At 44.7% G+C, this 144,179-nt stretch overlaps 1 protein-coding gene across 2 annotated transcripts; it reads right to left on the bottom strand.

The window, feature by feature from the left end:
- Positions 1–24,609: 24,609 nt before the first annotated feature.
- On the bottom strand, positions 24,610–85,243 carry dag1 (dystroglycan 1). Of its 2 annotated transcripts, none has more exons than XM_075460111.1 (4): positions 84,754–85,243; positions 49,659–50,324; positions 30,135–30,599; positions 24,610–29,604 (listed from the first exon to the last, which is right to left on the bottom strand). In XM_075460111.1, the coding sequence occupies exons 2-4, from the start codon at positions 50,085–50,087 to the stop codon at positions 27,778–27,780; spliced, it is 2,721 nt and encodes a 906-aa protein (XP_075316226.1). In that variant the 5' UTR covers positions 50,088–50,324; positions 84,754–85,243; the 3' UTR covers positions 24,610–27,777. The 2 variants fall into 2 exon arrangements, with proteins under 2 accessions (XP_075316226.1, XP_075316227.1); XM_075460112.1 differs by lacking the exon at positions 84,754–85,243 and adding an exon at positions 54,420–54,677.
- Positions 85,244–144,179: the final 58,936 nt, after the last annotated feature.

Raw genomic sequence — 144,179 nt, 5'->3', positions numbered from 1 at the left:
CCTTCTCCATGTTTGGTGGATCCGCCGATTACTTTCTTTTCCTGTTCCACAGCAGCAGACTTTTACAAAATAAAAGCCTGTGAGCAACAGACTTTTACAAAATAAAATAAATAATAAAACAGGGGCGGTCTGTGGCGTAGTGGGCTGAGCAGGCGCCCCATGTTCAGAGGCTATAGTCCTCGCTGCAGCTGGCCCCGGTTCGAGTCCCGCATCGGACGGCCCTGTGCTGCGTGTTGTTCCCCCTCTCTCTGCTTCCTGTCTGTCTGAGCTTTCTTATCCATTAAAGGCACAAAAGCCCCCCCTCAATTTAAATAAAAAAAAATAAAAAATGTTTTAAACAAAAAAAATAAAACCTGCGTTAATGCGCGATAAAATATTTTTCGGCGTTAAATAATTTATGCGTCAACACGATAATAACGAGTTAACTCGCCCGGGCTAATGTTAATTAATGGTGATAATTGTTTTATGTGCATTAAAGATACGTCTAACACATTTCATCTAAACAGTCTTAATAAATGAAAGTAAATGACAGCATTGAGTCAGAGCCACACATCAAACCCTGGGTTATAGGAAGGGAACAGGGATACTGCATTTCATCTGCCTGTTATGATTAAATGCAGAATATCCAGAACATCATAAAAGAATCATTCATAATCAGTCTGTTTGTCCTTGAATAAATGTCCGGTGCTCTTTCCTGTGCTGCTCCAGGTCAGAATTACCGACGGTTTTCTGCCATTTCCAAATGGATCACCCATCAAGTTAAGTGACAGCGGTTAGAAAAGGAGCTTCTATTTTCACTGCCTCCAGGTGGAAAGCCGCACACTGCAGCAGTCGGGAGAAGAGTGCCGCGCTTCCCTCCGGTTATTCAAACTGAGGATATATGTGAAGGCGTCTTCGCTGACAAACACCTTAATGCGCTGCTAATGAAACTCCAGAAGAAGAAGAAACTCCGGGCTGATGGAGCTGCAGCAGCTCCAGCTAATGAGTCGAGTCGAGCCCACCGGAGTCTGCCGGCTCTCCCCAGGCAGCTGTGCTTCTATGTAATCTCACCGTAAACATCTCCCCATCTTCCCCTGACCTTTAACACTCCAGCTGGGAGGAAGAAAACGCTGCCAAAGAAAAACTGTCAGCCTGCCAACTGCAGTGAATTCTGGCCTAAACAACCATTAATATTTGAATTATTCTGGTGAAACTACACTTTCTTTTGCTTGTTGAGTTGCTAAACGAGAGCCTGACACTGTTGAATTATGAATATTCCCTCATTTATTTCTCAACTGAGAGCTGCTGTTAACCGGGAGGGGCTTGCTTGTCCGTAGACATGGGTTCAGTTGACAGAACAGTGCCCATGAATTATTATAACTTTTATCTAACCAGGGAGAATCTCAGTTACCTGAGTTGGTTCAGTTAAGAACCGGTAAAAAAACAGTGATTTTCCACAATCATCATGTTTGAACCTCCGTCTCCTCACAGAGAGACGGTTTATATCCACAGATCACAGAGTCCATCTCATTTTACCCGCAAACTGATGCTTTAGCGCCACAGGTTTGGTTAATAAATACAGTTTTAAACAGAAGTTTGTGTTTCTGAGCGCCAAGCAGCGTAGACTGCTACGAACAGATCAGCGTTAACCAATAATTATCAACCAATAAGACCTTGAAAACATAAAAAAAGCATCTGAAACCCCCGACTTCCTGTCTGGATATTTTACCAACAATCTTTTAAAAAAAAAAGTAGGATTTCTTACCTTCAGACCTCCTGGATGTTGTTAACACGTCTATTCTTTCAGGTGTTTTTTCCACGGGCTTACCATTACCATTAAAAAGAACAATTTGGACTCATTCAATCAGGCTTTAGGCCCCACCACAGCACTGAGACAACTCTGATCAAGGTGACGATATCAAAGTCTCAGTCTTAGTTCTGCTGGACCTGAGTACTGCCTTTGACACAGTTGACCATGCGATCTTATTACAGAGGTTAGAAGACTGGGTGGGAATCTCTGGTCGTGCTTTAAACTGGTTCAAGTCCCATCTGGAGGACAGGAAATATTTTGTTGAAATCGGTAACTGTCTCAGACCAAATGGCTATGACCTGTGGGGTTCCCCATGGGTCAATCCTGGGACCCGTATTGTTCAATCTGTACATGCTTCCACTAGGCCAGCTAATACGCAGCTATAATGTGTCCTACCACAACTATGCAGATGACACTCAGATCTACGTGTCACTGACGGCAGGAGAACACGGTCCTGTAGATACACTGTGTCGCTGCATCGAACAGATCAGTGTGTGGATGCAAAACAATTTTCTCCAGCTAAACTCAGACAAAACTGAAATCATTGTCTGTGGCCCACAGAAACCAAGAGAAAGTGTTATCAGTCACCTTGAGACTCTCTCTCTAAAACCTAACTATCAAGTTGGAAATCTCGGGGTAATATTGGACTCAGACCTGAACTTTAACAGCCACATTAAATCTGTAACATCAGCAGCTTTTTACCATCTAAAAAAACATTGCCAGAATCAAAGGAATAGTGTCTAAACCAGACATAGAAAGACTGATCCATGCGTTTGTCTCCAGCAGGTTAGACTGCTGTAACGGCCTGCTCACTGGGCTCTAAACGGGTGGTAAGACAGCTGTTTTGTTTTTTGTCTATTTTTTGTTTTATGGAATGATTTTATTGCCTTCTTGTGATTTTATGTAGCTGTAAAGCACTTTGAATTGTGCTCTACAAATAAAATCGCCTTGCTTATGAACGGGTTTGGGCTGTTTTCATCAGGATCTCTAAACGCCAGCTGGCGACTCGACAAAGTTTTTAAATGCAGCTGCAAACGCCGCCCCCGGCCCCCCAAATAAACCGCATACTACATACTGCATACTTCCATACTGCATACTACATACTGCACACTACACACTGCATACTACATACTGATCGATCAGACAGTATGCAGAGCGTTTACCCACAATGCATTTTGCTCCTGCCCGAGCCGAAATCCGCCGGCCTGAAGCTGATTTCTCTTAAGCTCTAAACTCTATAAACTTTAGCAACATTTGAAACATTTTCAGGTGAGAAAGTAGTCGTGTTTTGTTAGTAGTAGTAGTTTTGTTCCCACGAATTCGGCGCTACTAAAGCTAGCCGTAGTGAGCAACGCATTTCCGGTTGTTTTCACAAAATAAAATACCCGTTGCCTTTTATCATAGGGAAAGCCATTACGATACAATTGGTGCTTTTGTTTTGAAAACAGGAAGTGAACCTACCCTCGTTGTAGCTAGCTTGAAACTGCCGTTTTGACAGGAAATGACGATCGGCGACGTCACGTTACGTTGCATCGTGGGTAGTTTGAGTATGAGTAGTAACCTCATGATGCATACCCAACATTTAGGAGAATCTAGTATGCATCCGGGAACTTCTCGCTCACTCAAACTCGCATACTAACTCAGAAAGTTAGTAGGAGTAGTAGGAGAAGTATGCGGTTTGGAACACAGCCAAAGTCTACGGTGGATAATTCTGACCATCCAGCACTAACACGCTGCAGTAAGAGATTCAGAGTCGAAATAAACGGAGGACTGGCCATCATCAGTAACAGCTGGGCTGATGTTCAGTTCTTTGAGATCTTTAAGGTATGATGGAGTTCGGTCATTAAGAGCTTTATGTTTGAGGAGTTTAACAGGGAGCCAATGAGGAGAAGCTGAAACTGGAGTATCTGTTTCCCGTTTCTTTCCTCTGCACCAATCCCCCTCCATCCTCTGATTTCTCGAGCAGCGAAAGTTCAATAAAACATTGAAACAGTTCTGAATGACACCATCACTCTTCTTTTATGTCTTGGCTGGGATTCATTTTTGCTTTTCTGACATTAGTTTCCGGTCCGTTTGTCCTCCGCAGCCCTATCCTTCCTTCTCTTTATCACCTCTGCTTCGCTGCAGTGCAGCCACATTTGTCCCCCTGAATAGGCGCTCCTCTCTGGGCGCCTCGTCCCGGCTCGACCCCTCTGATCCGGCAGCCATAGAGGGCCAACGCAACCTTTGAAATCAGCAGTTTGACATGACTCTGGAGGAATAACTGTTGGAGAGTGGAGAGGAAGAGGAGCGTCGGTTATTTATCTTGATCCGATATCTGTGCTGAAGGCAGGAAATGCAGCAATATGACACATAGGTTACAGTTCTGATGGGTCCAGATCAGAAGGAAAGGACAGAATGAGGCAATATTTTTCCTCAAACATCAGATTTGACTAAAAGTCTGTAAATAGACTCCAAATCAAACATCAAATTATCACGGATTGGTGTGGACGTGAGGAAGAAGGACCCAGGTGCAGATGCTGGGCAGGAACCAGCGGGTAACTTAGAAAAATACATGGATTGTGACACAAATGATGATACTTAATCATTTATTCATTGAAGAGTACGACCCAGTATCATATATCTGTGAGAGGTAAGAGGAGGTGAATTTGGACTCCTTCAGTCAGGTGTTTGGTGTAAAAGACTCAAAGAACCAAAGTTTTCTTCTGTACCGGCTCACAGTCTCCAGTTAGTTTTACTGTTCAAATCAAATGAAATTTATTTGTAGCACATTTCATGTACAAACAATTCAAAGTGCTTCACATAAAATAAAAGCATTGCAGCAGGGAGTGTAAGAAGCATTAAAAATACATAGAAACAGAGAAACAAATAAAATCATTTAAATGAATTTAAAAACAGGCAACAGTCCAGATAAGTTCAAAGATATCATGCAGATTTCATGCATAGACACATGAGAACAGAAATGTTTTTAACCTGGATTTAAAAATGTCTCCATTTGGTGAAAGTTTAATCTCCACTGGCAGTTTGTTCCACTTGTTTGCAGCATAACAGCTAAATGCTGCTTCTCCATGTTTAGTCTGGACTCTGGACTGGACCAGCTGACCTGAGTCCTTGGATCTAAGAGCTCTGCTGGCTTTATATTCTCTGAACAGATCACAGATTGTAAACCATCAGCAGGCTTTTAAAATCTATTCTGTGACTGACTGGAAGCCAGAGTAAAGATTTTAAAGCTGCTGTGATGTGTTCAGATCTCTTAGTCCGGGTTAAAACTCCGGCAGCAGCGTTCTGGGTGAGCTGCAGATGTTTAATGCTCTTTTTGGGAAGTCCAGTTAAAAGAGCGTCACAGTGATGGAGTCTGCTGTCATTTAAAGGTATTTTCTGCACTGTGAGAGCAGCGGCTGAGCTGAATTTAAATTGTACAGCTTCCATGGACCCTTAGTAACTGTTAGCTTTAGCAGCGTTCAGCTCCAGCAGCACACTGACCTGTTTACAGGCAACATGGTGCCGGTCGTGGGACTGCGGGGGAGTGGCAGACTAAAAAAAGACTTGATTCAACCTGATTTTATGACAGAACATCAAATTGCTTTATTGGTCCTCTGCACGTCATGTTGTCGTAAAAAAAAAAAAGCACAGTAAACAGCTTTTCCCTTCAGCTGTTCCCGACACAGATGCAGCTGAATTCATCAGCTTTATGTCTACCTACATCTTCCTACGTCACAACATCCACCTTCAGCTAATGTCTCCTAAGGAGGAAGGAGGGGATGGCTGAGGGATGAGTTTACCTCCGTCAACTGTGACATACATGCTTGTAAATGTTTAAAGGTGAATCTGGACTGCCCGAATTCTGCAAATGTTTGTATCTTCAGCACAACGCTAACTTTATTTAGTTAGCATTTTAATGGAAATCAGTGGACTTGTTAGCTGAGAAGGACGCTAGCAGAGAATAGAAGGAAGCTAAAGGAGAACAGAAGAACGCTAGCGGAGAACAGATGGAAGCTAGGAGAGAACAGAAGGAAGCTAGCAGAGAACAGAAGGACGTTAGCGGAGAACAGAAGGACGCTAGCGGAGAACAGAAGGACGCTAGCAGAGAACAGAAGGAAGCTAACGGAGAACAGAAGAACGCTAGCGGAGAACAGAAGAACGCTAGCGGAGAACAGAAGAACGCTAGCGGAGAACAGATGGAAGCTAGTAGAGAACAGAAGGAAGCTAGCGGAGAACAGAAGGATGCTAGCAGAGAACAGGAGGATGCTAGCAGAGAACAGAAGGACGCTAGCGGAGAACAGAAGGAAGCTAACGGAGAACAGAAGAACGCTAGCGGAGAACAGATGGAAGCTAGTAGAGAACAGAAGGAAGCTAGCGGAGAACAGAAGGATGCTAGCAGAGAACAGGAGGATGCTAGCAGAGAACAGAAGGAATCCAGCAGAGAACAGAAGGAAGCTAGCAGAGAACAGAAGGACGCTGAGGCTTGGGATGGGCCGTAGAGATAGTTTTTCATTTTTGTCCCGTATTTTGTCCAAAAAGCAACTTGTTATTTAATCTAATTTCTATTGAAATGTCACCAGAACTACCTCAATCAGAGCAGCTTCAGCCTGGAAGCTGTTAATGTGAAGTAATATTCCGAGTCACATCAAAGTCCAACCAAAATAAAAACAGCTCATTTTATCAGACCATGTTGTATCTGTAACATCAGAGGCTGCTGGTTAAGGTGTCGTGTGTAAAACTGAGTCACTGTGTAAAACAGGAAATAAGAGGCTTTATTAGGATTTCAGCTGGATTAAAATACAGTTTATGAAAGCAGAGACAGGAGAGAAGCTAACAGATGTTAACACAGCTGGATGTTAGCTAGAAAGCTAATACCTGCTGTTCTATTGTCCTGTTATCAATATCAGGAGGAGGAATGTTTGGAGATAAATATGTTTTTAGCCTTATCACCTTATCAGCTCTGATTGTAGCTAAAAGCTAATTCATCATATACATTTTTACGTATTTCTTATCCCATTACTTGATTAATATTTGATAGCTAATTAATTGTTTGCTGTAGCTCCAGGTGCTACTTTGCTGCTTCAGTTTTCTCACTGTTATAGTGTTGATATTGTTGTCATACATCATCACACATCTGAGTAACATTAATTATCTCTGGAGATATTTATTATTATTTAATTATATCCATCATTCTGTCAGCTGCCTGTGTAAAAGGTTGTATCAGGTTAACCGCGTACATGCGTGCCGAACGGTTCTGTTTCAGGTGGAAACGCCGTAGAAATGAGTGGTTGATGGATTTCAGCACTTTATCTCAGGAGGATTGTCACTGAGCGACAGCAGGGTTAAACTATCAGGCAGTTCTTTTTGTAAAGATGCCAAAAACTTATGAGAAGGTAGAGTGACTCTGCTCAGTGGGAGAATTACAAACAGGACACGTTTCAAAAGGTCAGCGTTACCTGATAACACAATTACTTTGATTACGTAAGCCAGCAGACGTGTCAATGTCAGAGTCACACGTCTGTCCTTGGCTTCAGAAGACAGATTTTTACCTCTTATATTACCACTCTGGATACTCAGTGAGAATGGCTTTCAGACGTTCACAGCTCATGTAATCACTGAAAATTCTTCAGTGATAGAACAGGAAAGAGCACGATATTTCAGTTTAAGAGTAGGAGTTCCGCAGGGGCCTGAAAGGGGCCCACCACCAGATTCAGTTTATCCAATATGAGGTTCTTTAGCACAATTTCTCTGCTCAACGTTTCAGTCAACCTGCCGTCACATGACTCCTGCTGAGCTCCTGTCAGACGCCGGCGTTAACGTCTCATTTCCGGGCAAACATCAGCCTGATTCCTCACAAACAGGAGAGGAAATAAAACTACAGTTCACCAGAGGTGGGTAGAGCAGCCAAAAATTGTACTCAAGTAAAAGTGCTGTTACGTCAGAATAATATGACTCAAGTAAAAGTAAAAAGTAGTCATCCAAATAATTACTTGAGTAAGAGTAAAAAAGTGCTTGGTGAAAAAACTACTCAAGTACTGAGTAACTGTTGAGTAACGTCTGATTTATTTGTTAACACAAGCATTCAATCAGACAGACAAAAATACTAAATAATCATCTTTAGGCAAATTAGAGTTCATCCAAATGATAAAATAAATTAAAATGAATTCATTAATTACAAAATAGCTTAAATTAAAATAATCCAGGTAAATTCAAGTACTTCAATAAAAAATGAAAGAGACTTAGGAAATGTTTAAAACATATGTAACCCATATGTAAGCTAAAAAACAAACATTCACCTATCCATGGGGGAAAAAAAAGAGTTTAGGAAACTTACCGCTACATGTTTCCTCAAGTTAGATGTTGAGTTTCTGCTGAAATGTGCGTTTGTTTTGGTTGACACAGAAGACACATAATGTAGCTGCGACTTCAATCGACTTCATCAGTTACCGGCTGAGGGGACCAGGCCGTCTCCATGGTTACTGAATGATGGTGCCGTTATCGTTATCTCAAGAAAACGAAATGCTTGTCACACCAGCGGGATTTGCTTTGTGCATTTTCACAGCAGAATTGTTACACAAACGCTTCACATTCCATGTTTGATTCATAGGCTACTTTATTCAGTTTTCAATGAAAGGGGGGTAAACATGGGTACACCTTTGCCAGAAATACATATAAACACATATGAACAGGGGTGGACTGGGGAGAAAAAGTGGCCTCGAAAACCATCGGTAAATTATCTCGTTATCTCGAGAAAACCATCAAAAAAAAGTTTATACGTACCACGTCCGCTCTGGGCTTCCGTATATAGAAGTATAATGTTTTCAAAAACTTACAAAAACTCGTTACTACCCACCTCTGCAGCTCACGCAAGGAAATGTAGGACACACAAACACACATTTCTGTCTTTACTGATACCTGCAACACGAACCGTTAACGTCTCACAAACACACATCTCAGCCCGGCTGGCAGAGCCGTGTTTTGCTTGGCATTCTGTAAATGTCAGAAGGATAGCGTGCACACAAGCAGCCGTGCACCTGGGGATTACATTTATATCAACATACAAATGAGAGCTGCATCATACTAAACTGGGCTCTGTGACAGAATACTAACCACAGCTGAGATGATGGCTGTGACACTGAAATGTGGTGTGCATTCCAGCATCTTACTGTGCATGTTCGCCTTCTTTGTGTAGATCTGTGTGCACCTCTGCTGTGTGCGTGCACGTGTGTGCGTGCACGTGTGTGCGTGCACGTGTGTGCGTGCACGTGTGTGCGTGCACGTGTGTGCGTGCACGTGTGTGCGTGCACGTGTGTGCGTGCACGTGTGTGCGTGCACGTGTGTGAGTGCAGTAATAAACTAGGAGCGCTGTGGGGTGGGTGTTTGTTGCCTGCAGTGTCTCTACAGCAGAATCTGAAAGGAGAATAATCACATATGGGGACGTTGACGCCCAACAGAATGAATTCTATCTGCGGTCCAGAGACTCGAGATTAGACTCAAATGGCTGTAGGACAAACGCATGATATCAACCTAACCGTGACAAGTGAGATGCAGGAAATATCCGGCTTCAACAACGTGTGGGATGCTGCTCTGTGGGAAGAAGAAATGCATTTATTGAATATTTAATAAAAAAAACTCACGTTGATGTGATTGCAAGGATCTTTGTGCTCGTGAATACTTTTTATATCCCGGAATTTATCTATTAGAAATCTGAACAAATAGAGCAGGAGGAAAAGAAGAAGGATGTGTCACGGTTAGGGCTGAGTAACCCGAACTCTCTCACCCTAACTAAGGGCTGAGTAACCCTAACCCTAACTAAGGGCTGATTAACCTTAACCCCTAACTAAGGGCTTAGTAACCCTAACTGAGGGCTGATTAACCCTAACCCTGACTAAGGGCTGAGTAACCCTAACCCTAACTAAGGGCTTAGTAACCCTAACTAAGGGCTGATTAACCCTAACCCTAACTAAGGGCTGAGTAACCCTAACCCTAACTAAGGGCTGAGTAACCCTAACCCTAACTAAGGGCTTAGTAACCCTAACTAAGGGCTGATTAACCCTAACCCTAACTAAGGGCTGATTAACCATAACTAAGGGCTGAGTAACCCTAACTAAGGGCTGATTAACCTTAACCCCTAACTAAGGGCTTACCCAGCCAGCATGTCCATGTGGGGCCCATAAGGTTTAAATTTGGGCTGCAGATAAGGGTCCCAAGTGGGTTTGTCCGCAGTTCCCACGGTGGCCTCACCTGTGTTTGCCCATATGGGTTTCAAAATGCAACTTGAAGGGTTAAAGGTTAGGGTTACCCTAAGCCTTAAATTATTCCAAAGGCAATACAGATAAACACATCACACAAAGTAAAAGAATATTCACATTCAAATTGGCTAAATGCAAAGTCCAACTAAAGCCACACAGCAACTTGAAACCTATATGGGCAAACAGAGATGGGGCCACCGTGGAAACTGCGGACAAACCCACTTGGGACCCATATCTGCAGCCCAAATTTAAACCTTATGGGCCCCACATGGACATGCTGGCTGGGTAGTAACCCTAACTAAGGGCTGATTAACCCTAACCCTAACTAAGGGCTGATTAACCCTAACCCTAACTAAGGGCTGATTAACCCTAACTAAGGGCTGATTAACCCTAACTAAGGGCTGAGTAACCCTAACTAAGGGCTGATTAACCCTAACTAAGGGCTGATTAACCCTAACCCTAACTAAGGGCTTAGTAACCTTAACCCCTAACTAAGGGCTTAGTAACCCTAACCCCTAACTAAGGGCTTAGTAACCCTAACCCCTAACTAAGGGCTTAGTAACCCTAACCCCTAACTAAGGGCTTAGTAACCTTAACCCCTAACTAAGGGCTTAGTAACCTTAACCCCTAACTAAGGGCTTAGTAACCCTAACCCCTAACTAAGGGCTTAGTAACCCTAACCCCTAACTAAGGGCTTAGTAACCCTAACCCCTAACTAAGGGCTTAGTAACCTTAACCCCTAACTAAGGGCTTAGTAACCCTAACCCCTAACTAAGGGCTTAGTAACCTTAACCCCTAACTAAGGGCTTAGTAACCCTAACTAAGGGCTGATTAACCTGAACCCCTAACTAAGGGCTTAGTAACCTTAACCCCTAACTAAGGGCTTAGTAACCCTAACTAAGGGCTGATTAACCTGAACCCCTAACTAAGGGCTTAGTAACCCTAAGGGCTGAGTAACCCTAACTAAGGGCTGAGTAACCCTAACCCTAACTAAGGGCTGATTAACCCTAACCCAAACTAAGGGCTGATTAACCTTAACCCCTAACTAAGGGCTTAGTAACCCTATCTAAGGGCTGAGTAACCCTAACTAAGGGCTGAGTAACCCTAACTAAGGGCTTAGTAACCCTAACTAAGGGCTGAGTAACCCTAACTAAGGGCTGATTAACCTTAACCCCTAACTAAGGGCTTAGTAACCCTAACTAAGGGCTGAGTAACCCTAACCCCTAACTAAGGGCTTAGTAACCCTAACTAAGGGCTGAGTAACCCTAACTAAGGGCTGATTAACCTTAACCCCTAACTAAGGGCTTAGTAACCCTAACTAAGGGCTGAGTAACCCTAACTAAGGGCTGATTAACCTTAACCCCTAACTAAGGGCTTAGTAACCCTAACTAAAGGCTGATTAACCTTAACCCCTAACTAAGGGCTTAGTAACCCTAACTAAGGGCTGAGTAACCTTAACCCCTAACTAAGGGCTTAGTAACCCTAACTAAGGGCTTTGTAACCCTAACCCTAACTAAGGGCTGAGTAACCCTAACTAAGGGCTGATTAACCTTAACCCCTAACTAAGGGCTTAGTAACCCTAACTAAGGGCTGATTAACCCTAACCCTAACTAAGGGCTTAGTAACCCTAACGAAGGGCTGATTAACCTTAACCCCTAACTAAGGGCTGAGTAACCCTAACTAAGGGCTGATTAACCTTAACCCCTAACTAAGGGCTGAGTAACCCTAACTAAGGGCTGATTAACCTTAACCCCTAACTAAGGGCTTAGTAACCCTAACTAAGGGCTGATTAACCCTAACCCTAACTAAGGGCTTAGTAACCCTAACTAAGGGCTTAGTAACCCTAACTAAGGGCTGATTAACCTTAACCCCTAACTAAGGGCTTAGTAACCCTAACCCCTAACTAAGGGCTGAGTAACCCTAACTAAGGGCTGATTAACCTTAACCCCTAACTAAGGGCTTAGTAACCTTAACCCCTAACTAAGGGCTTAGTAACCCTAACTAAGGGCTGATTAACCCTAACCCCTAACTAAGGGTTTAGTAACCCTAACCCCTAACTAAGGGTTTAGTAACCCTAACCCCTAACTAAGGGCTGAGTAACCCTAACCCCTAACTAAGGGCTGAGTAACCCTAACTAAGGGCTGATTAACCCTAACCCCTAACTAAGGGTTTAGTAACCCTAATCCCTAACTAAGGGCTGAGTAACCCTAACCCCTAACTAAGGGCTTAGTAACCCTAACTAAGGGCTGATTAACCCTAACCCCTAACTAAGGGTTTAGTAACCCTAACCCCTAACTAAGGGCTGAGTAACCCTAACCCCTAACTAAGGGCTGAGTAACCCTAACCCCTAACTAAGGGCTGAGTAACCCTAACCCCTAACTAAGGGCTGAGTAACCCTAACCCCTAACTAAGGGCTGAGTAACCATAAACCCTAACTAAGGGCTTAGTAACCCTAACTAAGGGCTGAGTAACCTTAACCCCTAACTAAGGGCTTAGTAACCCTAACTAAGGGCTGAGTAACCATAAACCCTAACTAAGGGCTTAGTAACCCTAACTAAGGGCTGAGTAACCTTAACCCCTAACTAAGGGCTTAGTAACCCTAACTAAGGGCTGAGTAACCTTAACCCCTAACTAAGGGCTTGGTAACCCTAACTAAGGGCTGAGTAACCCTAACTAAGGGCTGAGTAAGTTAAGGATATTAAATAAAATGACTTTCATGTAATAACCACTGTGTTGCTCTACTTTTGGAGAATCATCGCACGCGTTGTATGTGTGAGGGGGTACTCGTGGTGTGACAAGAAGGCTCAGGGGGTACTCAGGCCAAAAAAGGTTGGGAAACACTACCCTAGACGACCCAATCTTGCGACGTCTATGGTGAAAGTGATTGATTGATTGTTCACCTTCCGGCTCCGTTCCACTCCTCACAGTGAACGATGGCGACCGAGAGAGAAAGACTGTTGTTGGAGTTGGAGCTCGTTGATGTTGAAATGCAAATAACTTTGACCAAATGTTGACCGGCACACAGTAAACTCTTTCAAAAATGGCGGCGTTGTTGTTCTGAGAGGAAGGAGTTAAAAGTGATTCCGGAAATGATGTTGTTAGCAGACCGATCACAACCCTTGTGGTCTCTGCGAGTCTCTGTCGCCTTGACGGATAGATAGAAAGGAATGTTGGCCATAAATCAGACTTTAATAAGACCACCATACTTTTCTTTTTTATACCTTCCCCAGCCACCTGCCCTAACCCTAAGTCCACCTTCCCCATACCACTTCTTTGAAACTAAAAATTAATCTTAATAACTTTATACGGCCCTCATCTCATATTTTACCCTCCTCCTTAAAATGATGTAAGTGTATCGTATCGTATTGAATCGCATCTAATCGTATTGTGAGATTCGTGTATCGCTACAGCCCTACCAACGACGCCAACAGGGCGTCCAATCAAACCGCCAATACAGGGCGATGTCCACATCATTCCCAAGTGTTTCCTCCACGAGAAAATTTATAAAAAATGTATTATATGCTATTACATGCTTGAAGCTTTTTTTTAATGTTGAGTCATAAGTTAATTATTACCTCAAGAAAACAAAGCTAAAAAATAGTGATAACAGGTTAATTTTGTCATTATCTCAAGATAACAAGGACTGCCGTGTCATGATAACCAGTTGGTATATTTTGGTAATTAGGCTTCTGGCTGTTAGTGTTCACACATGAGCACTCAGCATATGTGTATTTGTGTCAGTGAGGAACACGTTTATTTCTGGTGTCTTTGTATCGGTTTGGTTTTACATTAAATGTCCCAGTTTCCTCCTAAAAGGAGCCGAAACAGCTGTGATTGGTCCACCTGGCAGGCTGTCACACGGCGTTGGCTTTACTCAAACATGGCACCACTGAGGACCGAGAGTATAAAACCTAAGAGACTGTGATAAAACTGTTCATCGTGAACACAAACACGGCCAAACTCAACGGACCACGTTTCATTATTCATCGGGACGCCAGCCTGAAATATTTAACCAAAGCAATCAGAGAGCTTTCAGGACCGACAGCTGGAAGATCTCCGACTTGCTGAGCCTCCGTCCAGCTGAGCTGCAGCCTGTTTTACACTCCATAAAATACACAAACAATACGTGTACATAATGCAGAACACATACTGTACACACACCAAGACAAAGATTAAAGAAGAAAGATGAAGAACTCCATCACTGCGTCTTCTGTCGTCTCATCTTTGCCATCAAGTGACTCAAGAGGCTTCGTATGTGCCCGTGATACTTTGCATATTGATGGGAAAATAAATAGCCCAACCAAACACATACATATAGATGTATATTTGAAGTGTGGTGATAGAGGCGAACAAATCACACACCCGATAAAAGGCTCCAGCGGATCTCACCATGAATAGTTCATCATTTTCATGAGCTGCTCAGGATCCAAACCTGGTGTTCGAATAGTGTCTTAAACACATTAAACCTGGATAAATAAGAAGTTAATGATTTACGTTCGGCCTTTAAAGTCCTGGAACAATGTTTTTATCCTCAGCTTTTGTCTTAGACAATAATCAGGTTTGAAAATTAGGGCTGGGCAACGATTAAAATGTTTAATCTAATTAATCACATGATTTCCCTGATTAATCGCGATTAATCGCATTTATACGCAGAATCCAAAAATGAATCCAAAAGTAGTGTATAGCTTTTAGCATTTAGCTTTATTTTAAATGTGCTGCCATATGAATGAAAGTGCCATAACATTTGTTGTGCAAACACACTTTTAACATCAGCATCTTTCTGTAGTTTTTATGTAGAAGCCTCGCTCCACTGTCTGTTTCCTTGAATGACTTGCTGCTATCAGTTGTGTGTTTTGCCTTTAAGTGATATTTTAGACTGGAACTACTACGCTGAGAAGACAATTCAACTTGGCAGTGTTTACAGATGACTTTGGTTCTGTCGACTCCGCCGTCTGGAAGAACTTTAAAATGAAAATGGCCGAGTAAAAGTTCCGTACCCTTCTCCATGTTTGGTGGATCCGCCGATTACTTTCTTTTCCGGTTCCACAGCAGACAGCAACAGACTTTTACAAAATAAAAGCCTGTGAGCAACAGACTTTTACAATAATAAAATAAATAATAAAACAGGGGTGGTCCGTGGCGTAGTGGGTTGAGCAGGCGCCCCATGTACAGAGGCTATAGTCCTCGATGGTCTATATAGCTCTGGGCGGCCCTGTGCTACATGTTGTTCCCCCTCTCTCTGCCCCCTGCTTTCTGTCTCTCTGAACTTTCCTTTCCATTAAAAGCCCTAAAAAACTGCGCTAATACGTGATAAAATATTTATCGGCGTTAAATAATTAACGAGTTAACTCGCCCAGTCCTACATTTTACACAGCATCCCAACTTGTATGGAGTTGGACTTCATGTTCGGTCGTACGCATTCTTTTTCCTTCATTTTCACCCCATCAGGTCACCAACCTGTTTCCCCTTTTCTTCGCTTCATACTGCCAAACTTTTACACTTCAGTTTGAAAGGCAATGACGGCCGAGCATTGTTGGCTATTCTTACTGCGACTGCATCACTTTCAGCTCGGGATACCAGCAACTGAGAAAAGTGGAGAAAAAGACGTTTCTAAAGACCGACAAAAAGGAGTGGTGGGTTTGAGGAGGACAGGCGGAGCCAAAATGAGGGCAGTAGAAGTGACAGCACTTCAGTAAAAAGCAGACAGGAACGCATTGTGTGGCTCACAAAAGTAAGAGAGGGGTAAGTGTGAGGGAGAGGAGGATGAAGAAGCAGTAAGGGGGATAGAAAGGATGGAGAGTCTATTGTCACCCCTCTGTTGGAAGATGCCAGGTCAGAAACACTCAGCGTGACAAGATGAGTGATTGGAGAGGAGCCGAAAGCAGAATCTGTTCCATTAAAACGGCTGAGAATCAGACAAGTGTGGCGCCTTGGAGTGCGTCTGTCCACACGGAGACGGACGGATCTGGATCACGGGACAACTTTCTCCCAGTCTCAGCAGAGCTGAGCACAAGCTATTTCATACGAGCGCTCACAGAGCTTTTCCAAAGTCTACAGCTCAGCCTGACAAATGATCCCAGCCAGTCTGAGTATGATGTGCATCTCCTGACATCTGATGTCTGAAAGGATGCAGATATAATGAAGCCTGGTGGGGGAGGAGGGGGGGTGTAGGCCTCATATTGAAATGTTCTCACCATCAAAACCAATTTACAACGACACATGCTGTCAGAGGAGGAGAATAACAGTTTATATTTCGGGCTGTACGGTCTGTCGGACAGCGTTCACATCACATAAATCCTCCTTGTGTTGAACAGCACAAAATATCACACATACAGTTCCTCGTGGAAAGGATTGTGGTGAAGAATAAATGCAGCTCTGCCTGGATCTAATTCAATGGACAACAAACCACTGAAATCATTTGTTATGCGCCATGAAACCAACGAGGGACGCTCATTCACATCGGGATTGAAAAGGAAAAGCAAAGGTTGCAGCATATCTGAGGTGGCTCCAGCTCTCCTGAGCCAAGTCTTTCACCATCAGGGAGGTCGTGATGGCGGGTTGATGAACCTCGCTGTGGGGGGTTGGGTCATTGTTCTCCGTCTCTTCACGTGATTCCAAACTAACTCCAAGGCTCTTTGTTGTGATTTATTCTAGGGCTGGGCAACGATTCAAATGTTTAATCTAATTAATCACATGATTTCCCTGATTAATCGCGATTAATCGCATTTGTACGCAGAATCCAAAAATGAATCCAAAAGTAGTGTATAGCTTTTAGCATTTAGCTTTATTTTAAATGTGCTGCCATATGAATGAAAGTGCCATAACATTTGTTGTGCAAACACACTTTTAACATCAGCATCTTTCTGTAGTTTTTATGTAGAAGCCTCGCTCCACTGTCTGTTTCCTTGAATGACTTGCTGCTATCAGTTGTGTGTTTTGCCTTTAAGTGATATTTTAGACTGGAACTACTACGCTGAGAAGACAATTCAACTTGGCAGAGTTTACAGATGACTTTGGTTCTGTCGACTCCGCCGTCTGGAAGAACTTTAAAATGAAAATGGCCGAGTAAAAGTTCCGTACCCTTCTCCATGTTTGGTGGATCCGCCGATTACTTTCTTTTCCTGTTCCACAGCAGACAGCAGCAGACTTTTACAAAATAAAAGCCTGTGAGCGACAGACTTTTAAAATAATAAAACCTGCGTTAATGCAAGATAAAATATTTATCGCTGTTAAATAATTAACGCATTAACAGTGTCTAAAGTGTCTAACTCCCGCCGGCGGGATTTTTGACACATCTCCAAAAACACATCTGTAACTCTGTGAGTTTTTGTCATTCAAACATATAAGTGACACCATTAAAAACCTTGAAACTTCTACTTTTCAAATATATATATATATTAAAATAAATTATATAGCTGGCCCTTTTTAAAGAGAGTGAACAGAAATCTTTGGATTTTCTGTACTGTCTGACTGCAGCAGCCTCTTAGGCCACACCTATCGCTATTCACATGTATAGTACCAGGTGATTGAGTGGCTATTCACAGGTGAGAACACGCCCCATTCAGCCAGCATGTGGGGGAAGGCAGCAATGTCCTGCCAGTGACAGACATTTATCACATGGAGAGTGACAGAGGGGTGGGGGGAATCAGGGGTGTTACACACCCATCTAATTAGTATTCAACTCTCAGAGACAATGCCTGGAGTTACTTTTTTACAGTTTGTGTGAAAACAAAAAAACATTTCTGACTGCACTTTTTACTTTTATGCAGCCAACACTTTTGTTTACAAGGTTCAACCTTCAAAAGTCTTGGCTAGATACATTTATAGTGTGTTTTCTTGCACTGTTTGAAGACCTCTAAAACCTGTTTTTTGCACAGTTGTGTTTCCCCTCAATTTAAATAAAACTTATTTGTATTACATTCACTTCACTCTCATATTATTTTTTGTTAGGCTTTTCAGAATACAACCATATGCGTCACTTTTGCATAGATGTTTACAGTTAGTTGAAATACTTGAAAATGTCAAGGTGTTGCAAACTGCCTCAAAGTCTCTGAAAGGCCTTAGACTCCAGAGGGTTAACGCGATAATAACGAGTTAGCTCACCCGGCTCTAATAAAAAGCAATTAGAATGCGTACTTTTCAAGCAGCCTGTCCTGACGTGCCGCTCCGTCCAGCGATGACGCCGACCCCTTACAAAATCGCCATAACGACATTTCGTGGCGGCGTCCCGTTCTTAATGGTTGAAATTAGGGATGCAGCGAGACCACTTTTTTTTCAAACCGATACGGTACTTGCCGATACTTCTACCACAAAAAAAATGAAATGAATTGGAAGACAGGTTTCAGTCTCACTAGCCTAACCACACTGTTACTGATTAGCTCGACATCTCCCCGAACCGTCACTCTAAAAAAAATACAACAAAAATGACAAGCCACCCTCTGATTGCGGTCTTCATGGAATAAATTAGTATCGGTTAACTTTAACGAGTACCAGTATATTAGAATATTATCGGCCCGATACCCAATACCAGTATCGGTGCATCCCTAGTTGAAATGAACACGCTGCCTCCTGTTGACAAGCCAGTTAGCAACAGGTCAGCATCACTCAGGGAATAATGGACGAGGAGAAGCTGATCTTTACCATGGAACAGCACCCAATTGTCACGCCCACGGGACTTAGTTTTATGTTTTGGTTTTCAGTTCATGTCTTGGTTTTGAGTCCTTGTTTTTAGTCTTGTCATTGTTTTTCCCTTCACTTCCCATGCTTGTTCATTAGCTTTACTCACTTCACCTGTGTTTTCCCCATCAGCTGCACTCATTCACAGTCACCCAGTTCCCTATTTAGTTTAGTTTAGTCTCCCCTGTCCTTTTGTCAGATCCTACTCCGTCTACACCCCTCATGCCTCGCTATGCCTTCTTGCTCAAGTTAAGTATTTATTCCATGCCATGCCTAGTTGTTTCTTTTGTTTTTCCATCGTCATGTTTTTGTTAACCACGTTTTGTTTTGGAATTATAAATCTCAGTTTTTACTTAACATCTTTTGGAGTCCGCATCCGTGTCCTTCCTCTCCTGCCCCAAACCTGACACCAATGGTTTATGACCCCAAACACCCGTACCACAAAGATCTGAACCGAAGGGAGGCCGCATGGGCGGCGATCGCCAGAGAACTCAGTCTTTCAAGTGAGTACTTTCTGAACCAATAGAATCACTCCCGCTGTGTATCAGGAAATTTCGTGGCCGTATCGTGTCAGTTTCGCTCGCTTTCAGTCAGGATCAGGTGTAACTCCAAGACTCTTTGTTGTGATTTATTCAAATCATTTTCAGAGTTCTTACCCTGCCGTCTCTTTGTGAAAATTGAGGATTTTCAAAACTGTCCTGAAAAAAAGACCCCGTGGGTCATACTTTAAAGACGTGTGGTCATGAGAACAACTGCAAGGAGTCAAAATGGTCCATGACACCGTATATTTGAACCCTAACCAAGTAGTCAAAGCCTTAACCCAATCAGGAGGTGAGTAAACAGTTCTGGGCGTAACACAGAGGTGAAAAACATCTGTCCTAACCTTCAGCAGGTTGAAGTGTTAAAGTGTATTCGCTCACTAACTTCTCCTTCCTGCTTAAGAAGACTTTTAAACACTTGAGAATGATGTTTGCTCCGATGTGGAAGCGCTCGGGAGTCATTTGTTGCTCCTGCTACCTGTAGAGGTGTTGCTTTAAAAAACAGCCCAGCAGGTCATATTCAAGTGTTTGGAAAAAAAACAACACACCTTTGATTCTTTCGGTGGATTACAACAGTAATAAACTGTCAATAAAGGGTACAGTAAGTATGCTGTAAATAAATGGTAAATTGCTGGCAACCCAGCTGCCAGTAACCTATTATAACTGCAAGCAAATACAGTAATACGCTGTAATTCATTGACATATCCCAGACCATAATTATCTCTACTCAATAATTCCACTTTGCATTTCATATTTTGAAAATATTGGCACCTAAAGGCTTAAAATTTGGGCTAAAAAGTTCAAATTGGCATCTAAAGGGTTAATTTTTGGAAAATAATTGAAAACTTGGTAGTTATGATCAGAACGGAATTGGAATAAAATATTTATGAAATCAAAGTGGAAAAAAATATTAATATATGATGTTTTTAGGTAGTTTTAGGTTGTTTTTTTTTTAAATCAGACATAGCAAAATAATTTTAAATCCCTAAAAATCAATGTGGTTGCTGATCATTGACATATCCCAGACCATAATTATCCCCGCTCAACAATTCCATTTTGCATTTTATAAATTGAAAATCTAGCAGTTTTTGTGTTTGTTTTTTTTTTTTTTAATTTTTTAAAATTTTTTTGAAATTGGCGTTTATATCATATAACCCAGTATTTAAAGGGTTACATTTTTTTAAAATAATTGAAAATTGGGAGTTATGATCAGAACTGAAGTGGAATAAAAGATCTATGAAAAAAAAGCGGGAAAAAATATTAACATATAACGTTTTTAAGTTGTTTTAAAAGGGGACAAACATGTCCCCTTTCAGAAATTAAGTTGCGTTTTAAATCAGGTATAAGGGTTAAACAGTAACATACTGTAAATATGATAACAGTAAGAGTACCTTAAAATAACAGTAAATTGCTGCCAGTAATTTACTGTAAATATACAAGACAATTTGTTACAGTGTGGAGGACTCGATGTCTTTAAAGCACACGAGTGGAAACCAGGCAGGTCTGAAGGAGTGTCTCCCTGTGCTGCAACAGCTGGGCTGCAGGACACCAACTCTTTTGTCATCTGAATGACTTTTCTGTGGATGGATAGACAATTTATTTCCAATTTAAAGTCCCGACCCCCCCCTCAACTTTGATTCTTTTTTACAGCGCTCGATGCGCTCAGCTGTATTCTGTTTGTGTCGACATCGGAGGTTTTTAATCAACCTTCCCCCCGAACAGAACTGTAACAGCGAAGCCCTTGTGACCGTGACACTTCCTCAAACAAAGAGCTGAACAAACATCAAATGGTACAATTTGGTGCCTTTCACTGGGTTGTTCAATTACCTTAAAAAAAGCGATTCAGTCAGCTGAAATTACGTCTCATAAAGTCTGTCACAACTCCAGAGAGAAGTAATCATCTATCAGAGGGCTGACTCAAGCAAAATGGCTCTTTTTCTTCCCTCTGTTTGTACCTGGTTTCCATTGTGTGAAATTCCCCCTGTGATGTTGAAAGGCCCTTTCAAACCAACAGTATGATGACATTTATGGTCTTTATATTGTAAAATGAATATGAAACGTATCAAACAGTTCCTGTTTAACTCATCACAGTTACAGAATCTTCTCAGATTTTCCTTTTTCTTGGTATCCAGTTAATTTTCTGACATTTATGTTCAGACAGTCATTTCAATCTGTATTACATTTTCTTCTGATATACGACTATTGAATCCATAGATTCTCACATAAAAAGGAGGTAAACCGTAGAGATATCAATGAGAATCGGCATCAAATTCAAGCTACTTTTTTAAATGAAAGACTTCAATGTGCTTACACGTCTTTAATTATGGATGCCAATTTCGTCATGAATTTCGGTCTAGCAGCGATGGTCCGACCGACATAAAAAGCACACCGCTGCGTGCGCAACAACCTCGATCGGTGTGCAATGACGTTTGGCTCTCATTAGTCGATAGGAATTCTGGCAAAGTGGGAAAATTGTGGATGGGAAAATGCATTGAAAATTCAAAAATAGGGCAGTTAAAGCTGTATAATGTGTCTAGAGGCCCAAAATTCAATGGGAAAATCGATTGAAAAGCACTTAACGAGCCCCAAAATCCATTTTGAAAATGCCATAAAAGCTGTATTTTAAACAGGACCTTGATAAAAATGACATAACTGTCTCCAGCCTCTGCAAGGCCCAAAATTCAATGGGAAAATCGATTGAAAAGCACTTAAATAACCAAAAATGCCAAAAACTGCCCTATTTTGGAGGTCTCATAACTCAGCCATACGACATCACAGAGACCTCATTCAAAGTTTATATGTGACAGGAAACTCAAGTTCAACTAAACTAAAGGGTTTCTTGATAGAGCGGGCAGTAGATTGGCACCCATCAAAATTTCTTCAGAAATTTTCTAGTTTTTCATTTTCTTTTGCTAAAAACAGGATCAGGTTGGTCGAGCTTGTGTGAGGATCGTTTAAGCTGATTCAGGATTTTCCTTTCCTCGAAAGCTGCTGTAATCTCAGAACAGGAACATTAAGAACCTGATAAAACATGTGAAACTCAGTGTTAAGTTACAGTGCGCTACAATAACAAAGATCTGTGGGATCTATCAGGGAAAAAAAGATCATACTGATAGAAAGCTACGTTTCTATTACCATCTCATTACTTTGCTGAATTATTTGTCATGTTTCTATAATCTTAGAACAAATAACGCCGTGCAGCATGTTCCTGGAATAAAAGGTGCGTAACAGCGTGCTGTCGGGACTGATGAGGGCAGAAAAAAGAATGAACCTCGTGGTATTTTAATTAGGGCTGTGCGAGTTAACTCATTATCGCGTTAACTCGTTAATTATTTAACGCCGATAAATATTTGATCGCGCATTAACGCAGGTTTTATTTATTAATTTTAATTAAAAAAAATTTGGGGGGCTTTTGTGCCTTTAATGGAAAGTTCAGAGAGAGAGGAAGCAGGGGGCAGAGAGAGGGGGAACAACATGCAGCACAGGGCCGTCTGATGCGGGACTCGAACCGAGGCCAGCTGCAGCGAGGACTATAGCCTCTGTACATGGGGCGCCTGCTCAGCCCACTACGCCACGGACCACCCCTGTTTTATTATTTATTTTATTTTGTAAAAGTCTGTTGCTCACAGGCTTTTATTTTGTAAAAGTCTGCTGCTGTCTGCTGTGGAACAGGAAAAGAAAGTAATCGGCGGATCCACCAAACCTGGAGAAGGGTACGGAACTTTTACTCGGCCATTTTCATTTTAAAGTTCTTCCAGACGGCGGAGTCGACAGAACCAAAGTCATCTGTAAACACTGCCAAGTTGAATTGTCTTCTCAGCGTAGTAGTTCCAGTCTAAAATATCACTTAAAGGCAAAACACACAACTGATAGCAGCAAGTCATTCAAGGAAACAGACAGTGGAGCGAGGCTTCTACATAAAAACTACAGAAAGATGCTGATGTTAAAAGTGTGTTTGCACAACAAATGTTATGGCACTTTCATTCATATGGCAGCACATTTAAAATAAAACTAAAAGCGATACACTACTTTTGGATTCATTTTTGGATTTTGCGTACAAATGCGATTAATCGTGATTAATCAGGGAAATCATGCGATTAATTAGATTAAAAGTTTTAATCGTTGCCCAGCCCTATTTATTAGCTTTTAGATAGAGATGTAATGTAAGATGTCTGCAGTCTCCAACTTGACCAGTAGATGGCAGTAACTGCGACACACTTTAAATATGCAGTCAGATGGGGAGTAACTGGGCACAGACTGGGGTTTCTGTTCTGAGAAAAGTTCTTATTTTAGAGAGTTATAAGGCGTAATTCTGGTGTAAAACCAACCCTGACGTCTTATCACATGTTTTTCTTCTATAAATCTGTCAATTTAAACTCAACTGGCAGCAGGACAGGATTTAGGATCAGCTTCATCTTCAAATATTTCCAACTTTACAGAGCAAGGAGTCTCTGTGGAGCATCATTTTATCAACCCGTCTTTGATAGATTGATCCTTAGCAGGTGATTGATTAGAGCCTGTAAAATGCAACCTCAGGACATGTGGAATCTTTCCAGGTCTTACATCAGATTTTTCCACCTGCTTAAGACGAGAATTTCTAACTGCAATATTCTGCCTGAAGCCCAGCGCAGTTACAGAATGTTCTGGTTTGCTTGAATTCAATCCAGTCTAATACTTTTTTCCTATAATTGGTTTTCCTGAAGAAAGCAGATAGAGACGAGTCGATTGGACCACCCTTACCTGTCAACTAAGCATTATGCTGATTTATTTTGACAACCGGGAGCCTGGTCACATTAAGCCACCTCACAAGTTGCCTCAATCAAACCCAGATCAATCCTCCATTAATCTTTGTCATCGCTACGATCCGCTTCGGCATTTTAGCAACCGGGAATGTCTTGGGGAATTCATTCATCATCACCCCCCCACCTCCAAATTAAACTCTGCCATGAATTGTCAGAGAGTTGCAACAGAGCTGCCAAACGGTTTGCATCTAATCAATATTCTACGTAATCAATCCAGGTCATTTGTATGCAATGTGTGGAGAGACTGTTGTCACACGTTGCCTTTTTAATGGGCCGAGCTTTCAAACCGAATTGTCTTTCTGGTCATTCAGAGGCAGAATAATGCGGCGGCAAAGGGCGGCAGTACAACCCCAAAAACACTTAGAAAGCTGCCAGGCAGCAAGCCGTCCAGGAGGGGAAAACCTCCTGTGGACTTCAGGCTGATTTATCAATTCAAGGCGAGGTGAAAAGCTGCACTGCACATCAGGGTTTGATCGAGGACCGCTAGACATTTTCATGGACAGAAAACTCCCAACAGAACCTGCAAGGACAGACGAGAGTCGGAATCAAGAATGACCAAGAGGTGATGGTTTTGTTTAAGGTACCAGTTGGTTTTATTATTACAATGCACACTTGATAAGCAAAAAAGCCTTGGCATCCCGTGAAAACCAACAAATCGTGACAATACGAGTCAGTCGCGTGAGCCTGCATCGACCAGTCACCGAGCCGCCGTACTTTATTATTGCAAAGGGTCACTCTCAGTTGAAACTCATCATCAAACATATAAGGATGTAAAAATAAAATTTGTGATTACATAAAATATGGGTCATTCCATCTTTGTGGGAGATACATCTTGAAATGCAAACACACACACTAAATAAAAGCCAAGTGTGACCCATGACAAGGAAAGAAAAAGTGTACGTAACTCAATCATAACTCAACTTCTAGGCTAAAATTTTACAAATCACCGAAGACTAATCATTAATTGTGTTTCCTTTAAAAGTCAAACCCTTCCAGGCTGCATTAAAAACTTTGTGATCATATTTAAAAAACACTTTAGGAGATTTTCATCGACTGTTTCTCAGTGAGCTCATTACTGGAAATTCAAGGTTCTTCCTTCCTCGTGAATCTCAGCCACAATCGCTGGTGTCCCCTAAAATACGAACATCTTTACAGTTCCCACTGGGACGTTCTCTAAAGACCGGAGAGAAGAACGAACATCTTTACAGTTCCCACTGGGACGTTCTCTAAAGACCGGAGAGAAGAACGAACATCTTTACAGTTCCCACTGGGACGTTCTCTAAAGACCGGAGAGAAGAACGAACATCTCTACAGTTGCCACTGGGATGTTCTCTAAAGACCGGAAAGAAAAACGGACATCTCTACAGTTCCTACTGGGACGTTCTCTAAAGACCGGAGAGAAGAACGGACATCTCTACAGTTCCCACTGGGACGTTCTCTAAAGACCGGAGAGAAGAATGGACATCTCTACAGTTCCCACTGGGACGTTCTCAAGAGACCGGAGAGAAAAACGGACATCTCTACAGTTCCCACTGGGACGTTCTCAAGAGACCGGAGAGAAGAACGGACATCTCTACAGTTCCCACTGGGACGTTCTATAAAGACCGGAGAGAAGAACGGACATCTCTACAGTTCCCACTGGGACGTTCTATAAAGACCGGAGAGAAGAACGGACATCTCTACAGTTCCCACTGGGACGTTCTATAAAGACCGGAAAGAAGAACGAACATCTCTACAGTTCCCACTGGGACGTTCTCTAAAGACCGGAGAGAAGAACGGACATCTCTACAGTTCCCACTGGGACGTTCTCAAGAGACCGGAGAGAAGAACGGACATCTCTACAGTTCCCACTGGGACGTTCTATAAAGACCGGAGAGAAGAACGGACATCTCTACAGTTCCCACTGGGACGTTCTATAAAGACCGGAGAGAAGAACGGACATCTCTACAGTTCCCACTGGGACGTTCTATAAAGACCGGAAAGAAGAACGAACATCTCTACAGTTCCCACTGGGACGTTCTCTAAAGACCGGAGAGAAGAACGGACATCTCTACAGTTCCCACTGGGACGTTCTCAAGAGACCGGAGAGAAGAACGGACATCTCTACAGTTCCCACTGGGACGTTCTCTAAAGACCGGAGAGAAAAACGGACATCTTCACAGTTCCCACTGGGACGTTCTCAAGAGACCGGAGAGAACTGCCTCGTTACATAAAAGAATAATTATCCTTCGTCCAAAATAAAACGCAGAGGTGTAGAACACCGTGTGGAGAAATGACAGAGCCTGTATACTGTGGAATGCCACTTTACACAATAAATGTAATTAAATAGATTTATGTAATGAATGAACCTACGTATGAATAAATAAATATAAATATAGATGAGTTAGAGATGGAAAAAACTACCCGAAAAAGCAAAATTTTCTTCTGAAAATACTGTTTTAAAAAACATTTACATTTATATTTACTTCATTCTTTTCTGTAACAGGATTTATTTCGCAGCCATAGTTTTATAAAACACCCATAACCGCGCAGTTTATCCTCAGGATGATTAAAATGGCATTCCACAGTATTACACACGTTATGTTAACTTCAAGTTACTAAACTGAAAAACACAAAATTATAAACGTTTAAATCAAATGTTGACATGTAAATGATTGATGAACGATGAAGTCTCCTCGCGTCAGCCTTACTGAGCCTCCAAAGATTTCTCCTGATGGGACCTGGGAGGGAGGCGGAGCTATCATCCAACTGAGATACTGGTGTCATACAAAAAACACGAATAAAAATCTCCTGCAGGTTATTTTAGGGAGGACACTCCCCCCTTTTATCCCATTTTCTTCCACCACCAGAAAAATATAACAATCTATCAGAAATCCTTCCAGATATACAGTGAGTTTTAAAACAAACAAATTATTTATTACTCATTTCTAAATCTTTTTTTTTAGGCTACCTTGTTATTCTCAGCTTTACTAGACATTGTGAATAAGGATAGAAACAGACAACTAGTGTTAAAAGGCAAACCGTATTGAATCTGAATAAACACACGCACTTGTTCACACACACACACACACACACATCTCAGCCTCCGATTCTCGTGTCGTCTGCAGGGCTGATCTGAAATCCTTGTGGCAGCTTTTCTTGTACTCGGAATCTCACTCCCCGCTTTAAAAACACGAGTCGTTGCTTCCAGTGGGTCTGATGACAGTTCACCGTCTTCTTCTCGTGTCGTTTAAAAGCAAGATAGAAGAAGGGTTGTTAGGCAAACGCTTCGAGTCCAGAGAAAAATAAACGAGTCTCGGGTTAAAAAGGAAGAAAAAAAAGAACGTAGAATTCAGTATCCAAATCTGAGAAAAAAACTAAATCCTGGGAAAAGGAGAGCATTTCCTCCCGATTGTTGCTTCTGACCAACTGGTCAAACCAAAAGCCCAGTGTGACAACAATTTGTTTGTCTTAGGCCACCGTAGTAGCTGGGCTACCACTAAAAACAGTAGTCCCTCCCAGCTGTTTCGACCAACCACCCCATCTGCCCCCTGTAAAGCCCCACCCAACCCACTTCTCCCCCTCCCAAACCAGAGTCCCAAACCAAAGTCCCCTGTAGCTGTTGTGTACTTTAGCACCTCTTGTCATCTCTCCCTGTAAATGTCCAGACAGACAAACACCAGAATGGAAACCATCACAGTTCCTCAGACTACCCCCCTCCCCAACACACACCCTTTCAGGGGAGGGTCGAACAAGTCTTAGGGTGGCACATAAGGGGGTGGAGATCTGTAGGGGGTCATGTTCTTGGGACGGGAGCCCTTGCCCTCCATGGGAGTGGTGAAGGGAGGTGGCGGCTGATAGGGAGGCGCATTGGGGTCCTCGTCTCGCAAAGCGGTGTACTCCCCCAACAGCTCCTGGTTGAGGGGGGTGGTCTCTGGTGTGGCCATGTTGGGGTACTCAGGGGGAGGGAGAGGGGGCTTCTCCTCCTGGAGAATCAAGGGCATACTGGAGGATGGAGGAGGCTTGGAGTCATCGAGTTCATCTGCAAAGATGATGGGCACACCCTTTTTGATGAAGGTGGCCTGGTCCTCGATGGTGAGCTTGCCCTTTCTCTTCTTCCTGTAGCAGATCATGGCGATGATTCCAGCTATCAACAAAATCGCCGCCACCACCACCGCAGGGATGACTGTGTGAAGGTAGACGTCGTCTGTGCTATGTCGGCTGGATCCCAGACCAGGCGTGACTGCTGGAGGTTCTGGGATTTCGATCTCTGCTGGTGGGATGAAAGAATACGTCCGGCAGCTCGCTCTTCCCTTCACCTTGACTTCCAGTGGTCTGAATTCAGGCTCCATGGCATACCGAAAGGTCTGTGAGGGTCTTCCATTAGCATCGGCAAGGGTCCTGCTCATCACAGCGAGCTGTTCCTTTGGACACGGGTGCTGCGGGAGGCTGGTGTTCGTCCACTCTACCACGATAGACCCTTTGGTGATATTCCTTAAGCTCACTGTGCTGCTGTTGCGGTCCCCGAGTGCATAGGCCAGCTTCTTAACCAAAAGGATCTTCTTGTGGAGGTCATTTGTTATCGATCGAGGCTCTCCGTCGAGGCGGACCGTGAAAACTACGGGGGTTTTGTCATTGGAAGGCCAGCGGTTCACACGGACCACAATAGCATCAATCGCACTGAGGCCACCTTTGTCTGTGGCCTGCATGAAGTATTCGTGTTTACCCACATTCTGAACGTCCGGCAGGCCGTAGAGGAGTTGGCTGGTGGTATTGAACTGGATCCAGGATCCCTCTCCAACCACTTCATTGTGGTTTTGTCTCAAAGTGAGTCGCAGCTTGTCTGTTGTTCCATCCTCTTTATCAAAGAATGTATCAGAGGGGATCTTAACTTCAAAATAGGTGCCCACCAATGCACTGACCAGGTCAATTTGGTTCCTCAAGACAGGCTTTTCATTGTATGGATCCGGAATGACACCAGATGATGGAGTGGTGCGCCCAGGTGGCTTGGCTGTGGAGGTTCTGGATGGCTCTCTGGGCACCGGAGTGGTTTTAGGTTTCTTCCTCTTTGGGGGTTTTGTGGTAGTTGTAGACGGTGTGGCAGTGGCTTCCACGTAAGTAGGTCTGGTCATGGTTGGCTGGATGGGAATGGTGCTACTGGTCTCCATCACTCTTGTTGGCTGAGGAGGTCCCATCGTTGGGGTGTGGGCGATAGGGTCGCGGATTCTGATTGTAGGCTTTCCGGGAAGGGGAACTGGGCCTCTCACTGGGGGAGCAGAGCTTTCAGTTGGTGCAGCCAGAGAGGGGGAGGAGAGGGTGGGGATAATCCTCACTGGTGGCTCTATTATCGTCGTTGGAGGAGGCAGCGTCAGGACAGGTGTCGGAGTGTTGTTCAGCTGCCGCCTCACCCGCTTAGGGATATGGGGCTTCTTGTTGGCAATGTGCCACCCCACCACAGGGTATCCCAGCTTCGCGGACATGGTGCCTTCTTTTGCAGGACCCTGGACACTGTTTATATTAGGAACTGTGCTCTGATCGAGCGAACAGCCAAGCTTCCATGACAATAGAGCGCCATTCTCCACCACCTGAGAAGATAAACAACATTCTTCATGAGATTATACCTCCACAGTTAGACAATTCACTGAAATTCATCCACTAATACTCACTCACACTGGAAAAAATCTAAGTTTTACCAAGTATATTTTTCTCATTTCTAGTCAAAATATCTCATTACACTTAATATAAGACACAACTACCTAACAAGTACTATTTCAGCCAGATATAGGGACGTGTTTGAAGACAATACATCTGGAATATCTTGTTAAATGAAAAAGTCTTGAAAACAAATTGTTTTGAGTCACATATCATATGAAACAAGTTTTTTTTTTACATTTGAAGAGGTTTTTAAGCTAATTTCAAGATCACTTTTATCTCAAAAGTCCCAAATATCACATCTTATTTCAAGAAATCTTGACAAGCCGATTTTCACTAGTTCCATTGGCAGATTGTTTTGCTTATTTCAAGCAAAAACTTCTTTTATTTGTTGTTTTTTTACTTATTTTTGGAGGGGCATTTTTTCCAGTGCATACCCATTACCCATTTATACTTTACTCACCTTTTTGGCATTTCCAGGCCCAGCCATGAACGCTGACATGTCAAACAGCCTATTGTTGACCACGGGGAGCATTTTCATATGCTGGAGTCCCACCCCAGAGAAGCTCCTCATGCTATCCAGGAGCTCCACCCTCTGCTCCGAGCTCATCTTAGTCAAATCGGCATCGAGGATCACAGTCAGCACCGTGACCGGCTCCTCGTTGCCGCACATCAGCGGCTGGACCTCCACCTCAGCGGAAGCTTGGTTGGACAGCAGCTGGGCAGAATCTGTATCCAAGTGGTCTTCAGGGTGGACCTCAATGGAGAACACCTCTGAAGAAGAGGAGGAGGCTTTTGTGTGGTTGGCGACGGATACGGAGATGTAGTGGACTCCTTTATCCTCCTCCAAAGGTAGACCCTGCAGGATTCTGCTGCTGGCATCCCAGTGCAGCCAGGCCGGGAGGGAATCCTTCCCCATCTCTGCGATCTGAGTGATAAATAACAGACAGCTGGTCAACAGATGTTCCAATAGACAGAGCTCTGAGATGCACAACTGGTAGAGACTTTAGAGATGATTGTTAAACAATTTATCAGATTCAAGAGCAAAAACCAGACGATTGGTCACTTATGGCCCCTTACAGGGATGCATCTGCTTATAAAGCTCTGATGCTGGTCTATAAAGCTCTGAATCGTCCAGGACCAGAATACATCAGTGACCTCCTGACCCAGTATGAACCTTCCAGACCCCTCAGGTCATCTGGATCTGGTCTTCTATCAGTTCCCAGAGTCAGAACCAGACATGGAGGAGCTGCATTCAGCTTCTATGCTCCACATGTCTGGAACAAACTCCCAGAAAGCCTCAGATCAGCTGAAACACTCAGTGTGTTTAATCTGAAGCTTGAGTTTCAAAACTTAATCACATTTTAACTCCTGATTTTATCTGATTTTATCTGTTGTTCTTATTTTTCTTTTTTGTTTAAAATTTAAATCATGCTTTTTATTTCTACTGTTTTAATGTCTCTGTAAAGCACTTTGAATCACCTTGTTGTCGGATTGTGCCATACAGATAAACTTGTCAACACCGTACTCTTCCCCTTTGCACACTTAAAAGCAGCGCTTTGAATTGTAATTTAACCAAAGCTCCATTAAAATGATTCTGCCAGTTATTCAGCTGGGGGACGTCCCCCTGGCGGGAGGTCGATGGGGAGAAAGGGATCGCAGGGGAGTAACAGCGCACAAATAAATAAAAAAACTAGAACAACCCCCCCAACCACCCCCACAAGTTCATTCAGCGGCAAATAAATCCTGGTTCATAAATTATGCAGCAGCAGTGTTCCCTGGACACGTCATTAATGCTATAACCAGCCAACAGGCTCCATCAGGAGAACACACTCTGAAGCATTCAGACACAAAGGAAGGACGCACAGGTCCAGACATGCAAAGCTGAGTTTCCACCAGACACAGCAGACACGAGGCCGCCCACACATCACCGAGAGCTTCCCCGGCAACAGTCGACCGCTCCACACCTGCAGAGGTGAGCGTCTTCTAGTGAATACTGGGATCTCTTTCCAGAGTCCTGGGGAAACGCTTTCCAGAGCCCTGGGGAAACGCTTTCCAGAGTCCCGGGGAAACGCTTTCCAGAGCCCCGGGGAAACGCTTTCCAGAGTCCCGGGGAAACGCTTTCCAGAGTCCCGGGGAAACGCTTTCCAGAGCCCCGGGGAAACGCTTTCCAGAGCCCCGGGGAAACGCTTTCCAGAGTCCCGGGGAAACGCTTTCCAGAGTCCCGGGGAAACGCTTTCCAGAGTCCCGGGGAAACGCTTTCCAGAGTCCCGGGGAAACGCTTTCCAGAGTCCCGGGGAAACGCTTTCCAGAGTCCCGGGGAAACGCTTTCCAGAGTCCCAGGGAAACGCTTTCCAGAGTCCCAGGGAAACGCTTTCCAGAGTCCCAGGAAACGCTTTCCAGAGCCCCGGGGAAACGCTTTCCAGAGTCCCGGGGAAACGCTTTCCAGAGTCCCGGGGAAACGCTTTCCAGAGCCCCGGGGAAACGCTTTCCAGAGCCCCGGGGAAACGCGTTCCAGAGGCCCGGGGAAACGCTTTCCAGAGTCCCAGCTTTGTTCCATGAACATTATGAAGGTCCACTTGAAAAGGGATGAGGCACTCAGTGTGCAGCACAAAAGTAAAAAAATAACAGTTAATAACTGTAACTTCTGAAGGAAAGATTGAACCGTTTAACAGCACTTTGAGGTCCACCCGAAATGGGTTACAGTGGAAAAGATATTTTTTTGGGATGAAGCACTCAGTGTGCAGGATAAAAGTGAAAAATAACAGTAAATAACCGTTTAACAGCAGTTTGAGATGCTCTCTGACTTCCTTCCTTCGCTGTATGGCTGCAGTTTGTTACCTCTGCTTATTATAAAGACGTTACATTCTGTTCATCTCGAGTCCTGGTTACAGGAAACATGCAGGACTGCTGCAGTTAGCACTCATCACTGGTTAACTGACAGAGATGATGGCAAACATCTGGCTGTAAAAAGAAAAGAATCCGTCTTCTGCATTTGAAGCTTTGCCGCGATGAAGGACGGGCGAGCTGCTCTGTAAATGACTACATCTGCACCCTCAGAGGACACTAATGATCGTTTCATAACTCAGGTCCCACATTAGAGAAGGCAAACACATCACAAGCTTTAACTAAATGAAATGAATCATCTGGAAATGGGAGTTTCCAGTGATGGGACCAGTGTCTGCAGACACTGCTGGCTCAGAAAAGGGTGAAATAAAAACACAACACAGCCTTTTACAGTCCTACAGGAGCCCAACACTGCTCCCCCCGCCCTAAAAGAGCAGGAAAAATACCTGGCCCATCTTTATTTCAGTGCACAGGAGTTAAAGGTCACCCTTTGCTCTCAAGCTCCCCCCCCCCCCAAACAGCCGGGGAACGGCCGCCCTTCTGGAGCCTTTCCTGCAGGGGTGGGCGGCAAGAACGAACGGGACTAAACTACTTTCTGGGAAGCTGTTAGGGTGGTGGCAAGGGCAATTTAGGGAAGAAAAAAATCAACAATCAAAGTCAATTTATTCCGAGCTGTGTGATAATGTCTCAGAGCTCCAGTTAAATTCCTTTTCAGGAACTTTACGACAGGGAAATCACGTCCTGTTCACCTCCAAAACGCACTGAAACCCCGGCTCCCCTTTCAGGGGGAGGACGGTCACTGCAGCTGGCGTTCATGCTGACGGCAGAGAGAGACGGAGGCTTTATGAAGCAGCCCCCCTTCTGTTTCAACCCCACTTCAAAGACTGTTAATTAAAAGGAAATGAATGATAATCTCATCAAAGTTTGGGTTTCTTTCATCATCTTTTTTTCCTCCGTGACACGTCAGCCACAAAGCCACCATGACTATCGGCGCTATAAGCCGCACTGACGGGCAGCAAATTGCAGCGGAAACCTATTTTTGAAGTCCGCATGAGCGACAGGCATGAAACACTTGGAGACGTTATCGCGTATCACTGGCATCGCCCTCGTTTCACTCTGCATGGCTGCCCTAACCCCGCTGCCTCCTCAGCTGCTTAAAGTTACAGCGTTACAGAGTTACATCCCCCTTGGATATATCCTTGGATATATGGCGGTGAATGAATGGGATCAGAGGCACAAAGCGTGTCATACCCCGGTATGATAGGTGGCGCTGTACCCATTCCAACTGTTGCTAATAGAGCCACTTCCTGTTGACCTCTTCACCACCAACAACAACAACAAACTCAGGCGTTGGAGAAAGATGGAGAACGCAGAGCCAGATGAAGCTACGTCCCTCTACATTTGCTCTGTGATGAGCTGCTTGTTGCACAAACTCGATGCCCAACGGAGCATTCTCCATCGCGTTGTTTGTTTCTTTCTGACGGCGACAACAACAGGAATATCGTCTCCTTTGACTTCCGGGTCACGACCCCGGGAAAACATCTGGAGCATGCGCAGAACGCAAAGTCTGATTCACCACGTGCTTCAGCGTCTACAAGCAGGTTTAAAGTGACTTTCAACCCAGTTATCTCGGGGTCTGAATCCCATCCGATCCAATTCTTAGTCAGATTAAGGTGTCTACATGCACTTAATAACTCAGTCTGATTGTAATTTAGCAAATTATCTGATCCTTTCAGTGCCATGTGACCCCACTGAGTGATGGAGTGGCGACCATTCCAGGTGAACCCCGCCTCTCGCCCAATGACCACTGGGACAGGCTCCACTAAGTTGGACTAAGCGGGTATAAAAGATGGACGGATGGAATTGCTCATATTTGTAGAAGAGTGTTTCACCATCCTTAAGTTTTGTGAATTTTTCCATTCAGGTCCTTTGAGCTCTTAAGAATTAATTTGGTTAAAAGAGGGAGCGTGTCATCTGATGAACTAATGATGCAGTATGGTTCATACCAAAGAAGCAGGACTCCTAACAAACAGAGGTTTCAAGAGAAAAGTCAGCCGGACGAGGGAAGGAGACGAAGAGTGAAGGAAAAGATGAGCGCCCCCTGAACAGAGATGTTAAGAAGAAGGCGTGAAGTCTGTTGGTGGTGAGAGAAGGCAGCTCATTGTTGCTGCAAAAGAACAGGGAGAAAGGAGGCCATTGTTAGCAGGACAGATCAGGCGAGGAGAGACGAGTAGGTGCATCAGGAGAGAAAGAGGGATGGGATGATGGAGGAGGACAAGGAGAAAACAAGAGGGGAGTGATGAGCATGTGAGAAGTGACATGAAGAGCTGGCATGGCCGAGTGTTTCCAGAGGAAACAGTGAGAATGGACGGACAGACAGGTGGAGGAGCTACAGAAAGAGAGGCTCTTTGGGATGTTTACGAGTGGAAATCCATTTTTTTCCCAGCAGGCACGTTCACACGGCTGCAGTCCAGGAGAGAAGAAGAAGAGACGCTCAGAAAGCCGTTTCATTTCCACCAAACTAAACCCGAAGTTTGAGTCCAGCAAAGACGGCACAAAGTAAACGCGTCGATACATCCGGTGTGAACAGGGTTCGGGTCGGGAGTTTCAAATGGAAAGCCTCCCTGTGGGTCAAACTGAGTAATGGCTCATCCAGACTGAAGCCTCCTTAAACTGGCCCCTGGAAGAGGTCATTCTGCTTTACAGGCCCAGATACATCTGAGGGGGAGGTCATAGAAAGAGAAGAGCTGTGTGGAAACAATAAGAAGAGGAGTGAAGGCCTAAAGGACCGGCCCACAGGACCGGCCCACAAGGACCGGCCCACAAGGACCGGCCCTCAAAGACCGGCCCACAAGGACCGGCCCACAAGGACCGGCCCACAAGGACCGGCCCACAGGACCGGCCCACAGGACCGGCCCACAGGACCGGCCCACAGGACCGGCCCACAGGACCGGCCTGGGACTTCACTGTGCTGCCATCCACAGAGTCAGAGCCGAGAACCGTCCCACCTCCAGGCCAAACAAAAGATTTTCACTGGATATATAACGCAGCTGAATGGGAGATCCCAGAGATGGAGAACGTTCCAGGAAAAACGGGCCGTTTCTATAAATGGCTCCATTGTGGGAAGGTGAAATGTCAAAGAGCCACGGTTCCAGAAAGAAGGCGCGCTGGGCTGCTGCTGGCTTCCCAACAACGGTGTCACAACCGAAGCCTCATTAAAGCATGAAGGTGGAGAGCAGCTCAGTTGCACCGCCCGCAGGGCGGTGCACCGTCACCCGGCCCGCAGGGTGGTGCACCGTCACCCGGCCCGCAGGGAGGTGCACCGTCACCCGGCCCGCAGGGTGGTGCACCGTCACCCGGCCTGCATCAACACTCCTAAAGCTCAGAGTTTACAGCCACTCAGCGGTAGGGGTGGGCGATATGGGCAAAAAAAAAATATCTCGATATTTTTAAGGATTTTCACGATAAAGATATTTTGACGATATTTAAAAAAAAAATTAAAACTTGCGTTAAGATCACAATAAAATGAACACAAGCATGCAAGTCTAAGCACACACGGCCGGTACAGTGAAACTGCGAATGGCTCATTAAATCAGTTATGGTTCCTTTGATCACTCTACCGTTACTTGGATAACTGTGGCAATTCTAGAGCGAATACATGCAAAACGAGCGCTGACCTTCGGGGATGCGTGCATTTATTAGACCTAAAACCCATGCGGGGTGCCTCTCGGGGTGCCCCGGCCGCTTTGGTGACTGATAACCTCGAGCCGTTTCTCAGGCTACTTCTCCCTCCGGAGAGGGAGCCTGAGAAACGGCTACCACATCCAAGGAAGGCAGCAGGCGCGCAAATTACCCGACTCGGGGAGGTAGTGACGAAAAATAACAATACAGGACACTTTAAATCCTTTAACGAGGATCAATTGAAGGGCAAGTCTGGTGCCAGCAGCCGCGGTAATTCCAGCTCCAATAGCGCGTCTTAAAGTTGCTGCAGTGCAAAAGCTCGTAGTTGGATCTCGGGATCGAGCTGACGGTCCGCCGCGAGGCGAGCTGCCGTCTGTCCCAGCCCCGGCCTCTCGCTGTCCCAGCCCCGGCCTCTCGCTGTCCCAGCCCCGGCCTCTCGCTGTCCCAGCCCCTGCCTCTCGCTGTCCCAGCCCCTGCCTCTCGGCGCCCCCTCGATGCTCTCAGCTGAGTGTCCCGCGGGGTCCGAAGCGTTTACTTTGAAAAAATTAGAGCGTTCAAAGCAGGGCGTGGTAAGGGCAGAGGACCACTGGCGCCGCACTTTATTGATTTTTGGCGATTGAAAAAAAATAAAAATAAATTACTCATCGCCAAAACAACATTCACGATAATTTCGCAAACGATACATATCGCCCACCCCTACTCAGCGGCCGACAGAAGCTGCTCGTTGTTCCGTTCCAGCTTCAGGGACGACGAGCCAGTTTCTAAAGTCTCAGAGCGAAGGAAGGAACGAGCGTGTGAACCTGCAGAAAGCGGAAAACACACACACATCTTCCTCAGAAGGAAGAACACACTTCAAGCAGCCCAACATCTGCCGGCTGCCCGATGCTCTCGGAAGTGAGACCCTCTGGAAACCCTGAGAGCCTTTAAAGCTGACCGTTCGATGCGTTGGCCTCAGTCTGAGCTCTGAAAGAGCCGAATGATCCACAGTCATCAGGACAGTGAAGACGGAGCCGTGGGCCAATCACAGCTCTGCTAAATCCTCTCTGACACGTCAACAATGGAAGGGAAGAACGGACAATTAAACACACGTCGTCCAAAGTTAAGCTCCCGTCATTTCTGCTGAGACACGGAGAAAAGGCCTCATCATCAGACGTTCTGTCATGTGAATAAAACATCAGCTATTTTCATCCCGTTAACCAGCTGCAGCTCTGACACAAACCATTAAATCTTAGGCACGCCGCTCGGGGATAATGAGAGACGCTGACTGACGGGCGAAGATGCCGGGCGCAGCGGCGGCCTGCAGACGAGACGCCGGAGCGTCACCGGAAGATGAGGCGACACGGCGAGCCTCTTTTCAAACAGATTTTAGACATCTGAACCAGGTGTGAGCTGCTGAACCGGATCAAACACGAGGTGATGTCCTGTCCTGCTGCTCTGTCGGGGTCGCAGGCCGGCGGCCGGGCGGTAACCACGGGAACCGAAGGTGGAGATCCACTGCTGACTGATACCAGCAGCCGAACAGTTTTCTACTGGAGAATGTTTTCCACGTAAAACACCAAACTATGAATGAATCTGTGGGAGCGTGTAATTTGGAACGTATGAATCAGAAAGCCTCGCCTGCTGTACGTTTAATTACATAGCAACACGGCCACCGTCGCCGCGGTGCCAGCAGCCCGTCGCGGCAGGCGAGCTCGCAGCGCGGGTGACTCATATGTTCTGGTGTTTTTATCTCTGGACAGCCTCCTCCCTCCTCCTGCTGCTCCCTTAATACCACTTTTTCCACTGCTGCCCTGCCAGCTAACAGCTCCTGAGCTGCTCTGTGAAAAACATTTTTAAAAATGCTGAGAGGAAGACGATCGAGAGTCTGAGAGAGAGCCTGAGAGAGGCTAGCTGTGGTTCTGAAGCCAGCACTGAGAAAATGTGGAAGACATTTAGCAAAAGGAGAAAATTACAGAGGAGCAGGAAGAGAAAACACTGTTTCTTGGCTTGTAGCTGCTGATGCAGAAGAAAGGAAGAAAGGGAAAGAGGAGATTCCTGCGCACTGAGAGGAAGGGTCAGGACGGAGAAGAGAAAGTTAGTTTTCCCAGCAAAATGCCCCCCGAGGGGGACGGCCCACCCCAACAGCAAGCTAATGTCTCCTAACAGCATCATTGTCACACTTTATCACTGGGTTAGGTTAGGGTTAGGGTACGGTTAGGGTTAGGGTTAGTTTGGGACATTCTCATCCATCATCAGATCGGTCAGAAGGTTCTGCTGCTTCTTATTTCTCTTGATTACTGTAACAGCATCTTTACAGGTCTACCTAAAAACTGTAGCTCATTCAGAACTCTGCTGCTCGAGTCCTCACTGAGACCAAAGAAGTGGACCCCATCAGTCCAGCTCTGAGGTCTTTACACTGGCTGCCTGTCCATCAGAGGATAGACTTTAAAGCTCTGATGCTGCTCTATAAAGCTCTGAATGGTCCAGGACCAGAACACATCAGTGACCTCCTGACCCAGTATGAACCTTCCAGACCCCTCAGGTCATCTGGATCCGGTCTTCTATCAGTTCCCAGAGTCAGAACCAGACATGGAGAAGCTGCATTCAGCTTCTATGCTCCACATGTCTGGAACAAACTCCCAGAAAGCCTCAGATCAGCTGAAACACTCAGTGTGTTTAAGTCCAGGCTGAAGACACACCTATTTTCAGCTGCGTTTGAATAAAGCTCCAAATCTGAAGCTTGAGTTTCAAAACTTAATCACTTTTTTTAACTGCTGATTGTTTCTATTGTTCTTATTTCTTTCTTTTTTATTTCTACTGTTTTAACGTATCTGTAAAGCACTTTGAATCGCCTTACAGAAGCCTGGAACTTTATCAGGACACCAGACTGAACTGAGGTGGTCTTTAAGAAAGGGCCGAGCAGAGGCTCTGATGGAACTGATGAAGCAGGCGGGCTCTGTGCTCTGCCCGTTCATCTGTGGGAGGGGGAACAACTGTCCTCTTACCTCCACCAGTCCGGGTTCAAGCCCTCCTAGCAGTAACTGAGTCACTCCAAACTGCTCGAGCTAACTCTATCTCCTCTGTCACGTAGGCTCACCACTGGGGTTCCCCAAGGTTCGGTCTTGGGTCCTCTTCTTTTCTCCCTCTACACATCATCTCTTGGTTCTATCATCCACTCCCATAACTTTTCCTACCACTGCTATGCAGATGACACTCAGCTGATTCTGTCTTTTCCCCCTTCTGACACCCAAGTGGAGGCATTGCTGCGTGCCTGGCAGACATCTCGGGGTGGAACGATCTCCGACTGATGTCAGGACAGCTGAGTCGCTGAGCATCTTTTGCCGCAGGCTGCAAACCATCTCTTCAGGAAACACTACCCAGATCCGCCCTCTGAGGACATCACCTGTTTCGTCCTAGCTCCTTACGCACTTATTTGTTTCCTAAATTGTCTTGGTTTCCTAAATTGTCTTCCCATTTATCTCGGTACCTAACTCACTGCACTTACTCTAGCACTAGTTATGCTCGTAGCTGTTTGGTTTTGGAAGGAAATGCACTTATGATTTCTTGTGACCTGAAGTTCTTTTGCCTACCGATGTGGAACACACTTATTGTAAGTCGCTTTGGATAAAAGCGTCTGCAAAATGACCGTAATGTAATGTAATGCTCTGGACCCCTGCACCGCGGACACTGCTGCACACCTACTGATGAAGAAACCCGACTACATCCCTGAAAACGTCTGTGCCAACAGCAGCCAAATGATCTGCTGCTACTCTGGAAGCAGTTTTCCTTGCTGAGCCCCAACTTCCAGTCAGTCAGACAGGTGCAGCAGGTGGTGCACCTCCCCCCAACAGAACCCTGAGCCCGGGTCACTTCTGAACAGTACTGATGATGGCCGAACCTAAAAACATGACAGCGTTTTACCAGATAAACGGTTTGTCATCTGAGACAGACGACAAAGACGGAGAGTGGAGGCGTGGCGGTGGGAGGAGCAATTAGACAGGGGTCAGCGTCGAGGACCCTCTCTGTAATCTTCTGTCTGTTACACAAATTACAGAAATGTTCCTATTTTTTAAAAGACTTTTTCAGCTGGCGTTAGTTAGTGAAGAGTGGGGAAAAGAAAGGAAAGGACAGAGTAAGCCTGCCTGCCAGCAAACCCATCAGCCAATCAGCTAATTACACTGGTAATTGTGGTAATGAGGCTATGGAGAGCACTCATCTGTTGGCCACAAACTCTGATCTTCCAGCCGTCTCAGTTAATAACGGCAGACGATACAAGCAGTCCCTGCAGAACCTGAACACAGAGGTGGCAGCGAAGCATCAGTGTTGTCGTTGCACACCAGCAGACACCAGCAAACACCCCCATACACCAGCAAACACCAGCAAACAAACATCACCAAACAACAGCAAACAAAACCCAGCAAACACCAGCAAACACCAGCAAACAAACATCACCAAACAACAGCAAACAAACACCAGCAAACACCAGCAAACACTCCCAAACACCAGCAAACACCAGCAAACACCAGCAAACAAACATCACCAAACACCAGCAAGCAAACACCAGCAAACACCAGCAAACACCAGCAAACACTCCCAAACAGCAGCAAACAGCAGCAAGCAAACACCAGCAAACACCAGCAAACACTCCCAAACAGCAGCAAACAGCAGCAAACACCAACAAACAAACACCAGCAAACAAACACCAGACAAACACCAGCAAACACCAACAAACAAACACCAGCAGACAAACACCAGCAAACACCAACAAACAAACACCAGCAAACAAACACCAGACAAACACCAGCAAACACCAACAAACAAACACCAGCAAACAAACAGCAGACAAACACCAGCAAACACCAGCAAACACCAGCAAACACCAGCAAACAAACACCAGCAAACACCAACAAACAAACACCAGCAAACAAACACCAGCAAACACCAACAAACAAACACCAGCAAACATCAGCAAACACCAACAAACAAACACCAGCAAACACCAGCAAACACCAACAAACAAACACCAGCAAACAAACACCAGACAAACACCAGCAAACACCAACAAACAAACACCAGCAAACACCAGCAAACACCAGCAGACAAACACCAGCAAACACCAGCAAACACCAGCAAACACCAGCAAACAAACATCACCAAACAACAGCAAACAAACACCAGCAAACACCAGCAAACACTCCCAAACACCAGCAAACACCAGCAAACACCAGCAAACAAACACCAGCAAACACCAGCAAGCAAACACCAGCAAACACCAGCAAACACTCCCAAACAGCAGCAAACAGCAGCAAACACCAGCAAACACCAGCAAGCAAACACCAGCAAACACCAGCAAACACTCCCAAACAGCAGCAAACAGCAGCAAACACCAGCAAACACCAGCAAACACTCCCAAACAGCAGCAAACACCAGCAAACACCAGCAAACACCAGCAAACAGCAGCAAACACCAACAAACAAACACCAGCAAACACCAGCAGACAAACACCAGCAAACACCAACAAACAAACACCAGCAAACAAACACCAGACAAACACCAGCAAACACCAACAAACAAACACCAGCAAACAAACAGCAGCAAACACCAGCAGACAAACACCAGCAAACACCAGCAAACACCAGCAAACACCAACAAACAAACACCAGCAAACAAACAGCAGCAAACACCAGCAGACAAACACCAGCAAACACCAGCAAACACCAGCAAACACCAGCAAACAAACACCAGCAAACAAACAGCAGACAAACACCAGCAAACATCAGCAAACACCAACAAACAAACACCAGCAAACACCAGCAAACACCAACAAACAAACACCAGCAAACAAACACCAGACAAACACCAGCAAACACCAACAAACACCAACAAACAAACACCAGCAAACAAACACCAGACAAACACCAGCAAACACCAACAAACAAACACCAGCAAACACCAGCAAACACCCTACCAAACACCACCAAACACCACCAAACACCACCAACGGCCTCCGCTCCAGATCTCCAGTGAGCCGTTTGGCAACTTAAGCACGTTAAAAATCCATTTCCCTCAGAGAGGAAGGTGCACGTGAGCGTTCACACACCTGCGCAGAAGCCAATCAACAGTTTGACGCATCGGGCAGCAGCTGGGCGATTATTCCATCAGTACTGTTATCTTTGGCAGCTTTTAGGGCTGAATTTACAGTGAGGAAACATGAGCTGAGGCAGCTGTAACTGGATAAAAGTTCCTCTTTATGCCTCCTCCTGCTGCCAGGCTGACGTCCTGCACACCCAGCTGAGAATCCTTCGCTCTGAGCCTTTATGAACGGATAAACGGCGGCGCCTTCATCTGCTCGGCACGGCCGGCTCGACACCTCTCTGAGCTTTTTTCATGAGAAAAAAGGCCGTTAGAGTTAGAACGAGAGCGGCGGCGAGCAGAGAAATTGATTTGGCCTTTCACTCCGAAACCTCGAGCACCGACCTTCCAAAAGCCCTGGGGGGGGTCGCAGGTGAGGGGAAGCAGAGGCAGGGCAAGCTGTTCAACATTGTAATAAGAACAGAGAAGTAGAGGAGGGGGGAAGTAAAACTGTTTTCCCATCTCATCTGGAAAATCTGCTGGAATAAAAGCTTACAAACACCGACCCTGCTGCCCCCCCCCCCCTCTGTTCTGTGTGACAGATCCAATCAGTTCGGAAAAACAGCTTTCTCCTGTGGGACGGACAGAAGAAGAGAAGGAAACTACGGCGGAAAAGGTTGACACCACACCAAGGCTGTGTTCCAAACCGCATACTTCTCCTACTACTCCTACTACTCATACTAATTTTCTGAGTTAGTAAGCGAGTTTGAGTAAGCGAGAAGTTCCCGGATGCATACTAGATTCTCCGAAATGTTGGGTATGCATCATGAGGTTACTACTCATACTCAAACTACCCAAGATGCAACGTAACGTGACGTCGCCGATCGTCATTTCCTGTCAAAACGGCAGTTTCAAGCTAGCTACAACGAGGGTAGGTTCACTTCCTGTTTTCAAAACAAAAGCACCAATTATATCGTAATGGCTTTCCCTATGATAAAAGGCAACGGGTATTTTATTTTGTGAAAATAACCGGAAGTGCGTTGCTCACTGCGGCTAGCTTTAGTAGCGCCGAACACGTTGGGGATCAAAACGACTACTTTCTCGCCTGAAAATGTTTCAAATGTTGCTAAACTTTACAGAGTTTAGAGCTTAAGAGAAATCAGCTTCAGGCCGGCTGATTTCGGCTCGGGCAGGAGAGAAATGCATTGTGGGTAAACGCTCTGCATACCGTCTGATCGATCAGTATGCAGCATGCAGTATGTAGTATGTAGTATGGAAGTATGTAGTATGCAGTATGGAAGTATGTAGTATGCAGTATGTAGTATGGAAGTATGTAGTATGCAGTATGGAAGTATGTAGTATGCAGTATGCAGTATGTAGTATGCAGTGTGTAGTATGCAGTATGGAAGTATGTAGTAGGAAGTATGCAGTATGCAGTATGGAAGTATGCAGTATGTAGTATGGAAGTATGTAGTATGTAGTATGGAAGTATGTAGTATGCAGTATGGAAGTATGTAGTGTGTAGTATGGAAGTGTGTAGTATGCAGTATGGAAGTATGTAGTATGCAGTATGTAGTATGCAGTATGTAGTATGGAAGTATGTAGTATGCAGTATGGAAGTATGTAGTATGCAGTATGTAGTATGGAAGTATGCAGTATGCAGTATGGAAGTATGTAGTATGCAGTATGGAAGTATGTAGTATGCAGTGTGTAGTATGCAGTATGGAAGTATGTAGTAGGAAGTATGCAGTATGCAGTATGGAAGTATGCAGTATGTAGTATGGAAGTATGTAGTATGTAGTATGGAAGTATGTAGAATGCAGTATGGAAGTATGTAGTGTGTAGTATGTAGTATGGAAGTATGTAGTGTGTAGTATGCAGTAAGTAGTATGCAGTATGTAGTATGGAAGTATGTAGTATGCAGTATGTAGTATGGACGTATGTTGTATGTTGTATGTAGTATGGAAGTATGTAGTATGGAAGTATGTAGTATGGACGTATGTAGTATGTAGTATGGAAGTATGTAGTATGTAGTATGCAGTATGTAGTGTGTAGTATGCAGTATGTATTATGGAAGTATGTAGTATGCAGTATGTAGTATGGATGTATGTAGTATGGAAGTATGTAGTATGGAAGTATATAGTATGTAGTATGGAAGTATGTAGTATGCAGTAAGTAGTATGCAGTATGTAGTATGGAAGTATGTAGTATACAGTATGTAGTATGGACGTATGTAGTATGGAAGTATGTAGTGTGTAGTATGTAGTATGTAGTATGCAGTATGTAGTATGGAAGTATGTAGTATGCAGTAAGTAGTATGCAGTATGTAGTATGGACGTATGTTGTATGTAGTATGTAGTATGGAAGTATGTAGTATGGACGTATGTTGTATGTAGTATGTAGTATGTAGTATGTAAGTATGTAGTATGTAGTATGCAGTATGTAGTATGGACGTATGTTGTATGTAGTATGGAAGTATGTAGTATGCAGTATGGAAGTATGTAGTGTGTAGTATGGAAGTGTGTAGTATGCAGTATGGAAGTATGTAGTATGCAGTATGTAGTATGCAGTATGTAGTATGGAAGTATGTAGTATGCAGTATGGAAGTATGTAGTATGCAGTATGTAGTATGGAAGTATGCAGTATGCAGTATGGAAGTATGTAGTATGCAGTATGGAAGTATGTAGTATGCAGTGTGTAGTATGCAGTATGGAAGTATGTAGTAGGAAGTATGCAGTATGCAGTATGGAAGTATGCAGTATGTAGTATGGAAGTATGTAGTATGTAGTATGGAAGTATGTAGAATGCAGTATGGAAGTATGTAGTGTGTAGTATGTAGTATGGAAGTATGTAGTGTGTAGTATGCAGTAAGTAGTATGCAGTATGTAGTATGGAAGTATGTAGTATGCAGTATGTAGTATGGACGTATGTTGTATGTTGTATGTAGTATGGAAGTATGTAGTATGGAAGTATGTAGTATGGACGTATGTAGTATGTAGTATGGAAGTATGTAGTATGTAGTATGCAGTATGTAGTGTGTAGTATGCAGTATGTATTATGGAAGTATGTAGTATGCAGTATGTAGTATGGATGTATGTAGTATGGAAGTATGTAGTATGGAAGTATATAGTATGTAGTATGGAAGTATGTAGTATGCAGTAAGTAGTATGCAGTATGTAGTATGGAAGTATGTAGTATACAGTATGTAGTATGGACGTATGTAGTATGGAAGTATGTAGTGTGTAGTATGTAGTATGTAGTATGCAGTATGTAGTATGGAAGTATGTAGTATGCAGTAAGTAGTATGCAGTATGTAGTATGGACGTATGTTGTATGTAGTATGTAGTATGGAAGTATGTAGTATGGACGTATGTTGTATGTAGTATGTAGTATGTAGTATGCAGTATGTAGTATGGACGTATGTTGTATGTAGTATGTAGTATGGAAGTATGTAGCATGTAGTATGGACGTATGTTGTATGTAGTATGTAGTATGGAAGTATGTAGTATGTTGTATGTAGTATGGAAGTATGTAGTATGTAGTATGTAGTTTCGAACACAGCCCAAGTAAAGATGGAGGAAAGAGCAAAGAAGAAACCGTTTTATCCAAATCTCTACGAGCTCAGACTGACCCGGCTGGTTTATTATCGTCTGTCAGATGAAATATGCGTCACAGTCCCTGAAACTCTCAGACGGGGAGCCCGTTGTGTGAGGCACAGCTCAGCCAACAGCCTGTTCACTCATCTGCTCGCTGTAAAAGACTTTCTGAAGTTCTGCGGTGGAACGGGACCAAACTTTCTTTAAAAACCCAGATTTGACACTTGTGTGACGGAGCCCGGCGTTCCCCCGGCCGGCCGTGCAGCTTTGTTAACGGCGGGTAAAAGTATAAGTGGATTTCCACGCTGCTCATCGCTGGGGGAGCATGATTGATATGATCTGATGCGATTGGACAGGGATGGAAGAAAGGGGGGGGGGGGGGGGGGGTAGGATGAAGAGGAAGAGATGGAACTTAAAAGGAAAGGGAGGGATGGAGGGGGTCAGTGTATGAAAGGCTGGAATGTGATGGGGGAGATAAAAGAAGGGAGGGGGGTAAAAGTGAGTGAATAATTAAGAAGAAAAACAGAAAGGAAGGTGGAGCAAAGGATAGCATGAAGGGTGAAGAGAAGCAACGCTGGGAGTGAAAGAGGAAGGAGGCGGTGTGTCAGAACAATTAGGGACGGGTGGAGCGAAGGAGATGGAGACGGATGACTGGAATAGGTTCCAACTGCAGGTTAAAGAAGAGAAGAAGAAGCAGAAGAAGAAACAGAAGAAGAAGAGAAGAAACAGGAGATTGTATCGTAATGGCTTTCCCTATGATAAAAGGCAACGGGTATTTTAGTAGCGCCGAATTCGTGGGAACAAAATTGTAAACAGCCGGTATTTTGTCAGGTTTTCAACACGTTGGGGATGTTAGCAAAACTTTGGAATTCCATCCGTCCATTCAAACTCTGTTTGATCTCCCATCAGAACTCTTTTCATCTCCTCTGATGGATTGTTGGCTGTGTTCCAAACCGCATACTTCTCCTACTTATCCTAGTACTCCTACTAACTTTGCGAGTTTGAGTAAGCGAGAAGTTCCCGGATGCATACTAGATCCTCCGAAATGTTGGGTATGCATCATGAGGTTACTACTCATACTCAAACTACCCAAGATGCAACGTAACGTGACGTCGCCGATCGTCATTTCCTGTCAAAACGGCAGTTTCAAGCTAGCTACAACGAGGGTAGGTTCACTTCCTGTTTTATAAACAAAAGCACCAATTGTATGGTAATGGCTTTCCCTATGATAAAAGGCAACGGGTATTTTATTTTGTGAAAATAACCGGAAGTGCGTTGCTCACTGCGGCTAGCTTTAGTAGCGCCGAATTCGTGGGAACAAAATTGTAAACAGCCGGTATTTTGTCAGGTTTTCAACACGTTGGGGATCTAAACGACTACTTTCTCTCCTGAAAATGTTTCAAATGTTGCTAAAGTTTACAGAGTTTAGAGCTTAAGAGAAATCAGCTTCAGGCCGGCTGATTTTGGCTCGGACAGGAGTGAAATGCATTGTGGGTAAACGCTTTGCATACTGTCTGATCGATGAGTATGTAGTATGTAGTATGCAGTATGTAGTATGCAGTATGTAGTATGTAGTATGTAGTATGCAGTATGTAGTATGTAGAAACACAAGAACAAGAGAAGAGACAGAAGAAGAAACAGAAGATAGGAAGAAGAGAAGAAGAAACAGAAATAGAGAAGAAGAAGGGAGGAGAGGGGCAGAGGGAGGACAGAGCCTCTATCGCCTCGCACACAGGACTAAATGTATTACAGAAAATGGGCTATTGTGGAAAATGTGGTGCAGTTAAAGAAGGGCAAACTGCCCCGAGCTGCCACCAAACTGCCTCCTCGGGCTGGATGTGGAGCAGCTTCACTCGCCTGCTTCATTTCACCCACATATCTGTCAGGGAAACGGCTTCCTCCGACTGTTCCTGCAGTTCATCTGAAGCCGAGGCTGAACGAGTCCCCCCCCCCCAACGAACTACGTGTCTATGACAAATGGTTTAGCCTCTCCGTCACCGAGTGTCACCGGGAAGCCGTGTGAAAGTCACCCAGCAGCAGGAGGGGCGGCTCGGGGGTCCAGCCGGAGTCTTTTTTAAAAAAAAATTTAAATTTTGTCTTTATTTAGGATCGTTACCTGTCAATCATACTATTTATCAGAGGTTACATCCCTTTACAGTCTGATCCTTTTTTTTTTTTTTAATATATAACCAGAACAGAAACATGAGGTGATATACAAATATAAAACCACAAAGGGAAAGAAAGAAAAAGAGAAAAAAAAAGAAAAAAGAAAAAAGAAAAACTAACACATACAAGCAAGATGTTAATATGCTTTTTTTCCTGCTAAACATAGGCTGGGCATCTCGGAAGAATGTACACTTTCCATCTATTCCAAATTTCCTCAAGTTTACAGTCCTGGAGCCTCACAGAGAAAGTAATTCTCTCCATTTGATAGATTTCATATATAATATCATACCATTCTCTAATAGATGGGGTATCTGGTTTAAGCCATTTCCTTGTGATTGCTTTTCTAGCAGCTGCACTCAGCATTCCAAACAGTTTCTTTGTTGTTATGTTTGTGTTGGTTGAAATTTGGAGTCCAAAAAAAAGGTTGTACCAGTTGAAAATGATTTTTGTTCCGAATATGATTTCTATTTCGGAGTGAATCTTACGCCAGAAAGAGTGTACCTTTGGACAGTTCCAAAACACATGAAAGTGATTAGCATCCTGAGAACCACAATTCCTCCAGCAGCTGGAGGAACCTGAATAGTGAAATGATTGAGCAGGAGTGATAAAATATCTACTAAGAGTCTTCCAGCCAAGAAAGGTGAGCTTGAAATCCTCCACTGAAATTCACAATTTCAATTTCAAAGTTCTTTAAGACTCCAGCCGGAATCTTAAAGAACCGTCACCGGATATAAGATGGTCTGAGCATCATGGAGTCACAGCAAGAGATGGGCGGAGCTTCTCCAACCTGCTCAGCTGCTGCTGGTTGTAAGACAACCAGTGTTTACAGCAGAGCTGCTCTACTGTGAGTGCTTTACGGCTCCTTCTCCTGCACCAGAGTTAAACCGACAGCTTGTAATAACACGTTACTGCCATCAGAGAACCAGAACGGGACAGTTTGCCCCCACCTTAAAGAGTTAAAGGAGGGAAGCTGCTGAGAGGAACTCCCTGCAAACACAAAGGCTTCCGGTGATGCTCGCAGATCTCACACTGACGTCTCTTTTAAGGTTTTAAGACCCTAAAACCCTTTAAAAACATTCAAACAAACTGATTTACTCAGATATTGATAAGGTTCTTATGGCCCTGGCTGGCCTTCTGGGAGTCAGAATATTTAACGCAGCTGCATATCGAGTAAAATCTGAAACATTTTTCCTTGGCCATGACCTGTGGAGTCCCCCAGGGGTCCATTCTTGGACCTCTTCTGTTTAACTTGTATATGCTCCCTTTGGGTCAGATATTGCAGAACTTTAACATCAATTATCACAGTTATGCAGACGATACACAACTTTATGTGTCTCTGTCACCGGACGACTGCAGCCCAGCAGACGTATTAAACTTTCAAATCTTTGAACTTATCTGGACTGTTGCTTGTTTTTAAATTCATTTAAATTATTTTATTTGTTTCTCTTTATATTCTTTTATTTATTTTTAATGCTTCTTCCACTCTCTGCTGTAATGCTTTTATTTTATGTAAAGCACTTTGAACTGTTTTGTACATGAAATGTGCTACAAATGAATTTGATTTGATTCGAATTTCCTTATTTCCTGTTTCTATTTGTTTGGTCTCGTGTGTCCTTTAAATGTGGAAAGCTCAGACTCTAACTCACCTTGGCCACGTCACCGCGGTACATGTCCTCCATCTTGTTTGGCGCCCTGATCTGGAAGATCCGGCCCACCACCGCCGAGGAGTCCGCGAAGGCCACGGGGGCCGCCGCCGCTTTCTGCCGGGCCGCCGCCGAGTCGACGGCCTCCATCGCCTGGAGTCCCTCCGTCACTTCCTGGAAGTCGCGCAGCAGCGAGGAGTGCATGGAGGCTTCCAGCCTGCTCCGGCTTGCTCCGCCCACCGCCTCGCCTTCTCCGCCTGCCTCTATTAGCACCGTGTCGCCCAACATGTTGATGGCCTCTGCGCGGGCCGGCAGGGGGAGCCAGCACGCCGCGGCGAGGACCAAACCCAGCAGCAAGACTCCAGTCCTGGGTAGTCTGACGTCCAGGCCCCTGCTGCCCCTGGGCCACCCCACACTCAGTTTACTGCACATTCTTTGCCCTTTGTCTGCCCGTCACTGAGGCAGAAACAACGTAGGAAGGAGGATGTCCAAGCGGAGGGTCTCAGGGGGGAACATGCATCCCCGACAGATATAGCAAATCCCTCTTTTCAACTGGGCCTCCCCTCCCCTCTCCTCACCCGGCGCCTTCCTCTGTTGCCCCGCCTCCCCTTTCTTCGTGCTCTGCCCTCAGAGGTTTCGGGGTCCCATTGTGCCGAGTTCCTTTGAGATCTGTGAGAAGACAAACAGAGAGAGAGACAGAGGTGAGAAGAGGGAACCTGAAAACAGCCCCCTTTCCAGTTGAGGAGGAATCTGATTTAGAGATGCACCGATTGCAAAATTCTTGGCCGATACCGATTTCCGGTTTTTAAGGAGGTCTGACCTGCCAAAACCGTTTTTTCCAATACCGATTTTCTATCTAAGAAATAATTATAATCATATAATAGACACTATATTTGTTTGGCTTGAGTACCCTTTCCCAAATTTAGTACAAGTACCCTTCTCCCAGACAACATTTTGCTTATATAACTGCAATTAAACCACAATTAGTGGTAGGCTATATGCCATCATAACCCCCCTTTTCAAGAATAAAACATCACAAATAAGAAATAGAGTGAGAGTTTCAACAGTGCCTCCTGAGTAGATTTATTTTCAACACTGACACACTTTGTGTATATGGCTTGAAACGCTCTCTCTGGCAGTGCTGTGTCAGAAAAGTGCAGGTCAGTTTGATCAGCCGAAAACCAGAAATTACGACTGATTGGGGCAGATTGGATATAAAATCGGCTACCAAACACCACCAAACACCAGCAAACACCACCAAACACCACCAAACACCAGCAAATACCACCAAACACCAGCAAACACCAGCAAACACTAGCAAACACTAGCAAACACCACCAAATACCACCAAACACCACCAAACACCCTACCAAACACCAGCAAACACCAGCAAACACCCTACCAAACACCAGCAAACACCAGCAAACACCCTACCAAACACCAGCAAACACCAGCAAACAGCACCAAATACCCTACCAAACACCAGCAAACACCAGCAAACAGCACCAAACACCCTACCAAACACAAGCAAACATCAGTAAACAGCACCAAACACCCTACCAAACACCAACAAACACCAGTAATCACCCTACCAAACACCCTACCAAACACCAGCAAACAGCACCAAACACCCTACCAAACACCAGCAAACACCAGCAAACAGCACCAAACACCCTACCAAACACCAGCAAACACCAGCAAACAGCACCAAATACCCTACCAAACACCAGCAAACACCAGCAAACAGCACCAAACACCCTACCAAACACAAGCAAACATCAGTAAACAGCACCAAACACCCTACCAAACACAAGCAAACATCAGTAAACAGCACCAAACACCCTACCAAACACCAGCAAACACCAGTAAACACCCTACCAAACACCCTACCAAACACCAGCAAACAGCACCAAACACCCTACCAAACAGCACCAAACACCAGGAAACACCAGTAAACACCAGCAAACACCAGTAAACAGCACCAAACACCCTACCAAACACAAGCAAACATCAGTAAACAGCACCAAACACCCTACCAAACACCAGCAAACACCAGTAAACACCCTACCAAACACCACCAAACAGCACCAAACACCAGCAAACAGCACCAAACACCAGCAAACACCACCAAACAGCACCAAACACCAGCAAACACCAGCAAACACCACCAAATACCACCGCTTTTTTAATCAGCGGCTGATTGATCGGTGCATCTCTAATCTGATTACTTCTTGTTTCGGCCTCGCTAAATGACCGGAGTCTGAGGAATGAACGAGTGACGGAGACGGGATGGAACATGGAGAGCTGAAGGAGGTGAAGGTGGATTAGCCAACAATGCAAAGCAGTCAGAGCTTCCCTGCATCTCTGATGAATGAATGAATGAATGAATGAATGAATGAATGAATGCTTCTCTATTGTGAGCGGGGGTCAAACCGAGGCTGTGTGTGTAGGTGTGGAGGTCCGAACTCAGGGGGTTTGTTATTCGTTCAGCCCTTTCACGGAGGAGAGGATCCCCTCCTGAGTGTGTCGGTGTGTACACAAATGATTTCCCCCGAGGGTTTTTTCAGTTAGAGACTGAAAGAAAGGCACAAAGAGAAGTCAGGGGAAGAGGGAGCCCCCCGCTGTGACTGCACTTTGCACCGCTGGAGAAAGTGAAATCACGGCAGCAACAACACGCAGACTCCCTCGGTCGCTCCGACCAGCTGAAAGAGCCTCTTTGTTGCCTCCGCCCGTGCCCTGCGGAGCACCACCTTCTGCACCCAACTTTGCTTTTAACCACCGAGCTCCTCGGTGAAGTTTCCCCTCTGCTGGAGCTGCTGAACTTTCACCAATCCTCTCAGAAAAACTCGGGACTTAAACTCATTTAGCTGCAGTTTACTATTTTTCACAGTCGGGTGTTAAAAGTTTTACCCTCCTTTCCTTTCATGTCGGTCACCTTCGGCTGAAGTGCTGGGGGCAGCTTCCTCCCGTTTCCTCTCTCCTTCCTCTCATTGCTTTCTTTCTGTTGTTCGATCTCGGCTAATGCTTTTACTCCTTCTTTCATAGCTTTTCGTGGTCTCAGGATGTAGTTGTAGGCTATTTATCTGTGTTGCACAGCTTTCTGTATCACAAACTTCTTCCTTTCCTCCCCTCAGAGGCTTCAGATACACCCAACCTCCTCTCAGATCTCCAAAACCTTCAAGGCCGCTTCATTTATCTCCCGGCTGTCACCCACCCATCAAACACACAGCCCACAAACATCACCAGCAGCGAAGAGATTTATTTACCCCGAAGGTGGCGCCGAGAGGGGGTCTGACTGTCCACCGGGCGCCATGGCGACACCTACGCTACATAGAAACACTTCACAACGTGACCGTTTTGGTCTTTGTGAGCTTCTCGCTGCTTAACCCTCTGACAGGAATCACCACCAAATGTCCGGAAAGCTTCCCCACATGATGACGGAGTTTGGGCTGAGTGGGCAGCGGGACGGGTGGGGAAGTAGAGAGCTTCTCAGAGCTTTGCTTCGCTCTGGGATGCACAGACTCAGGAGCTTTTCAAAGGCCTTAAACAGCTCATATTCTGCGTTTAAATTTTTCCTGGAGAATCATTTCTGAGCAAGAGAAAGCTCTGCAGAGCCACACAGCAAAAAGGTGGCGCTCTTTGGTTCAGATGTGTCAGAAAGGACTAATTATTGAGTTAATTTTACCCATTAAGACATGAGCGGCAGGTGCCAGTTAAGGCAGTCCGGAAACATTTCAGATTCCACTTATTAATAAACAGAATGGCAGAGCTTTGATTCTTTCCTTTAAAAAGTCTACGTTTATTTAAACTGAAAGCGGAGACAGAGAAGTTGCATCAACATGCAGAACATTTTCAGGCTTTTTCTCACAGCTTTACTTTAAAGTCGGAGCGTATCTGCTTTGCTTTTTCAGAGTGAACAGGAGCTGCTCCTCAGAAATACCCCTCGATCAGCTTTCACTTATAAATAAACCACTATGTGCACCGGGGTAAATGGGGGAGAGGGCAGCAGAGGGGTAAGAGAAAGGGGCGTCAGTCCCAGAACACAATGTGAAAACTGCTCACCGAGGCCTATAGATAGAAAGCTGCAGATGCATTTCCTATTTGGTGCTAACAACCGGCCGCATGCTGCAGAGCCCACAATGACAACAGACACCGGTAATAACTGTGTAATAACTGTGTAATAACAGCAGTTTCAGGGAGATCCTTTTACAGAGTCCCCACTTTGGGAGGCGCTGTTCTCCAGAGCTTTGATGAATTAAACAGTGGGCTCCTGGTTCTGCTCCAATAGTTTCTGTCACTTTTAATCCAGATGGATCCAAACTATGCCCGGATCCTCCACGTTTCCCACAGCAGAGATGTGGAAATACGACCTCTCCCTGTTGGTCTACAGCTAGCTTAATGCTAATGCTTAATGTAAAAGATGTGCAAGGTTTAACACCCAAAAAGTTTAGGTTTGGGATCCTGCAAACAGACTTTTAAATGACTCAAAGTCAGACCAACACAAACCAGTGTCCTAGCTTTTAGCTCTTCCCGGGTCTTTGACCCAGAGGTGAGACAAGAAACCGGTCCACAGAAGAAGAAGCCAACAAACAGAGAATAAAGCAACGTGTTAGAAGTACAGATCTGTAAAGCTAAACATGGGAGTAGGGCCACCTGTCATGGTGGACTCACTGAACGATTCTCTTCCTGTGAGTGTGTACCCGGACCAGGACGACACTCCAGTTCCAACTGTAGCTCAGCATCATATAGCCCATTATCACGTACCGCAGGTCAGCTGGTGTCAGGATACAGAATCCCACAGATAGCTCAGACTCTCTACAGAAGCCAGGACCAAACTTCAGCCAACAACACGCATCGACCCGGGGTCGACAACATCCCCGTTCCTCCACTTCTTCTTCTATGGAAGGCGGGGCCGAACCCCGACCCCTAACCAGTCCTCACACATCTAAGTCCAGCCGTCTGAAGCCGGCTGCCTTTGGCTTCCACACAAGCAGCAGAAGTGTGAAAGGACCCGTCTGAACCTGTAAGGAAATTCCATCGCTGGAATTCCCCTCAGCGACCAATCAGGATGCAGAAGCCCCTCCGGGACGCAGTCAGAGTGACGGCGTGGCCACCCAGCAGCTAATCAGAGAGACGGACATGTTGTCAACATCCCAGCTTGGCCCCCCTTCTCCCCACCTCGGCCCCCCTTCTCCCCCACCTCGGTGGGCTTTCTGCCCCGTTCCCTCCCTCAGAGTCACAGCTGATGCCTCTATTATTGGCAGAGACAGGGCGGGAACAGAGACGGGGAGTTTTTCTAAAAATGGCCGCCTTCCTGAGGAGGCAGCCGACGCCACAGAGGATAAATCTGCCCTTCCTCACACTCTGGGGAAGCTGAAGTCAGACGCAGGCTGGATTCTCTCTGAGTGAAACTCTGGATTACACCGTGTTTATCTTTACAATAAGATTTAGATATTTAGCAAGGGGATTAGGCACATCTGAGGTATTTAGCGGGCGCTCTCACGCAGACTGCTCTGCAGTGTGTAAACAGAGATAATTCTTGGGATGCGCGGATTGAAAGTCTGCATTGTTCTTCTGCAGCATGTGTGGGAGACAGAGCCAGATAGAAGGAATGTGTTTCTCTTTTTTTCAGATGAATTTCAGAGCCGTGACATCTGAGACTGAACAATCTGCGACTGAACAATCTGCGACTGAACAATGTGCGACTGAACAATGTGAGACTGAACAATGTGCGACTGAAAAATCTGCGACTGAACAATCTGCGACTGAACAATCTGCGACTGAACAATGTGAGACTGAACAATGTGCGACTGAACAATGTGCGGCTGAACAATGTGCGGCTGAACAATGTGCGGCTGAACAATCTGCGACTGAAAAATCTGCGACTGAACAATCTGCGACTTAACAATCTGCGACTGAACAATCTGCGACTGAACAATGTGAGACTGAACAATGTGCGACTGAACAATCTGCGACTGAACAATCTGCGACTGAAAAATCTGCGACTGAACAATCTGCGACTTAACAATCTGCGACTTAACAATCTGCGACTTAACAATCTGCGACTGAACAATCTGCGACTGAACAATCTGCGACTGAACAATGTGAGACTGAACAATGTGCGACTGAACAATGTGCGACTGAACAATCTGCGACTGAACAATCTGCGACTGAACAATGTGCGACTGAACAATGTGCGACTGAACAATGTGCGACTGAAAAATCTGCGACTGAACAATCTGCGACTGAACAATCTGCAACTGAACAATCTGCGACTTAACAATCTGCGACTGAACAATGTGAGACTGAACAATGTGCGACTGAACAATGTGCGGCTGAACAATGTGCGGCTGAACAATCTGCGACTGAAAAATCTGCGACTGAACAATCTGCGACTGAACAATCTGCGACTGAACAATGTGCGACTGAACAATGTGCGACTGAACAATCTGCGACTGAACAATGTGCGAATGAACAATCTGTGACTGAACAATCTGCAACTGAACAATCTGCGACTTAACAATCTGCGACTGAACAATGTGAGACTGAACAATGTGCGACTGAACAATGTGCGGCTGAACAATGTGCGGCTGAACAATCTGCGACTGAAAAATCTGCGACTGAACAATCTGCGACTGAACACTGTGCGACTGAACAATGTGCGACTGAACAATGTGCGACTGAACAATCTGCGACTGAACAATGTGCGAATGAACAATCTGCGACTGAACAATCTGCGACTGAACAATCTGCGACTGAACAATCTGCGACTGAACAATCTGCGACTGAACACTGTGCGACTGAACAATGTGCGACTGAACAATGTGCGACTGAACAATGTGCGACTGAACAATCTGCGACTGAACAATCTGCGACTGAACAATGTGCGACTGAACAATCTGCGACTGAACAATCTGCGACTGAACAATCTGCGACTGAACAATGTGCGAATGAACAATCTGCGACTGAAATATGTGCGAATGAACAATGTGCGACTGAACAATGTGCGACTGAAAAATCTGCGACTGAACAATCTGCAACTGAACAATCTGCAACTGAACAATCTGCGACTTAACAATCTGCGACTGAACAATGTGCGACTGAACAATGTGCGGCTGAACAATGTGTGGCTGAACAATCTGCGACTGAAAAATCTGCGACTGAACAATCTGCGACTGAACAATGTGCGACTGAACAATGTGCGACTGAACAATGTGCGACTGAACAATGTGCGACTGAACAATCTGCGACTGAACAATGTGCGAATGAACAATCTGCGACTGAACAATCTGCGACTGAACAATCTGCGACTGAACAATGTGCGAATGAACAATCTGCGACTGAACAATGTGCGAATGAACAATCTGCGACTGAAATATGTGCGACTGAACAATGTGCGAATGAACAATCTGCGACTGAAATATGTGCGAATGAACAATCTGCGACTAAAATATGTGCGACTGAACAATCTGCGACTGAACAATCTGCGGCTCAACAATGAGCGACTGAACAATGTGCGACTGAACAATCTGCGCTACCTCTGAAATCTGCTTCAGAGTCCATTCAAATAAATCTGCGCTCCGGCCCGTAATTACTTCTGTAATTAGCTTGGCAGCAGTTGGAACAAAAAAGCTCTGCGACAGAAAAATATAATCCAAAACCCAGAAATGCAATCAATCGCAATGCAATTCCACCATCCAAGTCTGAGTCTATGGCTCCGGCGTTGGTTCCTACGGAGACGAGCGAGCGGCCATATGTGTGGACATAAGGCGTTCGTGTGTCATGCCAGCAGTGAAACAGCTCATCCTAACCCCCCCCCCGTGAATTATGAAGCATTTAAAGAGCAAAGAGAAACATATGTCTAACGTGGTCGACTTCACAATACTTTCCTAAACCTAACCAAGCTGTTTTAAATGTCTAAACCAGCCAACTTAACTGCCTAATGGCCCATTTAGTGCAGACAGGTGTGCAAACAGGTGTGTATCCAGGTGTGTATCCAGGTGTGCATCAAGGTGTGCATAACAACACGCCAAACAACACCAAACCGACTGAAAACTTGAAGTAAAAAACGTGCAGAAAGAACAGAGTCAGACTGGTTCCTCTGCTTTAACCTTCATGCCCAGTCACAGGACTGAGTGTTGGATCAGAACACCTGCAGCACAGAACACCTGCAGAACACCTGCAGAACAGGACACCTGCAGAACACCTATAGAACACCTGCAGCACAGAACACGTGCAGCACGGAACACCTGCAGCACAGAACACCTGCAGAACACCTGCAGAACACCTGCAGAACAGAACACCTGCAGAACAGAACACCTGCAGAACACCAACAGAACAGAACACCTGCAGAACAGAACACCTGCAGAACAGAACACCTGCAGAACACCAACAGAACAGAACACCTGCAGAACAGAACACCTGCAGAACAGAACATCTGCAGAACACCAACAGAACAGAACACCTGCAGAACAGAACATCTGCAGAACACCAACAGAACAGAACACCTGCAGAACAGAACACCTGCAGAACAGAACACCTGCAGCACAGAACACCTGCAGAACACCAACAGAACAGAACACCTGCAGAACAGAACATCTGCAGAACACCAACAGAACACCTGCAGAACACCTGCAGAACACCAACAGAACAGGACACCTGCAGAACACCTGCAGAACACCAACAGAACAGGACACCTGCAGAACACCTGCAGAACAGAACACCTGCAGAACATCTGCAGCACAGAACACCTGCAGAACAGAACATCTGCAGAACAGGACACCTGCAGAACACCTGCAGAACACCTGCAGAACAGAACACCTGCAGAACACCAACAGAACAGAACACCTGCAGAACAGAACATCTGCAGAACACCAACAGAACACCTGCAGAACACCTGCAGAACACCAACAGAACAGGACACCTGCAGAACACCTGCAGAACAGAACACCTGCAGAACATCTGCAGCACAGAACACCTGCAGAACAGAACATCTGCAGAACAGGACACCTGCAGAACACCTGCAGAACACCTGCAGAACAGAACACCTGCAGAACATCTGCAGCACAGAACATCTGCAGAACAGAACACCTGCAGAACATCTGCAGCACAGAACATCTGCAGCACAGAACACCTGCAGAACAGAACATCTGCAGAACAGGACACCTGCAGAACACCTGCAGAACAGAACACCTGCAGAACATCTGCAGCACAGAACATCTGCAGAACAGAACACCTGCAGAACATCTGCAGCACAGAACACCTGCAGCACAGAACATCTGCAGCACAGAACACCTGCAGCACAGAACACCTGCAGAACAGAACACCTGCAGAACAGAACACCTGCAGCACAGAACACCTGCAAAACAGAACACCTGCAGCACGGAACACCTACAGCACAGAACACCTGCAGAACAGAACACCTGCAGAACAGAACACCTGCAGCACAGAACACCTGCAGAACAGAACACCTGCAGTACAGAACACCTGCAGCACAGAACATCTGCAGCACAGAACACCTGCAGCACAGAACATCTGCAGCACAGAACACCTGCAGCACAGAACACCTGCAGAACAGAACACCTGCAGAACAGAACACCTGCAGCACAGAACACCTGCAAAACAGAACACCTGCAGCACGGAACACCTACAGCACAGAACACCTGCAGAACAGAACACCTGCAGAACAGAACACCTGCAGCACAGAACACCTGCAGAACAGAACACCTGCAGTACAGAACACCTGCAGCACACCTGCAGAACACCTGCAGAACAGAACACCTGCAGCACAGAACACCTGCAGCACAGAACACCTGCAGAACAGAACACCTGCAGCACAGAACACCTGCAGCACAGAACACCTGCAGCACAGAACACCTGCACAACAGAACACCTGCAGAACAGAACACCTGCAGCACAGAACACCTGCTAAACACCTGCAGCACAGAACACCTGCAGCACAGAACATCTGCAGAACAGAACATCTGCAGAACAGAACACCTGCAGAACAGAACATCTGCAGAACAGAACACCTGCAGAACACCTGCAGCACAGAACACCTGCAGAACAGAACACCTGCAGAACAGAACACCTGCAGCACAGAACACCTGCAGAACAGAACACCTGCAGCACAGAAAACCTGCAGCACAGAACACCTGCAGCACAGAACACCTGCAGAACAGAACACCTGCAGCACAGAACACCTGCAGAACAGAACACCTGCAGCACAGAACACCTGCAGAACAGCAGTGTACTCGTGTTTAAACTCGTTGCATTTGATGGAAAAACTGTAAAACTCATCATCACTCCTTTTGAGACAGTTTGACAGAATGCTGCGGAACTAATCATCTTATCTGTTGGATCAGTGAACAAATATCTCAGACTAATTAAAAGACATAAAGAAAGAGAAGCCAAGTCCCTGCCAGCTGAGGACCTGTCGCTGCAGAGCTCATCCTGAAACGTTTTCCGTCTTTAATAAGTTGGAGCTTGAAGACAAATTGTAAAAAAGGAAATATGGAATAAATTAGACTCTTTCATAATTATTTAACTCACACAAACTAGTCATGACTCAGCTGGGGGGGGAATCAGAGGCGAGCTCAGTCAGAACTCTGTTAATGAAACAAGGAATTCTGAGAAAATGCCAGAACAACAGCTACACCTCCAGCCGAGGGGAATAACAACTGCGGGCGGAAGTTTCCGGCCACACCAGCTCTGTTCAAACAGTTGCTAAAAGTCAGGGTGTGACCAACAGCTGGAAGCAGATGTGGACCTGCCTCATAAAACAAGGGTTCAGGGAGCACCAGCGGAGCAGAAGGACACCACACATAAATATTATCCATCCTGAGATGTGCAGATGTCTGCCGGAGGCCTCGACGCTCAGATGGATGAGAAATGTGAGCCTTTAAAACACGGAGTTAACGTTCAGAGAAACACCGAGCCGGAGGATTCAAAGGTTCGTTGTTTTTTTTTAACCGTTTATTGAGGAGTAAACAAGCAGGAAAAAAAAAGGAATTTCAAATCATTTAAGCATCCAAAGACTCCGGGAACGCTGGAGGTGGAGCGGCGCCTCCGGACCTCCCAGGAAGAGGATTTATTTTCAGAGTTGCACAACCTGCAGCCATTTATTATCTCCGCAAACAAGATCCGTATCTGTCATAATCCTGTATGGGAAAACAAGAGCTCCCGCCACCCAGCTGGCACGCAAACACAGAAACAAAAAAAACAGAAACAAAAACACAGAAAGAAAGTGGAGGTGGGAGGGGGGGGGGTCGTGGGAATAGCTGCTCTTCTGCCAACACAGCCAAACGTACGTCCACTTTATGATTAGGCTGTGGAGCTCCGAAGCATCAGCGCTTTCAGCCTGTGTGAGTGTGCACGTGTGTGTGAGCGTGCACGTGTGTGTGAGTGTGCACGTGTGTGTGAGTGTGCATGTGTGTGTGAGCGTGCACGTGAGTGTGTGCACGTGTAGGATAACGGCTCACGAGGGAAACGCCGTGATGCTTCACACATCTCTGTAGGCTCATTATAACGCTGCAACTTCTGCAGAAACGAAGCTTGAAAGAATTAACAATCACACAGAGAGCGATGGAGAGAAGAGGAGGAAATGTAATTATTGTTAAAGAACACCGAGGAAGGAGGAGGAATTACGCTGCTCTGCCATCATCGAGCTGAAGGTCGGTTTCCTCCCTCACACTCTGAGCCCGTAGAACCGCAGAACCCTGATCATATCGTTGCCTTCTGCAGTTTGGGGGTCACACCAAGACGCCAAACTGGTTCTAATCTGACCTGCAAGCTTCTCTAATATGGTTCATAAAAACAGGGCTGGGCGAGTTAACTCGTTATTATTATTTAAAATGCAGGTTTTATTTATTTATTTGAAAAAATTTTGGGGGGCTTTTGTGCATTTAATGGATAGGAGAGTTCAGAGAGACAGGAAGCAGGGGGCAGAGAGAGGGGGAACAACATGCAGCACAGGGCCGTCCGATGCGGGACTCGAACCGGGGACAGCTGCAGCGAGGACTATAGCCTCTGTACATGGGGCGCCTGCTCAACCCACTACGCCACGGACCACCCCTGTTTTATTATTTATTTTATTTTGTAAAAGTCTGTTGCTCACAGGCTTTTATTCTGTAAAAGTCTGTTGCTGTCTGCTGTGGAACAGGAAAAGAAAGTAATCGGCGGATCCACCAAACATGGAGAAGGGTACGGAACTTTTACTCGGCCATTTTCATTTTAAAGTTCTTCCAGACGGCGGAGTCGACAGAACCAAAGTCATCTGTAAACACTGCCAAGTTGAATTGTCTTCTCAGCGTAGTAGTTCCAGTCTAAAATATCACTTAAAGGCAAAACACACAACTGATAGCAGCAAGTCATTCAAGGAAACAGACAGTGGAGCGAGGCTTCTACATAAAAACTACAGAAAGATGCTGATGTTAAAAGTGTGTTTGCACAACAAATGTTATGGCACTTTCATTCATTTGGCAGCACATTTAAAATAAAGCTAAATGCTAAAAGCTATACGCTACTTTTGGATTCATTTTTGGATTCTGCGTACAAATGCGATTAATCGTGATTGATCAGTGAAATCATGTGATTAATTAGATTAAACATTTTAATCGTTGCCCAGCCCTACTATAAACATATTAATGGGTGGGCTCACTTCACTGAGAGATGTGGGGGGCCTGAGACCACCAGCTAAGACTTGACGAACACTGACAGCTGGCAGCAGCTGGTCACGTGTGTTTGGATCATGTTGGACAGCTGGGTAACACAAGACATTCCACATGCACACATACATGCACGTGCACGCATGAACTTCACCTCCCAGGTGACCCCCCCTGCCTCCTGCCTTATATTCTGACTGCAGCGAGTCGCCCAGCAGCCGGTGATTTCAGACACAAACACCATCACAGGTGGGAGTTTCTTTTAAAAGTGAATAACCACAACAGACTCTCTGCTCGCACGCGCAGCTATTTCTGGGAGATGAGTGAACCTGCGCGCTTTATTTTTACATCCCGAGTCACTTTACAGGAGTAGGAGTCGGAGTGGGCGCCTACAAACGGGGATGAAAGCCTCACTTTAGACTCATCGGCGCTTTGACTCGCTGCCACAGATTCATCCAGAGAAGCAGCCTTCTTCTTCTGCTCTGAAGCCGACAGATTAATGTGAAACAAAGCGGCTGCTGTTTGAGACCCAGGTTTTATTTCACTTTGCTGCACAGATAATGTAAAGCTCTTCATCTGACTTCAGAGTATCTGATTCTTCTGCAGTTGGTGCAGGTTTGTCTGGGCTCTGAGATTCTGGCTGTGTTCGAAACTACATACTACTACTACTAACTTTCTGAGTTAGTATGCGAGTTTGAGTAAGCGAGAAGTTCCCGGATGCATACTAGATTCTCTGAAATGTTGGGTATGCATCATGAGGTTACTACTCATACTCAAACTACCCAAGATGCAACGTGACGTGACGTCACCGATCGTCATTTCCTGTCAAAACGGCAGTTTCAAGCTAGCTACAACGAGGGTAGCTTCACTTCCTGTTTTATAAACAAAAGCACCAATTGTATCGTAATGGCTTTCCCTATGATAAAAGGCAACGGGTATTTTATTTTTGTGAAAATAACCGGAAGTGCGTTGCTCACTGCGGCTAGCTTTAGTAGCACCGAATTCGTGGGAACAAAATTGTAAAGAGCCGGTATTTTGTCAGATTTTCAACACGTTGGGGATCTAAACAACTACTTTCTCTCCTGAAAATGTTTCAAATGTTGCTAAAGTTTACAGAGTTTAGAGCTTAAGAGAAATCAGCTTCAGGCCGGCTGATTTCAGCCAGGACAGGAGCGAAATGCATTGTGGGTAAACGCTCTGCATACTGTCTGATCGATGAGTATGTAGTATGGAAGTATGCAGTATGCAGTATGTAGTATGCAGTATGTAGTATACAGTATGTAGTATGTAGTATGTTGTATGTTGTATGCAGTATGTAGTATGCAGTATGCAGTATGCAGTATGTAGTATGCAGTATGTAGTATGTAGTATGTTGTATGTTGTATGCAGTATGTAGTATGCAGTATGCAGTATGCAGTATGCAGTATGCAGTATGTAGTATGTAGTATGTTGTATGTTGTATGCAGTATGTAGTATACAGTATGTAGTATGTAGTATGTTGTATGTTGTATGCAGTATGTAGTATGCAGTATGTTGTATGCAGTATGTAGTATGCAGTATGCAGTATGCAGTATGTAGTATGCAGTATGCAGTATGTAGTATGCAGTATGTAGTATGCAGTATGCAGTATGTAATATGCAGTATGCAGTATGTAGTATGTAGTATGCAGTATGCAGTATGTAGTATGTAGTATGTAGTATGCAGTATGTAGTATGTAGTATGTAGTATGCAGTATGCAGTATGTAGTATGCAGTATGCAGTATTTAGTATGCAGTATGTAGTATGTAGTGTGTAGTATGCAGTATTTAGTATGCAGTATTTAGTATGTAGTATGTAGTATGCGGTTCCTTAAAGCCCTGAAGCAGCGTGTGGAATCAGCTACTTTTAGCTCCACGCTGCACACTCCTCCGCCAAGATAAACAGGCTGATCTGGGTCAGCTGTGCAGGTACAGTTCTGAGAGCGCACACACACACGTGCACAGTGACCTGGATACTGAAACCAGCTACCGTGCACCAACACAACTGATGTGTGTGAGATGAGTTCGCAGTGATGGGCATCTCCTCCCATCCCTCCCCGGTGATGCAGGTCATCTATCCTCATCTCTGAGTCCGGCCGCTCCGGCTTTCAGCACCGAGTTAGAAACACAGCCAGCAGGAAACCAGCTGCTCCGACTTTAGACTAAAGTTTAAAGTTTAAAAACGCTCTGAAAAGCAGCTCAAACTGTGACGAAGCTGCCAGATAAATGTCATCCATCTGAGCCCCATGCGATTGGTCACGGTCATCTGAATATTCGACAGGTGAGCGAGGAACGCGTCCCTGCTGGTTACCATGGTTACGTCTGACTGGCAGGGATTTTTTGGGACGTTCAGGAGACGTTTTATTGGTGGAAAATGGACAGCAGGTTGTGTTTATCTCATAATTTCTGTCGGTAACGACTCGAAACACAAGAGGTTCGTCACAAATCTATAAATCTGGGCAGCAATCAATTGGATTTAGCGTATTGGTCGGGTTTTAGGAAAGCTGCATCCTTCTGTCAGTTAGCCGGCCCGTCTGTGAGTCCAACAGGCTGAACTGTCGCCCATCAGTCAGTCAAACTTTCTCTTTTTACCCAGATAACTCCCTGCAGGCAGCCAGGCAGCATCCACCTCCAGCTCCCTCCTCAGTTACTGCAAACGTCTCGGCTCTGAGGCTCCATGTTTTATCTCTATGATGGAAGCAGGCCACAGCTGATTGGCTCACACACCAAGCGATGTGACCTTCAACTCTCTGGCGCAGCTCTAAAGACTTTTCCACCTCCCATCTGCTGGATTTATCACAGTCAAACGGAGCAGAGCGACCAGCTGATCTCCATCAGACGTTGGAGGTCCGCCTCGGCTAAACGCTGCAGAACACGGAGAGAACGTTGGGAAATGTCAGCAGGAGTCGGCCTGGAAACCCCTCTGAGGTGATATGAGGGCTCATTTCAGAAGAACCCACTAAGTGTCCTGAAGGAAGCTAATGTGGCTCCTTTTCCTGCTGCTTTGGTTCACATCAACACCTTCAGCCTGCAAAAAAAGCCTCTCTGATGATAATAAGTCAGTTAAAGGGTGATACTCCCAGCAGACTCCCAAAGTGCTTTGATTCCAGAGCGGCGTGTCGAGGTGACGCCGCTCTGGTGTCGGGAGGAGGAGAGCGTGGCAGCGAGGGTCGCTGAAGCCGATCAGAGCAGCAAACTGCACTTTGTACCGGAGGCGGGAGCAGAAGAAGAAGAAGAAGAAGAAGAAGAAGAAGAAGAAGCGCCTCAGCGCGGCAGAAAGGAGTTGGCGAGGTGCGCCCGGCACTAAAGATGGACGGAGGGTGCGAGCAGCTGAGGCTCCATGTTCAGGAAGAGAAGATGAAAGACGGCCGAATGGAGACCGGAGACGGAAAGAGAAGAAGTGCGAGCAGGAAGCTGCAGACCAGGACCAGGAACAGGAGCAGGACCAGGACCAGGACCAGGAGCAGGACCAGGGGCAGGAGCAGGAGCAGGAGCAGGACCAGGAACAGGACCAGGAGCAGGACCAGAACCAGAACCAGGACCAGAACCAGGACCAGGACCAGGAAGAATGTCCAGTTTCCCCACTTGTCAGGATGGAAGTTTCGGCTCATTGATCTCTGGAAAAGTCGGTGATGGTGGCGCCATCTCCTCTTAAAATGAGACACAGAGTGGCTCTGAACCCTCAGGGTACTCTGCTGCAGACTGAGGACAGCGAGGCAGCTCGGACGCCTCGGCCTGTGAAGAGCTGAGCACAGGTGGCAGCACAGCTGGGTGCACAGCTGGGTGCAGAGATGTCCAACATCCCAACAGAGTCCTGCTGCCTTCAGTCAACACTCAGAATGTGAGAGCCGTGTCGGCGTCCTCTCACCTGTCGGCTCCACGCCACTACAGATCCCAGATCCCAGGTCGCTGTGACAGCTGTACTGATGCCCCTGATGCCCCTGATGCCCCTCAGGCCCCTCATACAGAAATGTATCTTTAGACGGATGAAAACTTCAGACTGATTCCAGCTGAGATTAGAACAGCTTTAACAGTTTAGGTTTGATAAATAATTCAGCTTTAATTTAAGAGCTGATCGTCCACCTGTCACCTGCCAAGCGAGAGAAAATAGGGCCGAGCGATTGTGAGGTCTGACTTTTTCCTGGAGAACCATTTTGTGATGCAAATGTATTACTCTGTTGAATGCATATTGTTTTGAGAAGCAAACGCTTTATTTTTTAAACACCAGCCAAATAGCCGGACTACCTTCATCAACACCAAAACGAGGCTGGAACTCTGCTCACAGGACGCAGCAGGGGCTAAGAACATGTTCATAAATGATGTTGCTGATATGGGATGTTATACAGCTTCATGTCAAAAGAGGCGAACTGTCCCTTTAACGCACGCCGTTTACCCTTCAACTCAGACTTTATCTCTCTTTAAAGCACCAGCTATGTAAACCCCCCCCCCGGAGGTGTTGGAGGACGGTCAGGAACACCGAGCTGCTCCATCACTGCTGTCACCACATCCACCCATCCTTCATCTTCCCGCCGCTCGCTGCCCATTAGCCCCGCCTCTCTCCAGCTCGCCTCCTCCTCCACCTCTCAGTGCCTCTCAGTAAGCTGAGGTCCAATCAATCAACTCCTCCCAGTCCTACAAACACAGGGTCACCCAGAAGTTCCTCCTCCTTTCCCAAAGCCCCCCACACCTCCAGCTCCTGCAGGACGTGAATCATCGCAGCGGGCGGCAGCTGAGCGCCCATCATTCGGATAGATGAGTGTTAGATGGGTGGATGAGTAGAGGGATAAACGGTGAACGGGTGACTCGTGGCATCCTGATCCGTTACACCAGAGATACTCATTGCGCGGCTCCTCAAGCTTTAATCGGCGGCTCGCACTCGCACAGTAGCTTATAACAATATGGTAACAATAACAATACATTTTTTCAAATAACACACAGCGAATACTGCACAGTATTAAGTATTTTTATTAAGTATTAATTAAGGCTTAATGATGTTTCCTAAAGGGGGAACTGTTAAACCTGGCAACGCAGCCCGCTTAAACCACCTCACACTGACCGCAGAGCACGCTAGCTCCTTTAGCCAGCCCGAGATGCAGGCACAATGGATCGGTTTTTAATTAAAAAAGGGCAAAAACCAGCACAGAAACCATGCTCATCCTGAATGTCTCACTATGATTACAACAACAAACTACAAATACAACATGAAGAAAGTCAAGGACATGCACGCCAGCTTCTGCTCATCCCAGTATTAAGGTAAATGTGGTCTGAATTGAAAATGTATTGGCTGTGTTGTTTCTTTTTTTGTGGGATGTTTTATATGTAGAAATGCATATTTGCAAAAGGGGACTTTAGTATGTTGTCGTAAAAGTGGCTCTTCCCTTGATTTGGGTCTGCCAATGTGGCTCTTGTGAAATAAATAGTGAGTATCGCTGTGTTACACCAACAGGACTTCCTGCAGCTTTAATCGGACCCTCAGAGGTTTATTTTGGCCCGTGGAGCAGAACCGGTGACAGAAAAGCTGAATCAAAGTTGAATAAAATAAACTCTAAAGTCAACTACCACAGCTATGCAGATGACACACAGATATATCTGGCACTGCCTCCAGATGACTGCAGTCCTATAGAGTCATTGTGCGACTGCTTAGAGAAAGTCAAAGGTGCTGTTTACACATACCCGGGTATTTTGATAAACGCATATTTTCTAACCTTCGTTTGCAAAAAAAACTTGGTGCACACAGCCCCGTTTAAAAAAAAAAAACACGTCTACATTGATCCGCATAAATACGCTATCAGGAGCTGTTAAATTACGCCAAGCCTGACGGTGGCAGTGTTAGAACAATGAGAATTCCACACAAGCCAATCAGAAGCCTAATAGAGAACCGCTGACAGGAAGAACTTCCGGATCCTTTTCAAGAAGAAAATATGGCGCCAGGCTCATGTGTGTGGACTGATAGCGAGACTGAGCTACTTTTACACGTTGCGCTGGACTATAAAACTGCTAAAGCCATGAAAAATGTCTTTGTTGTTCAATACATTGTATAACTGTAATTTTCAAAATCACACAAGCGAGTATAGCTCTCAACAACAGAAATGCTGCTAGTACCTCCATGCTTGCCAGATAAACAATGGACGGAGAGAATGGCGTTTTCACGCTAGCATCCTGCCAACATGGCGGATAGGGGCGGGGCTCTGTACTATGACGACAACTCCTCATTCCATTCCCAAAACTCCGTTTTTGTCTCTTTCAACCAGTTTACACACAAACGCTAAACGGAGTTTTTAAAAAATCTCCACTTTTGCCGGAGTTTTTTTTTTAGCTTCGTTTTCGGAGGAAAAAACTCCGTTTGTGTATAAACGAAAGGCACAAACGAAGGGAAAGGTCTTCGTTTATCAAAATACCCGGGTATGTGTAAACAGCACCAAAGAGTGGATGAACCAACATGTTGGTGGAGCGCGGCGCCGTTGGTAAACCTGCTGACTCCACCACACCTGCAGGGTCTGTGCAACCTGCAGCTTTAACTCCCGTTTGTGTCAAAGCACAGAGCCACGTGTGTTTGAATCCGCGGCAGAAACACATGAAACACACATAAAACACACATCTCGCAGCACAAAGTGGGCCGGCTGGTGTTTGACTGTTAGATTTAACGTGTCAGCTTCTCTCAGCTCTCATTTCCTCCACCGGCTGTATTTGTCTCCCACCGAGGCTCGAAAAGCTCCGGCCGGGTGGAGGGCTGAGCTGTGCCCGAGTCAACGCTGAGCACACACACACCATGTGCTGTTAGAAAGGCTTCAGCCCCTAACCCTGTGGGTCCTCCACTCAACCAGAAATGATCAAAGAAGAAAGCTGGAAACAGAACTGCTGTGTTTCTTAATGTTTGATACAAGCTGAAACTGGGAATAAAATCAGTAAAAAAAAAAGCCTCAGATCGAGTGTTTAATCAAAGATCTTCCTTGTAGTTTACTTTATGAGTTAACAGTTTTGGGGGCTGGTTTCCACGAGCCGGTTCTGAGTGAAGGAACCGACGGGCTGCTGGAATATGTTGGACACGGCTGAAACAAAAGGTGATATCACAGAACAGGACGGCAGCGTTTCCTGCATCAGTGGGAAGACAAAGCTTCAGTAAAGTTCCCAAAAGCTGTGGGATGAAGGCAGAATTTACTGTCTGCGGACAGGAAGTGACACGAACTGCAGAGAAAACCTCAAACGTGTGAGAAAAGTCGGCTTGCCCTCTGAAGCACCGCCATCAGAAAAAGGTTTCACAAATCCCAAACAAGGTTTTAATGAATCTACAGCCTCTTTAGAATAATTATATCCAGATTTGAGCAGTCTAACTATTGTAGTTTCCATACAGGACCAAGTTTAGGGCGATCAAAATGCAAAAATGCAGTGAAATGGCCCTTTATGCCCATCCATTTAATTCGCGAATCGGATGCCAACTTCAGCGTGGTGTCTCTGGGCTTGATGTGGCGCTCATGTGCCCCCCCACATTTAAAATCACTGCTCCACCCCTGGGTCTCACCATCAAAGCCGTCTTTGAGCCGCAGCGTCCTGCACCCGAATGAACGCGGCCGCTTTAAAAGACCTTAGAGGACGGGTTGCCATGGTTACCGCACCAACACGCTCCGGGCGCTCTGAGGTTGGAGCTGCATTCCTGCAACGGTGACCTCGAACAGAACCGATACACACGCCGAGGAGCTTTCAGCGTGTTTTTAACACGAACGAGGGGAAGAAGAACGGCGTTTTTAGGTGAAACTCCGTCCAGTTTGATCACGGCCAAACACAAACCAAACACTTTAATCCCCCTTCAGGTAACAAACATCTGGTGGTCTCAGCATGTGGCCCCTGCACCGGCAGCCATGCCAAACCCCAATGAGCCCCCCCGCCCCCCGCAGCATTAAAAGGGTCTGGCATGGAGGTGGAATTCTTTCATGGTCGACCAGGCAACCGTTTGGCTCCGTGTCCAGAAGGTTAACCACCCAGAACAGGCCGGCTAATAAAACCGATCACCGATAAGCAGTTAATGCACCAGAACTAATTACTGCCCCCCCGTTTCTGCCCTGATGTTCACACACAGCCATGATATCTGCCTCTGACTCTGGTTAAATGCTGACAGGAGCAGAAAGTTTTCTGTCCAACGCCACCGGATCAGCTGCTTCCCTAACAGCTAACAGGTAACAGCTAACACCTAACAGGTAACAGGTAACAGCTAACAGGTAACAGCTAACAGCTAACAGCTAACAGGGTACCCTAACAGGTAACAGCTAACAGCTAACAGGTAACACTTAACAGGTAACACCAAACAGCTAACAGCTAACAGCTAACAGGGTACCCTAACAGGTAACAGCTAACAGGTAACACCTAACAGGTAACACCAAACACCAAACAGCTAACAGCTAACAGGTAACAGCTAACAGGGTACCCTAACAGCTAACAGGTAACAGCTAACAGCTAACAGGTAACACCTAACAGGTAACACCAAACAGCTAACAGCTAACAGGTAACACCTAACAGGTAACACCTAACAGGTAACACCAAACAGCTAACAGGTAACAGGTAACAGGTAACACCTAAAGGCCAGATTATAGTTCTGCGTCTATCGTCTTGACGTGTTGATTTGCTCTGGTCGCGAACCACTTTTCATGTTATGGTTCTGCAACCTCGGTCTGGAATTTCTCGGGACGCACAGCAGTTTCCCCTCGCGAGAATTTCGGTGGGCGGTGACGAGAACTTTGGGGGCGCCGGCGGAAGTGTTTATTTTTCAAAAAAAAGAAAAGTGTATGCAAGATATGGATCTGGAGTTGCTCGACATCGAAGAAGAACAGCTTCTTTTATTGGAGTTGGCGAAAATGCAAAGGAGGAAGCCACACAGACAACCGGAAAGGCACACCGAGGACCAATCACAGCCGCTTTTGTCTGCGCACTTCCGTTGGTGGTCTGCGTGCATCTGTCGCGTAGTCAGGATTTTTCTGCATGGGGGAGTGGTCAAGATTTTGACGCTCGCAGAGGCTCTGCGTCCGAGCATCAGAGGCTTTGCGTCTGAAGCATAAATCAGCCTTAACAGGTAACACCTAACACCTAACAGGTAACAGCTAACAGCTAACAGGTAACACCTAACAGGTAACACCTAACAGGTAACAGCTAACTGCTAACAGCTAACAGGTAACAGCTAACAGCTAACACCTAACAGGTAACAGCTAACAGGTAACACCTAACAGGTAACAGCTAACACCTAACAGGTAACAGCTAACAGCTAACAGGTAACACCTAACAAGTAACACCTAACAGCTAACAGGTAACAGCTAACAGGTAACAGCTAACAGGTAACAGCTAACAGCTAACAGGTAACAGCTAACAGGTAACAGCTAACACCTAACAGGTAACAGCTAACAGCTAACAGGTAACACCTAACAAGTAACACCTAACAGCTAACAGGTAACAGCTAACAGGTAACAGCTAACAGGTAACACCTAACAGGTAACAGCTAACAGGTAACAGCTAACAGCTAACAGGTAACAGGTAACACCTAACAGGTAACACCTAACAGGTAACAGCTAACAGGTAACAGCTAACAGGTAACAGGTAACACCTAACAGGTAACACCTAACAGGTAACAGCTAACAGGTAACAGCTAACAGGTAACATGTAACAGGTAACACCTAACAGCTAACAGGTAACAGCTAACAGGTAACATGTAACAGCTAACAGCTAACAGCTAACAGACTACCCTAACAGCTAACAGGTAACAGGAAACACCTAACAGGTAACAGCTAACAGGTAACAGCTAACAGGTAACAACTAACAGATAACAGGTAACAGCTAACAGGTAACAGCTAACAGGTAACATGTAACAGGTAACACCTAACAGGCTACCCTAACAGCTAACAGGTAACAGGTAACACCTAACAGGTAACAGCTAACAGCTAACAGACTACCCTAACAGCTAACAGGTAACAGGAAACACCTAACAGGTAACAGCTAACAGCTAACAGCTAACAGGGTACCCTAACAGCTAACAGGTAACAGCTAACAGCTAACAGGTAACAACTAACAGATAACAGGTAACAGCTAACAGGTAACACCTAACAGGCTACCCTAACAGCTAACAGGTAACAGGTAACACCCAACAGGTAACAGGTAACAGCTAACAGCTAACAGGGTACCCTAACAGCTAACAGCTAACAGCTAACAGGTAACAACTAACAGCTAACAGCTAACAGGCTACCCTAACAGCTAGCCGTGACCGAGCCTTTTGGGTCGTCCCCTCCGACCTTTGGAGCGGCTCAGACCGACCGGTCAGTTCAAAGCTCTGCCTGAAGCCCATTTCACCTCTCTGACCCGGTCGGGCGGCACTAGGTCGCTGCTCGATGCTGCTGCAGGTTTAGGTTTAGGAAAACGGTAAAGGACTGTTGTGTTTTAGCTCTGCTGGTTATGTTTGTTCAGCCTCTGCAGATCCACAGAGGAACCCGGCTTTTCAGCCTCACTTTCCCGTGTCGATGATTCAGAGCAGAGCCGGGTGATTTATAGCTCGGATATTTTCCTTTCCAATGAAACAGTCCGATGCGGAGCTAGATAGCCTTTAAAATCCCTTTCTCAGATTTTCCATTGGAAACGTTTGTTTTGTTATTCTCACTTCTGTCAGTTTGCCTCATTAAAGCAGCCGCACTCACAGAACTGTCCGACCCCCATCACGGAACGCTTTGCTGGAGCATCTGTATGAGCCTAATACACCACGATGCATCCTTAGACACTCACACTGCTAACAACAAGCTAGCCTGCTCAGTTAGCGTCTCCCTCATCATGTTGCAGCCACTGCCGTGCAGCTGACAGCAGCATCCTTTTCTGCTTTCACACTTTCTCAGAATCATCTTAAATGTAATCACAGCTTAAAGCTCTAAGGTCTGAGCGGCTTTAAAAAGCTCCGACTGTGCCTCCTAAACGTTGTAATTACACCGTTTAAAACCGTAAAAATAAAATCTGTTGCTCTTGTTTTGGTGGAGATAAAGACTTTTGTCACTAATCATGGTAAATCTGTGTATAAAACCCTGAGATGCACAGGTGTCTGTCGGGTGGCGGCGCTCAGCTGTATGCCTGCTTGGTGCTGCAGCAGCTTCTGGAACTCTATCAAACCTCCACATTACACAGATTTTCCCTCTCAGGTTCAAACTGAGAAGACTTCCTGAACACCGAGTCAGACTCGACACCGAGCATCCAGCAGCTCAGCACCTGGTTGTGTTGGTAAAACCAGAAATAAGCGATGCTGAAAACAGCTGGATCAGTATTTAACTACGGCGGTGCAAAATGTGAATGTCTAAGTTTCTTCACTTTCTTTGAACTAAAAGCATTAAATATCTCTGCTTTTTTTGTCCCTTATAATGTTCCTGCATTCATGAAAGACTCATCGTTTTAGAACCTACAGCAGCACGATCCGGCAGATCAGAACCAGAACCAGAACCAGGAAGGCCGCTTTCAGCCCAGCAACAAAAAAACCACAGACTCAACGTCTGAAATAGATTTACAGTTATCAGAAACTGAGACTCTTGGAAACAGCATCAACCCCGTCTCGTCCGTTTGGTCCGGATCGGGCATCTCACACCAAGAATAGCTTCGACCCACACGTTCCAAAAGCCCGTCAGGGCCGGCAAACATCCAGAGCCGTTTATTTTTGGAGCTCTGACGAATGTGGCGTTTCAGCCGAGGTCAGAGCGTGACTCAGAGCGACAGAAACGCAGCCAGCTGCAGGCTGAGGAGGCCGAATGAAGCCAGGTGAAGCCCGGTGAAGCCCGGTGAAGCCAGGTGAAGCCTGGAGAAGCCAGGTGAAGCCAGATGAAGCCCGGTGAAGCCCGGTAAAGCCTGGAGAAGCCTGGAGAAGCCTGGAGAAGCCAGGTGAAGCCTGGAGAAGCCCGGTGAAGCCCGGTGAAGCCTGGAGAAGCCTGGAGAAGCCAGGTGAAGCCAGGTGAAGCCAGGTGAAGCTTCGCCCTGCTCCAGCCCACAGCAGCTCAGACGGAGCCAAACACAGAGCTAAAAGGATCTGAATCTCTTCTCCCCGTGTGATAAGGTCGGCTTATTCCGCTCATGCTCAGTAACAGGCGAGAAGAAGCTTCCGTCCCACTGAAGTCCGGAGAGCCAAAGATTAATTATCACGGGAGGATACACAAAGCTTTTTATAACGAGAGCTCAATCCTATTCTGGATGATATTGATTCCTGAAATGGGGAGTAGCTCAGGAGGAAGGCACTCAGAGGAGGAAGACGAGGAAGAAGAGGAAGAGGAGGACCGGTGTTTCTGGGGAATACGATCGGTTTACTGTTTCTAAGAAAATCTGGTTTGTTTGCCGAGATGAAAATATGATAAATCCAAAGCTGCCGTCAGGTTTACTGGAAAAGCAGAACTGATCTCTGGAAAAGAAAAAGAACAGACAGCGACACACAGCGACACTAAGCGACACTCAGCAACACACAGAGACACTCAGCGACACTCAGCGACACTCAGCGACACACAGCGACACTCAGCGACACACAGAGACACTCAGCGACACACAGCGACACACAGCGACACTCAGCGACACTCAGCGACACTCAGCGACACACAGCGACACTCAGCGACACTCAGCGACACACAGCGACACTCAGCGACACTCAGCGACACTCAGCGACACACAGCGACACACAGCGACACACAGCGACACACAGCGACACTCAGCGACACTCAGCGACACACAGAGACACACAGCGACACACAGAGACACTCAGCGACACTCAGCGACACTCAGCGACACACAGCGACACACTGAGACACACAGCGATACTCAGCGACACTCAGCGACACACAGAGACACTCAGCGACACTCAGCGACACACAGAGACACTCAGCGACACTCAGCGACACTCAGCGACACACAGCGACACACAGCGACACAAAGCGACACTAAGCGACACACAGCGACACTCAGCGACACTCAGCGACACACAGCGACACACAGAGACACACAGCGACACACAGCGACACTCAGCGACACACAGCGACACAAAGCGACACTCAGCGACACACAGCGACACAAAGCGACACACAGCGACACAAAGCGACACTCAGCGACACACAGCGACACACAGCGACACACAGCGACACTCAGCGACAAAGCGACACACAGCGACACACAGCGACAATCAGCGACAAACAGCGAAACACAGCGACACACAGAGACACTCAGCGACACACAGCGACACACAGCGACACTCAGCGACACACAGCGAAACACAGCAAAACACAGCGACACACAGAGACACTCAGCGACACACAGCGACACTCAGCGACACTCAGCGACACACAGCGACACTCAGCGACACACAGCGACACTCAGCGACACTCAGCGACACTCAGCGACACACAGCGACACAAAGCGACACACAGCGACACAAAGCGACACACAGCGACAAACAGCGACACACAGCGACACTCAGCGACACTCAGCGACACTCAGCGACACACAGCGACACACAGAGACACTCAGCGACACACAGCGACACTCAGCGACACACAGCGACACACTGAGACACACAGCGACACTCAGCGACACTCAGCGACACACAGAGACACTCAGCGACACTCAGCGACACTCAGCGACACTCAGCGACACTCAGCGACACTCAGCGACACACAGCGACACAAAGCGACACTAAGCGACACACAGCGACACTCAGCGACACTCAGCGACACACAGCGACACACAGAGACACACAGCGACACACAGCGACACTCAGCGACACACAGCGACACAAAGCGACACTCAGCGACACTCAGCGACACACAGCGACACAAAGCGACACACAGCGACACAAAGCGACACTCAGCGACACACAGCGACACACAGCGACACACAGCGACACACAGCGACACTCAGCGACACAAAGCGACACACAGCGACACTCAGCGACACACAGCGACACACAGCGACAATCAGCGACAAACAGCGAAACACAGCGACACACAGAGACACTCAGCGACACACAGCGACACAGAGCGACACTCAGCGACACACAGCGAAACACAGCAAAACACAGCGACACACAGCGACAATCAGCGACACACAGCGACACTCAGCGACACACAGCGACACAAAGCGACACACAGCGACACACAGCGACACTCAGCGACACACAGCGACAAACAGCGACACACAGCGACACAAAGCGACACAAAGCGACACTAAGCGACACACAGAGACACACAGCGACACACAGCGAAACACAGCAAAACACAGCGACACACAGCGACAATCAGCGACACACAGCGACACAAAGCGACACACAGCGACACACAGCGACACTCAGCGACACACAGCGACACACAGAGACACTCAGCGACACACAGCGACACACAGCGACACTCAGCGACACACAGCGAAACACAGCAAAACACAGCGACACACAGCGACACTCAGCGACACACAGCGACACAAAGCGACACACAGCGACACACAGCGACACTCAGCGACACACAGCGACACTCAGCGACACACAGCGACACACAGCGACACACAGAGACACTCAGCGACACACAGCGACACTCAGCGACACACAGCGACACAAAGCGACACTCAGCGACACAAAGCGAAACACAGCGACACAGAGCGACACTCAGCGAAACACAGCGACACAGAGCGACAATCAGCGACACACAGCGACACACAGCGACACTCAGCGACACACAGCGACACACAGCGACACACAGCGACACACAACGACACACAGCGACACTCAGCGACACACAGAGACACTCAGCGACACACAGAGACACTCAGCGACACTCAGCGACACAAAGCGACACTCAGCGACACACAGCGACATACAGCGACACTCAGCGACACACAGCGACACTCAGCGACACACAGCGAAACACAGCGACACACAGCGACAATCAAAGACACACAGCGACACAGAGCGACACTCAGCGAAACACAGCGACAATCAGCGACACACAGCAAAACACGGCGAAACACAGCGACACACAGCGACACACAGCGACAATCAGCGACACTCAGCGACACACAGCGACACTCAGCGACACACAGCGACACTCAGCGACACACAGCGACAATCAGCGACAATCAGCGACACACAGCGAAACACAGCGACACACAGCGACACACAGCGAAACACAGCGAAACACAGCGACACACAGCGACACACAGCGACACAGAGACACTCAGCGAAACACAGCGACACACAGCGAAACACAGCGACACACAGCGAAACACAGCGACACACAGCGAAATACAGCGAAACACAGCGACACACAGCGACATAAAGCGACACAAAGCGACACACAGCGACACTCAGCGACACACAGCGACATACAGCGACACACAGCGACACAAAGCGACACTCAGCGACACACAGCGACACTAAGCGACACACAGAGACACACAGCGACACACAGCGACACACAGAGACACTCAGCGACACTCAGCGACACTCAGCGACACACAGCGACACACAGCGACACTCAGTGACACACAGCGATACACAGCGACACACAGCGACACACAGCGACAATCAGCGACACACAGCGACACACAGCGACACACAGCGACATACAGAGACACACAGCGACACACAGCGACACACAGCGACACTCGGCGACACTCGGCGACAGTCAGCGACACACAGCAACAGTCAGCGACCCTGTGTTAGTGTGTGTGTTCTCTGGTACTAAAAAAAAGAAAAAAACTACCAGACACACAGCGACACACAACGACACACAACGACACACAGCGACACTCAGCGACACACAGAGACACTCAGCGACACACAGAGACACACAGCGACACACAGCGACACACAGAGACACACAGAGACACACAGCGACACACAGCGACACACAGCGACACTCAGCGACACACAGCGATACACAGCGACACACAGCGACACACAGCGACAATCAGCGACACACAGCGACACACAGCGACACACAGCGACACACAGCGACATACAGAGACACACAGCGACACACAGCGACACACAGCGACACTCGGCGACACTCGGCGACAGTCAGCGACACACAGCAACAGTCAGCGACCCTGTGTTAGTGTGTGTGTTCTCTGGTACTAAAAAAAAGAAAAAAACTACCAGACACACAGCGACACACAACGACACACAACGACACACAGCGACACTCAGCGACACACAGAGACACTCAGCGACACACAGCGACACACAGCGACACACAGCGACACACAGCGACACAAAGCGACACTCAGCGACAATCAGCGACACACAGCGACACACAGCGACACACAGCGACATACAGAGACACACAGCGACACACGGCGACACTCGGCGACACTCGGCGACAGTCAGCGACACTCAGCGACACTCAGCGACACTCAGCGACAGTCAGCGACACTCAGCGATATTCAGCGAAAGTCAGCGACACTCAGCGACACACAGCGACACACAGCGACACACAGCGACAATCAGCGACACACAGCAACAGTCAGCGACCCTGTGTTAGTGTGTGTGTTCTCTGGTACTAAAAAAAAGAAAAAAACTACCAGACACACAGCGACACACAACGACACACAACGACACACAGCGACACACAGCGACACTCAGCGACACACAGAGACACTCAGCGACACACAGCGACACTCAGCGACACACAGCGACACAAAGCGACACTCAGCGACACACAGCGACACACAGCGACACTCAGCGACACACAGCGACACTCAGCGACACTCAGCGACACACAGCGAAACACAGCGACACACAGCGACAATCAGCGACACACAGCGACACAGAGCGACACTCAGCGAAACACAGCGACACACAGCGACACACAGCGACACACAGCGAAACACAGCGAAACACAGCGACACACAGCGACACACAGCGACAATCAGCGACAATCAGCGACACACAGCAAAACACAGCGAAACACAGCGACACACAACGACACACAGCGACACTCAGCGACACACAGCGACACACAGCGACACACAGCGACACTCAGCGACACACAGCGACACACAGCGACACACAGCGACACTCAGCGACACACAGCGACACACAGCGACACTCAGCGACACAGCGACACACAGCGACACAAAGCGACACTCAGCGACACACAGCGATACTCAGCGACATACAGCGACACACAGCGACACACAGCGACACAAAGCGACACACAGCGACACTAAGGGACACACAGAGACACACAGCGACACACAGCGACACACAGAGACACTCAGCGACACACAGCGACACTCAGCGACACACAGCGACACACAGCGACACTCAGCGACACACAGCGACACTCAGCGACACACAGCGACACTCAGTGACACACAGCGACACTCAGTGACACACAGCGACAATCAGCGACACACAGCGAAACACAGCGACACACAGCGACAATCAGCGACAATCAGCGACACACAGCAAAACACAGCGAAACACAGCGACATACAACGACACACAGCGACACTCAGCGACACACAGCGACACACAGCGACACTCAGCGACACACAGCGACACTCAGCGACACACAGTGACACTCAGCGATACACAGCGACACACAGCGACACTCAGCGACACAGCGACACACAGCGACACAAAGCGACACAAAGCGACACACAGCGACACTCAGCGACATACAGCGACATACAGCGACACACAGCGACACACAGCGACACAAAGCGACACACAGCGACACACAGCGACACTAAGGGACACACAGCGACACACAGCGACACTCAGCGACACACAGAGACACTCAGCGACACACAGCGACACACAGCGACACACAGCGACACTCAGTGACACACAGCGACACTCAGCGACACACAGCGACACACAGCGACATACAGAGACACACAGCGACACACAGCGACACAAAGCGACACACAGCGACACACAGCGACACTAAGGGACACACAGAGACACACAGCGACACACAGCGACACACAGAGACACAAAGCGACACACAGCGACACACAGCGACACTAAGGGACACACAGAGACACACAGCGACACACAGCGACACACAGCGACACAAAGCGACACACAGCGACACTAAGGGACACTCAGCGACACTCAGCGACACACAGCGACACTCAGCGACACACAGCGACACACAGCGACACACAGCGACACTCAGCGATATTCAGCGAAAGTCAGCGACACACAGCGACACACAGCTACACTAAGCGACACACAGCAACAGTCAGCGACCCTGTGTTAGTGTGTGTGTTCTCTGGTACTAAAAAAAAGAAAAAAACTACCAGATGAGGTTATTTACTGCGCCCGCCTGGAACACTAATCTGCTTTTTAATCCTTTTTTCATCCGACTCGGCTGAGCGTGTTCTGCCTTTTCATTTTCTCACACTCTGACATGCGAGCAGAGGGCGAACGTGAAGGCCGATACTCCGTCACACAGACGTCTGAATCCAGCCTGCCACGGCTAAGAAATATGCAAGCACGAGAAGCCAGCCACAGAAAAACAGCGAAGAAGAATGCCGTTCCGAGCCAGGAGCCGAGCTTATTTACGGCTTCCAACGAGGCAGGAAATGTTGCTCCGTCTCTTCCTCTCAGCTCAGACGGAGAAAACAACTGAATGCTTCACCACTGGCACCTCGTGTTTGAACCTGAGCTCATGTGTTAGCCCTCACTCAGGATTAACTCAACAGGAACTCTTCGTGTTGGTCAGCTTCTCTCAGTCTGAGCAGTAAGAGAGTTCACTTCTGTCACCAAAAATAAAACTTTCCAACATCATTTGGAATTCTTCATAAACACAATGCAACATGCATTACAAGTAAGGATGGATTTCTGCCTCCGTTCCCCTTTTAATGCAACAATGTTCAATATTTGCTGATTCTGAGGTCTCGAACGAGATGATTTGATGATGAAGCAAAACATTTGAAGAAATAACTTTGCTTTGTGTTTCCCAATTTATCCAAAATCCATTAAACATGGGTCACACAAAGCAACACGAGCTGCAGTTTTCAACACTTTTCAAGTTGCTCAGGAGTCAGAAATGAGCGACACAACCCACAGTTTGCTTTGAGAACCTTAAAGGAACCTTAAAGTGAATAGACAGGAACAGTCTTTTCAGGCCCTACCTCTAGCTGTGTTCCAAACCGCATACTTCTCCTACTTCTCCTACTACTCCTACTAACTTTCTGAGTTAGTATGTGAGTTTGAGTGAGCGAGAAGTTCCCGGATGCATCCTAGATTCTCTGTAATGTTGGTTATGCATCATGAGGTTACTACTCATACTCAAACTACCCAAGATGCAACGTAACGTCACGTCACCGATCGTCATTTCCTGTCAAAACGGCAGTTTCAAGCTAGCTACAACGAGGGTAGGTTCACTTCCTGTTTTCAAAACAAAAGCACCAATTGTATCCTAATGGCTTTCCCTATGATAAAAGGCAACGGGTATTTCATTTTGTGAAAATAACAGGAAGTGCGTTGCTCACTGCGGCTAGCTTTAGTAGCGCCGAATTCGTGGAAACAAAATTGTAAATAGCCGGTATTTTGTCAGGTTTTCAACACGTTGGCGATCTAAACGACTACTTTCTCACCTGAAAATGTTTCAAATGTTGCTAAAGTTTACAGAGTTTAGAGCTTAAGAGAAATCAGCTTCAGGCCGGCTGATTTCGGCTCGGGCAGGAGCGAAATGCATTGTGGGTAAACGCTCTGCATACTGTCTGATCGATGAGTATGTAGTATGCAGTATGTAGTATGGAAGTATGTAGTATGTAGTATGTAGTATGTAGTATGCAGTATGTAGTATGTATTATGTAGTATGTAGTATGCAGTATGGAAATATGCTGTTTGCAAGTATGTAGTATGCAGTATGTAGTATGCAGTATGTAGTATGCAGTATGCAGTATGTAGTATGTAGTATGCAGTATGTAGTATGCAGTATGCAGTATGTAGTATGTAGTATGTAGTATGCAGTATGTAGTATGTAGTATGCAGTATGTAGTATGCAGTATGTAGTATGTAGTATGCAGTATGTAGTATGCAGTATGCAGTATGCAGTATGCAGTATGTAGTAAGCGGTTTCAAACACAGCCCCTCTGACCTCAGCCTTGTTCTAACCCTGAAACCAAACATCCAAAGCAACAGCGTAACAATCACTGACATCTAGTGATCAACTTGCAGATAGCAACCACCTCAGATGCTGTTGCTAATACGAGCTAACTTTTTACACCTTTAAATTCTTCGGATCTAATCTATCTGCCTCGGCTGGTCCTTTGAGGCCAGTTCACACACCTTTCCTGTTCCTGTGCGATGCAACGAGTGCGATCCTCCAATTACCAAAGAAAGTAATCGGCGGATCCACCAAACATGGAGAAGGGTACGGAACTTTTACTCGGCCATTTTCATTTTAAAGTTCTTCCAGACGGCGGAGTCGACAGAACCAAAGTCATCTGTAAACACTGCCAAGTTGAATTGTCTTCTCAGCGTAGTAGTTCCAGTCTAAAATATCACTTAAAGGCAAAACACACAACTGATAGCAGCAAGTCATTCAAGGAAACAGACAGTGGAGCGAGGCTTCTACATAAAAACTACAGAAAGATGCTGATGTTAAAAGTGTGTTTGCACAACAAATGTTATGGCACTTTCATTCATATGGCAGCACATTTAAAATAAAACTAAATGCTAAAAGCTATACGCTACTTTTGGATTCATTTTTGGATTCTGCGTACAAATGCGATTAATCGTGATTAATCAGGGAAATCATGTGAGTAATTATATTAAACATTTTAATCTTTGCCCAGCCCTAGTTTTCATTAGAAATGTGTCAGAATCTGAACCTAAAACCATCAGAAGGTGTTTAACTTTCTGCTAAAGTCCCTCAGTTTTACACTAAAACCAGCTGAAGTGCACATGTTAGCAGTGAAGTGTTGAAACAAACAGCAGATCACAGCCGGCTGCTGCTCTGAGGAAAACAAACACACACGAGTGTGTTCAGCTGCAGGTCTGCCCAACCTACGTCACCAAAGGCTGAACCCAACAGAAACCAGAGAGATGTACAGAGGACGTATGGATTTACTTCCATTCAGGGGGGGGTGTCGGGGCAATATGAGGACCCTAAGACCCCCGGCTGAATGATGGCCCCCATGGGACCACTCCAAACCCTCCAAACTGCCACCGAGCCGAGTCCTTTTGTTTATTTAAGACCGGTGTGAGTTAAATTAAAGGTTCAAAGCTGGAAGAGTTTCAGCTGCAGATGATGGCCGATCTCCATCGGGACCCAAAGGTCTAAAAACGCCTCTGTGGCGGAGCCAGGCCCCCGGGCCCCGGCTCTGGTGGCCCCACGGTTCCAGTAAAGCATCACAGGGACACCTTAGAGGCCTGTAAACCCCCCAGCAGCAGGACGAGGACACATTCCTCCCACTTTATTGCCCCATTTAACATCTTATGGGTAAAAACTAACGATTATTTCCATCATCGATTCGCTGCTTCGCCTATAAAATGTCAGCAAATGGTGAAAAGGTGCCTGAGGGGTCTTAGATGGGTTTAAGATGATGTTTAAAAACCTGGAAGAAGGACATGAAGTGGTCCCATGTGAGGAGACTGGGGGTCCCAGGCTCTATGGAGTCCCAGGCTCTGTGGGACCCTGCCCAGCTCTGTGGGGTCCCCGGCTCTCTGGGAACCCTCAGCTCTCTGGGGACCCCCAGTCTCTTTCTGTCAGATGGCCACACCGCGGCGGCCTGTCAAACGTCTCCATGGCAAAGCCGACGTGAGAGGAATCACGAGAAGGTTGCGCACCTCTTTCACCTCTGCTCACACGCGCACACCGCGCCTCTGCGCGCGCGCCCCTCCGCCGTCATTTACCTGCCCCGATAATTCCCCCCTATAATGATGTTTGCGTCCCCCACGCACGCGCCTTAACAGCGTGAAGAACAATGAGGGCAACCGAGTCACTCCGCGCGCACATTTTAGAGACTTGAGGAGTTTCAGGGCCCCTGGGGACGCGGGGCCAAAAATAAACCTGAGTAACACAGTCTGGGCCGGGGAAGGGGGGTCTGCGTGGATCCTGCTTTAACATGCACCTGTTCGGGTTCTGAAGCCTGGTGGGTCAGCTGTCCGGGAGTGGGGAGGGAAAGGGAAGGAGGAGGCGAGGAGGCGGCAGAGGGAAGGAGGCGAGGAGGCAGCGGGATAAGCCCGGCCAGCTAATAACAGCCTAAAAATATCCGGCACCACAGAGCCGCTGCAGACCCGGACCCGGATGTGTTAGCAGACCACATTCACGCCGCTCCACCAGCTCCATGAGCCCCACGGACATATGGTCCTGCTCCGTCCGGCGGACACTTTCTCTTTCCGGCAACATTCCGGCTGCAGCAGCCTCACTTCCACCCAAACGGACCGCACAAAAGCCACGATTTAAAGAAGAAACCAACACTGACCGTCAAAATCTCCTCCGGGTTTATATCCTAAATCCCCCGCTGCTGCTGCTTCCTCCTCCTCAGCGCCGGAGGTCCGGTGGCGTCAGGCGGGCAGAAATAGGCTCCGCGCGGGGTGTCGGGTCTCCGTGTCCCCGCAGACGCGCGGCCGGCTGTCCGCGCCGATCCAAAGTTGGCAGCGGCGGCTGGAAAAAGCTTTCTAAAAGCGCACAACCCAGACGTGAGGCGAAGCCAGTTTCCCCCCCAAAAAAAAGAATCCCACACAGGAACGGAGGAAAAAATCGGCTGAGATGTGGAGAAAGAAAAAAAAACTGAGATTTTCAGAAGGTTTCTGGAGTTGTGAAGCGGTCGCTGCTTCGCTGCGGAGCCGGCGATGTGGCTGCTGTTGCCCGGCTGCTGTGCCCGGCTGGTGTCGGAGCTGAAGTCTCACCGGCCGGACGCGTCCCCTTCTCCCGGGGTCCTCCACGCAAATGTCCGCTGCCGAGCCTGAAGGATGAATTTCCACCCAGAGGAGGAGGAGGAGTGGAAGGAGGGAGGGCAGAGCCTCGCATTCTCTGAATTACTCCACCCACAAGCTGCCTCCCCCGGCCCCTCCACCTCTCTGCCGTTTCATTCAGTAGATCTGCGCCCATATTCTCCTCTTTTTTACCTCCTCCTCTCCCCGCTGCGCCACCTTCATGTTCACGCGGGTCTATTTTTGTCTCCGGAGGCACGAGCCCTAATCACGGGCAAATAAATCAATATGTTTACTCAACGCCGCCCCCCCGACGGAGTTATGATGATGCATTGATCCGCGGGGTGAATGATCGTCATGCAGCTTATCAATATCTGTGAGGAGCCCAAATAACCGCAAACACAAAGTTTATGAAGAAAAGAAATCTGCTTTTAAAGTTTCATTCATCCAAACCAACAAAACATTTGATATATATATATATATATATATATCAAAGCGCTGATATATATAGGCTTATATATTATATTATATTAGGGCTAATATATATATTAGGGCTGGGCGAGTTAACTCGTTATTATCGAGTTAACACGTTAATTATTTAACGCTGATGACTATTTTATCGCATTAACGCAGGTTTTATTTTTACATTTTTTTTGGGGGGGGCTACATAAAAACTACATAAAGATGCTGATGTTAAAAGTGTGTTTGCACAACAAATGTTATGGCACTTTCATTCATATGGCAGCACATTTAAAATAAAACTAAATGCTAAAAGCTATAGCCTACACTACTTTTGGATTCATTTTTGGGGATTTTGCTTACAAATGCGATTAATCGTGATTAATATATATATATATATATATATATATATATATATTAGGGCTGGGCAACGTATATATGTGGGCACATATATGTGTGTGTGTTGTCATATATGAAACATTATGACATATCTGTGTGTTTGCTCATACTGGCTGTATGGCTGCAGTGAATTTATACGCGATCCTATAATAAGACTTAACTGAATATGACATCTTAGCCAAAGAATTCATGAAATCATTTTTATTGGGCTGTTTCAGAGGAACTTTCTACCACTGAACTGAAACCCCAGACTGTAGTCGTCACCTGATTTAGTAACTTTGCTCAGATTTGTGATTGTATATATATTTAAAGAATACTGTGTAAATATACAGTATATATACAGTATATGTATATATACATATATTTATACATATATATATATATATATTTGTTTTAGTTGTTTTTTTCTTACATATATAGGGACATATTGTAGGGAAAAAAACAACTTTTTGTGATTGAGAGACAATCCTCATATTTGTGAGTCTAAACTCTAACATCTCACATATTTTTCTCCTTAGTCTGAAAAGATGTCATTCCTTCAGATCTACAAGGTCCTGTTACATCACATTATCTGTTCAGCCTCCCCGTCTTTATCTCCACCCACAGCTTCACATGCTGCAGTCACTGTGCCTCAGAAGCAGGATTCTGAAAGAGTTTCCTTCTTTTTCGTTGCTACTATCAGCAAATTCTCATCCGCTGTTGTGTATTTCACTTAAGAAAGATATTAGCTTAATGTTGAAAAAACTACATTTATGTTATCATTTTTTTTATCACTTTTACAATACAGGCCACGTTCACACACAGATATATACACCTCTTGGTTTACACATATCACTCAGTGTTACAGGACTCAGTGTTACAGGACTCATTGTTACAGGACTCAGTGTTACAGGACTCAGTGTTACAGGACTCAGTGTTACAGGACTCATTGTTACAGGACTCAGTGTTACAGGACTCATTGTTACAGGACTCATTGTTACAGGACAGACAGTGTTACAGGACTCATTGTTACAGGACTCATTGTTACAGGACTCAGTGTTACAGGACTCATTGTTACAGGCCACACAGTGTTACAGGACTCAGTGTTACAGGACTCAGTGTTAGAGGACTCATTGTTACAGGACTCAGTGTTACAGGACTCAGTGTTACAGGACTCAGTGTTACAGGACTCATTGTTACAGGACTCAGTGTTACAGGACTCATTGTTACAGGACTCATTGTTACAGGACAGACAGTGTTACAGGACTCATTGTTACAGGACTCATTGTTACAGGACTCAGTGTTACAGGACTCATTGTTACAGGCCACACAGTGTTACAGGACTCAGTGTTACAGGACTCAGTGTTAGAGGACTCATTGTTACAGGACTCAGTGTTACAGGACTCATTGTTACAGGACTCATTGTTACAGGACAGACAGTGTTACAGGACTCAGTGTTACAGAACGCAGTGTTACATAACGCAGTGTTACAAGACGCAGTGTTACAGGCCACACAGTGTTACAGGACTCATTGTTACAGGACTCAGTGTTACAGGACTCAGTGTTACAGGACTCAGTGTTACATAACACAGTGTTAAAGGACTCAGTGTTACAGGACTCAGTGTTACAGGACTCAGTGTTACAGGACTCAGTGTTACAGGACTCATTGTTACAGGACTCAGTGTTACAGAACGCAGTGTTACAGAACGCAGTGTTACAGGACTCAGTGTTACAGGACTCAGTGTTACAGGACTCAGTGTTACAGGACTCAGTGTTACAGGACTCATTGTTACAGGACTCAGTGTTACAGAACGCAGTGTTACAGAACGCAGTGTTACAGGACGCAGTGTTACAGGACTCAGTGTTACAGGACTCAGTGTTACAGGACTCAGTGTTACAGGACTCAGTGTTACAGGACTCAGTGTTACAGGACTCAGTGTTACAGTACTCAGTGTTACAGAACGCAGTGTTAAAGGACTCAGTGTTACTGAACGCAGTGTTACAGAACTAAGTGTTACAGGTCAGACAGTGTTAAAGGACTCAGTGTTACAGGACTCAGTGTTACAGGACTCAGTGTTACAGGACTCATTGTTACAGGACTCAGTGTTACAGGACTCAGTGTTACAGAACGCAGTGTTACATAACGCAGTGTTACATAACGCAGTGTTACAAGACGCAGTGTTACAGGCCACACAGTGTTACAGGACTCATTGTTACAGGACTCAGTGTTACAGGACTCATTGTTACAGGACTCATTGTTACAGGACTCAGTGTTACAGAACGCAGCGTTACAGAACGCAGTGTTACATAACACAGTGTTAAAGGACTCAGTGTTACAGGACTCAGTGTTACAGGACTCAGTGTTACAGTACTCAGTGTTACAGAACGCAGTGTTACAGGACTCAGTGTTACAGGACTCATTGTTACAGGACTCAGTGTTACAGGACTCATTGTTACAGTACTCAGTGTTACAGGACTCAGTGTTACAGTACTCAGTGTTACAGAACGCAGTGTTAAAGGACGCAGTGTTAAAGGACTCAGTGTTACTGAACGCAGTGTTACAGGACTAAGTGTTACAGGTCAGACAGTGTTAAAGGACTCAGTGTTACAGGACTCAGTGTTACAGGACTCATTGTTACAGGACTCAGTGTTACAGGACTCAGTGTTACAGAACGCAGTGTTACATAACGCAGTGTTACGTAACGCAGTGTTACAAGACGCAGTGTTACAGGCCACACAGTGTTACAGGACTCATTGTTACAGGACTCAGTGTTACAGGACTCAGTGTTACAGGACTCATTGTTACAGGACTCAGTGTTACAGGACTCAGTGTTACAGGACTCATTGTTACAGGACTCAGTGTTACAGGACTCAGTGTTACAGGACTCATTGTTACAGGACTCAGTGTTACAGGACTCAGTGTTACAGAACGCAGCGTTACAGAACGCAGTGTTACATAACACAGTGTTACAAGACGCAGTGTTACAGGCCACACAGTGTTACAGGCCACTCATTGTTTCAGGACTCATTGTTACAGGACTCATTGTTACAGGACTCAGTGTTACAGGACTCAGTGTTACAGAACGCAGTGTTACAGGCCTCAGTGTTACAGGCCACACAGTGTTACAGGCCTCAGTGTTACAGGCCACACAGTGTAACAGGACTCAGTGTTACAGTACTCACTGTTACAGAACGCAGTGTTACAGGACTCAGTGTTACAGGACTCATTGTTACAGGACTCAGTGTTACAGGACTCAGTGTTACAGGACTCAGTGTTACAGGGCTCATTGTTACATAACGCAGTGTTACAGGACTCATTGTTACAGGACTCATTGTTACAGAACGCAGTGTTACAAGACGCAGTGTTACAGGACGCAGTGTTACAGAATGCAGTGATACAGGACGCAGTGTTACAGGACGCAGTGTTACAGGCCACACAGTGTTACAGGACTCATTGTTACAGGACTCAGTGTTACAGGACTCAGTGTTACAGGACTCAGTGTTACAGGACACACAGTGTTACAGGACACACAGTGTTACAGGACTCAGTGTTACAGGACTCAGTGTTACAGGCCACAGTGTTACAGGCACCTCAGTGTTACAGGCACCTCAGTGTACAGGGCTCAGTGTTACAGGTAGCGCAGTGTTACAGGTTGCAGTGTTACAGGTTGCAGTGTTACAGGTCGCAGTATTACAGGTCGCACAGTGTTACACAGTGCATATGAGTACCACGTCTCTTCCATCCTGTGAAGGTTTTGTAAGAAATGAGTCTCACTAAGACCTTATCAGCTTTTAAAATTCAAACATCAACTCCCAGCTCTTCTGCTCTCCTTTCCCACTTATACAAATGTTATTCTCACTTCAGCTCCAGAATTAACTGGTTAACTGTCATTTGGAAAATTGCTTTAATATGGTTTAGCTTTGCTTTCTTAACATCTTTTGTGTGAGACAAGAGTAGGTGTCACTTTTAAGTAAAGCGGTTCTCATTTCGGCATGAGTGAAATCTCAAACTTGAACTTGCTCATTAAATTGTTTTAATCTAATTTAGGTTTAATTAGGAGTCCTCGTGGATCAAACAAGCAGCAGCAGCATCAGAACGAAACACGATGACTATGATTCTGTGCCTACTCAGTAAAGACGAGAGGTAAAACAAAAGCCAAGTCAAGTAAAAAAATGTTATTTTGAAGCCAAGAAAGGAGGATAAGTAGTTAGCTTTAACAATGTTCTCTGCTGGTATTACAGCACCCACTGAAGTGGAGTGGAGTGATACGGCAGGGAAAGACATAAGTAGGGATGAAGGATGAAACAGCTCTGTGAAATTGTTGGTGTTTGTCCCAGAACTCAGCTATGTCTGAGTGTTATTTTTTACTGATAGCAGACCTGCAGAAGACCTGTAGAAAAGTGTCCCATGACTTTTGGGAGGAGTTAGAAAACTGAAAATGTGCCGTTTTAATGTCACAAATGAAAAGCTCAAATCAGAAAACAGCACTTTGTTGCAGGACTGAAGGTGGATGGCGGATGGCTTTGTGTCACGGCTAGATCATAGCCGTCTGAAAACACGAGGACTCAATAGCAGACAGGTGATATTCAATTGAAAGGATTTATTTACAGACAGTGGAAATGCCAGATGATTCAGGGGTACTGGGAAGGTTTAGTCCAGGTGAGATCCAAGCTGGAAGAGAGGGTACAGGCTGTGTTGCTTGGTTTTGAGTTGGCGGCGGGGCGAGCAGGCAGGTTATGGCACAGGTAGACTGGGAATCCGACCATGGAGGGTGGAACAGGTAAAATGAGGCTTGAACACGGAGGGTGGACAAGGTTGACGAATGCTGGAAGACACAAACTCAGGTAAGGTGTCGCTGGGAAGAAGAACTCACAAAAGAACATTGGAGTGGGACGAGTTACCACAATTAAGTGAGAACAATCTGGCGAAGATTGGTTGCTCCTGCAGCACCTATAAGTGTCTCATAATGAGGGTCGACGAGGAACAGGTGTGGTAGCAGGAACAATCAAGAGTCCGCCCAAGACTCCCAGGACACCTGCCCCACCTAGGACCCAGAAACCAATAAACAATAACCACATCCAACGGCTGTCCCCAGGCATGCCAGAAGATTTAAGGATTTATTGAAATCTGAGATGAGACATTGGTCTAGACTGGAGCGTCGAGGAACCCAAGAACGCTCCTCAGGACCATATCCTTCCCAATACACCAGATACTGTAGCCCCCGTCCAACGTCGGTGGACATCTACGATGCGGCGGACAGTGTAAGCAGGCTGAACATCCACAATCAGAACGGGTGGTGGGGGTTCGGCCGGAGGGCACAACGAGCTGGAAGATACAGGTTTATTTAGAGATACATGGAATGTAGGATGAATGCCGGGAGCTTGAGGTGGACACCTGCTGGATTGATGACTGAGTCGATTTCAAAAGGACCAATGGATTTGGGGGCCAATTTCTTGGAGGTAGACTTCAAGGTATGTCCTTGGTAGATAGCCAGACCCGTTGGCCAGGAGCGTATGTAGGAGCAGGATTACGACGAGGAATACGGCGTTCCACTGTGCGCAACAAGGCCTCCCGGGTTTGCGTCCAAAGATGTTGAGCGCTCTTGGAGGTGGTGCTGAACTGAGGGAACTTCCAAATCCCACTCCTCTTCACGGAAGAGAGGCAGTTGGTACCCAAGGGATGCTTCAAAAGGGGACCGCCCTGTGGCAGAGGAAGTGAGGGAATTGTGAGCATATTCAGCCCAGGGCAATTGTCGACTCCAAGATGAGGGGTTGTTGGAGGTTATACAGCGGAGAGCGGGCTCTAACTCTTGATTAAGTCGTTTGGTCTGACCATTCGACTGGGGGTGATATCTGGAACTGAGGGAGACATTAACGCCCAGAGCTGTGCAGAAGGTTCGCCAAACTTGAGAGATGAATTGAGGTCCCAGATCGGACACCACCTCAGAAAGAATGCCATGAAGATTAACAACATGATTAATTAATAGGTCGGCAGTTTCAGCAGATGAGGGGAGGTTATCTAGGGTAAGCGAGAAGTTCCCGGATGCATACTAGATTCCCCGAAATGTTGGGTATGCATCATGAGGTTACTACTCATACTCAAACTACCCAAGATGCAACGTAACGTGACGTCGCCGATCGTCATTTCCTGTCAAAACGGCAGTTTCAAGCTAGCTACAACGAGGGTAGGTTCACTTCCTGTTTTCAAAACAAAAGCACCAATTGTATGGTAATGGCTTTCCCTATGATAAAAGGCAACGGGTATTTTATTTTGTGAAAATAACCGGAAGTGCGTTGCTCACTGCGGCTAGCTTTAGTAGCGCATAATTCGTGGGAACAAAATTGTAAACAGCTGGTATTTTGTCAGGTTTTCAACACGTTGGGGATCTAAACGACTACTTTCTCACCTGAAAATGTTTCAAATGTTGCTAAAGTTTACAGAGTTTAGAGCTTAAGAGAAATCAGCTTCAGGCCGGCTGATTTCGGCTCGGGCAGGAGCGAAATGCATTGTGGGTAAACGCTCTGCATACTGTCTGATCGATGAGTATGCACTATGGAAGTGTGGAAGTATGTAGTATGTAGTATGTAGTATGGAAGTATGCAGTTTCGAACACAGCCTCTGTCTTTTGATTGATGGGTCACACTCTAACTTACAGCTCATATTTCAGCTGCACAAACAGGAAACGACCCAGAGCATACGAATGCATTCTTACTCTGAAATGCTTCCTGGAGACTTTAATAAAACTGGTTATTCTCTGTAGGACAATAAAATAATGTAAATAAAACCGACTGTCGGCATCAGCATAGCAGCACAAACTGGATAAAACTGGACATCTGTTGACTCTTCAGCGAAGCCCACAGATGCTATAGGAGCTGACAGAGGGGTCGGCAGACTGCCTGAACTCCAACTGTACACCGAATAATGAACTTCCAGCCCACTGCTGCTCAGAGCGCCGCTCAAACATCTTAGCACACAGCGATTTAATGCTCCTAACATCTTCAGGCAGACCTGGAGCTGCAGAAGAGGACTGCTGTCTCAATATTCATGAAGATACACGACAGAAGTGTCAATAACAAGAGGGGTAAACCAGCGCCACGAAGGGATATGCAGCAGCCGAGAGAAGGAGGATGAAAACAATACAGAGTCTGACAAATGGAGGAGGAGGAGGAGATGATAAAGTTACAACCTGCTGAAGGAGACTGCAATAACCCACACTGAAAACTGAGATGTTGGAATAACTCAGCCAGTGAAGAATGACCTGATTTCCAGAAGGCAGAGAGGTAAAGATCCTTTTTAAATCTACGGTTTCAAGAAAACAGAAAAGTAAACAGCGTTTACGGCGTTATTCAGACACGAGATGTGCGTTTATCAGTCAAAGCGACAGCTTTTAGGCCTTCATCGTTCACCCGAGTAGGCAGAGACAGACAGACAGACAGACGTGGTCCACATGTGACATAAAGTGAGGTGTAACAGGAGCAGCTGAAACTCTGTCATGCTGTGGGGAAAAATTCACTAATTAGGTCAGAAAACCATGGAGTCCACCAGAAAATCTCTAATTAATGTGCAAAATTCCATCCGCTGCTTTTTCCCAGTCTGGAATTTGCCTCGATTGTGTTGAATCATTTTGAACTTTTATGTTGAATTTTACAGCGCAGACAAACCTTATGGTGCGTCAGAAAGTTAAGAAACAAGTTAAAATCCTACTAGGTTTAAGTCTTTTTATGGTTGATAAGATTTTAAAAAATGGTTTCACTTTAACCCCTCAGTAGAAATAATTATAACTAGGCTGGGCAACTATTAAAATGTTTAATCTAATTAATCACATGATTTCCCTGATTAATCACGATTAATCTCATTTGTACGCAGAATCCAAAAATGAATCCAAAAGTAGTGTATAGCTTTTAGCATTTAGCTTTATTTTAAATGTGCTGCCATATGAATGAAAGTGCCATAACATTTGTTGTGCAAACACACTTTTAACATCAGCATCTTTCTGTAGTTTTTATGTAGAAGCCTCGCTCCACTGTCTGTTTCCTTGAATGACTTGCTGCTATCAGTTGTGTGTTTTGCCTTTAAGTGATATTTTAGACTGGAACTACTACGCTGAGAAGACAATTCAACTTGGCAGTGTTTACAGATGACTTTGGTTCTGTCGACTCCGCCGTCTGGAAGAACTTTAACATGAAAATGGCCGAGTAAAAGTTCCGTACCCTTCTCCATGTTTGGTGGATCCGCCGATTACTTTCTTTTCCTGTTCCACAGCAGACAGCAGCAGACTTTTACAAAATAAAAGCCTGTGAGCAACAGACTTTTACAAAATAAAAGCCTGTGAGCAACAGACTTTTACAAAATAAAAAAATAAAAAAATAAAAAATAATAAATTAAATAAATAAAAAATAAATTAAATAAATAAAAAATCAATTAAATAAATTAAAAAACTGCGTTAATGCAGTAAAAATTTACGCTGATAAAAATATTCATCAGCGTGAAATAATTAGCGAATTAACGTGATAATAACGCGTTAACTCACCCAGCCCTAACTATTAGCCATAAGGTTACAGCATCGTGTGCTACGAGACGTGTGGGGTTCCGTATGATCCGTGACACAGAATGGAGAAAAAACGATGTCCACAGATCAGTTTTAAGTTGGGGTAACATCCCCGGGGGATGCTCCTCCGTGTACAACAGGAGAGCTCATGTTAGGTGCTGCACACTGCTGCATGTCTCTGAATACGTCCTCCGGTTTTTACACTCCTTTAACAAAGGACATATTTCATCCTACGCTGCTACTCATCCTTTATTCAGCCGACTTATTGTCACGCTCTGCTCAGAAGCGACTCCCTTACATGTGATTCTACACAACAAAAAGCTTTTTGGACGGTGCAGCACAGAGGTAGGCTTTAGAATAACAGATGCAAACACTGAGGGGGGGGGCGAGGAAGCTCTCTGCAGCTCTTTGTCTCCCTGGATGGATGCAGGCGAGGTGTCGGGTGAGCCGGGGCCTCCTCCGTGTGACCGTATCTAACGAAAAGTGACAACTCCCCCTAACCCGGAGAGCACTCCCCGCCATCCTTTCTAAGGAAGACTCCCCTCATTCTGGAAAACACGTTGGCAGCACTGCCCTGCTCTATCTTAAGTATCATAATTGCCCCATAGAGAAGAGGAAAAGATGGAGGGAGGATGGCTTTTAAATGTGCAGAAATCTGACAAAGTGCAGGCGGTGACGAGCCCCCGAACGGCAGATGATGGGGGAGAAAAAAGCAGCAGAAGCAAAGGGATGGTTTGACAGGGTAATTTAAAAGATAAAGCAGGTAAATTGATTATTGAATGGCAGGTATTCAGAGCGTGTCAGATTATCTGATGAGCATGTGATGGGAAAACTTCACACTGTATTCAATCAATCTCACAAGCAAAGGTAAACGGGCCGCTCCGATAGGACGGCTTTCCATCTTCGGCGGGTGTTCACGAGTCGATGAAGCCAAATAGCTTTCATGGGAGATGTGTGGAGCTGTACCCACCCAGCACACACTTTGACCGGTCAGCATTAAGCGGCGGCGGGTTTGTATCCAACACGTCTGGTTTTTAACTCTGCATCGGGTGCTCTGCTTGTGTTATATTTAGGGCTGGGCGATTTAACGCGTTATTATCGTGTTAATTCGCCAATTATTTAACGCCGATGAATATTTTATCATGCATTAACGCAGTTTAAAAAAATAATAATATTTTATTTATAATTATTATTATTAATAATAATTATTATTATTATTGTAAACGTCTGTTTTTTTCCTTCTTACAAAATATTAGGGCTAGGCGAGTTAACTCGTTATTGGCGCATTAATTATTATACTGTAATTATTATTATATATAATAATTATACGCAGTTTTTATTTTATTTATTATTATTATCATTTTTTTATTATTTTGTTATTGGAAAAGTCTGTTTTTTTCCTTCTTACAAAATATTAGGGCTGGGCGAGTTAACTCATTATTATCACGTTAATTATTATACTATAATTATTATATGCAGTTTTTTATTTGATTTATTTAATTTATTATTATTTTATTTTGTCAAAGTCTGTTGCTCACAGGCTTTTATTTTGTAAAAGTCTGCTGCTGTCTGCTGTGGAACCGGAAAAGAAAGTAATCGGCGGATCCACCAAACATGGAGAAGGGTACGGAACTTTTACTCGGCCATTTTCATTTTAAAGTTCTTCCAGACGGCGGAGTCGACAGAACCAAAGTCATCTGTAAACACTGCCAAGTTGAATTGTCTTCTCAGCGTAGTAGTTCCAGTCTAAAATATCACTTAAAGGCAAAACACACAACTGATAGCAGCAAGTCATTCAAGGAAACAGACAGTGGAGCGAGGCTTCTACATAAAAACTACAGAAAGATGCTGATGTTAAAAGTGTGTTTGCACAACAAATGTTATGGCACTTTCATTCATATGGCAGCACATTTAAAATAAAACTAAATGCTAAAAGCTATACACTACTTTTGGATTCATTTTTGGATTCTGCGTACAAATGAGATTAATCGCGATTAATCAGGGAAATCATGTGATTAATCAGATTAAACATTTTAATCGTTGCCCAGCCCTATTTATATTTGGTGGAGCGTGTACCGTGTGCGGTCGTTTCAGTACGAGATGAGACCGAAGCAGCAGCATCCTCAGTGTAAGTGAGTGTTTGTGTTTTCTGCTCGGGGGTCCTTTAAAGTTAAATTGGCAGCAGAGGATACAGTATCTGGGTTAGGGTGCCGTCCTCCCTGTTAATATTTCATCTATTCCTGGCAGAAAGAAATGGGGCAGAAACACAGAAGGCCTAATGTGACGTGTGTGTGTGTGTGTGTGCGCTGTTTATTGATTTCACAAACACTTCCTGTTTGTGTCTTTCCAACGCAGCTGTGTACATGCATCCCACCGCCGTGCACTAAAAGCGTGCACGCCCCTGTTCTGCACCTGTCACCGTGTTCAGATGTCAAAGTGAGGCTTTGACACCTATTTCAGGATGCTCGTAACAGCGCGTCAGAGTGCACGGCCCGACTCACCGTTAGCCGTCAGAAGTGTAAAAATTCAACAGAATAGAAAATGAAACACCCGTAAAACCCAAATAATGTTTGATTTTTCTTGTGATTGGAGAGAATGGAGACATTTCCTGATTCTGCCACCAGTTTTCCATCGTTGTTGACTCAGAATATATGGTTTTTATCCTTTTTATATATTTTTAAATTCGTTTTTTAGCCTTTTATCAGGTTTATTTCCGCAAACATTGATCTTAATGTGCAAACTTTCATACGACTCTTAATCGTTTTCATCCAGCTTCCGGGTGTGCAGTATATTCTGGGGTCAGAGGTAAATAATACATGTTCAGGGTTCGAAAACTATTCATGTTTAAGGGTTCCACGTTCGATGGGTTGCAGTTTTCATCAGTTTCATTAGTATTGACCTTCCACCAAAGGTCAAGCGAGTTTATTCATCATGAACTCAGTTATTGTCATGGTTTCATGTTTCCTGTTTTATTTTGGTAGGATCCTGCCCTTTTGGTCCATTTCTGTTAGCTTCGGTCCAGTTTTCTAACACCTGGTCCAGTTTTCTTACACCTGGTCCGGTTTTCTAACACTTGGTCCAGTTTTCTAACACCTGGTCCAGTTTTCTAACACCTGGTCCAGTTTTCTTACACCTGGTCCAGTTTTCTAACACCTGGTCCAGTTTTCTAACACCTGGTCCAGTTTTCTAACACCTGGTCCAGTTTTCTAAAACCTGGTCCAGTTTTCTAACACCTGGTCCGGTTTTCTAACACCTGGTCCGGTTTTCTAAAACCTGGTCCAGTTTTCTTACACCTGGTCCGGTTTTCTAAAACCTGGTCCAGTTTTCTAAAACCTGGTCCGGTTTTCTAACACCTGGTCCGGTTTTCTAACACCTGGTCCGGTTTTCTAAAACCTGGTCCAGTTTTCTAACACCTGGTCCAGTTTTCTAACACGTGGTCCAGTTTTCTTACACCTGGTCCAGTTTTCTAACACCTGGTCCAGTTTTCTAACACCTGGTCCGGTTTTCTAACACCTGGTCCGGTTTTCTAACACTTGGTCCAGTTTTCTAACACCTGGTCCAGTTTTCTAACATCTGGTCCAGTTTTCTAACACCTGGTCCAGTTTTCTAACATCTGGTCCAGTTTTCTAACACCTGGTCCAGTTTTCTAACACGTGGTCCAGTTTTCTTACACCTGGTCCAGTTTTCTTACACCTGGTCCAGTTTTCTAACACCTGGTCCAGTTTTCTAACACCTGGTCCAGTTTTCTAACACTTGGTCCAGTTTTCTAACACCTGGTCCGGTTTTCTAACACTTGGTCCAGTTTTCTTACACCTGGTCCAGTTTTCTAACACCTGGTCCAGTTTTCTAACACCTGGTCCAGTTTTCGAACACCTGGTCCAGTTTTCTAACACCTGGTCCAGTTTTCTAACACTTGGTCCAGTTTTCTAACACCTGGTCCAGTTTTCTAACACCTGGTCCAGTTTTCTAACACCTGGTCTCTCTGCAGAGCCTTTATTTTCTCAGATAAAACCTTCGCTGCTCCTCCAGTAATCCAGCATTTGTAGACCTGAATCCTGGCAGTTATACATGTACAACATGCAGTGAATCCATCCATTTTCTTTAATCTGTTTCTGGGTCGTGGGGGGGGGGGCTGGTGCTTATCCCAGCTGTCATTGGGTGAGAGGCGGGGTCCGCCCTGGATGGGGCGCCGTCCAACAGGCAGTGAAACGTAACCCTGAAGCACTCATTGGACTGAGCAGATTTAGCTAACAATGAAACTAGTTAAAAGGTAAAAAAAAAAGTAGGAATATACTTAAAATATGAACATACTAGAAATTAGGGCTGGGTGAGCTAACTCTTTAGTATCGCGTTAACTAGTTATTATCACGTTAGCTTGTTATTATCGCGTTATTAACGCCGATGGATATTTTATCGCGCATTAACGCAGGTTTTATCATTTTATAATTGTAAAAGTCTGTTGCTCACAGGCTTTTATTTTGTAAAAGTCTGTTGCTCACAGGCTTTTATTTTGTAAAAGTCTGTCGCTGTCTGCTGTGGAACAGGAAAAGAAAGTTATCGGCGGATCCACCAAACATGGAGAAGGGTACGGAACTTTTACTCGGCCATTTTCATTTTAAAGTTCTTCCAGACGGCGGAGTCGACAGAACCAAAGTCATCTGTAAACACTGCCAAGTTGAATTGTCTTCTCAGCGTAGTAGTTCCAGTCTAAAATATCACTTAAAGGCAAAACACACAACTGATAGCAGCAAGTCATTCAAGGAAACAGACAGTGGAGCGAGGCTTCTACATAAAAACTACAGAAAGATGCTGATGTTAAAAGTGTGTTTGCACAACAAATGTTATGGCACTTTCATTCATATGGCAGCACATTTAAAATAAAGCTAAATGCTAAAAGCTATACACTACTTTTGGATTCATTTTTGGATTCTGCGTACAAATGTGATTAATCGGGATTAATCAGGGAAATCATGCGATTAATTAGATTAAAAATTGTAATCGTTGCCCAGCACTACTAGACATATATGCTAAACAAATTACCTGAAAGAGTAAAAAACAACAAGCAAGAGTGATGAAAGTGACGGAGTCAGAATGTGTAGTGGTACCGCTGGTGCTGAGGATCAAAGCTCCTCCTGACTTCCTGCTTCCTCCTCATCAGGCTGCGGAGCCGTTTGTTGGAGTTCGGCATCTGAAGCAGACGCTTTAGAAAAACAACAGAATAAACTACCATAGCTATGCAGATGACACGCAGATATACATTACAATGTCACCAGGAGACCAAGGCCCTGTACAGGCTCTTGGTAAATGCATTGAGGACATTAATGACTGGATGTGCCACAACTTTCTCCAGCTAAACAAAAACAAAACTGAGGTAATTGTCTTTGGAGCCAAAGAGTAACGATTACAGGTCACCACAGAACTTCAATCTATACACCTAGAAACTACCAACCAGGCCAGAAATCTGGGTGTAGTGATGGACTCAGACCTAAATTTGGAAAAACACATTAAGGCAGTAACAAAGTCGGCCTACTATCACCTTAAGAATATATCAAGGTTAAAGGATCTAATGTGTCAGCAGGACCTGGAGAAACTAGTCCATGCATTCATCTTTAGTAGGCTTGGTTACTGTAACAGCATCTTTACAGGTCTACCTAAAAACTGCAGCTCATTCAGAACTCTGCTGCTCGAGTCCTCACTGAGACCAAAGAACAGGACCCCATCAGTCCAACTCTGAGGTCTTTACACCGGCTGCCTGTCCATCAGAGGATAGACTTTAAAGCTCTGATGCTGGTCTATAAAGCTCTGAATGGTCCAGGACCAGAATACATCAGTGACCTCCTGACCCAGTATGAACCTTCCAGACCCCTCAGCTCATCTGGATCCGGTCTTTTATCAGTTCCCAGAGTCAGAACCAGACATGGAGAAGCTGCATTCAGCTTCTATGCTCCACATGTCTGGAACGAACTCCCAGAAAGCCTCAGATCAGCTGAAACACTCAGTGTGTTTAAGTCCAGGCTGAAGACACACCTATTTCCAGCTGCGTTTGAATTAAGCCTGATTCTTACTTGGCGCAACCTCGCTTTGACCCATTCTTACTAGCTGGTCGCAAATGGCGCAAACGGTCACGTGACCCAAAATTCCGCCACGCTCCCCGTCGCAAGCTAAAAAATCCTCGCGCGTCGCAAGGGCGCGCACACAACTTTTTTTCTGACTTCGCGCGAGCTCAACCGGAAACAGCTGACCAAAAGAAAGGAAACATGAACACTGCAGAGACCGCGGTGACCGAGAGGGTGCGCCTCTACAAACATCTGTACGACACGTCTATGAAGTTAAACTGCAGCCGCTTAGCTCTGAGATGCATATACAGTTCTACACCCAGAGTAAATTCATTCCGCATCCGCATCAGATGTGCCAGCCTCTGCTGACGTGACACCACAGGTGGCATTGTGTATGCTTTCTTCCTATGCTTTTCTTCGTCCGGTTCTTCAGCTTGTTTCCTCAACAGTGACGCCCGCTGGTCTGGAGAGAACTGCAAATGTGACGCATACTCGGCGCAAACTGCGCTTATGAGCTGAAGGAACTGTGAAGGGGCTGGCGCTTTCGATGACGTCATTAATGGTTCTCGAGCCAGAACAGTTGCACGGTTGCGCCGAGTAAGAATCAGGCTTATAGCTCCAAATCTGAAGCTTGAGTTTCAAAACTTAATCACATATTAACTCCTGATTTTATCTGATTTTATCTATTGTTCTTATTTCTTTCTTTTTTGTTTAAAATTTAAATAATGCTTTTTATTTCTACTGTTTTAATGTCTCTGTAAAGCCCTTTGAATCACCTTGTAGTTGAATTGTGCCGTACAGATAAACCTGCCTTGCCTTGCTTTCAGAGGAAACTCCCGGCGGTCCCTGGCAGAGGGACCGTTTCTGGATATAAATAATTCCACTTCTGCCAGCTGATGCCATTAATGCTGCACACCCAAACTGTAATGATGTCTCACACCTTCCAACCAACCACGGTGCTCCTTCCCTCCGCCACACCGAACTGCAGATCATTGATCTCGCTGCTCTTTCAGCAGGTCAAACGTTGCTGCTGCTGCCGTGTGCTCAGGAGGAAGATGGCATTCAGGTCACTGGAATAACACGTTTCCATGGAGATGAGCTATCCGGGAAGTGACCGTTTCACTCTGGATCTTCTCTTCACACTGTGAACAGGCAATAAGAGCAGATAATCTGGACCGTGAGTCCTTCAGGCTGCAGAAGCACAGCGAGCAGCCGACCTTCCAAACCCCGGAACCCGCTGTGGAGGCGGGGTTTATGGATCCTGAAGGTCTGAAGGTGGAAGCATTCAGCGATGGTGGCAAACACTTCTCACACCTCCCACTTTGTTCATCAATTAATTTATTTACCTAAATGCTACAGGAATGTCCTCCAACCACAGGCACTGCAGGGTTCAGCTGGTTGGGATGAATGTTGGACTCAGAGCAACTGGTTTCCAGCTGGTTTCCAACTGGTTTCTACCTGGTTTCCAACTGGTTTCCAACTGGTTTCCAACTGGTTTCCAGCTGGTTTCCACCTGGTTTCCAACTGGTTTCCAGCTGGTTTCCAGCTGGTTTCCAGCTGGTTTCCACCTGGTTTCCAGCTGGTTTCCAACTGGTTTCCAGCTGGTTTCCAATTGGTTTCCAACTGGTTTCCAGGTGGTTTCCAACTGGTTTCCAGCTGGTTTCCAACTGGTTTCCACCTGGTTTCCACCTGGTTTCCAATTGGTTTCCAACTGGTTTCCAGGTGGTTTCCAATTGGTTTCCAACTGGTTTCCAACTGGTTTCCAACTGGTTTCCAGCTGGTTTCCAACTGGTTTCTACCTGGTTTCCAACTGGTTTCCAACTGGTTTCCAGCTGGTTTCCACCTGGTTTCCAGCTGGTTTCCAATTGGTTTCCAACTGGTTTCCAATTGGTTTCCAACTGGTTTCCAGGTGGTTTCCAGCTGGTTTCCAATTGGTTTCCAACTGGTTTCCACCTGGTTTCCAATTGGTTTCCAATTGGTTTCCAACTGGTTTCCAGCTGGTTTACAACTGGTTTCTACCTGGTTTCCAACTGGTTTCCAACTGGTTTCCAACTAGTTTCCAGCTGGTTTCCAGCTGGTTTCCAACTAATTTCCAGCTGGTTTCCAACTGGTTTCCACCTGGTTTCCAACTGGTTTCCAGCTGGTTGCCAACTAATTTCCAGCTGGTTTCCAACTGGTTTCCACCTGGTTTCCAATTGGTTTCCAACTGGTTTCCAGGTGGTTTCCAATTGGTTTCCAATTGGTTTCCAACTGGTTTCCAACTGGTTTCCAGCTGGTTTCCAACTGGTTTCTACCTGGTTTCCAACTGGTTTCCAACTGGTTTCCAGCTGGTTTCCACCTGGTTTCCAGCTGGTTTCCAATTGGTTTCCAACTGGTTTCCAATTGGTTTCCAACTGGTTTCCAGGTGGTTTCCAGCTGGTTTCCAACTGGTTTCCAATTGGTTTCCAACTGGTTTCCAGCTGGTTTCCACCTGGTTTCCAATTGGTTTCCAACTGGTTTCCAGCTGGTTTACAACTGGTTTCTACCTGGTTTCCAACTGGTTTCCAACTGGTTTCCAGGTGGTTTCCAACTGGTTTCCAATTGGTTTCCAACTGGTTTCCAACTGGTTTCCAGCTGGTTTCCAACTGGTTTCTACCTGGTTTCCAACTGGTTTCCAACTGGTTTCCAACTGGTTTCTACCTGGTTTCCAACTGGTTTCCAACTGGTTTCCAGCTGGTTTCCACCTGGTTTCCAGCTGGTTTCCAATTGGTTTCCAACTGGTTTCCAATTGGTTTCCAACTGGTTTCCAGGTGGTTTCCAGCTGGTTTCCAATTGGTTTCCAACTGGTTTCCAGCTGGTTTCCACCTGGTTTCCAATTGGTTTCCAACTGGTTTCCACCTGGTTTCCAATTGGTTTCCAATTGGTTTCCAACTGGTTTCCAACTAGTTTCCAGCTGGTTTCCAGCTGGTTTCCAACTAATTTCCAGCTGGTTTCCAACTGGTTTCCACCTGGTTTACAACTGGTTTCTACCTGGTTTCCAACTGGTTTCCAGCTGGTTTCCACCTGGTTTCCAGCTGGTTTCCACCTGGTTTCCAGCTGGTTTCCAATTGGTTTCCAACTGGTTTCCAATTGGTTTCCACCTGGTTTCCAGGTGGTTTCCAGCTGGTTTCCAATTGGTTTCCAACTGGTTTCCAGCTGGTTTCCACCTGGTTTCCAACTGGTTTCCAATTGGTTTCCAATTGGTTTCCAACTGGTTTCCAACTAGTTTCCAGCTGGTTTCCAGCTGGTTTCCAACTGGTTTCCACCTGGTTTCCAATTGGTTTCCAATTGGTTTCCAACTGGTTTCCAACTAGTTTCCAGCTGGTTTCCAGCTGGTTTCCAACTGGTTTCCACCTGGTTTCCAATTGGTTTCCAATTGGTTTCCAACTTGTTTCCAACTAGTTTCCAGCTGGTTTCCAGCTGGTTTCCAACTAATTTCCAGCTGGTTTCCAACTGGTTTCCACCTGGTTTACAACTGGTTTCTACCTGGTTTCCAACTGGTTTCCAGCTGGTTTCCAACTAATTTCCAGCTGGTTTCCAACTGGTTTCCAGCTGGTTTCCAACTAGTTTCCACCTGGTTTCCAGCTGGTTTCAAGCTGGTTTCCAACTGGTTTCCACCTGGTTTCCACCTGGTTTCCAACTGGTTTCCAGCTGGTTTCCAACTGGTTTCCACCTGGTTTCCACCTGGTTTCCAGCTGGTTTCCAACTAGTTTCCAGCTGGTTTCCAACTAGTTTCCATCTGGTTTCCAGCTGGTTTCCAACTAGTTTCCAGCTGGTTTCCAACTAGTTTCCACCTGGTTTCCAGCTGGTTTCCACCTGGTTTCAAGCTGGTTTCCAACTGGTTTCCAGCTGGTTTCCAACTGGTTTCAAGCTGGTTTCCAACTGGTTTCCAGCTGGTTTCCAACTGGTTTCCACCTGGTTTCCAGCTGGTTTCCTGCTGGTTTCCAACTAGTTTCCAGCTGGTTTTCACCTGGTTTCAAGCTGGTTTCCAACTAGTTTCCACCTGGTTTCCACCATGTTTCAAGCTGGTTTCCAACTGGTTTCCAGCTGGTTTCCAACTGGTTTCCACCTGGTTTCCACCTGGTTTCCACCATGTTTCAAGCTGGTTTCCAACTAGTTTCTAGCTGGTTTCCAACTAGTTTCCATCTGGTTTCCAGCTGGTTTCCAACTAGTTTCCAGCTGGTTTCCAACTAGTTTCCACCTGGTTTCCACCATGTTTCAAGCTGGTTTCCAACTGGTTTCCAACTGGTTTCCAACTGGTTTCCACCTGGTTTCCACCTGGTTTCCAGCTGGTTTCCAACTAGTTTCCAGCTGGTTTTCACCTGGTTTCAAGCTGGTTTCCATCTAGTTTCCAGCTGGTTTCCAGCTGGTTTCCACATGGTTTCCACCCCAAACCTGGCAAACTTTAGGAGGGTCTCGGGGTGACTGTATTATTCCATTAAGAAAAAGTGCCTTTAGTCAGTGGGCTTTTTCTGTTAAAGCTTCTCACCAGTGGAACACCGTTCCCACAGCAGTTAGAGACGTCAACACGTAGAAATGATTGGGCGCTCACTTTAACCAATGGCTGATCAGCAGTCAGACTGGTCAACATTAAACCCTGCTGCTGACATAACGTGATTCTCTTCTATCCCAGTGTAAACCTCTTGTTTTTATGATTTTATCAGCACTGTTTGTTAAATATTCATGCATCTATCAATTGTTTTAATCGGTTTTATCAATGCTTGATCCTCAGTGATGATTTGATGTTTATATTAAAAGCTTTGCTGCTGCTACGTGTGCTTAAAGAATAGCTGATCCTCACACTGGAAAAAATGCCCCTCCAAAAATATGTAAGAAAAACAGCAAATAAAAGACGTTTTCGCTTGAAATAAGCAAAAAAAATATGGAATAATGGAACTAGTGAAAATCGGCTTGTCGAGATTTTTTTAAATAAGATGTGATATTTAGGACTTTTGAGATAAAAGTGATCGTGAAATTAGCTTAAAAACCTCTTCAAATGTAAAAAAAAAAACTTTTTTCACATGATATGTTACTCAAAACAATTTGTTTTCAAGACATTTTCATTTGACAAGATTTTCCAGATGTATTGTCTTCAAACAAGTCCCTATATCTGGCTGAAATAGTACTTGTTAGGCAGTTGTGTCTTATATTAAGTGTAATGAGATATTTTGACAAGAAATGAGACAAACATACTTGGTAAGACTTTGATTTTTTCCAGTGCAGAACTACTTTACTTCTTACTGTTTCCTACCATCATTGTTGCTCTCTCTGTTCGTTCTTAATTGTTGATGATTAAATTGTTTTTTTTTTAGGGTGCCATAGTAAAACCGGCCACCAGGACAACAGGTGAAAACTAGCCTTTGGCTAACTCTGTTATTAATATGCACTGTCCTGTTAATAAAAACTGAATTGAAATCACAAGGAGTAATTCATGATTGATGTAAAACTGAAAGCACATCATGTTCCCCAGTTTAATGTAGGAGAAGATGCATGATTCTGGACATTTGAGCCAAATCTGAAAGAATCCCTGTGTGAGAGAGCAGCGCTTTAAAGGGAAATGAAAGGCGAGGGGAGAGGGGGAAAAGGCTTTTGTTAAGTTCCAGATAAGAGCGTATTATAGCCAGGAGAGGGGGCAGATATGGGACAGGGGGCAGATATGGGAGAGGGTCTATGACTCAGAGGCGACACGAGACACTTCTGGAAGAGATGAGTTTTCAGCCTGTGGTCGAAGATAACTCTGATGTTCTGAGAGCGGCCGGCCCGAGGGCGTCGCCGCGCGTTCGGAGAAAAAGAAGGCCCATCTTCACGATAAAAGGTCATTTACCCGAGAGCTTTATGCTCCGACCCCGCGACGTTGTCATCGTAGCGGCCGACTGACGATTTGTGACAAAGTCACGCAGGTCATCGATACTCCTGCAGGGCTGCGGCGTGCGGCCCCATCAGCCGCCATGACCTCATCAGCCGCCATGACCTCTCATTAACGGGTCGGGCAGGCGGAGGGGAGGCTTTCCAGAGGTTTGTGTTTCCTGATGGAGTCACACAATGAGGGAAGAACTGGTGGCTCTCAGACTGAATCCCCTCAGCTCTTAGCTTAGATCATGGAAACACGACAGGATTACATTCCTGCAACTCATTATTAGGGATGGGAATTGATAAGATTTTTACGATTCCAATTCCATTTTCAATTCTGCTTAACGATTCGGTTCTTTATCGGTTCCCTTATCGATTCTCATTTGGAGAAAAAGGACAACAAACCGGTCGATTAGCATCAACTTTGTTTAGTTTAGAAGTAACACGAGTCATGACCTCAAAAAACCCAACAACGCTGAGGTCCACATTGGTCTATCATGGCCTGGGTAATTTAACTCTTCCCTGCTCTGGTGAAAGGAGAAGCTGGAGGTAGAGGTGAACTGGGGGTAGTACCACCAGCCTCTGGCTCTGAGCCAGTCAGGCTCTGTCTCTCATGATTTCATCTAAATGTAATGCATGAGAAGACATTCATTTAACCTTAACCGTTACTAACAGCAGCTTTTACAATGAGGCAAATGGCGCTAACATGATAGGCAGTGTTTGTTAGTTAGTTAGTGACCTGCAGTGTTAGCCGAGGACATGCTAACGTCGATTCCCATCCCTACTCATTATCTGAACTGACCTATAACACTTTCACTTTCACTCAGACAACTGTAACCTCGACTCGTAGTTATCAGGAGGAAAAATGATATGGAAAAGTAACAGAGGGATTCAGTCTGAAAAAAACTGTGAAAATACTCCAGAAAAATGGTGAATTTCTATGGTTGTTGCTACATATTTAGCACAGATTCTGGTGGAATTAATTAAATTCTATTGATATTTAATGCATTCACAGGCAGAAGCAGACTGTAAGATCCACATAAAAGAGTAAAACAAACTTAATTTCATGGAATATGAGACGCAGCAAAGCTTGCAACAAGCCAACCGCATGAAAACATTGTTAGCATTAAGTTAGCATTAAGTTTGCTGGCTGAATCCTTTGAGCCTTTCATGTGACAGTAGAGCTAAATGTAACCTCAGATTCATCATCAGTCACACGTTTCTCTGGGAAAAGCTTCATTTCTGCAGCCTTGGCATCAGAAAAGGTGTGCAGCAGGGCGGCGCTTCAGGCATCATCAGAACCGTTTCTCATTCACTCTGCGCCGGGTGACATTTTGTGTTGCCGAGCCCATATCAGCAACTAGCCTGAGAATTCCCATGCTGCTTTGCGCTCGATTTCATTCTCACTGCAAAGTCAGCCTGGAAACCACCGCCCTTATTTTTGCTAGAGTTTGGGAACCAATCACAGAATGGGGGGGCAGCAAGACGATGACGTCTATGCGCTACACCGAAGCTTGTAGAGCGTTAATCCAACATGACAGCGGACACAACGTTACCGTTCAATGCAGCCTTAGAAAGTGTTTCGGAGTAGATTCACCCTGGGGTCATTTGAACCGTGATATCCAGCCAAGTAGCCCACCCGAAGTTTTTCCGATAAACTGAACATCAGCTGAGTTACTGAGTTATCCCGAAAAGCTTAGTACAAGCGCTAACTGACCCTGGCAGTATCTCCAAAATTACCACACTAAAATCACATGCCATGACACCAAACTTCTACAGTAGTACAAATATGGTCTGTACTCATAAAACGATGCATTTGGAAGTTTGTACATAGTCCAGGAGTTTATTATTATCATCAACACAAGCCTGATAGCTTTTCTGCTGCTAAAGCTGCGTTGACGTCACTTCTGGGAGCTGGGAGCTTCAAAGTAAGATGAGGGTTGATCTACTACTGTAGACAACAAAGCAAGGCTGCTCAATTTCTCCATTATTAAAATAAATTCACAACTCTACAACATAAAAATTCATGTAGAATATAGCATATAGGCCTACTTTGTTAAATTTAAGTAGCTTAGAGCGCAAGTTTACTTTTATTTTCCATTTTTTTTCTTCTTCCTCGTCGAATTTCTGTCGTCATCTGGTATAAGTGATACAATTGGCTATGAATCGCGCGCAAAGCAGCATGGGAAGAACCTGACGTCATTTGATAGACATTCGTAGCGCCCAATAAACGGCTCTAGGCATTCGTAAACCACGCCTCAAATACGAGAAAATGCACACCTAGTTCCCAGACCACCATCTCATCGAGATTGTGGACGCGTCAGCCAGGCTAATCAGCAACATCATTTCTGAACATCTTCTTACCCCCTGCTGCGTCCTGTGAGCAGAGTTCCAGCCTCGTTTTGGCGTTGACAAAGGTAGTCCGGCTAGTTGGCTGGGGCTTAAAAAAGAAAGGGTTTCCACCTGGTTTCCAACTGGTTTCCAACTGGTTTCCAACTGGTTTCCAACTGGTTTCACATCAAAGATCCTCTACACGCACACGATGACTCACTACAAGCTGCTTGAGTCCGGCGTGTTGCACAACGTTAAAAGTAAAGGGAAGCAGCCAATCACAGCTGTTCCAGATGTTTCCCGGGTGAAGTTTGGACGGGTAGCGACACGAGGACGGAGAGCAGAGCGTGGAGGCAGAAACCAAAGAGTTTGACGAGTGATGCTAACCAGGAACAGATCATCTGCAGAGTTACTGAAGCCTCTGAAAACAGTCCGATGGTTGTTAACGGTCCAACGTCAACCATCGGCTCTGTTTCCTAGAGGTTTGAGTCATTTAAACAGGAAGAGAAAGCAGAACTCTGCTGGTTTATTCTGCTGGAACGTCTTTATTCCCTGAGAGTTTATCTGGATCAGCAGTTTGGTTCTCAGGATGGAAGCAGAGTTCTGCTCACAGGGAAGAGGAAGAAACTCGCTAAATAATCAAGGTGACGCTTGTTTCTTATCATAGATGTTCATCAGTTTGTGCAGCATAGATGAACATGTGACCGTTTAACAGATCTTTATTTAAACTGGTTATCAGAACGCTGCTCTGACCCACCACAGCTGAGCAGAAAGGTGTCACTTTGGCTGTGTTTGAAACCACATACTACATACTACATACTGCATACTACATACTGCATACTACATACTGCATACTGCATACTACATACTACATACTGCATACTACATACTACATACTACATACTACATACTACACACTACATACTACATACTGCATACTATATACTATATACTACATACTACATACTGCATACTATATACTACATACTACATATTATATACTGCATACTACATACTGAATACTACATACTGCATACTACATACTACATACTGCATATTATGTACTGCATACTGCATACTACATACTGCATACTGCATACTACATACTACATACTATATACTATATACTACATACTACATACTATATACTATATACTATATACTACATACTACATACTGCATACTATATACTATATACTACATACTACATACTATATATTATATACTGCATACTACATACTGCATACTACATACTACATACTGCATACTACATACTGCATATTATATACTGCATACTGCATACTTCATACTGCATACTACATACTACATACTACATACTGCATACTATATACTATATACTATATACTACATATTATATACTGCATACTACATACTGCATACTACATACTACATACTCCATACTACATACTACATACTGCATACTACATACTACATATTATATACTGCATACTACATACTGTATACTACATACTACATACTGCATACTACATACTGCACACTGCATACTACATACTGCATACTACATACTACATACTGCATACTATATACTATATACTACATACTACATACTGCATACTATATACTACATACTACATATTATATACTGCATACTACATACTGAATACTACATACTGCATACTACATACTACATACTGCATATTATGTACTGCATACTGCATACTACATACTGCATACTGCATACTACATACTACATACTATATACTACATACTACATACTATATACTATATACTATATACTACATACTACATACTGCATACTATATACTATATACTACATACTACATACTATATATTATATACTGCATACTACATACTGCATACTACATACTACATACTGCATACTACATACTGCATATTATATACTGCATACTGCATACTTCATACTGCATACTACATACTACATACTACATACTGCATACTATATACTATATACTATATACTACATATTATATACTGCATACTACATACTGCATACTACATACTCCATACTACATACTACATACTGCATACTACATACTACATATTATATACTGCATACTACATACTGTATACTACATACTACATACTGCATACTACATACTGCACACTGCATACTACATACTGCATACTACATACTACATACTGCATACTATATACTATATACTACATACTACATACTATATACTACATACTACATACTACATATCATATACTGCATACTACATACTGCACACTACATACTACATACTGCATACTACATACAGCATATTATATAATGCATACTGCATACTACATACTGCATACTACATACTACATACTACATACTGCATACTATATACTATATACTACATACTGCATACTATATACTACATACTACATATTATATACTGCATACTACATACTGCATACCACATACTGCATACTACATAGTACATACTGCATACTACATACTGCATATTATATACTACATACTACATACTGCATACTATATACTACATACTACATATTATATACTGCATACTACATACTGCATACTACATAGTACATACTGCATACTACATACTGCATACTACATACTGCATACTACATACTACATACTGCATACTGCATCCTACATACTGCATACTACATAGTACATACTGCATACTACATACTGCATACTACATACTATATACTACATACTGCATACTACATACTACATACTACATACTGCATACTACATACTGCATATTATATACTACACACTGCATACTACATACTGCATACTACATACTACATACTGCATACTACATACTGCATATTATATACTGCATACTGCATACTTCATACTGCATACTACATACTACATACTACATACTGCATACTATATACTATATACTATATACTACATATTATATACTGCATACTACATACTGCATACTACATACTGCATATTATATACTACACACTGCATACTACATACTGCATACTACATACTACATACTACATACTGCATACTACATATTATATACTACACACTGCATACTACATACTGCATACTACATACTACATACTACATACTACATATTATATACTGCATACTACATACTACATATTATATACTGCATACTACATACTGCATACTACATACTGCATACTACATACTACATACTGCATACTACATACTATATACTACATACTGCATACTACATACTACATACTACATACTGCATACTACATACTGCATATTATATACTACACACTGCATACTACATACTGCATACTGCATACTGCATACTACATACTGCATACTGCATACTGCATACTACATACTATATACTACATACTGCATACTACATACTACATACTACATACTGCATACTACATACTGCATACTACATACTGCATACTGCATACTACATACTGCATATTATATACTACACACTGCATACTACATACTGCATACTGCATACTACATACTCATCGATCAGACAGTATGCAGAGCGTTTACCCACAATGCATTTCACTCCTGCCCGAGCCGAAATCAGCCGGCCTGAAGCTGATTTCTCTTAAGCTCTAAACTCTGTAAACTTTAGCAACATTTGAAACATTTTCAGGCGAGAAAGTAGTCGTTTAGATCCCCAACGTGTTGAAAACCTGACAAAATACCGGCAGTTTACAATTTTGTTCCCACGAATTCGGCGCTACTAAAGCTAGCCGCAGTGAGCAACGCACTTCCTGTTATTTTCACAAAATAAAATACCCGTTGCCTTTTATCATAGGGAAAGCCATTAGGATACAATTGGTGCTTTTGTTTTGAAAACAGGAAGTGAACCTACCCTCGTTGTAGCTAGCTTGAAACTGTCGTTTTGACAGGAAATGACGATCGGCGACGTCACGTTACGTTGCATCTTGGGTAGTTTGAGTATGAGTAGTAACCTCATGATGCATATCCAACATATCACTGCCAGGTACGTCTGCTCCTCCGTGAGTTTTAGCGGGGCGATGAGCCACATCTGGGACACTTCTTAGAGGCGCCGCAGCACATCTGGAATCCCAGAGACGCTGTGATCATTCTCAGCAACAGATTCTAGCTGGTGTGTAAACAGGAGAAATCATCCTGTTCTCTACATGCAGAAACTCTGTCTGCTGCCTTTTTATTTACCTGAATCGGAGGCCGACTTGTGTCTGAACGCATTCGTCTCTCCCACCGGCCTCTCCCAGAGGGAAAAGGTGAACAAAGGCTTTTTGCACGTACACATCCGGCCCCGGGTCGGGCAAGTCGAATCATGAAGGCACTTAGGGAGGCAGTTCGGCCCCCCGTTAGCTTCCCACGGGGAAGAATGGGTCATTTAGCTCCCTCCTCAGCCCTGGAAAGTCCCTCTGAAGTAATGATGATGGGATGGAGCGCTGGAGTCAACACACACTCATATTTCATATATCCCATTCTGTGGTGCATTGAATGGAATATTTCCACTCATTTAGATACTTTTCCAGAGCTCTGCTGCTGATGTATTACATGTAAACGTAATTTGCATTCATGGTACGAGACAGCAGCGAGTTGTTATTCATCCTCCGTTTTGCCGGCAGCCCGGCTTCAACAATTCAGGAGATTTGTTCTCCGTGTCTCCGAGCAATGGGTGGAGAAGGAGCTCTTTAATCTGCACATGCGGGGAAGTCTCCCACACTTTGAGCTGCACCAGCTTGAGTAAACTCAGCCCACTCAGCTGCGGCGTGTACACCGAACCTGCTTCTTTTCTTAAGTCCCTTTCAACAAGAGACGTTCCACTATAAAGCAGCATTCCTCACGTTATTGGCTGCAGTGAAAGCAGGTGGCTGAACATATTAACCCTAACCCTAAATGTTGAAATGTTTGGTTAATCCTAAGTATTTGTTCAAACTCTGACTGCACGACACCTGGAGGAAAAGTCGGGTTCACCTGGTGATGATAATCCTTTGAACAAACGGGTGGGCCGGCTTTCAGAAGCTTCCTCTTCCTCGCTGTCTTTATATATTCTTATCTAAAAATACCACCGGTGTTTTACGCCTGCGGCGAAGCATTTCAGGGCCAGACTGTATTATTGTCTGTCTTCACCGGATCTGGGTCACCGGTTATTGGTTTCCACATGAAACCTCTCCTTTTGAGCTCTCCTCGGCAGCTCTTATACCTCTTTGTGGACTTCACACGGAGGGCACAACAACCACCTCCACCTGTAGATTGGTCAAAGGGAAGATAAACAGAACGACACTCAGATTTTTCTCCGGTTTTTGGGCACCGAACATTTTGAAAAACAGCATCCAGGATGAAGGTTTCTGACTGTTCAAAGCCGTGCTTCTTGGCTTGTGACATCGGATTTTGTTTCTCCTTGGTTTGAGATGTTGAATGTATAGCTATTTTTTTTTAATTTATTTTAGTATTATTATTGTTTTAAATTATATGGCTGTTGTATGTCGTTTAATTTATTCTTGTATTTTATTCTTTTAATTTTTTTGTTTTTTATTTTTCTGTACAGTACTTTGGTCAACTGAGGTTGTTGTAAATATTAATTATTTTATTATAATATATTTATATTTATTTATTAATAATTATATTATGATTTATAAATAAAATTGGATTGGATTGGTTTGATATCACAAATATGCACCAGTGGCCGTGGCTCAGTGGTTAGAGTCAGTTGTCCAATAACCGGAAGGTTCGATTCCCACTCACACCACTCAAAAATTGGTGGAACTGACAGCTTGGGAGGTGTGCGTCCACATCCTTGTCATGGCCGAGGTGCCCTTGAGCAAGGCACCGTATCCAGGTGCAGCCAATGGCTGCCCACTGCTCCAGGTTGGCATCTGTCTCTATGAGTGTGTCAACAGGTGCCAACCTGGATGAGTTAAATGCAGAGGACAAATTTTGTGTGTATGCATGACCAATAAATCTGATCTTAATCTTACTTTGGCGCTAACCGAGCTGACAGGACTTTTTTACCTGCTTGCACACAAAGGTACGGCTAAAGGCTGAAACTATGCTGATGAACGGGAGCATCGGAGCATGTTATGGAGCCCAGAACCCAACGGTAGTGCCGCTGCTTTTGGACCAGACCTGGTCAGACCTCAAGTTGGAGGCATAACTCTCAGAACGAGGTATTCAATTCAATTAATTTTTATTTATATAGCGCCAAATACAACAAATGTCTATCTAAAATAATCCAATTCGTTCATATAGAGCCAATTCAAAAACAATTTCCTAGCTAAGGGAACCAACAGATTGCACCGAAACTTGTCTTCAGTGCAATCTCCCGTCCTGAGCGTGCCATCAGAACCAGAACCAGGAAGGGCGGCCATCAGAACCAGAACCAGGAAGGGTGGCCATCAGGACCAGAACCAGGAAGGGTGGCCATCAGAACCAGAACCAGGAAGGGCGGCCATCAGAACCAGAACCAGGAAGGGTGGCCATCCGCCTCCACCAGCTGGGGTTTGAGAAGAGAGAAAAGAGGGGAAAAAACACTGTAACACCATTCAAAGGATATCTGTTGGAACAGGGAAACACGAGTTAATGACCACAATAATGTCACATATACATAATATCATTTGAGAAGTTGAACAGGGGTAAAAGAGAGTAAAGTGAGGAAAGGTGTGACAGATGAGGCCCCCCAGCAGGCTGGGCCTATAGCAGCTTAACTATGGGATGTTTCAGGATCACCTGAGCCATCCCTAACTATAAGCTTTATCAAAAAGGAAAGTTTTAAGTCTGGTCTTAAAAGTGGAAAGGGTGTCTGCTTCCCGGACATTTACTGGCAGCTTAAGTAAGTCCAGTCAAAAGGTTGAAGGCCCGGCGTGGACAGACGTTTTTTCTTAAGCCCCGTTTCCACTATGCAGTCCGGTACGGGTCGGTTCAGAACGACTCGCTTATTTCAGTGTTTCCACCAGAGATGGGACCAAGTCACACATGTGCAAGTCCCAAGTAATTTTTTCTTGGGCAAGTCAAGTCAAGTCACCTTATTATTGCAGTTTTACCTGCAGAATCTGATCTTAATAAAGTGAAAACACAAAGATATAAGTAACTGTCAGTAAACATCATTGGCCAATGTGTCCAACCTGTCCACCCCGTATCATATCAAGCTAACGTTAGCTAACTACCGACTAGGCTAACAGGATAATATTAGCTAATTTAACAGCACTTACTGGTCAGAATGGATCTTCAAAAGACGAACAAAGTTGGAAGTTATGCTAGATGCTTAACACTCAAGTCATTGTGTCTCAAGTCAAGTCAAGTACCGAGTCTTTAACTTCCAAGTCCGAGTCGAGTCTCAAGTCTTTTATTTTTTGTCAAGTCAAGTCACAAGTTATCAAAACAGCGACTCGAGTCGACTTGAGTCCAAGTCACAGTGACTCGAGTCCCCATCTCTGGTAATTATTACACATTCGTATCATTTTTGAGTTTGACAGGGACGGTGTACGTACTCCCCAAAGATGGGGACTCAAGTCACAGCGACTTGAGTCCCCATCTTTGGTTTCCACTACCACGAAAGCGTACCGGTGCCATGGAACCCGTTACCATGTTTGAAACCCTTCTGCTTGGGGTACCTAGGGACCGGTTCCCTAGGGGTCCCCTTTGTACAGTGGGAACACAAAGCTGACCCCAAAGCAACCCGACCTGTACCGTACCGTTCTGAACCGACCCGTACCGATACTGACATTGGAAACGAGGCTGTACTCTCTTGGCTGTAGCTGCTCGGAGCGTATCAGCACCAGTGAGATGCTTTTTGTTCGGCGCCTTCTCTCAGAGACGCCGTGTCCGTGGACCCATTAGTCACTTTAAACTGTATTACTCTCTTTTGTTTCTGCAAACTTTTAACACCGCATCCTCTCTGGGTTTTTCACCTAATTAACTTTAAATGCAGCTCGCTGAAAGACAACAAATAGATTCAATTAGATCGCACGCATTCGGCATCGTTAAAAGACCTTTGCGGGCCTTTTTCTTATTAAAGAAGATCCAGATGGCTGGATTTCAAACATTAAAAAAAAGGCAGACACTTCATTTCCTAACTGGGGAAATTATTTCTGCCGCTGATTCGTCACAGCGAGCACTTTGTCAAGTCAAGACGAAGGGGATTTTTTCTTTATTTACCCACAAACAGGGAGTCTGAGGCTCTGCACACCACGCCCTGTCAGGAATCTCACCTCATTAACTTCAGCACTTAATGACAGAGCAGGAGTTAAGATCAATTATGTCGCCTGTGTCGCCGTCTTTTTCCCAGAGAACTGTCCCTCTCTAAGTGATCAATGTGCGCCCTGAAGTTACAAAGCTTCTGTTTTCACATTCCTTCACCTTTAACCTGAGGGAGGGGCTTTAGATAGGACCCCTCCTTACTGGGATCAGCGGATCAACAGCAGGACTTTGCATGTTGCTCAGTAATTCACTGGAAACCTTTAATGGTTTGTGTGGCCTCGGGATGGAGAGTCGCAGAGAGACAAAGAGAAAGTGAGACCGGGTGAAGGTGGTTTGGTTATCTGCGTTCCTACGTCCGTGCACGAACCGACGCGTTTGCTCATCGGTATGTGAGCCAGGGATGCAACAGTCTCTGTAATTAGGTTTGGGATCCGGGAGCCCATCGCATCTCCAAATGGTTATCGATCTTCAACAGGTGCCAAAGAAAGGATGAGTGAGCGTGTTTCTGTGTCGAGGAATCCTCCGTTTAAGGATGCGTGTTCACCCTCCACATGTGTGTGCAGAGCCGCCTCAGTGCATGTTTGTGTGCACGTTCAAATCAAAATCAAATCAAATCAAATGTATTTGTATAGCACATTTCCTGCACAGAACAATTCAAAGTGCTTTACATAAAATAAAAGCATTGCAGCAGGGAGTGTAAGAAGCATTAAAAATACATAAAATAATATAAAGAGAAACAAATAAAATCATTTAAATGAATTTAAAAACAAGCAACAGTCCAGATAAGTTCAAAGATATCGTGCAGATTTCATGCATAGACACATGAGAACAGAAATATTTTTAACCTGGATTTAAAAATGTCTCCATTTGGTGAAAGTTTAATCTCCACTGGCAGTTTGTTCCACTTGTTTGCAGCATAACAGCTAAATGCTGCTTCTCCATGTTTAGTCTGGACTCTGGACTGGACCAGCTGACCTGAGTCCTTGGATCTAAGAGCTCTGCTGGCTTTATATTCTCTGAACAGATCACAGATTGTAAACCATCAGCAGGCTTTTAAAATCTATTCTGTGACTGACTGGAAGCCAGAGTAAAGATTTTAAAGCTGCTGTGATGTGTTCAGATCTCTTAGTCCGGGTTAAAACTCCAGCAGCAGCGTTCTGGATGAGCTGCAGATGTTTAATGCTCTTTTTGGGAAGTCCAGTTAAAAGAGCATTACAGTGATGGAGTCTACATTCACAGGCGGAAGGAAGAGGGAGGGGCATCCATCTGGGATATTTACTGCCTCGTCCATCAAACCCTGCTTGATCTGCAAGTCTTTAATTTGCTAATTCGACCCCTGTTTGTTTCAAAGACCCCCTTTCTAGATGCCTATCTGTTTTACAAGATAATTCTCCGAACGCGTGCCCTGCTTTGCATGTCCCAGCGGGTCCTTTGTCATGCCTCAGCTCACCGCGACACGTTTTACAGCCTTCAGCAAAGACACAAAGTCTAGTGGTCGACAGATGGAGTCGGACCATGTTGTTTCCTCTCTTGGTCACAAAGGAATTTAGTCTCAAAAGTCTGTTTTTAGTTTATTTACCAGAGAAAGTCCAAAAGCAAGAGTTAATGTTGCTGGAACTGGAGCAGGAACTAGAGCTGAACAAGCGCTCGTACTGACACGCACAGTCAGAGGGCATTTACCTGAAATCAGTCCACTGCAGAGTTCAGCATCAGCAACACCTGAAAACTGGGAGGGAAACGTTGTCATGGTTCAGTTTTTGGATCTTTCTGGTGAAACTTCAGCGTTTTTTTTAGGTATCACATGTTGTGTTGTGGATAAATCTTTATTCTTAACTCCTTTGGAATGTTTCATAACAGCAGCGTGTCGCAGGGTTAGGGTTGGGGTTGGGGTTAGAAGTGTTGGTGTAGACCAGTGATACTCACTATTTTTTTCACAAGAGCCACATTGGCAGAGCAAAATCAAGGGAAGAGCCACTTTTACCACAACATACTGTAAGAGGAGATTTATTTTGGTGAGAATACATATTAAGCAGATTGCCTTATTGTGCATTGTTCATTATTTTGAGTCCACATAATTTAACTAATTGTTTCTACATTTATAAATATTATATTCTGCTGTTTAAGTGTCATCTGGAACTTTATAATATGGCGCACTTTACGTGCAGGTAATGTGAGTGATGATTAAGATTGGTGGAGTGATCTGTAAGATGTGAGAGTTGACGTTTTGTGTTTTGGTTGGACATTAAAGTGGATCGAGTTATATGGCCGACGTTGTCCTCGTGCTCTAACTTTACCCACAGCCCTCCGATAGTTTATGTAAGACAATAATTCAAACATCCAAAACCCGGTCTTACAATACTAAGTCCCCTTTTGCAAATATGCATTTCTACATATAAAACATCCCACAAAAAAAGGAACATCACAGCCAATACATTTTCATTAAGACCACATTTACCTTAATACTGGGATGAGCTGAAGCTGGCCTGCATGTCCTTGACTTTCTTCATGTTGTATTTGTAGTTTGTTGTTGTAATCATAGTGAGACATTCAGGATGAGCATGGTTTTTGTGCTGGTTTTTCCCCTTTTTTAATTAAAAACCGATCCATTGTGCCTGCATCTCGGGCTGGCTAAAGGAGCTAGCGTGCACTGGCTAAAGGAGCTAGCGTGCTCTGCGGTCAAGTGTGACGGTGGTTTAAGCGGGCTGCGTTGCCAGGTTTAACAGTTCCCCCTTTAGGAAACACCATTGAGCCTTAATTAATACCTAATAAAAATACTTGATACTACAAAAACGCAAACTTAATAAAAATACTTAATACTGTGCAGTATTCGCTGTATGTTATTTGAAAAAATGTATTGTTATTGTTACCATATTGTCATAAGCTACTGTGCGAGTGTGAGCCTGAGATGATGATGGAATCTGGAGTATGGAGTTGGAAATGGGTGACCAATGGGGTGGTAAGTAAATTCAGTCTGATATTTCTGAGGTGCTGTTGAAAGCGGGTGAGTAGCCTATTTTGGGTTTCTCCAATGTAGTGTTTGTTGCAGGTTGTACAGGTGATGATATAAACAATGTTTGTGTGATTAAGGGAAAATGAACCATGGGGGGGTGACAATTTGCTATAGGGGTTAGTGATAAATTTCCTGTTTCTAAAGTGACGGTTCTCTGGAATTTTGGCGGGCTGAAGGTTTGGGGTGAATTTGGATTTGATCAGGATGAACCTACCCTTGGTTGGTTGGTTGGTTTGGTAGGGTTTTTTTAGGTATCACATGTTGTGTTGTGGATCAATCTTTATTCTTAACTCCTTTGGAACGTTTCATAACAGCAGCGTGTTGTAGGGTTAGGGATAACCCCTCTACCCTCAAACTAGAAGAACAATGAAAACAATGATCGATTAAATGATTTAAGACTAATTTAATTGGCATTTGTGAGGTGATCTAACCAATCAGAACAGAGCGAGCTTGTGTCGCTGCTAAGCTTGAGCCGGTTAGGCGGGACTCACAGGACTGAACATGAAGCGCTAATTCTTGATGGTGGGTGGGCCCGACACCTGGAAATGTTTGCGACAGTCACTCCAGAGATCAGAGACATGATTATTCAGGCTGCCTTCTCACGAAGCTTAAAGGGATAGTTCGCCTCTTAAGCAAAAGGCTTTATTTTTTAAACCCCAGCCAACTAGCCGGACTACCTTCATCAACACCGAAACGAGGCTGGAACTCAGGACACATCAGAGGGTAAGAAAATGTTCATAAATGATGTTGCTAATATGGGATGTCATACAGCTTCATGTCAAAAGAGTTGAATTATCCCTTTAAGGCCTTTTTCATAAGTTTTCAGCGCATGTTGAGCTGCTTTTCAGCCAGTCATCATCCGTCGTTCGTCTTCGGCGCACCAGCAGGGTCAATCGTAGAAGCTATTAACAAAAGTGGTTCCACTTAAAAAACGGGATCCAGTGAAGGACACGGACAAGAGCTTTCATTTCCTTCTCTTCATTATGTCTTTAGTTCCCCTCTTTCACTCTTTTTTTTTTTTGCAGAAAGCCAGGCCACCTTTTCCCATTTCCCATGATAATAAGTGCCATAAACATTAAATGGTCGGCTCTGAAGACCCTTCGCATACAAAAATGACCCTTCAGGGTACTCGTGTTGTAATAGATATGAATGTAAAAAGCCTTAAATCAACGGTCAGAGGACTTTAAGCATGTATGATGGGAGTTTCCCCCCTGATAAATATGTCTTTTATGTGAAGGAGCAATTTTTTTTTTCCTTACTTTTTAGTACTTGCTTTTTCTCTTTAAAAAAAAATGTTTATCTTTTTTTAAATTTCTTGTTTCATGTCTATTGTTGCTGCTGTGACAAGTGAATTTCCCCGTTGTGGGATAAATAAAGTACAATTTAATCTAATCTAATCTAATCTAATCTAATCTAATCTAATCAAGGTGTGGAAGTTATTGCAGGAGTTTATGAAGTAGTCGTTGACTGAATCTAACTTCTACAGTCGGGGAAACAAATTGCTCCTGAAGGATGTGATAAACCGTATGGTGACTGTTTCCCTTCCTGAATCATGGAGACGTGTTCGAAGTGAAGACGGATGTCCTGCATGTCACCTGGAAGACGTGCAGACGCCAACTTTTCAATCGTTTTTACACATTCATGGCACCAAATGTCAGGATTTGTTGAAGGAGCAGACGCAAACAGGACTGTATGGGAGATGGAAACTCGAAGGGTTCTTTAATAAATCCAACACTGGAAAAGCTCAGGAGGCTGGAGACAGAATGTGTTAGCATGAAATGACCCAGCAGGGTACAACTGAAGCCAAGGAGACTGAAACAAACTGCTGAGACGAGTGATGGGCTGTGTTCGAAACTGCATACTTCTCCTACTACTCCTACTAACTTTCTGAGTTAGTATGCGAGTTTGATTAAGCGAGAAGTTCCCGGATGCATACTAGATTCGCCGAAATGTTGGGTATGCATCATGAGGTTACTACTCATACTCAAACTACCCAAGATGCAACGTAACGTGACGTCGCCGATCGTCATTTCCTGTCAAAACGGCGGTTTCAAGCTAGCTACAACGAGGGTAGGTTCACTTCCTGTTTTCAAAACAAAAGCACCAATTGTATGGTAATGGCTTTCCCTATGATAAAAGGCAATGGGTATTTTATTTTGTGAAAATAACAGGAAGTGCGTTGCTCGCTGCGGCTAGCTTTAGTAGCGCCGAATTCTTGGGAACAAAATTGTAAATAGCCGGTATTTTGTCAGGTTTTCAACATGTTGGGGATCTAAACGACTACTTTCTCTCCTGAAATGTTTCAAATGTTGCTAAAGTTTACAGAGTTTAGAGCTTAAGAGAAATCAGCTTCAGGCCGGCTGATTTGGCTCAGCCAAATGCATTGTGGGTAAACGCTATGCATACTGTCTGATGCAGTATGGAAGTATGTAGTATGTAGTATGGAAGTATGGAAGTATGTAGTATGTAGTATGTAGTATGGAAGTATGTAGTATGTAGTATGTAGTATTGAAGTATGTAGTATGTAGTATGGAAGTATGGAAGTATGTAGTATGTAGTATGTAGTATGGAAGTATGTAGTATGTAGTATGTAGTATGTAGTATTGAAGTATGTAGTATGCAGTATGTAGTATGCGGTTTCGAACAGGAAGTGAGCTCAGCAACGCACACACGGGTAAAATACTACAATATAAAACAGGAAGTGAACTAAAGAAGGAGAAAGTCAGCTGAAGTTATTCGGCTTTGTTGCTTCCAGACTTTCTGCATTTGGGTCTCCGAACCCGTTCACCGGTCCCAGTTCTGATCACTGCATCTGATCTGCTGGACATTTAAAACACTGCAGCGTCGGTGCTTTCACCTGAATAATGATGTGAATAATACGTGCTTTTTTAGTGTGATTTCTGCTGAGAATAACATTAATGTGTCATACTCTGAGGAGAATGACAAAGAGGACTAATGGGTGCTGAAATCTATTCTGTATGGACACGAAGCTTCTGTTGTCAGAGTTTAGGTTTTACGCTTTCACAGATGCTGAACATTCAGACACAATAAAACACCTTTTCTGAGCCTTTCATTAGAACATCTGACCAGAAGACGAGCATCGTCCTTCTCTGATTTCCCATCAGTTTCTGTTGGATAGCCTCCATTTAAACAGATGCTTTCAGAGTAGATCTTTCATTTATTCATTTTATGGTTTTTACTGAGCTAAATTAACATTAATCTCAAATTGTATGGAGTTAACGAGGTTACGTGTGTGGGATAAGGTTGGAGAAGGTGAACGTTCTCCATGTTTTTATTCTAAGTAACGCGGAGGAAGATGCTGCTGCTGAGGTGAAGGATTCTCTAAATAAAGCATCAAACCGTTCTGTGGACCACTTACTCTGGATTCTCCTGCTTACTTTGGATGCTCCTGCTTACTCCGTCACTCAGCAGGGAAAAATCCCCGGCTAACAGACTGGTTTTGGTGCTAAATGCTCTGATCACTGAGCAGATAAACTGTCTGACGGTCAAAGCTGCTTTAAACTCCTGGATTTACATTTTATATTGTCAACAAATCTCCAGAAAACAGTGAAGTTCTGCTATTACTGCGTATTACTAACTGTAATAAGTTGGTTTCTCTGTTATTTGTGCTTCATACAGACCAGATTGTGAAGCTTGATTTGGCAGTGATGAGGCGGATATATCTGAAATGGTGACAGTTTTCTATTCTTTAAGCTCCTGATGTCAGAGTTTGGTGAAGATAAATCAAACTCTCCATCTGGGCTGATGTGCGAACCGAGTCTGCTTCACAAAATGTATCCCGCTCAGACGCATTTATGGGATTTAAACTAGTGCTGGGCAAAGATTAAAATGTTTAATCTAATTAATCTCAATTTCCCTGATTAATCACGATTAATCTCATTTGTACGCAGAATCCAAAAATGAATCCAAAAGTAGCGTATAGCTTTTAGCATTTAGCTTTATTTTAAATGTGCTGCCATATGAATGAAAGTGCCATAACATTTGTTGTGCAAACACACTTTTAACATCAGCATCTTTCTGTAGTTTTTATGTAGAAGCCTCGCTCCACTGTCTGTTTCCTTGAATGACTTGCTGCTATCAGTTGTGTGTTTTGCCTTTAAGTGATATTTTAGACTGGAACTACTACGCTGAGAAGACAATTCAACTTGGCAGTGTTTACAGATGACTTTGGTTCTGTCGACTCCGCCGTCTGGAAGAACTTTAAAATGAAAATGGCCGAGTAAAAGTTCCATACCCATACGCGATACTAACGAGTTAACGTGATAATAACGAGTTAACGCGATACTAACGAGTTAACGTGATAATAACAAGTTAACGTGATAATAACAAGTTAACGTGATAATAACGAGTTAACACGATAATAACGACTTAACGCGATAATAACGAGTTAACGTGATAATAACGAGTTAACGTGATAATAACGAGTTATCGCGATACTAACGAGTTAACGTGATAATAACGAGTTATCTCGATACTAACGAGTTAACGTGATAATAACGAGTTAACGCGATAGTAACGAGTTAACGCGATAATAACGAGTTAACGTGATAATAACGAGTTAACGCGATAATAACGACTTAACGTGATAATAACGAGTTAACGCGATACTAACGAGTTAACGTGATAATAACGAGTTAACGCAATAACAACGAGTTAACGTGATAGTAACGAGTTAACGCGATAATAACGAGTTAACGCGATAATAACGAGTTAATGTGATAATAACGAGTTAACGCGATACTAACGAGTTAACGTGATAATAACGAGTTAACGCAATAACAACGAGTTAACGTGATAGTAACGAGTTAACGCGATAATAACGAGTTAACGCGACAATAACGAGTTAACGCGATACTAACGAGTTAACGCGATAATAACGAGTTAACGCAATACTAACGAGTTAACGTGATAATAACGAGTTAACGTGATAATAACGAGTCAACGCAATAATAACGAGTTAACGTGATAATAACGAGTTAACGCGATAGTAACGAGTTAACTCGCCCAGCCTTAATTTAAACAAATTCAAAAAACAGGTTTGGTTGTTTCTTATTGGAGAAATTTGCTGATGCATTCTTTAATTTAATTTTAACCTAATTTTGATTGTGACTGCTTCCTTGTGATTATTCAGACACTGTCGTCCACTCAACTCTTCAAACTCTGAGAAAAGTGTGTGATTCAGGCAGATATGGCGGTCTCTTAGGATTGGTTAAGGGGAAAACACCCTCTCCCTTCGAAATGATTTGGAGATAATGTGCAACAGAAGCTGGAACAAAGAGAGTAACGGGTTTGTAATTCTGTCTGATATCAGGCTGAAACACTTTAGCTCTAAAGAACTAATGAAACATGAAGACGTTCATGATTAACCACAGAGTAAGAAGATGGACTCTTCCAGCGCAGCGTGACATTGGAACAAACGGCAGGATTTTCTAACCTCGGCTCACTTTTGACGCATTCAGCCTGAAGGAGAAAAGCTCTCCTTTACGATGAATCATCCCTGCATACCTGCATACCTGGAGCAAACGCTGAAATTCAGCACCGACACCCTGAAAGGACGGTCTCTGACGGGGACACCACCCATCATTCTTCTCTCCTGGAAATAAAAAAACACCAGATCCTCAGATTTGCTTAGATCAATGGGCTCATTACTGCTGTGACACTCGATATGAGAACAGATCACACAGATGGAATGACTGCTGCTAACAGACCTGCAGATGCTTCCAGTGGACACAGCATTGTTACATATTAAAAACCATTCTCAGGTGGATGTGTGTGACTTATTAAAAACATTAAATGTGAGTAAATCAGTTAATTTGACTAAATTATCCCCATTTCCACGAGGAGGGATTTAAACATTTATTCATGAACATGTGAACAGTTCCACATCCGTCTTTAAACCAGATCATTTAGATTCAGACACTTGGTCTCGGTGGAGCGCGACTCGACCAAAGAAAGGGGAAGACAGGACCCGGGGAGTCTGTTGAAAGGAGGGAACGAGTTCTTGGCGCTGATTTTAAATAAAGTTTTGGTCGGTTACCTTGAAAACGAGTCCCTTTCCAGGTGGAAGGGATGGCGCCTGCTGCTGAGAAAAGATTGTAGATCCATTCAAACCGAGTTCTATTTCACTTTTAACCTCTGGACTGTCCAAACCAGACGTCCTCCTCATCCTGAACCACCAAACAGCGGCTGAAAGCAGACGTAACAACACCCTGAAAACACTGAAGATCAAGGAAACTGCGTCTGATTCCCACCATTAAACCGTCCGTCTGTGCGTCCTGCGTCAGACCGGCGGTCTCTGGAGGGTCCGAGGCTGCAGACATCAGGCACATAAATATATTCCCCGTCTCTGGGAACCCATGAATGCTGCAGCAGGATCTGAGCTTCAGATTCTGGAAAAAACGCTCATTTACAGTTTTAGCTGCTGATTTCTCAGATGTTTTCACCCATAAAACGATTTCAGGGTTTGAGCCGACACATTTGATTCCTCATCAGAACCTGCACATGTAACAAGGGTTCATTTGGCTTGTGTAGAATTCCACAAAATGATTGTTTTTTAACCTGACATTTTTCATCTTCCTCTTTTTCCTGATGTTCGGTGAGGTTGAGGAAAATAAAGACCTTGGAAAGAGCAGCGGTGTGCTCTCCATTCGTTCTAACCTTAACACAACGCAGAGGTTTCATCCCGGTTACACACACTGACGTGGCTCTGTGCGTCTTTTCTGTTTCACCAGGAGATGTTTGGTCTTCTGACAGATGATCATTACTGCGACTCCACCACCGAACCACGGGAGAAAGTGTCAGAAAATGCTAAAAACAGCACAAACAGAACAAAGATATGTGCTGGAGAAACTTTGATCTAAGCAGGTGAATGAAACGATTAGGGGTGGGACGATATGCTTTGCTCACGATTCGATTGTATCCCGATTCTTCATAATTGCGATTCTACAAGTATTGCGATTCGATATAATCAGTAATTGCAATTTTCTTCCTCCTTAAAAAAAAAAGTTGAATCATACACTTCTAGAATGAATGTCGTTCCCATAAACAATGCACATCAGTCTGCGTCAGTCAGGCCAGCAGCTGACATTTATTTCAGCTGAGACAAAAAGAGGTGCTTAACATGTACAGCATTTTTTAAAGTTTACAGAGCACAAATGTGGGCTAGTTTTAACATGACTTAATGTAATGAATTGATGAAGTTTTTCTGTACACGGATATGATGTAATATAATCGATTCTGGGCAGAAAAATCGATTTTTAAAATCATCCCATTAAAAATCGGGATATGTACATGAATCGATTTTTTCGCCCACCCCTAGAAACGATTATGATATCTTTGTTCATACGTTCCATGTGTTGGATCCAACTCTCCTCAGAGCGAAGCTTGTTCACGCTCATTCATCTATCTTCCGTGTCTCTCTGAAATCCAGCAGAAAAATTTTAATTCTTCACCAGGTGCAGCAGGGAAACCACACTGAAGGTGGAGCTTTGCACACCTGTCGCAGATTACAGCGATTCCCAGGGGAACAAATGGATTTCCGACCGACTCGCATGCAAACACACTCAGTGTTTAATTAGTTTGAATTATTTTGCACAGACACAATGAGAATGAGATGGAAATAAAGAGCTGACAGCCAAAGCAGCTGAAGTACAGAACGTGTTCGGCCAGCAGATCGTTTGAGAAGCGTCCTGCAGCTGAGAAGTAAAAACTTTTTCTCTTTGTTTAAAGAATAGAACGTTTTCTAAAACACTCGTTCATCTTACAAATCAACTAGGGCTGGGCGAGTTAACTCGTTATTTTCGCGTTAATTATTTAACGGTGATAAATGTTTTATCGAGCATTAACGCAGGTTTTATTTTTCTTATTTTTTCTTCATTTAAATGTTGTTGTTTTTTAATTTTTTGGGGGACTTTTGTGCCTTTTGGAACCAGAAAAGAAAGTAATCGGCGGATCCACCAAACATGGAGAAGGGTACGGAACTTTTACTCGGCCATTTTCATTTTAAAGTTCTTCCAGACGGCGGAGTCGACAGAACCAAAGTCATCTGTAAACACTGCCAAGTTGAATTGTATTCTCAGCGTAGTAGTTCCAGTCTAAAATATCACTTAAAGGCAAAACACAAAACTGATAGCAGCAAGTCATTCAAGGAAACAGACAGTGGAGCGAGGCTTCTACATAAAAACTACAGAAAGATGCTGATGTTAAAAGTGTGTTTGCACAACAAATGTTATGGCACTTTCATTCATATGGCAGCACATTTAAAATAAAGCTAAATGCTAAAAGCTATACACTACTTTTGGATTCATTTTTGGATTTTGCGTACAAATGCGATTAATCGTGATTAATCAGGGAAATCATGAGATTAATTAGATTAAACATTTTAATCGTTGCCCAGCCCGCATATCAAGAAACATTTTGATTAGTTATCATTATTATATTCTCTTACTTCTTTTCAGTCAATGAGAGAGGATCCAAACTATCCAAATATCTCAGGTTATTGGAACAAAAAGCATCCCATAAAACCATATTATTGCAACAGAAAACATGAGGAAGTGAACCTATAAGATCGGTTATTATTTTTGTCTCTTTTTCTTTTGCTAAATGAATTACACTGAAAACGGGAGTTAAAGAACCGTAAAATCTGCCCGAAAAAATCCCAATTTGCAATAAAAAAATGTTTTTCTGTCATCAACTGAGATGAAATCCCTGAATTACAACTATCCACAGAGTGTTTCTTTCTTCTAATGTCACGGTTTATAATCCAAACACTGGAAAAACTGGAAGATTAGCTTCGACTTTAAAGAGTTAAACACAGTTTCCTGGATGAATAACACAAGGTTCCAGCTTTTTCTGCACATTTTTTTATCTGAACATTAGAGGAAATGATTGAAATGATTAAAAAAAAGAGTCGTTTGTGTGAATTTAAAGTGGTGAGGAGGTAGAAATCTTCTCCTCCCACTCAGCCTGTTCATCCCTCTCCCTCATTATGAACTAAGCCACGTTGTAGTACAGCTCTCTGAGTCGTCCCAAACCAGAGGCAGCGACCTGGAGGTCACTTCCAGCCAATCCTCTTAGCTCCCTGCTGAGCAGCTTGGCTGCCTAAGCCCGGGCCACACTGTGTGAGCGCTCCCTGCCAGCCAACAATGCCTCCGCCGCCCCGCCTTCAGCAGCATTGTCTCACAGCGACGCTTAATCACCGTTGGCCTGCAGATCCGTTTCTCCTCTCACTTTTTATTGCGGCGTTTGAAATGCGAAGGCATGCGGCCTTTGTTTGTCCCGCGGTGCTGCTGTGCTGCTCCAGGAGAGGAAAGGAATAATTGAATTGTGAGAGGCAACAACAACAAAAGGCCCGGCTTTGTTCTCATTGGTTTTCTTACTTTCAAAGGTTCTGAGCTTTGCTCAGACACACAGAGTTACATCTTTGTCTTTGTTTTCAGGCGAAGGCGAAGGCGACCGGCACAGCTGACTCCTGCTGACTCGTTTAAACGATGTTTCAGCATCAAGCCTTTAAAAAAATAATAAAAAAAATGTAAAGAATTAGAAAATTAAAATGAATTAATTAAAATAAAATAAAATAAAATAAAATAAAATAAAATAAAGTCACTGTTACTTAGACTTGAGTCGACACGAGTCGCCGTTTTGATGACTTGTGAATTGACTTGACAAAAAAATAAAAGACTTGAGACTCGACTCTTGGAAGTTAAAGACTCGGCACTTGACTTGACTTGAGACACGATGACTTGAATGACTTGAGTGTTATTCAGTTCATGTTTGCTATGACTCTGTGTATAGATGTAACGGTAAAAAAAAGATGAAAGATCCTCTGTTTGCACGTTTAACTTCTTTATTGTTCAGGTTCATTTTGTTGCCCTGGTTCAGATTTCTGCCTTCAGAACGAAGTCCTTCCTCTGAAAACTTCTCTCCCAATTTCTCTCCCAATAAAATCTCATCGATGTGAGAGAGAAACTTTACAATTCCTCGTACACTTCAGTCTTCTCGGTGAAAAGATATTTCCAAGGAGTACCGAGTACGTACACCGTCCCTGTCAAACTCAAAAATGATACGAATGTGTAATAATTACCAGAGATGGGGACTCGAGCCACTGTGACTTGGACTCGAGTCGACTCGAGTCGCTGTTTTGATAACTTGTGACTTGACTTGACAAAAAATAAAAGACTTGAGACTCGACTCGGACTTGGAAGTTAAAGACTCGGCACTTGACTTGACTTGAGACACGATGACTTGAATGACTTGAGTGTTAAGCATCTAGCATAACTTCCAACTTTGTTCGTCATTTGAAGATCCATTCTGACCAGTAAGTGCTCGTCAAATGAGCTAATATTATCCTGTTAGCCTAGTCGGTAGTTAGCTAACGTTAGCTTGATATGATACGTGGTGGGGGACAGTTACTTATATCTTGTCTTTTCACTTTATTAAGATCAGATTCTGCAGGTAAAATTGCAATAATAAGGAGACTTAACTTTGACTTGCCTAAGAAAAAATGACTTGAGACTTGCACGTGTGACTTGGTCCCATCTCTGCCAGCAACGCACAGTTTGCTTCGAGGTGATTTCAGGTTTGACTGAGTTAGAGTTCATCGATAATAACTAACAAGAACGTCGAGTTAACGGTTATCATTTAAATGTGGAGCTCTGTTGGACCTGAACACCGATCTTATGAGCCCAGTCAAATCAAATCAAGTTTATTTATAGCACATTTCATGTCCAAAACAATTAAAAGTGCTTCACATAAAATAAAAGCATTGCAGCAGGGAGTGGAAGAAGCATTAAAATACATAAAAGAATATAAAGAGAAACAAATAAAATCATTTAAATGAATTTAAAAACAAGCAACAGTCCAGATAAGTTCAAAGATATCGTGCAGATTTCATGCATAGACACATGAGAACAGAAATGTCTTTAACCTGGATTTAAAAATGTCTCCATTTGGTGAAAGTTTAATCTCCACTGGCAGTTTGTTCCACTTGTTTGCAGCATAACAGCTAAAGTGTGAAACAACACAGTGTGCCAGATGTTTGGATTGAATCCTTCCTGAACATCTCGATCTGCAAACAAAGACTAAAGAAAAAAGACTTGTGCGATCTCAAAGGTGTTTCTGGTTTGAATCTATTGGAAAACAAATGAAACAGCTGATCTGCTGATGGTGGCTCACAGTAAAACCTTCAGTTAACGCGACTTCAGAGCTCTGTGTGAACCACATTTCATCCAGAATCTGCCGTTTCACAACAAGTCAAACTCAGGAGGAATTTCTGTGATTTCTGCCATATTCTGCCGTCTCAAAGCTCAATTCTAAGATCTTTTTAAAAAAAACTTTAATGCCAAGAGACCTGCCCTTCCTCTAAACCATCATTAATCTACCTGTCGACGCCTGAAGGGGCCGAAGAGAAAACAGGACAGTTCCAGGGAGACGGGTCAGTTTCATTCTTCGCCTCTCCATCGGTGGTGAAAGTGAACTTTAATGTCTTTAAAGCCGGACTCTGTCCCCAGGTCCAAGCAGTGTCACAGAGTGAGATGTTCAGAAGTGGATCTCATCTCAAGACAGAAGAGTTTAACTGACGAAAGATAAAGTGAAAACCAGCCGAAGCAAGTCTGCAGTCACTGCTGTGTGTGTGCTGAGGCTGCAGCTAATCAGGATAGCTGGAATCCATTTTAAGTCTTCTTGCTCACAGGAGAGAGGAGTCACCACTCCCACCGGCAGCAGCACCGGCAGCAGCACCGGCAGCAGCACCGGCACCAGCACAGGCAGCAGCACAGGCAGCAGCACAGGCAGCAGCACCGGCAGCAGCACCGGCAGCAGCACCGGCACCAGCACCGGCAGCAGCACCGGCACCAGCACCGGCAGCAGCACCGGCAGCAGCACCGGCAGCAGCACCGGCACCGGCAGCAACACCGGCAGCAGCACCGGCAGCAGCACCGGCACCGGCAGCAGCACCGGCAGCAGCACCGGCAGCGGCACCGGCACCAGCACAGGCAGCGGCACCGGCAGCAGCACCGGCACCGGCACCGGCAGCAGCACCGGCAGCAGCACCGGCAGCAGCACCGGCACCGGCAGCAACACCGGCAGCAGCACCGGCAGCAGCACCGGCAGCAACACCGGCAGCAGCACCGGCAGCAACACCGGCAGCAGCACCGGCAGCAGCACCGGCAGCAGCACCGGCAGCAACACCGGCAGCGTTACTTTAACAGACGTGAGTTTATCTGCCTCAAACTGCAGTCAGACGTGGGATCAGGGATTAATCTGTGCAATCATAGAGTGAAAAACCCAGGTCTGAGATCTCCTCTGAATGCTGAAACCAGGCCTGGGCAACGATTAAAATGTTTAATCTAATTAATCGCATGATTTCCCTGATTAATCACGATTAATCGCATTTGTACGCAGAATCCAAAAATGGATCCAAAAGTAGTGTATAGCTTTTAGCATTTAGTTTTATTTTAAATGTGCTGCCATATAAATGAAAGTGCCATAACATTTGTTGTGCAAACACACTTTTAACATCAGCATCTTTCTGTAGTTTTTCTGTAGAAGCCTCGCTCCACTGTCTGTTTCCTTGAATGACTTGCTGCTATCAGTTGTGTGTTTTGCCTTTAAGTGATATTTTAGACTGGAACTACTACGCTGAGAAGACAATTCAACTTGGCAGTGTTTACAGATGACTTTGGTTCTGTCAACTCCGCCGTCTGGAAGAACTTTAAAATGAAAATGGCCGAGTAAAAGTTCCGTACCCTTCTCCATGTTTGGTGGATCCGCCGATTACTTTCTTTTCCGGTTCCAAAAGGCACAAAAGCCCAAAAAATATATAAAAAAAAAAAATTTAAAAAAAAAAAAAGATAAGAAAAATTTTTAAAAAATCGCATTAGCGTTAATAACATGTTAACTCGCCCATTTTATTTATTTTTTAAATAAGAAAAATAAAACCTGCGTTAATGCGCGATAAAATATTTATCGCCGTTAAATAATTAACGCGTTAACTCGCCCGGCTAAAACACATTTTCTGTGAAAGACAGTTGAAGAGCAGAAAAAAAAAATATTTAGTTCTACTGAATTCTTTCTGAATCCTCATATTCTGACATGAAATCTTCACCAAAATGCAAGTTTGGGGCGCTAAACTGGATCCAAGTTTGATCCAGTGTTGGCCAGCCAAACATAGCTCCACATTCTTCCTTCCCTGCTCGTGTAACGGAGTTAAGGTGTAGTGTGATTCCACTTGCCATAAAAAAACTCAACTCACACACAAAATAAGTCCTATGGTACTTAAATGCAGCACCCCAGGAGATTAAGGTTGTGCACCCCGGGGTAAACAGCAGTCGGACCTCGCTGTCTCCCTGGTAGGTGCACGAGTTCTGAGCTTAACTATTTTTTTATATTAATTACTTTAATTTTATTACTAAGGTGTTGTTTAAGTTGTATTTTATAAAGCTATAGCTCCCAAACGGTTTAGCACGTTCTTTTTCATAAATGTTGACGGTATTTTTGTCTTTTTCTGTTTATAAAATGGCTATTGCTGCATGTCCTTAGCTAACCTGGACTTTCGTTCACATTTTCAGATGTATGTACTGTGTGTGTGTGAGAGGAAACCGGGACTGATTGTCGTAATTCCCCACCAGAAATAAACGGCAAGTTGCCAACCGTGACCGTCTCCTTCAGTGCTAAACACAACGCAAGAGAGAGTAAAAAGCCGCTACACTCGTAGCTCCGCGTACGACGAGGCCGGGGATGGCATCACTCAGCAGTCGGCGCTTCTCTCGCTGCTGCTGGTGCTGGTTGTTTCTTTCAAGTTCCCTTTGAAGTAGCATCACTGACAGCTGGCTAACTGACAGCTGGCTAACTGACAGCTGGCTAACTGACAGCTGGCTAACTGACAGCTGGCTAACTGACAGCTGGCTAACAGCCCGCGGCCAGCTGCTGGCTGAGCAGGTACCTGTGAGACCTGAGCAGGTAGAAGGCGTTCAAAATATCTCTCACAAAGATGCAAAGAGACGCTCTGCAGCCGCAGTGAAACGGTGTTTTCCAGTTTAAACAGTTTAAACAGGCACGGTGCAGAGTTAGAGTAGCTTTCTTTTCCACTTCATGTTATTTTAAACTTGCCTTTAGTTTCCTCTCACTGTTTGTTCAGATTTAAGCTGCACTGGAAAAAATGCCCCTCCAAAAATAAGTAAGAAAAACAACAAATAAAAGACGTTTTTGCTTGAAATTAGCAAAAAAATCTGCCAATGGAACTAGTGAAAATCGGCTTGTCAAGATTTCTTGAAATAAGATGTGATATTTAGAACTTTTGAAATAAAAGTGATCTTGAAATTAGCTTAAAAACCTCTTCAAATGAAGAAAAAAAGCTTGTTTCATGTGAAATATGACTCAAAACAATTTGTTTTCAAGACTTTTTCATTTAACAAGATATTCCAGATGTATTGTATTAAAACAAGTCCCTATATCTGGCTGAAATAGTACTTGTTAGGCAGTTGTGTCTTATATCAAGTGTAATGAGATACTCAATGAGAAAAATATACTTGGTAAGATTTAGATTTTTCCCAGTGTGCTTGGTTTAGCTTTCAGAAACACCACAGCTTGCTTCATCTTCTCAGTCCAGCACAGCCTGAACCCTCTCAGACGAGCTTTCTGTCCTTTCTTTAAGGAGTCTTCAGGAATAGTTCTCAGGCTTCTTGAAGGACATCCCAAAGCTCTTCTCTGGATGTGGGCTGCCTTTTGTTGCGTTCTCTGCCAACATGACCCCACACTGCTTCAGTAATGTTGAGCTCCGGGCTCTGGGGAGGATTCATCCCTCCATCAGACCTGCTGCCACTGATTTTCAGCCCACTTCTTGTGTCCTTTGGCACAGCTCAGCCTTTTCTCCCCGTTTCCCTTCCTGAAGAACGGCTTCTTGACAGCCACCCTTCCATGGAGCCCATTTCTGATGAGGCTTGGGCCAACAGCAGATGGATCAGCTGAAGGTCCAGATGCATCTCTCAGCTCCTGTGTCAGGTCTTTGCTGGATGTTTTCCTCTTTCTTAAGGACATCACTTTCAGATCCTGTTCATCTGCTGTAGATAGTTCTTTAGGCCTGACACTTCTTCTTTTGTCCTCCACTTGTCCAGTTTCCTCAAATGTTTTAAGGACACACTGCACACCATGCTGAGATATGCCAAGTTTTCAGCTGACAGCTCTTTGGGAATCACCTTGTTGCTGCAGAAATCCTGTTTTCTGTCTGTCACACTGTGTTATCTTTGCTGTTTTTCACACATGGGAAAAGAAATGGGAACAAATGATGTGTCTCTTTGACAGGCTGCTGGGAACAAAGTGCCTAAAGATCCAGTTTAAAATGTCCTCTTTGCTAAGTTGTCTGTTCTGTGTGGACACAACACTGGTTCATCCCTTGAGTTGGGAGCCGTTTTCCTGCCTGAATGATTCACAGGTCAGAGTTAAGAGGCTTAATGAAGAAATAATGGACTGAAAATGAGGAAAAAGGCAGAAAATGTCCAAAGAAAAACTTTGAAAAACCTTCAGAAAGTGTTGAAACTATTGCTGAAGATCACTTAAGCTTCTTTACCAGTAAAATAGTTTCTATCAGAGAGAAGATCGATGGAGTCCTTCCCACTATTATCAGTGATGTATCATCAAGTACAGCAGCTTTAGAGGTATCTTTAGAACCTGAATTTTTAGTCAGACGGCTTCTGCCCAGTTGATCTCTCTGAGCTAACAACAGCAATAGTCTCTTCTAAACCATCAACTTGTGTTTTAGACCCAATCCCAACCAGACTGTTCAAGGAGGTTTTCCCCTTAATCGACACTTCCATATTGGATTTGATCAATCTGTCTTTGTTGACAGGATATGTACCTCAGCCTTTTAAGGTTGCTGTAATTAAACCTTTACTTAAAAAACCTACTGTAGATTCAGAAGTGTTAGCTCATTATAGACCTGTATCCAATCTCCCTTTTATGTCTAAAGTTCTTGAAAAAATTAATTGAATTGAATTGAATAAAATCCAAAGTAATCTCAACAGAAAGGTCCAGATGACTGATCCCTCTGGCTCCCTGCACTTTAGAACACGAATTAAAACCCACTGATGACACACAAAGCCCTTAAAGCTCCGCTTTACTTTAAATATCTCATTGTTCGTTTGTTAAAAACAAGTTTTCTGAACGATAAAGGGATGTAGAACTTTGAGTTTTCAGACTGTGGAAGCTGCTTTTAAGACAACTCTTCCTTTGAAGAACTTGTGTTTCATTTTGGTTGAGAGCTCCTTTTTTATTTCCAACTCTTGTTTTTCACTCGGCTCTTCCTTTCTGCCTGCAGTTTGTCTGCAGTGCAGCCAGCTGCCACAGCCTCCTGTCAGCTCCTGATGTCAAACACATTTCATTCTGTAAACCTGACTCACTGTAACATCTCTCAGATTGACCAGCATTAACTGAACTGTGTTCGAATAATTTAAAGATGAACCGAATCATCAAAAGATGCGCCTTGGTAATCACCTGATTGCTTTATCCGTGCACGTCAACTCCAGATCGATACAGGTTGATATTCTCCTGGTGTGCACACGTATGGTCATGTGATGCGGGAACCTTTCACCATAACTTTGAGATATTTAGTCCTCAATCAATTCTAATTTCATTCTTCTTCTATAAGAGACCTGACACACACACTGTTTTAGCTCTTTGTGATGAACACTCTTTCACGTATCGGCGCATCAGATTAAATAATGATCTTTATTGGCGATTCATATCATATTCGGACGTGATATTGAACGCCCAATCGAAGAGCCATCTGAGGGAATAAATGGAATTTCTGTATTGGTGAGGACAGGATTGACTTTGAAGGGTTTAAAGGTTGTGACACTGGATCGGACTCCGGCCATCTGAGGTCATGACACAGACCATGGCTGTGTTCCAAACCGCATACTTCTCCTGCTACTCCTACTAACTTTTTGAGTTAGTATGCGAGTTTGAGTAAACGAGAAGTTCCCGGATGCATACTAGATTCTCTGAAATGTTGGGTATGCATCATGAGGTTACTACTCATACTCAAACTACCCAAGATGCAACGTAACGTGACGTCGCCGATCGTCATTTCCTGTCAAAACGGCAGTTTCAAGCTAGCTACAACGAGGGTAGCTTCACTTCCTGTTTTCAAAACAAAAGAACCAATTGTATGGTAATGGCTTTCCCTATGATAAAAGGCAACGGGTATTTTATTTTGTGAAAATAACAGGAAGTGCGGCTAGCTTTAGTAGCGCCGAATTCGTGGGAACAAACTTGTAAATAGCCGGTATTTTGTCAGGTTTTCAACACGTTGGGGATCTAAACGACTACTTTCTCTCCTGAAAATGTTTCAAATGTTGCTAAAGTTTACAGAGTTTAGAGCTTAAGAGAAATCAGCTTCAGGCCGGCTGATTTCAGCCAGGACAGGAGCGAAATGCATTGTGGGTAAACGCACTGCATACTGTCTGATCGATGAGTATGCAGTATGTAGTATGTAGTATGTAGTATGCAGTATGTAGTATGTAGTATGCAGTATGTAGTATGTAGTATGTAGTATGCAGTATGCAGTATGTAGTATGTAGTATGTAGTATGCAGTATGCAGTATGCAGTATGTAGTATGTAGTGTGCAGTATGCAGTATGCAGTATGCAGTATGTAGTATGTAGTATGCAGTATGCAGTATGTAGTATGCAGTATGTAGTATGTAGTATGTAGTGTGCAGTATGTAGTATGTAGTATGCAGTATGTAGTATGTAGTATGTAGTATGCAGTATGTAGTATGTAGTATGCAGTATGCAGTATGTAGTATGCAGTATGTAGTATGCTGTATGTAGTATGTAGTATGCAGTATGTAGTATGTAGTATGTAGTATGTAGTATGCAGTATGCAGTATGTAGTATGCGGTATGCAGTATGCAGTATGGAATTATGCAGTATGCAGTATGTAGTATGCAGTATGCAGTATGTAGTATGCAGTATGTAGTATGCGGTATGCAGTATGCAGTATGGAATTATGCAGTATGTAGTATGTAGTATGTAGTATGCAGTATGCAGTATGGAATTATGCAGTATGTAGTATGTAGTATGCAGTATGCAGTATGTAGTATTCAGTATGCAGTATGTAGTATGCAGTATGGAATTATGTAGTATGCAGTATGCAGTATACAGTATGTAGTATGTAGTATGCAGTATGTAGTATGTAGTATGTAGTATGCGGTTTCGAACACAGCCCATGTGACAAAGACAGGGTCCTAAAAGATTTCCAGAATCCTGCCTGCTTGCATCGTGTGAGATGCTTTAAAGAACACAAACTTAATTAGAAAATCCAGGGTTTTAGAATGCTATCGTTCACAAATCCCACTCTGCAGCGCCTCAGAATCCCAATAACTCCGATGAAGACCGACATCAGCGGATGATACGATTCTCTGCCCAAAGGATCAGCAGAGGCTGAGCAATAAATTCATCATGAACCTTCAACAATGTCTCTGATCCAGACAGAAGAACTCTGAGGAGCACAGAGCGTACAGAACATTGAGTTTCCACCTGCTTATTAAGAGGCCAGAAGAGGAGCTGGTCTACAGTGTTGTTTTTTAGCAGTCGCACCTTTGAAGAAGCAACAGATGTGCACGGGCTGCAGACCCCGAGGCGTCGCATTCCAGAGCTCTGAAAGGCCTGTCATCCACCGCAGAGCAGATGGAAAGGGCGGGACTGGATGGAGGACAGTGGACCGGGAGGGAGGAGCTGTGGTGCAGAGCTTTAAAGACGAGGAGAAGGACTTTGTGGAGTTCGCTGTGGTCAGTGGAGGCCTGCCAGCTGGCTGCTGCGTGACTCCCGGCCGTCACAGCTGATTCCTGGATGGTGACGCTGTGATTAAAGACGCAGCTGCCACCAGCTTCTCTCTGACTTTAAATAATTATTTAACATCATTTATGAGAGATGATGAACTTTATGGAGGGACATTAATCAACAGCAGGAGAACCGGTCCAGCAGCACTTCTGTCGGCCGAGCGGCAACCAAACACCGAGTGAACGGAGATGTCAGTTATTAACACTCACAGCCGCTCCACCACAGCAGGACACAATAATTCAACTGATGTCGCCTCATTATTTTGTGCTCCAGAAGGCTTTTTGAAGGATGAAGGCTTTTAGTGCTGAATGCAGTGATAAATACAACCACGCGCGTCTGTTCTCGGCTTCCTTATTGTGTTCTGATTTAACGCTGCTCTGATCCGGCTGAGCGAACGCCAAACAGAATTAATTACACACACAGATGTGAACAATACATTCTGCATAATGTAGTATTTATAATGTGGGGCAATCTTCTGATAATTACAGAGTTTAAAAAACAAATGAAAAGATGAGTAAATTATGGGGACTCTGCCTCAATAGGTGATTCTGACAGTTCAATGTAGTTTTATACAAAGAGTACTTAGAAGAGTGAGTGTGACAGGACGTGGTTTGAGTCTGTGTGGCCTGCAATGGACCGCTGACTCCTCCTTTACTGCTATCTATCTGTCTGCAGCCTCTGTCTGCGGTCTCTGTCTGTCTGCAGTCTCTGTCTGCGGCCTCTGTCTGTCTGCAGTCTCTGTCTGTCTGCAGTCTCTGTCTGCGGCCTCTGTCTGCGGTCTCTGTCTGTCTGCAGTCTCTGTCTATCTGCAGTCTCTGTCTGCAGTCTCTGTCTGCAGTCTCTGTCTGCAGTCTCTGTCTGCAGCCTCTGTCTCCAGCTCTGTCTGCGACCTCTGTCTGCGGTCTCTGTCTGTCTGCAGTCTCTGTCTGCAGCCTCTGTCAGCGGTCTCTGTCTGTCTGCAGTCTCTGTCTGCGGTCTCTGTCTGTCTGCAGTCTCTGTCTGCGGTCTCTGTCTGTCTGCAGCCTCTGTCTGCGGTCTCTGTCTGTCTGTAGTCTCTGTCTGCAGCCTCTGTCCTCTGTCTGCGGCCTCTGTCTGCAGTCTCTGTCTGAAGCCTCTGTCTGCAGCCTCTGTCTGCAGCCTCTGTCTGCAGCCTCTGTCTGCGGCCTCTGTCTGCAGCCTCGGTCTGCAGCCTCTGTCTGCAGTCTCTGTCTGCGGCCTCTGTCTGCGGCCTCGGTCTGCAGCCTCTGTCTGCAGTCTCTGTCTGCACCCTCTGTCTGCAGTCTCTGTCTGCAGTCTCTGTCTGCAGTCTCTGTCTGCAGCCTCTGTCTGCGGTCTCTGTCTGTCTGCAGTCTCTGTCTGCAGTCTCTGTCTGCAGCCTCTGTCTGCAGCCTCTGTCTGCAGCCTCTGTCTGCAGTCTCTTTCTGCAGCCTCTGTCTATTCTAAAAATGTCAGTCTTAGTTTTACTAGATCTCAGTGCTGCATTTGATACAGTTGACCACAATATATTACTGAAACGACTGGAAAACTGGGCAGGTCTTTCCGGAACTGTACTAAACTGGTTCAAAACATATTTGGAGAAAAGGAAGTACTTTGTGTCAATAGGTAACTTTACATCTGAGCACACAAGAATCACATGTTGAGTTCCCCAAGGTTCCATCCTGGGACCTCTTCTGTTTAACATCTACATGCTCCCACTGGCACAGATTATAAAAAACAACAGAATAAACTACCATAGCTATGCAGATGACATGCAGATATATATTACAATGTCACCAGGAGACCGAGGCCCTGTACAGGCTTTTGGTAAATGCATTGAGGAGATTAATGACTGGATGTGCCACAACTTTCTCCAGCTAAACAAAAACAAAACTGAGGTAATTGTCTTTGGAGCCAAAGAGAAACGATTACAGGTCACCACAGAACTTCAATCTATACACCTAGAAACTACCAACCAGGCCAGAAATCTATCAAGGTTAAAGGATCTGATGTGTCAGCAGGACCTGGAAAAACTAGTCCATGCATTCATCTTTAATAGGCTTGATTACTGTAACAGCATCTTTACAGGTCTACCTAAAAACTGCAGCTCATTCAGAACTCTGCTGCTCGAGTCCTCACTAAGACCAAAGAAGTGGACCACATCAGTCCAGCTCTGAGGTCTTTACACCGGCTGCCTGTCCATCAGAGGATAGACTTTAAAGTTCTGATGCTGGTCTATAAAGCTCTGAATGGTCCAGGACCAGAATGCATCAGTGACCTCCTGACCCAGTATGAACCTTCCAGACCCCTCAGCTCATCTGGATCCGGTCTTCTATCAGTTCCCAGAGTCAGAACCAGACATGGAGGAGCTGCATTCAGCTTCTATGCTCCACATGTCTGGAACAAACTCCCAGAAAGCCTCAGAGCAGCTGAAACACTCAGTGTGTTTAAGTCCAGGCTGAAGACACACCTATTTTCAGCTGCGTTTGAATAAAGCTCAAAACTTAATCACATTTTAACTACTGATTTTATCTATTTTTATTTTTATTTTTTATTATTTTCTTATTTGTTTTTAATGCCTTCTTGTGATTTTATGTAGCTGTGAAGCACTTTGAATTGCATTGTGTATGAATTGTGCTCTATAAATAAAATTGCCTTGCCTTGCCTTGCCTAGATTCACTTCTTTTTTTCTCAACCCAAAGAAGTCGGTCAGCGAATACACTGAATAACTTATTAATAAGATTTAACTGCAGTTTACATCACGTTTGTTCGGTGACTCTTAACTCAACACAGATTGGATAAATATTCAAACATCAAATGTGATTCAAGGAAAACTTTCAACCAGATTCTGCATTCAGTATCCATCTACATTCAGTTTGCATTCATATCTATACGTTGGCTCTTTGAGCAGTTTCATAACCACTCAGTTTTAACGCTGATGAAGAAAACTTTCCAGCCAACTGAGCCGTGTCTTTCTTCCCTTTTCTCTGAGCCATTAAACCTGGAGCTCGTGCTTGGCTGTGATTATTGGAGCTTGTGCGCCGCTGATAGGTGCAACGCGCGGCCTAATCAGTGATAAATGTCCTCCTGGCTGTTATTGCTAAACATGAGCCCATTCTCTCCAATCACCTGCACTCTCATTAAGCGGCCATTGTGCTGAGGCCAGGTTCAGGAGGTGCGGCGATAATTGACAACAGTTCAGTCTAGATTAAAATCTAAAGACAGAATGGAGCCTGATTATCTCTTCCTCCTCCCTATTTTGTAATCTGTTCGAGCTCCTCTTATTCCACAACCTTTCCGTGTCACCTTCAATAATAATGAGCTAATTTGGGATGTGCGGAAGTGTACGTGTGCACGGGATGCATGATTTCAGAGAGGGAGGGGGATGCCCACCTGCCTGGGAGAGAAGCAGCAGCCATCTTTAAAAAGCAATGATCTGCAGCCGTCTCTCTGTGAGTTTGTCTCTCTGTGAGTGTGTCTCGCAGCGATGGAGGCCGGCCTCTTCTCTGACCCGTAAAAGAGACAGACAGGCCTTTCCGAGACCTCTGACTTTCGGTCTGCTGACTGGAAACATGACAAGAGATGGCAGAGAAAGGAGGAGTCCCCCCCCACCATCCCTCCGTCACCTCTGTGTCTCTTCCAGAAAGCTATTTTTTTCAGGGTTTGGGCTGAAATCTAAACAATAAGCGTTCAAAAGAGTAATACATTTGCAGGGAGGCAAAAATAGCGCCAAGCGATGCAAGGTCTGACTTTTTCATGCAAAACGATTTTGTGATGCAAATGTATTACTCTTTTGAACGCATATTGTTTTGAGAAGCAAGACGCTTTATGTTTTAAACCCCAGCCAACTAACCGGACTACCTTCGTTAGCGCCAAAACGAGGCTGGAACTCTGCTCACAGGACGCAGCAGGGGGTAAGAAGATGTTCAGAAATGATGTTGCTGATATGGGATGTCATACAGCTTCCAGTCAAAAGAGGCGAACTATCCCTTTAAGTGATATTTTAGACTGGAACTACTACGCTGAGAAGACAATTCAACTTGGCAGTGTTTACAGATGACTTTGGTTCTGTCCACTCCGCCGTCTGGAAGAACTTTAAAATGAAAATGGCCGAGTAAAAGTTCCGTACCCTTCTCCATGTTTGGTGGATCCGCCGATTACTTTCTTTTCCTGTTCCACAGCAGACAGCAACAGACTTTTACAAAATAAAAGCCTGTGAGCAACAGACTTTTACAATAATAAAATAAATAATAAAACAGGGGGGGTCCGTGGCGTAGTGGGTACAGCAGGCGCCCCATGTACAGAGGCTATAGTCCTCGCTGCAGCTGGTCCCGGTTCGAGTCCCGCATCGGACGGCCCTGTGCCGCGTGTTGTTCCCCCTCTCTCTGCCCCCTGTCTCTCTGAACTTTCCTATCCATTAAAAGCACAAAGTTTAAAAGAATAAAAATGCGTTAATGTGTGATAAAATATTTATCGGCGTTAAATAATTAACGAGTTAATGCAATAATAACGAGTTACCTCGCCTAATCATTAATGAAACTTCAATACAAATGAGGACATCCACCTGGTTGCTTCAAACAGCTTCAAACACACTTGATAACGTTGATTCTTACTAATAAGAATGAATCTGAATCAAGCGAGTTAATATCTGCATCTCTCAGGGTCATTGTCAGTTTAGAGGCAGGTCTCGCCCTCCCCAACACGGTGCACACAGACACTCAGTTCCATGACAAATGCAGCATCAAGGTCTCCAATTCAACACCACTTGCATTGTGATCTATCTGGAAAAACAAGCATCTGTAATATGTAGGGCTAGGCGAGTTAACTCGTTATAATCGCGTTAACTCGTTAATTATTTAACGTCAATAAATATTTTATCACGCATTAACGCACTTTTTTTGGGGGGGGGGAGTTCAACGAGACAGGAAGCAGGGGGCCGAGAGAGGGGGAACAACACGCAGCACAGGGTCGTCTGATGCGGGACTCGAACCGGGGCCAGCTGCAGCGAGGACTATAGCTTCTGTACATGGGGCTTCTACATAAAAACTACATAAAAATGCTGATGTTAAAAGTGTGTTTGCACAACAAATGTTATGGCACTTTCATTCATATGGCAGCACATTTAAAATAAAGCTAAATGCTAAAAGCTATACGCTACTTTTGGATTAATTTTTGGATTCTGCGTACAAATGCGATTAATCGTGATTAATCAGGGAAATCATGTGATTAATTTGATAAAAAGTTTTAATCGTTGCCCAGCCCTAATAATATTTATTGTTCCTGAGCCCAAATAAGCTGAACCACAAAGGTAGCGACGGAAATGGAAAGCA

The sequence above is a fragment of the Odontesthes bonariensis genome, chromosome 3 (genome assembly GCF_027942865.1).
Source record: "Odontesthes bonariensis isolate fOdoBon6 chromosome 3, fOdoBon6.hap1, whole genome shotgun sequence".
NCBI classification, from domain to species: Eukaryota; Metazoa; Chordata; class Actinopteri; order Atheriniformes; family Atherinopsidae; genus Odontesthes; species Odontesthes bonariensis.
Note: the sequence above shows the minus strand (reverse complement) of the source record. Positions and strands in the feature narration are given on the sequence as shown.

Excerpts from the sequence above, each read along its gene's own strand:
- dag1 (XM_075460111.1), bottom strand. The coding sequence starts at position 50,087 with ATGTGCAGTAAACTGAGTGTGGGGTGGCCCAGGGGCAGCAGGGGCCTG. Across the intron at positions 30,600-49,658 it reads ACCGCGGTGACGTGGCCAAG|ATCGCAGAGATGGGGAAGGA; the intron begins GTGAGTTAGAGT and ends TTTATCACTCAG. Across the intron at positions 29,605-30,134 it reads GGCCTGGAAATGCCAAAAAG|GTGGTGGAGAATGGCGCTCT; the intron begins GTGAGTAAAGTA and ends TTATCTTCTCAG.